The sequence below is a fragment of the Chlamydotis macqueenii genome, chromosome 1 (genome assembly GCF_036417535.1).
Source record: "Chlamydotis macqueenii isolate bChlMac1 chromosome 1, bChlMac1.mat, whole genome shotgun sequence".
In the NCBI taxonomy this organism is placed as follows: domain Eukaryota; kingdom Metazoa; phylum Chordata; class Aves; order Otidiformes; family Otididae; genus Chlamydotis; species Chlamydotis macqueenii.
In genome coordinates, this window is record NC_141556.1 from 24283244 (window position 1) to 24424231 (window position 140988).

Here is a 140988-nt window from a genome sequence, read left to right on the forward strand (position 1 = left end):
CATTAATTAAATGTATATAACAGAACTCCAAGCAATTTTGTTTCTTCAGTATGTCTGGGACAATGGTTCACTGTTTTATCATTGGAGTTAGCCAGAGAAGCAGCACAATAAAATTATCTTTCTTGGGCGCATTTTTGCAGATAACATTTTGTTGCAAATATTTTTACATGGACTTGGTGAGAAAATTTGCACTGGACAGATTTTCTGTTGGAAAATGCTGATTTAAATGAAAATGCTTTTAGAAATGTGCTATATTTTATTAGTACAATGTTGACATGTACAACATTGATATGTACAATATTAAAAGCAAAAACATGCTGTTAAAAATAAAAACTATTCAAATACACTGTTTCCCAGAAAATTCTCAGTTTTCAGCTTTTCCTTTTTTCCTCAGATACTACAAAATTTGTAAGTCTCTGAATTTTCCTGGGCTGAGAGTCCATAATACAAAGTACAAACATACAGATACCTGAATTGTCTATTTAAAGTTTTTTATGTATTTTCCAAACTCAATGGAGCTTCAAAAACAACATTCATTACTCATTTTAAAAAATAATATTCCAAAGAAAGATTTAGTCCAGTCCTTGCCAGCAACATGAATATTACCTTCAGTGCTACTCCTTGCTGAGGTATGATACAATGCTGGGCCAGTGGTGATGTTGTTCTGTATACAAAATGTCAGTGATGTCCATTTGAGCCATGAGATAAGAGAATTTAAAGATGTTACTAAACATGGACAAGGTATTTTATTGTAAATGTCTCCCCTGAAGTGGGGAAGAAATTGGCACAGTTACGTGAGGTTATGAGAGGTTTGGGTCCTTTCTTGATCCTGTAACAACAGGTCATTTAGGACCCGTTCTTTATAGGGAGATAGCCAGGGGTGAAGACCCATGAACACTGTCTAGAACATTTTTAATAAAAATAATTCTCATCCACCAGGACTTGGGAGTATTCATGGATGAGAAGCTGAACATGAGCCATAAATGTGTGTCCTTGCGGCCCAGAAAGCCAACTCATCAAAAGAAGTGTGGCCAGCAGGTCGAGGGAGCTGATTCTGCCCCTCTACTCTGCCCTGGTGAGACCTGCGTTGAGCTCTGGAGCCCCCAACATAAGAAGGATGTGGACCTGTTGAAGCAAGTCCAGAGGAGGGCCACAAAGATGAGAAGAGGGCTGGAGGATAGGCTGAGGAGAGTTGGGGCTGTTCAGCCTGGAGAAGAGGAGGCTCCAGGGAGACCTTATAGCAGTCTTCCAGTACCTCAAGGGGGCCTACAAGAAAGATGGGGAGAAACTCTTCAGCAGGGCCTGTTGTGATAGGACAAGGGGTAATGGTTTTAAAACAGAGGGAGACAGATTCAGATTAGACATAAGGAAAAAATTTTTTACAGTGAGGGTGATGGAACACTGGAACAGGTTGCCCAGAGAGGTGGTGGATGCCCCATCCCTGGAAACATTCAAGGCCAGGTTGGACGGGGCTCTGAGCAATCTGATCTGGTTGGAGATGTCCCTGCTTCTTGCAGGGGAGTTGGACTAGAAGACCTTTAAAGGTCCCTTCCAACCCTAACTATTCTACGATTCTGTGAATTATTAAAAGGTTTGCTCCCCTCAGGACCTGGGCTGAGATGAGAGAAAATGAAAACTGAGAGCACCCATTTTATAGGAGCAGGATTCACTCTGCCATTGTAGATTCTTGGCACTCAGGTTCCCAGCTTCGAGTGGGACAGAGCCCACTCAGCCGCAGCTAGATTGCAGACACGAGTGTCAGTCTTTCCTAGCCTAGGTGATCTATTTTCTCAGTTTTAAAAGAGGAAACTCTTGTAAGTGCTTATATGTCCTTTTTTCCTTTCTGAGCAATTAACTACTTCGAACAGCAGCCTAGGAAATTTTGTTCTAATTCTCACAATTCCACACTTTGGGCACATGGGCCCAATTGCTGAAAGGACACAAGCAACACCTGAGGGATGGTATTCACCCCCAAGCTGGGCAAAGCCCACGGTTTAAATTTTCTTTCCACTCGGGTGAGTGCAGAGAAAACTACAGGCAAGAAAAGGGAGGGCTGCACAACCTTGTCCTCAGGCGTGGGACACAGGCGGCCCCAGGACAGCGGCTATTTCGGTCGCAGCTCCTGAGGACAGCCTGTCAGACAGATGCGTTGGCTCGTATGGAGCTACAGTCCCACGCTGCAGAAACAGGTCCAATTGCCATAAAGCACATTAAAAACAATGCACTGCCGTGCGGCTGGGCTTTCCCCATCTCTCCAGCTGCCCTTCTGCCTGCGGTGCTCGCTCCCTCCTGCCTTTCCCCACCGCAAACCAGACCCCCAGGCGCCAGCCCATGAGCTCTGCCCGCTTCCCCTTTCCTGCCTCCTTCCTCTGGTGCTGCCTTCTTCATCCCTGGCCCTGCAGGCCCCCTCGCCTGCCCTCCCTGCACAGCCCCTTGCTGTCCTCGCCCACCTCCGCAGCCTGTTCCCTTCCCTCCCCTCCTCACACAGCCCCTGTCCTGCCCCCCATGCTCCTTGCTGCTTGTCTTCCCCCTCCCATTATTATAGATAATTTGTATATATACACACACAAAATACATATAGAATTACAGATGTAATAATTATAGATTTAATAATTGTATATAGCGTATATAGTTATTATGCCTATAATTAAAATATATATGTATTTTGTGTATATATATATGTGTGCGTGTCTCAATTTTTGTATGCTGCTTCTACAGGCCTAGATGGAATGCAGAGTCCAAATCGGCCTAAAGAGACAAGGGGTCAGCCACCTGGCATCTCAACAGGACCGTGAGGCAGACTGATGGGACAAGCTGTGGCTCTTTTCCCCCAAGAGACCAGCGTAACTTGTGAAAATTGCGGACACTGTACTGTTCCTGAGAAGGATGTGTCATCACCTACATTTAACAGTGGTATCAGCAGAGCAAACAGGATAAAGCATGCACTGGAGGCATTTGAAGGAACAATTTTTCAGCTGCTTTTCTCTATGCCAGATGATTCTGTTGTCCAGTCCATCTCTCCTGGTGATGCTGTAAACAGGGAGTCACAGGGGAGAGAAAGACCTTTCCCTTAATCCATGCTGGGGAAACAATAAGTGGGGTGAGTTTAAAGATGACCCTGAATGAAAAGCAATCTTTGCTTGGGAATCAGACTCAGCATCCTAACTCAAAGTCGGATTTTTCCCACTGATCCCCTGCAGCACACCCGAGGCTACCGAGAGGGCAGATTCCAGGTCCAGATTGTAGCTTAACAACTCGGACCCATCACAAACAGTGATCAGCTTTCACTCAAAACCATGTGCATGTCGGCTGCCTTATTGCCCAGATTAATTTTGAAAACAGCATTCTGACAGCTGAGGCCATAACCAGAAGTACAACGCTATATACCAACAGGCCAGGGGGCAACTGCTAATCTCTTGTATTTTGACGGCGGGGGAGTTTGGGTTGCCTTGCTTATCAAGAAGACAGAAGAGTTGTAGCTAGTGAAGAAGTGAATGGGCTCTGATGATGCTGCTGGTGGGAAGAGCGCAATGATGCCTCTTGGAAGGGGAGTCAAGAGGTTGACCTGACTGCAGGGAAGCACTGTGGAAAAAAAAAACTGGGTGCAAATAAGAACGTTTCTGGACTGTCAAATTCCTCAACCTTTGATTAAAAGAAGGAAAACTCACTGCCCGCATTGCACGGGCACCCAGTGTCCTTCATCCATGGATCCTAAAGGTCTGTTTGATCATACCGCAAGGCATGCAGGGGAGTCGGGGTTTATCGTCCCTTTTGGCTACCTAAGTCACACTAAAATAGGGAATCACAGAATCATAGAATGGTTAGGGTGGGAAGGGACCTTCAAGCGTCATCTAGTCCAACCCCCAGGGAAGGCAAGGGAGACAAAATAAATTTTACTGAATAAACATCATTCCCATTCCTAGTTTTCTTTCCTTCCTACACAGCCAATACTTTTTAATCATCTTGTGTCAGTACAATGTCATGTTCTGTAACAACAGCGTGAGATGAACCTTTGACAAGAACAAACCATTCCTGCCAGGGTTTTGCTCAAAGCCAGGGCTTCTCCACATTTCTGCAGGCTGCCCATTTCCTCCGTGCCAGCTTCTGCCACACCAAAAAGATAAACTGCTTCGTTCACAGTGGTGATCTTAATGCTCTTGCTTTCATATAGCTGCTCTTATCCCTCAGGAAGAATCTCAGTGCGCTTTACAAACATTGCCAACAGATTTACAGACTATATATAGAAATCATTTCACCCGCTACTGATGCACAGCCATAGGGTGACCACAGCAGCTGTTTGGAATCGCATCACAATTCCGCTCAGCAGGTTTATGTGGGAAGCAGAGGCCACTGGATTGCAAAGAAAGTAGCAGAGGAACTGCTGCATGCCCAAAAAACTGGGGCTTTTGGAAGCGCAGTTTGAATGGGATGCTGTCTAGGCGCCTGCAGTTAGCCTGTTCTCTCCCCAAAAAGTATGATAAAATAGGTAACATCTGCCAATGTAAGCATTATATTGTTCGAGGTGGTATTTGCAAATACACTGGAATTTGCATGTCCAGGTCAGGTAGTTATTAAATTATAAGTGATTATAAAAAGTGCATGGATTTAATCCTTTGTTAATCCCTTAGTCTCAGAGAGTTCTCCTGTGTAGCTTAGCCAAACCTACAGTTTGTCATTCAGATTAAAAAAAAATTGTTCTATTTCTTTATACACAGAAAGCAATTCAGTTACTCACTTCTATAGTTAGCACTTCCTTGGTTTTTTGTCACTCATTTTTAACAGTGTGTGTTTATTAAGACTTTTTTAAAAAGGAGATCCCAGCAATATGAACAAGTGATGTTCCCTCATTCCTCCCACCTACAGGGAATTAAACACAAGCAGCAGTACTAAGTACTGCTAAATACTAAAGACTTCACAGTCTTTATGTCTCTTTTTTAAATAGTCCATATTAATGGTGATGGAAGTTCTGGGCACCATATCTACCATGCACAGATTACGCAGACAAAAGGCAACGGTTTTGCTCAATCAAACATAGAGATTTCTACTGAAAATGTGAATTTGAAAATTAAATGTAAATACTTTGTACAGGTCACCAGAGCTAGACTGTTATATCAGTGTTACAACTACTGACAATTTGCTAATATACTTTTCCAGCTTTTCAGGAGAACCACAAAACACAGGTTCCTCAGGGAATATTTGTCCCGATCTAAGTACCATTTTTGCTGGTGTGAGTGACAGTTAAGGGAACATTTCAGAAAGAAAATGCTTCCCCTTGCATTATATACCTTTAAACATCTATACAGTAATTTGGTGCACTTACCCATGTACTTCATTCTGATTTATCCAGCATTTGTCCTGGTAATAAATTGGGATGGATTTCTTTGAAGACTGCTCCATGCATCCGGAGACAGACGGTGTATTTTTGAATTAAGGTCATTCATTTTCTGTAAGGTGCAGAAAAGGACTCTGAAGGAAAGACAACATGGGTGGCAAGGTGTCATTTTTAATCACTGCAGCCCAAACAACCAATGTCCAGGACAAAGGTCAGGAAAAGAACAAGGCAGAATAGGGCCATTAAGGCTGAAAACCACTTTTTGGTTGGAATTATTTTTCTCGATACCATTTTCCTGAGCTGAGGTCTATCAGTCCAAAGGCTCACATGAAAAAAAAAACAGGGGGAAGGCTTTAAAAGGACTGATGTAGCAGGCAGACCACAGCTGTGGCAGAGTACGACAGGGAGGGAAAGCTGGCTACACAGAAAACACAGAGGTGAGGACAAGAGTATTAAAGGCAGCGATGGAAAAGCAAAAGAGATGAGACCTGTTCTACAGGGATATGCAATCATGAATTTATGTCACTATTCTCCATGCAAATCATAGCTAAACAGCTGGGTATTTTAGAAGCTTTTTCTGCTCCAAGTAAGGATCAGAAAAAAATCCCTTTGCCTTACCCCAAGGTAGACACAAAAGAGCCCATGGCTTTGTGACCATGCTTTTCCATGCATGACTCCTGTACTATCAGCAACAGTCTGAGAAAGGGCAGCACCGGCACAAAGCGCCCGAGCCAGAACAGTGACTGCTGCTGTGAAACAGTAAAATTGAACCCCTCCCTTGATACCCAGAACAAGGATCTGCTGTGCCAGCTCCCAAGATCAGATGGTAGCCAGTGGATGAAAGCTTTATGGATGGCACACAGGACATTATGGCCCCTACAGGGAATAGCTGGTCATATACAGAACTCCTGGCTGTGGTTTGGTCCTTCACCCAGCTATGAAAACACTTACAGCTACAAAGTCCACCTCGCTGGTGCTGCAAAGGCTGATGTAACCACTGCTGAATGTCTGGCTCCTTGGAGAGCTCATCAGTTTGCTGCAGCTGCTTATGTCAGATTTTATGAGAAACAGAGACCAAATGATACCTCTGCTTTCAAACATTGTCCCCAAAGTGACAGGAGTCCCTACCCTAGAGCATGCCTGAATCAAGGCCAGGGCATTTAATTACTTCTAGCCAATGTTGCTCATGGGGTGGGCACGCCATGGAATTGGGTTGCGGTGGGACACCCCACAAGTCACACCCAAATAGCAGAGAAAATTAAATCCCAGCATTGCAAGGGTTCAATCACAGTCCAAGCAGGGGAAAAAATGAGTAGTTTTTTTCCTGCCAGTTTGTTCTTCCAGCTGGGGCTGCTGCCTTTGCCTCTTTTCACACAAGTGTCAGTCCTGGACCAGTTACATTTCCTGCTCCCACCACCATGTACTCAACTCCAGAAAAGCAGTATTCAGTGGTCTGGCTGCAAAACATGGGAGCTGAAAGACTTGTGTCCAATTCCTAGCTGTGTCATAAGCATGACACGGGGTGAAGAGCCCCCTTTCCTCTCTCGCCTTCTATTCCATCTAAAACAAAGTCTTGCCCCTCTCCGCCTCCATTCAGTTCACAGATGCCTTGAAAGCATTAAAGATGCTTTCTCATAATATTGTACTTCCTTTAGCTTCTGGGGGAAGGAAGTCTTCAATAAATAATCAACTTCAATGCTGAAGGACAGAAAAGCTTTAAAACAGGATTAGGCCACCTTACATAACAGGTTACCAAACAACAACAAGGGCCTAGATGTATTATTTTAAAGATAAACACAATAATATCACGTCCTTTTAGTTTACCTAAGGATGTTCTAAGGACTAGTCTATGATATTTTAGACACTAGGGGCAATGCTCTGTCCTAGAGCTGAATGCTTTGATGCCGCAGGCAATGTAATTATTGCCTGAGGCGTGTATAAAGTCCTAAATATAAACCTTGGCCCATGAACTAAAATTACGAATGGAATTTGGCTCTAGCCACAGAAAGGGTTTTAAATCTCATGTCTAAAGCCCTATTCGATCATGTTTCCTTTGCTGGTTGCAGTATACTGCATCAGATATGTGACTACCCAGATTCTTGTGTTGTGGTCACTGTATTCATTAAAATTACCGCTATTTAAGACTTATTATTAAGCCCATATTTCTGTTTAGGAATTCCCACATAGAAATATCAGTTTATAGGTTATGCGGCATACACATATTTAGCCTGGTATGTCCAGGATGTTTTGGTCAGTGGAGCCTTGGCTGTGGACAGCCATGTTGGGTTCACTGGGCACTCTGTGCTCAGGTGATGCCTGGAGCCACCAGTCACCCAGGGCATCCTCCTGTCAGTGGCCTGGACCAGATGCCAGATACCCAGACATTTTTCACAAGTGACCAAATTCTTCTTTTTCATCCTGGTCAAAATTTCTGACAAAAACCAAGACGACATGTCTTGGAAAGTCATGGAAAGTAGTCCTAGTGAGAGCAGAAGCAGCAATTAAGCCTTCTAAATGTCCCAGACCAATAATTTTCACTCCTTCCATTCGCTCCTGTAAATCTGTTGCAAGGAAGGACAGACCCACAAAGGACTGATGTAGCTGTCTTTGGAAGAAGAATTTACGTCTCTGTCTGAGGTGTTAATAAGCTATATACGACAATGACATCCAGCAAATGAGGAGACGTTCCGAAGAACAGGGAGAGCCAGTGTAGGGAGTGGGGCAGAAGGATGCTTGAGCTGACCTTTGGTTTGCATGAGTGTGTGCATGTGTGTGATAATCAGCATATCTCTTAAATTACATGTTTAGCTAAACTCTGACCAGGCACTACGTAATCCTGACATCCACCAACTGAAATGTTTTCTGAATTTCGGGGGTTTGGACTCTTTTTTTGTCTTTTTTTTTTTCCCAAGATGGAAGGGATGGTAGAATAGCAAAGGGAGTAAGTGCAATCCACTTTTAATAGAATAGCGAATATTTAATTACATGTGTTTTTCTCTATACGTGCAAAAACATACTGCCAAGTACATCACAGCATGACTGAGAGTCTCGTTTAGTCTGGTCAAGAAATAACCTGACAAATCACTGTAGGAAACATAAAGTTATGACATCGCAATATTTCTCAAACAAGGGAATATGCTGCTTGATTTCCTAGTTTCTTTGTCCATCAAAATCTACTCTTTCTTTAAAACAGTCTACTTAAAGTCCCTCAAACTTTGCCAAGCATTAAAACATGCAGTACTGGCACACACAGCAGTCATACCTGGGAGCAAACACTTGGGAAAAATAGCTAAAATGAATATTTGAAGCGTTTAATTTTATAACAGGACCATGATTTTCAAAGTACAAAATGTGTTACACTTCTGGCCAATTACAATCATTTAGTGATTTAATTTTCTTTGCCAAGTTAAATTAGACATTTATTTTCTTTTATAGATAAACTAACACTACAAACTGAAAGCAGCAATTGTATTTATCATCTTCATTGGGAAGTACATCAGAAAATTCTTCATAAATCTCAATTCCCATTTAGAACGTACTGTTCTACATTATTATTATAGTGTTCTTATTCTGATTTTAGCCTATATTTAGATAGTACAATGTGTTAAAACATGAGGTTTAATAAACTAGTTTGGAAGAAAAAATTGTTCCCATAAAAGAGCTATTAACAAGAAATATCAGAATGTTCTGAATGTATATAAAACAGCAAGCAGCTCCTTAGCTAGTAAAAAACAGCAAGGAAATTAGTCAAATTACAGACTGTATTCAGTTATTTTAAAAAATTATTCTAAATGTATCTCTTTTCCATACAGATCATATTCCTTATATAGGATATAGTTCTTGAGAACTGGTGGAAGTGGAAACTTCTTCATGGATGACAGTTTCTGGAGTCTCCTTAATCCCAAGAGTTTCCGTATTTTCAGACGACATAGATGTTTCAATGGGCGAGGATTATCTAAAAATAATAGTGAGAGAGAAATGGTGGAAAAATCAATGCCATTATTAATGACTGTAAACCAGTTCACAATCCCAAAACTTGCTCTTATAAAATTTACATAAAAATCTATTACTCGGGGCATTATTATTTTGCCACTTCTGAATAAAATACCATTCTTTTCACTTCAAAATTGTGATGATACATACTGCTGCTATTAATCAAACTCTTTCCATCACCCTTTTCTTGTCTTACTTCTGGAAATACGCACACTGTACTCAGTCTCCAAAACATCCTAAATGAGGACCTTATTTAGCATAATCAATGGTAACTGATGAGCTCTTTCTCCTTTCCCTAGGCACACATCTTAAAAACTGCATGTTGAGGCCAGCTGTGGCACCTTCCAGTTCTGCTGCATCAATAAGGCACCAGGACCAGACCTTCCTTACCATACTTGGGCCTGCCAAGTCTTCCAAACAAACACTTCTTGTCAGAATTTACATCAGTCAAAGAGCTCAGTTTAATTTAGCCTTCCTGAACATAACAAAACCTTTCAAGGTACTTGAAATATCAGTAGTTAAGACTACCAAATTATTTTGATGTTCCCATGACACTAACAGAAAGGATGACTTCTGCAAAATACCAAAGCAAAATTAAATACAGGGTACCAGTTTTAAACATAAATATTTTTTCTCTTTAACAGCCGATGCTAAATCAAATTCTATTTAAAATTTTAAAAATAAAAAGTAAAATAAAACTAACTGATGCAAAGAGAACATTTAACACATTCTCCAAAAGATTTTTTTAAGTTAAGGAGGGTGAAACATATCACTGGTGCCACCAGTGGTGGAAGGTCCAGGTTAATGTGTAGAACTTCAAAAGTAAAGCATATATCAGAAATATTATTAAGTTACGGTATTAGTAATTGCAATTCTAGATGTATATTGTGTAAATCGGAGTCAGGAATGATGGCACACAGATTGTGATGGTGCACTCATTGTCACCACCTACCACCTCAAACATAACGGGATCTAATACAATAAAACACAACATCATTAACTGGAAGTTTCAATATTTACCCAATATCTGCCGTATTTCTGTCCATTCTTTCTGTGTTTCTAAGACAAACTTAATTTTTGTGCATAGAGGAACATAATCCATGTAATCTATAAAAACACGAACCACTTTTCCTGCTAACTGTTTCAACCAAGGAACAGCAATAAAGTCACAGAACTGAAATGGAAAATACATCAAGTCATAATTTCAAAATTTGTGCAGAGGAATACCAAAATAATACATTTTAAAGAAATTACACAAGATAATTTAAACAAAATATTAGCAATGACCTTTAACAGTCATAAAGTGATACCTAGGTAGGTTACTTCAAAAGCCATTTTCTTCCATGCTTAACCTTTGTGATCCCTTAATTCATCTGGACAGGCCTGAAGGCCAGTAATTATTATAACATTGCTGTAATTTGCAGCACTGTTTTGTCCAACAGCGACATCTCTTTGGAGACACACCTACTCCATCAGTTAGGCCAGGAACAGAAATTCCAGAATCTTGCCTCATGATTTCTTAAAATTTCCTTCCTAAATCTCTGATATATGAACCCCAATTTAAAAACACTCCATGTGCGTAATTTTCTCTATCTTAGAGTAGAAAATGAAAAACAGCTGGTTTATTTTTAGGGTGTTTTAAAAAAGGATTTTGCCAGTATCTTAACCTTAATTCTGCACAATCATCTGAACTGTTTAAAGCTGGCTAACAAAAAGAGCAAAGTGAAGGAAGGTATGTATGTATTTACTGGATTATCCTTTATTACAGAAGAAGTCCATCCAGGGAGAATCTCTTCCTCTGGAGTTGACCACACAAAAGAATTTCCAAAGATATCTTGATGCATGCAGTCAAAACACATCTCCACGTTGTATCCATGATTAAGCAAGAGCCTCAGCATCACCTCATCATTCAAGGCATACTGAATGGCGCTGGGGAAATGCGTATCATTAACCAACATAAAGTAGCAATTGACGTTGGCTCCGTAAGATAGGAGCAGCCTTACAATTTCATGGTTGCCAGCTCTCACTGCCACAAGAAGACAGTTTAAAGGATCTTTGTTTGGATTTGCCCCTGCTTTCAGCAATATTTCGGTGCAAAGAATGTCATTGTTAGAAACAGCAAAATAAAGTGCAGTTTTCCTTTCATCATCGTAACTATCTGAAATGTGCTCAGCCAAGAGAGAATTGACATCAAAATCATTTTCAATGAGGAGCTCTAGACACTGCGAGTTCTGGCCATCTGCTGCTGAGTGAACAGGGCTTAACCCACTTTTCTGGATTGCAGTTTGAGATGTGACCGGAATGAGATACTTCAGGGCCCTAAAAAACAGTGAATAAAACTAGTTAGGCATCACTTCCCTGCATGAAGAAAATGACCCTCATCCAGCTATATGCTGAATTAGCAGCTAGACACTTTACACAAGAAGATCCAAACACAGAAACACCAATTTTGAGTACTGTCAAATACGACTTTGTGTTTAAGTTTTTTCAGTGGTTTTCACTTAGTTCTAAGGAGCGTATTTTGCATTTTGCTCGGTTTATGCTAAAAAAACACATAGACATTAACTCAAACTAACATAACTTAGGCACTTCTGAAACAGAAACGATCTATACATTCGCAAGTTTACCACAGTCGTCTTCAACGTGACCTTGTGCCACACTGTGTCTTAAAGAAAATGCAAAGCCCAAGCTCATACTCACAGGTAATGCCCCTCATAAGCCGCTTTGTGTATGGGAAGCAGTCCTGCCTTATTAGGCACATTGCCACTTCCGCCATACTCCAAAAGAAGGGCTATGCAGTCTGGATTGCCTCCTCCAGCTGCTTCAAACAGTATCGATGCACCATCATCTGCTAAGGCCTGGACATCTCCACCTTGAAGGAGAATACAGAGTTTATAATTACATGCAAAGGGATTTGCAGATCATCATAAAACTAAGCCCAGAGTACTTTCCTCTTCATTTTCAGATGTATTTAAGTTAAAACTTTACTATAACAAGAAATACTTATTGTGGTAAATTTAAAACTCAAAGGCAAAACAAGAGCTGTACAGACACAAATTCAAATGCTCACCTGAGTGGGGTCTGCTTTGACTCTAAGTGACACAACGGAAGATTTTAAAAATTCTGGCATATTTCATATTTCAAAACTATTTCATTTCATTAATTAATACCAATATAATTCTGTACATGGAAGAAAGGGAGGAAGGGAGGGAAGGAAGGGAAAGGGAGTAAAGAGAAATAAAGAAGGGCAAGAAAATCATGCATAGCAGTAAGTCCCTCCTTGACTGAAATGGATTGGTATTAACTCAGCCACTCCTCTCACATGTGTGACAGAAACATGTAAGGATCATTCCAGTCTAGCAGGAACACTCATATATGCTTCTTTTCCTTGCAAGAAACCAAATCTTCTCATTCATCACTACTCTTTCTTTCCTCTTCCATGGTCACCCTAAAACATCTCAGCAAGCAGGCAAGATGTATGCCAGTGCAGAGGTGCGTTTCCCTTTTACCTGAGTACATACCTTTATGAATAAGATGCTCCAGCACATCACAGTGACCATATTCAGCAGCAACACCTAATGGTGTTACTCCATATCCATCCTTAAGGTTCACATTTCCACCATTCTTCAGAAGAAGAGCAACAATGTCTTTGCGTCCCTGTTTTGCAGCTTCATGCATTGCTGACCAACGTTTTACACACGGCTGGCGGATACTACAGTTGTGTTTAATCAGAGTGGATACCATTTCAAAAGAGCCCCTTCTTACAGCTTGAAGATATTTTAAACAGGAACAAAATAATACAATTACATTTTCAGGTATGTTGTCTTGAAAGTTAAAGACATCTAATAAGTTTAGAAAAGTTTTTCTTTCTGTACTGATACAAGGAAATTAAAACGATTTCCAGTCCTAGAAATCTGGGAATCCGATTTACTGGTAAACAAATGGTAATGTCAGCTGCTCAGGAAATCAAGGTAAACCAACACAAGCTGGAAAACATGTCAGTTTAGAGCACGGGGCCAAAAGCAGCATCCCTTTGATTCACAGAAAGCAGGAGTATTAGAAGGAAAAACAACAATAAAAATAGCATTATATTTGAATATGGTCCTTACTTCTAAAGTTGTTGCAAACATTTCGGTGTCCCCAGAAAATTTCACTTGTGACTTTGTCACCTGCTAACTCTAATCCTAGCATGTACTCAGTGGCTCTTGTCAGCCAAAGTACAGTTGACATCTGTCATACTTAAAGGCCACGTTCTGCCCTTTTGAGGTTTCAGGTTTGAAATTTTCCTCGATAACTACATCTGCAAATTATTTACATATAAAATACTGATCCTGAGTAAGAGCCTAATTTGACTTCTGAACTACCCTTTGGAATAGCAGATCTCTCCACTGTCTGTGTGGTGGGGCAGCTGAAGGAGATCAGCGTCATAAAGTCAGCAAATTTAAAATTTGTGAATGTCCCATTATACAAGTAAGAATGCTTTTAAGAGGCAACAGTCTTCATAATTATCCACAACTGCTCTGAAATAGAGTATTACCAAATGTACCAGGAAGCAGAAATCATCCCACTAAATAGATACTTCTTCAGCATTTACCTTTGTAAAAGTATATTATTATTCTATTATCTTGTATTAATTTCATCGATTGATTCTCTTCAGAAGAATGGAGATGTTTTGACATTCAACAGAAACTAGAAGCTAACATAGCTAAATTATTCAGGTATAGTAAAGCTCGTTTAAGTCTACCAATAGCATAAAATCTTCTAAAGGAATAATCTTTCTTTAGATTGAGTACTTCAACGCAGTTGAAGCTTATTTTCAGTGCAAAAGGGGAGGGAAATGAGATTGGGGGAGGGGAGTGCAAGAGGGGAGGTTTTGAAATTGAAAATATCTGCCTGCTCCTGAAGTAATCATCTAGTAAAACTAAAAATCTCCAGTAACCTCCAGACCCCCAGAAAAAGCACATTCAAGTTAAAACAACAGATTATTCTTGCACTGTACTTGTACCTTAAAATGATCAAATAGGACAGGTTGGTAAAGGTCTTATAGCACCTGAAGACACAGAGAAGGTACCTTGAACAAAAAATTAGGTCTCATTTTCTTAGAAGCAGCTCAGCGATCACCTAAAGCATAATGAGCACTGAACTGAAGAATGCTGGGTACATATCACCAAGTGCTGGGCACGTAGTTTCATCTAAAAAGATGACCAGCATCTAAACCACACAAGCCAACAGGAGTACTCGGGTGAGTACTTAGTGGCGGGGAAGTGCGGCTGCTCGCTTTGCTTAAACCCAGGGAGAGGAGGCAGTTACCAATAAGAAGTGGAGTTTCTCCTTTGTCATTTGTGGTATTGGGCCAAACACCCTTTTCCAGTAATGTTTGTACGTTTTCCACAAGGCCAGCTTTTGCTGCCAAAGTTAACGGTGTTTCTCCATCGCATGTTTTGTATTCCCACATTGTTTTATACGATGCTAGAGGTAAGAAAGTGAGAAAAGATAAAACAAAATTAAAGCACAAAGCTGTTAACACATACACCAGAAATCCGTATATGCTACTACGTCTTTATGAAATTTACTTGTAATTATGTTTAACTTAACCTAACCAGCACTGCCAAACACACTGAATACTGAACAGTAATTTTTGCTGTCTGCAGGTTTCTGAACAAAACGTTAAAAACGGTCCAAGTTCTTTGCTAGTGTAACTATGCAACTTTCCCCAAAAAAAGAAAATATGCCTGAATGTTTAAAGAACGCAAGCAAAATGCTCCATGGAGGATCTGCTCATATTTTTTTTTTAAGTAAACAGTTCTAGCCTGTTGTTGTAGATGGACGTTTATTGTTCTATGTTTCTTTGCTGCTCCCCTTATCCTGTGGGATACTTTTACCTTACTCACCATCTAAAATGATTTCAAGTATTTGCCGAATTGGCTGAGCTGCAGCCTCATGCAGTGGAAACCATCCTCTTTCATCAGCTTCATCCAAAGCATATTTCTGTTTCACGAGTTCTTGGAGCCCAAATACTTGACCTTAAAGAATCCAACAGATAAATGTGATGCAGTTAGAAAAATAATATACAGAAAGCTCAGTTTTGCAAAGGGACTATTTTATTTTAGGGTTTTTACCTTGCTTTATGGATGTTACAATTTTCCTATTTTCCTCACTAGGTGGTACAAAACTATCAAAAAAAAAAAAGCAGAAAATAGAAAATATAAACAAAAGTAGATACATTATATTATTTATTCAATATTTTCTATTAGGTTCTCATCTGAGCCAACTTTCCTTTGAATGTTATCAACTACAATCTTGATGAGCCTTGTGACCTCCTAAGTCACACCTGTTCTGTGCACCTTCAGAGTACCCAAAGTTCTCAAGTTAGGTGCAATTCCTACTGCAGCTTGACCTGATAAAACTCCTAATTCAGTAAAGAATTCTGACATGGACTAAAAAGTTGCATTTGCCCCACACTACAGGAATGAGCCTTTCAGATTCAGAAACCTTAGATAGCAAATGAGAATGTGATGGCGTCAGAACATCAATATTCACTAAGGAAGGAGAGTTTTATACGAGTGGTACCATTTTCCTTGAAAAAGAGTTGTAATGTTTTTAACAATATCATTTAAACCTCCATGAGATGGAATTCAAATGCTGGTGCCTGCTAGTTCATTGAGATATTTTGGTGATAAACAATTACTAAAAAATAGATCAGATTTACTTTTTTTTTCGAAAAAAAAAAGCAGCCAAAAAGGAAGGGTACCCAGTGGCTCTCCTGAAAGTCTTCAGTGAAAAGGAAAATTCCAGTTCTACAACAGGAGCCCCATAAGAACCCAAACTTTCATGAGATCTCACAGGAAATGAGAAAATGTTAACAATTGCCCAAGAGTTCTACATCTTTCCATTTCAGACAGGGTAATCTACAGAATTTATTTATCTATTAAGACAAAGTTTAGCTTTGTTTGATACATACATTTTTCATAAGAAGGTAAATGGCCTGAAAAGCTAAGGGAAGTATTAGTGCAGCCAAGTGAATCTCATCTCCCTAAGCTCTCATCACGCCATGTAGCTCAGCTGAGCCCTACATTTCCAAATCATGGGAACCACTCTTAACCATAATATTAGTCACTTACGAACCCTCATTGCATCACCCCTGTGGATTTTTTGTTGTTCTGGTTTAAATTTTTCTTGTACACATATGTATCTGAGTGCACAGGGAAAGACTGGGACACTGAGCAGACAGATTACTAACAGACCAAAATTTATTGTCTTTAAAGTTTGAGGTTTTAGAAACATTTGAGAAGAACAAAATCAACATTTCTATTTTGTTTACTCTTTTCAATCATTGCTTCAGACAGTGCTTCACTGAGAAAGAGGCGTAATAGTCAAACTAAGAATTGTTAAGCATAAGGCACTAAATACCAATGTCTCAAAGCAGTGTTAAAATGTGGCATAATCTCTAACACCTATTGAATTAACAGTACCTGTCATTATAGCTGGAAGACACTGGTGGTTTGGCCCCATCTGACTCTTGAATGCTAAGCTGTATGGCGTACTCAGTGAGCAGATCTTCAACCAAATCTTCTCTTTCATCCATCTTTTTTATGGTGAGCTATAATGATGAGCTATTTTGAAATATACACAAAAATACACTGCTAAGGATTATAACTTGCTCAAGGTATTTTTTACAACATCAGGTGTTTCCATAAATTTCTTTTAATTTAATAATGTTTTACTGAGTTTATTCCTAATTAAAAATAAGAAAATTGCTGTTTAAAAACAGTGATAGAAAAGAAAACAACCCTGAAAACATTTAGTACCAGACATGTGATTTAGGAAAAGCTCTCTTTATTGTTCACACACTGTATTTTTCATCTACAGACAAATACTGGACAATTCATGAACCATAAAAAGAAACTTTGCCTCTTTAAAAAGCTGCAGTCATCAAGTCAGTGAACACATGATTTCCATACAAGCATGAATAATGAACAGTAAACAAAGTTATCACCTCATGATTGATTCCTATCAAACACAACCACCCACAAGGAATTCATGAACATAAACACAAACACATATACACTTAAAAATTACAGACACAAAAAAAGTAAAAAACACTCAAATTGTTTAAGAATTATTACAGAGAACGTTTGCAGTTCAGAATGAAACACACAACCAGTTCTGAGGGTGATGACACATTGTACTTATTCAGGTATTACACTACGCTTCTATGAAAAGTTTTCAACCGTAAATTGTAGTCACCTCTCCTCTCCTGGAACTGGATGGGGAAGTTTTCTCAGATAAAAAGTAAGGGATTTGAGAAAAGATGATACCAAATGCAAAACCTATTTCGTTAATTTGTGGTTTTAGGTTTTGTTATTTGTGTTAATAGAATCATAGAATAGTTTGGGTTGGAAGGGACCTTTAAAGGTATATAATCCAATCTCCCTGCAAGGAGCAGGGACATCTCCAACCAGACCAGGTTGCTCAGAGCCCCATCCAACCTGGCCTTGAATGTTTCCAGGGATGGGGCATCCACCACCTCTCTGGGCAACCTGTTCCAGTGCTTCACCATCCTTATTGTAAAAATTTTTTTCCTGATGTCTACTCTGAATCTACCTCTCCCTATTTTAAAACCATTACCCCTCATCCTATCACAACAGGCCCTGCTGAAGAGTTTCTCCTCGACCTATAATCCCCCTTGAGGTACTGGAAGACTGCTATAAGGTCTCCCTGGAGCCTCCTCTTCTCCAGGCTGAACAGCCCCAACTCTCTCAGCCTGTCCTCATAGGAGAGGTGCTCCAGCCCTCTGATCATCTTCGTGGCCCTCCTCTGGACCCTCTCCAACTGGTTCATGTCCTTCTGATGTTGGGGGCTCCACAGCTGGACACAGTACTCCAGGTGGGGTCTCACAAGAGCAGAGTAGAGGGGCAGAATCACCTCCCTCAACCTGCTGGCTGTTCAAGATTTTTGGACTTCATAGACAGGCAGTTGTACAACAAAACATAACAATGGTCTTGTGTCATTAATTATGACTTTTAATGATCATTAATATATTAAAAAACAAACAAACCCAACCAATAAACCACAAGCACTTGCAAATCTTGCTTTATTTTTACACTGCCAAGGCATGGTCTACCAAAGCAGACTAGGGACTTCGGAGTCTCTGCTTCTGCAGTCATGAAGTTTAATAGACATTTACACAAGCCTGGGTGATGGTCAAGCCATGCCAGCTATTATTTTCAAGGTGTGAGAGTAGCTGGAAGGCTTAGTGGATTAGGAACAGAGTATGTCAAACCTTTTAACTGTAGTCACCAGCTTAAATTCAGTCTGCTCATATCATCAACTTTAACTGTGGCTTATGTTCACTATGTTTTTTGCTAGTGATACTACATCAACCAAATGCCTTGCTAGTAAATTATAACTAGAATTGGAAGATCAAAACTGTTGCTCTTTACAACATCTTCCTGTAGGTTCTCAAAGTGTAAAATGTAGTATTTATATGTATAAAAGATCAATAAGTAAAAAAACTTAAGTTAATATATGCCTACTGGTACCTAACTAGGTTTTTAAAAGTGGGCTTTGGGTTTTGCCAAAGTTTCTCTGTTTGATTCGATCATAGTGACTTAACACATTTGTCTTTTAATCAGACTGGGGACACCAGATGTTGAATTATTTTTTTTTAAGTTTTAAACTCCCACAATTTACACAGTAATGTACTGTATCTACCACACAGAATGCTTATCATCATCGAAGTGTTGCACAACTATTAAACAATCATACTAAGCATCTGTTGTATGTTTCTCACAGAACAACCATTGTGGGGTGTCCTAGTCATCTTGCAAATAGAGAAGCAACGTTGCAGAAATTATTTGGAGGCCATTTTCTGAAAACGATCTTCAAGGGAAAGTGCTACCCAGGTTTCTTTTTAGACTAATTTCTGCAATGCTCCCGTAAATAATAAGTCAATCAAAGTATCATAGCCAATATTATAATCCCATCCTCAAATACTTTACTACTTAGTATATTATGATAAAGCTTGCAAATCAAAATTAAATTAGTAGGGGCTTAGAGTCAGATTGACTCAGAAGCTAAAGGTCTCTTGGACTCAGATTCCCACATAAAGCAGTTTCCCACCTCTTTCAACATGTACAGGAACCACGGCCCAAGTTTTCAACAGCAAGGATGGAGAATCTGAAAGAAAGTGGAAAAAATCTCCACTTAAGTCCCATTTTCTTTGAAGGAAAAAAAAAGAACAACTTTGGTCTTGACTACCACCTCTGACTGCAAAAAAAAAACTTCCCCAAATAATAATTAAAAAAATGCTATTTTTCTATTGGGGCTTAGGAGAACAGACCTTGATGTTGCTCATAAAAGACAATGCTTTTCTGAAGGGTTCTCTGTTCTTTTCTTTTGTGTCTGTAATCAAGGCTTCAGCCTAACAGCCCAAGAAAAGATTTCACACATAAGTTAAGACTGATGAACTGGTCAGCACAATGCAGACACACGTGCCCAAATCTTTCACATACTACCTACTGTTAAATCTGCTGCACATCGTATTAATGCTTAGAAGTTATCAAAGTTATGTTCTGGCATACTGAAGTTTAGGTACGACTTCTCAGGCAAAAAAGATTTCTGAAATCACTGAGAATGCTGACTGACTGACATCCTGTCGGACAGGATGGTCAACATGAACTTCTCCATAATTCTATAAAACAATGACAACAATGTTCTAAAACTCTTAGGAAAGCCTATTAAATTTGTTGCATCAAAAAGAAATCAATAAGAAGTTGTGGGATTTTTTTAAATACAATTTGCTTTATGCAGAAAGGAAGGTATCCCACGTCAAACTTCTGAGGCGTAATATAAAACAGAGCAACTTCAAAAAACTACACAAAACAAAGCAGCTGACCATCTTTTTTTCTAAATTGTTTTCTTATTAACCAGAATGTAAAATTCTCATCAGCAATAAGGCCATGAAACTGAGCCTCTCTTCCTCATCTCTCGTTGGCAATGCACTTGACAGGAAGGAGAATTCCGAGTCAAGGTTCTTTTGTTTATTTTCATAAACACTTTCCTAATTCTCATGGCACCTGAAAGCTTCCATCATTTAACCCACAAACATACACTGTTCTGTAGAACAGAACAGAAGACTGACAAACTTTTTAAACAGCAAAGATAGAATCTCTTTTGGACTAGCAGTTTTAGAAGCGTATCTCAATAAACATATCTTCTACCTCTTTCTGCCATCACCTAAAAGGAAAGTACATTTTAGAAGAAACTAACATTTCACTGGCAGCTGGAGGCGCTTCTAAGGAGACTAAAGAGTTAATTCACAAAAGATAATTTATTAAGGAAAAATATGTAACATTCATAACCTCGTTTCCTCCAGAACAGCTTAAAGACAAACAGAAGCTACTTTCCGTTTCTTCACACCTTTCATTTTGAAAATCCTCCACTTGAAGACTTCATGCCATTGCTGAAATTTTGGAAGCATCTTTTTAATGATTCATGATCACCTTATCAGATCCAGGTGGACGGACCTTCATGCCCTCCAAGCCCTACTGAAGTTGCTGTCCTTAGGAGAATTGAGATTGAAAATTATTCTATTACAGCCCATCATATCGTATTTACCCTAGAGCTTGAACCAAAAAGACTCCCGAAGACTTACATAGGCCTTAAATTAGGCCCTCATATTGCAAACTCTCTGGAAAAAAAAGGCTAGTCATTTAGAAGAAAATCCTTTTGTTTTCAGAAAAATGTATTGTTTTTCTACCTCCCCTTTATAGCCAAAAGATTAGAAGAAGAAATCAGTTTACAGGTCATCATAGAAACTTGGTTTTATTCTTTCTGGTCATACAATACTCATACACATTTGGTCAGCTATCTCCTGCTTTGCTGCATTCCCCAGAACTGATTATGCCATAGGCAACATAGAGCTCTGCTTGAACACAGACTTAACCAGAAAGGTCTCAGATGAGAAGTGTTTCAGAATCATTGCGTGTACTGTTTTCAAATTATCTTATCTGACAAAAAAAAATTAATAATAATGAGAAAGTTAGTAAGGTAGCAATCGACTGTGACATGGTAAAGTAAGTCTAAGACAAACAGCTCACTACAGCACAAGTGCTGGACACACTGCCAGGGGTCTACACGTGCCTTGAGAGCCTGATTTGCTATATCACTGCTGGTAATATGCTGTTCTGAGGTGACAAGGTCCGACGGAAGCGTGGATGTTCCACTAGGATCACAGTAGACTATAACAGCATGGCTGGTACACTGAGCAGCGGCAGAGACATCCCTGGTACATTACGTGATGTAGCAATGAAAAGGCTAAAAAGCTCAGCAGCAAAATCTTCTCCTATTCAAGAATGGAAACTTCGCAGTTACCATACCTAGGCACCAGACCACTAGAAACAATGCTTCCTCTAAACATGTTTTAGTGTTTGCATTACAAAGAACATTTTCCTTAAACAACATTTTGACTAGTCTGAAATTTTTCGGATTTTTTCCATCTATGCCTGAAAAAAATTGAGAGACTACTTCTTGCCGTTTCCCTTAAAAAAAGTTTTGCTCTCTTAAATGAAGTCACTGTTTTTTCATCGAAAAGAAAATCTACTTGCTTGCTAATCATGCCAGATGCATCTTTCCTTGGAAAGAAATGTATCAAGCCTTCTTCACTTTTAAACACACAGGTATAAAGTTAACGTTATGTGAGTGTTAATGTTATTCTAATTTCTTATCCTTAAAATAAACTAGACAATCCTAGCTTTGCTCTCTATAAATAGAAGGCCCTTAGGCATGCAAAGAGGTTATTCATAGCAATAAAATAATTAAGAGCAATCTAAATTTGGGCTCAGCCTATTAAATGTTACAGTTTTAAACAATTTCATTGTTAGTCTAATCGGCGAGCATAACATATATTCTCACCTTTTCAACCCATTATCTTGCCACTGTTACTGTGGGGCCTGCATTTTGAACAGCCAGGAATGGTGCCCTGCAAGCTGATGTGTCCTGTGATACTTCTAAAATTAAATACACAGTTGCTAGATAAATTAAGGTCTGACCTTGTACAACTGTAACATAAGCAGACTCGACCCACAGGAAAGTATTACACATGACTTCTCTAAAATCCCGTCAAATGTGACACAAGGTCTGGACAGTATAATAAGATTATCTGTGCCCTCATTGGTTCAACAACTCTCATTAAGAGAATAAATTATTTGCCAACTTAGTCTCAAGGGCTACATTAACAAAATCTGGTAACATATTTACATAAATTAAAAGAAATCTGAGAAGGTTTAGCCTTTAACTAGTTGTAGATCCCGCCATATTTCACCACCAAACATTAATCTATCCCTCTGAGGCTGATATGATGCACAGCTTTACACATTCAATGACAGCCAATTATAGTACTTATTTGACTAGATTTAGTAACCTGAAATTGGACAAAGAAGCAGAAGGCATGGCGCCACAGGCAGCAGTGACGTAAAAGCAGAATAACCCAAAAGTAATATCAAGAATAGTAGCACCCAGTAAGTTAAATCACAAGCATGGGATAAGGAACAAGCCGAGTCTTTTTTTCTCTAGCTACACATTCATATCACTGATGCAATACCTCTGTCTCCTTTTGGTTTTAACCAATTAGTTACTACCTTTACCAAAATGAACAGACAAAAACAGAACATAACAAATTTAAGCAACAAACTTCCAACTGATCTTTAATTGTTCTGATGAAATGAAATTGTACATTGTGAATTCTTCCATGCTCCATGATTCACTTGCATTTACAGAATCATAAAACTGTAAGCTTAACTAAAGCACTACATGCATCTCATCTTTGGACACAAGATCCAGAAAATCATTTAATGACAACAAATAATATTCATTGCAATTTCTTTTGCAAGTGCGACCTAAGTAAGTGCGGTGAGCCTCCAAACAAAAAGTACAACAGAAGCAGACAAACAGGGCTGAGACACTGCTCAACTGTTGGCTAACAGCTAACAAGAATAGAAACATATTCTTATATAACAAAAAGATGTAATATATATATTTATAATACACAGAAAAACCACAAATGTTATAATTGCTTACCTTGAGTTCTTTCATTTTCTTTACATAACCAAGATATTACCAGACCTAGCACATATCCATATTACAATCACGGCATTCTTCTGCTTTTCAGATCTTTCTAGTATTATTGTGCATTGCTACGTAAACAGTGTCTGATTCTGTTCTCGCGCAGCTACTACTTACAAATCCATCAGTCAATTATGTTCCATGCATGCAAAGCCAGAATAAATAAGACCAAATCATACGCCAATTTGCAAGACTTCACAGTGAGAAAGTCATTGGTGAGACAAAAAAGGGAAGAGAAGCCACAGCTATAGCAAGGCCTTCTTAGGGGTGCCTACACACTGTGTATTAGCACACAGGCTAGCACTCTGTTCTAACAGAGTCCCCAGTGTTAAACAGATAACAAACAAACGCTATGTGGGTGGTTTTGGGGATTTTTTGGGGGTTTGTTTTCAAAACCAGGTAATTACTGAATGTACTCTGATAATACTTCTTAGGCCCTGGAGCTGTTACATTTTAAAATAAACTATGTCTTGAAACAGAGTTTGGCAATTTGGGGAACTTCCTACTGTATCACTTCTGGATGGATTTTATGAACTGTCTCATCAACATATCTTACTATTTGTTACTCTTTGTATTAGGATGCGGCAAGGACACCTACATTCTTTGGCTGTCTGAACAGGTGGTTAGAACTAGGGTTTGAACGACGCTAACTGAGCTAATTTCGCTAAGGAAGATCGCCAGGCACAGAACAACTTGTGCTGTGGTCGGTTAGCGTGATCAGGAGATAGATCATCCAGATGGAACACCACAGAGAAGGGAAAAATAATACAGGGATGATCCAATAAAAAAGGCTGAAATGTTTAAATTATGTCATTTCAACAGGAAAGAGATTCTCAGTGCCTTGAAAAGAAACCTCAGGTCTCTCTGATGCAATCTCAAAGAATACTTGGGAGTGGAGAAGCACAAACTCTGAATTCTGATATAAACTGCATTAATCACTTTGATTTAGTTATGGAACAGAGGTAGTGTGTGTCTTATTAAAAGACTGGCTTTCGGTGAGAACTCTACGATATTCTGAAACTCGGTTTGTTGGGCTTGCTTACCAGTTATGGAAAAGAAGAGCTCGACCATAGGTCAAAGGAATTATAAAGAAAAAACTGTTCAGAATAAATACAATATAAAGTTATAACACAATTATCAAATCTTACTCACTATGCAAAACTCATCTTTTAAATTAGCAGCTAGGTTGTAAAAACAAGACAATACAAGGCTAACTGGGCCTCCAAATTAACATCATGTTTACCTCCACCAATAATTTAAACTGTCTTTTTATTGCTCATTTCTCTCATTCTCTCTATCCCAAGTCCCTTAATTTAGTTTTCTACTTTCCATCAGTATTTTACAGCTTCTTTTATTAACTGATCTCATTAACTCAGAAATTACCTATCTGGCATACGCTATTACAGTGATTCTTATTTTTGATTCTGCAGTTAATTAGCTACTTCTAACACAACTTCTTGGTCAAACCAATTTCACAGCTAAAATTCACAGAAGGTATATGCATGCTTCTGCTTATTAAACAAATTCCACAATACTTATGACTATTCCTTGAGGTAGAAAATTATCAACCTCAGGAAGAGCTGACTGAAAAATACATGCAGATACAACCCTTTAATATAACAATTTTGCTAAATATATATATATAATATTCTACTTGTTTCTAAGTTTCTGCATTATTTATAAACTATACCCTATTCCCAGGCATAAAAATGCTTACTGTTACACATTGCATCAGTTATCAGTTGGAAGGTATTTGTTCTTTACATGTATGTTGCAGAAAAAGAGAATTCACGTACTAGAAACTTCTGCAAAGCCTGAATGTGTTTTGTGAAAGAATGACAGAAGCTGACACATATTCAAATCACATCTACAACAACAAAATCTCACCTTGAGTCGTCATAAACAGCTTTATTTCCAAGTACACATCACACAAAACTGCTCTCAGCTTTAAGGCTTGACACAGTCGTTTAGCTCATGAAAGGGAACTTTGAAATCAACTAAGGAGCTTGAACTAAGCTTGTACTCTGCAAAACATTCTGGAAAACAAAACAAATCAAAAACGATGAATCGATAATAGTTCTAAGAACTCATTACTAGAGGTTAGTTTTGGCAAAAATCAGTTCATTTCAAGTACTGTCACCAGCCATACAGAACACACCAACCAAACGTGTACTGCATCTTTACTAGAAATGCGCTGAAAATCTAAATGCAACATACAGCACTTCCGACTTGTGCGATGCATTTCTAGTGACAAATCTTTCAGTGGAGTAGTCCTCATTTAGAAACTGCCATGTTCTGCAAATCGATCATAAGCTGTCTTTAGCAATTGCATGCAGACAACTCCACTAACAGAAAGCATGTTTATATTTAAATGGGGAAATTCAAATCTCTGTGCCTTTTAAGTGTAGCAAAGCATGAACTGTAGTGTACTGCTATAGCACACCCAGCCCATCTACAAGCACCGGGCTCCCAAACTTTGGCTGCCTTCGGATCGGACACCACTCCTGAATAAACACTGCACACAGAACGCCTCGTGATGGTTTTGGAGGCAGTGATCTGAGACAGTAGGCCCAGCAGTCTCTCCCCACGCAGGGACAAGCCGAGCAGGCGAGGCCAGGCCAGGTCAGGCCAGCCCAGCCCAGCCCAGTCCGCATCGGGCCGGGTCGGGCTGCCCCCTCGCCAAGGCTGGGCAGCCCGGCCCCGCACCCCGTCCCTGGGGTTCCACAGCAAGGGCCTAGCCGCCTGCCCAACACAGCGGGGGAGCCCCCACCGAGCGGGGCCGAATCGAGCGGGGCCGAATCGAGCGGAGCCGAATCGAGCGGAGCGGGGCCGGGCCGGGCCGGGCCGGGCCTGGCCGGGCTGAGCCGACCGGGCCAGCCTGACACGGCGCCCAACGCAACCCCTCCTCCCCATCCACCACTTCCGGCACGCCCCCTCCACCGCCCTCAGCCCGCGCATGCGCCGTGCAACCCCGCAGGCCTCGGCGGGTGCGCTACGACCCCGCCCACTTCGTTCCCTGCCTGCCGGGACTGGGAGCTGAGGCGGCTGCGGCGCATGCGCAGTCCGGCGTCCTCGGCCGTGTCCTCTAACCGGTGACCGCAGTCGCCCGGCAGGCGCATGCGCCCGGCTGCCCCGTGAGCGGCGGCGGCTGGCGGGGCGGGGCGGGGCGGGGCGTTCGGCGCAGCGCAGCCATGGCGGGCGCGCTGAGGAAGGTGAGGCGCTGCGGAGGTACCCGGGTCGGGCAGCTCCCGTCTCTTCGTCCTGCGCCGGGGTCTCCCTCCCCTCCGGCCTCTGCCCTGGCGGGTTTCTGGGGAGAGGGTAGGGGGTGCCTGAGCGGTGAGCGGGGCGTCCTGCGAGGAAAGGGCCAAGGGGAGCGGAGGGCCCGGTTCTCCTCCCCGGCGGGCCCGGCGCCAGGTGCTGGCGGGGCCGCAGCGACCGATAGCGAAGGGGGCGGGCCGGTCGTGGCGGGAAGAAGAAGGCGGGTAAGCGGAGTTCACCCCCTCGAGGAGGGTCTCCAGCAGCCGCTTTGTAGCGTCAGCTGCTCACTTTCTCCCCTTGTGCGCTGATCAAAACACCGCAAACTTGTGAGATCACGGGTGGGGCGGGGAGGGGAGGCGAGGCTCATGTCACGGAATGGTCCCTGTCAGGTGGGTGTTGAGCCAAAACAAAAGAATCAGATAGCATGGGAACAGATGTTTAGGTGTTCTAAATATGTTTGTGCTCTCTGTGCAGACCACTGGACTTGTAGGATTGGCTGTAGCTGAAAACCCTCATGAGGTACATCACATGTCTTTAATTCTGTATTTAATGGAAATTGTCACTGAGATCAAAGCTTTTTGTTACATATTTGTGTATGTAGGTATGCTGTGTATCTTAAAGTAGTGCCAACTTAATGAAAGTGTAAAAATGTTCCAAAGTGATACAGGAGGAAAATGAATTCTTAAGGGTTTCATAGAATCATAGAATAGTTTGGGTTGGAAGGGACCTTCAAAGGTCATCTAGTCCAACCCCCCTGCAAGGAGCAGGGACATCCCCGACTAGATCAGGTTGCTCAGAGCCTCATCCAGCCTGGCCTTGAACGTTTCCAGGGATGGGGCATCCACCACCTCTCTGGGCAACCTGTTCCAGTGTTCTACAACTTGCATTGTAAAAAATTTTTTCCTAATATCTAATCTAAATCTACCCCCCTCTATTTTAAAACTCTCTATTTTTAATTCATATCATTAGGAGTTACTTTGCACATGTACTTCTTGTTGCATGTGCTGATTTCAAAAACCTCCTTTGTGTAAGAGCTTATATGAACCAGTTTTTTATTGCTCTCTCATCTCCAGTGCAGAAGCAAAGCACTCTAGATTCAGTTCTTCATAAATGTAATTTCTACATCACAAGCATACAGACTTTTGCTGCCTTACTGTGTTGTCTTTCCAACAAGTACTGAAGTAACTTGTACCTGTACTAAGGGGATAGGCTAGTCTTACATGATGGAGAGTAACCATCTGGTGCAAAGCCACATGAAGGCCATGATGGTAAGCATTCTTGAGATTGTGGTTTTCGGGAACCCCATTAGGTGGTTCTTGTAGCAACTGGGTACTTTCTTTTTACCTCCTCAGGCTCAGTAACGAAAGTATGTTTGCCACATCTTGCTTGCTTTTTCAGGAGGCATGAGCTTTGAAAGGAGTTCAGTAATTCTTTAATTTCTCTGCTTTGAAATTTCCCACTCCGCAGTGACTCTATTTCAGAAATGCTTTTGCCATCAGAAGGTAGGAATACTGTCAAAAAGAACCATTGCAAAAAAAAAATCATTATTCTGTGCAAATGATTCTAGCTCAGTCTACAGCCTTGACAGATGCCTTCTGAGTGAACTTACTAAATTTTAGGTTTTTTCAGTGACTTAAAGCCAAGAACAAAGGAATCAACAATGCTTTAGTTGAAGTGTGTAGATTCTGTGCCAGTCCTCTTTTTGATTCCTCTTTTTTCTTCTTTGTATTTCTTTGACTGCAGTATTCTGCTTCTATTTCTTATTGTTCCTGTAGGACATCCGTTACTCTTCAGTTAGATGCAGTTACCCAGCCAACATATGGCCCCAAAGCTGCTATGTCTTCACCCCAGCGTGTCCTTTATCACTGCATTTAAATACAGCAATAAGTTTCATGTGGTAGTTTAATTTAAATCTGTCACTCAGAACTTTGCATCAGTATGAGCACAAGTGCCAAAAAAAATTTAATGCACTTATGCTTTGATAGCTTATGCGCTTCTTTATATCTTTCTCAGGTAAGTTTTCATAAACTGATGGTTTAGATACGAATTTGCCTCTTTTTTTTAGAAGTATGGTTAGTACTAGAAACACAGCTTTTGTTTCCATTTTGCGTTGAATGTACTTCAGACTGCAACTTTTTTATCTCCCCCCCCCCTTTTTTTTTTCCTATTTCGCCTTTCAGGTAACTTCCAGTGGTAACTTCCCAGTCCTGATAAATCCTAGTCTTACCTAAGACAGAATTCTGTAGTTCAAACTCTGTAGTTATTTTGTTAATCCTAAATTTCTGGCTTGAATACCATAACTCTCTATGTTTTGTGTACAGTTAGCTAGTACATTAAGTAGGATAAGAAGTTAAATCTAGTTATGTATTATAACCATGTCTTGTGATCACTTCAGCGCCTGCGAATACTGTACACAAAAATCCTTGGTGTCCTGCAAAACATTCCCAAAGATGCAGCATATAGAAAATATACTGAGCAGATTGTAAATCAGCGATTTAGTTTGGTGCAAGCGGTAAGTACAGTGCTGTTTCATAAATGTTACAGATGAAAAAATTTTTAGGATGAGAAGAATGATTTTTCAAAATGTCTGTTTTTCAGGAGTGTATATATAACTTTCAAGTATCAATTCAGAAATAACTGAAGTCTTGAGGTTTATTTTTGTTATTGACTGGAATCTTTTGTTTGTATATTTAAAAGAATTGTTAATTTCTTACTGATGTTTTCTATTAAAATTTTGTAGAATTTGTAAAAGATTTGTGGAACAGTGGTAACTTCCACACACTTGCACAAAAAATGCTTGGGCTCTTACCATTGTAGTGTCTTAGCTCAGTCTTTGCCTTCAACATTTTAAAACACTTTTTGGTAGTTAAATTATGCGGTACTGGTATTGTGTATTTAAGATGAGAATTGGACGGTTGTGTATCATTTTATAAAAAGCTAAGATCAAAATTTTCTTTCAAGGCACATACTAAAGCCCTTAGCTGCTAATGCTTCTTTGGATGTCATTAAATAGTACTCGGTTTTTGTGTCTGTCATTGAGAATTTGATGCTTGTTTTCCAATAAGAAAAGTGTGTGAGTTTACTTTGATAATGTAAAATGACAGAAGCCAGCTAATTTGATGGTACTTTTGAGGAAGACTAGAGTGTGATCTGGTTAAATTATTGTTTTCATGCTTTATCTGGGCTTTCTACTTCTTAGTAAAACTGAACATTTATTTCTATGTATGTGAATACACAGGAGACTGATGTGCAAAAACTACAGGATAAACTGAATAGTGGTCACATAGAAGAAGTCATTATACAGGTAAAGGGGGGAAAATTAAGGTTGGGTACAAAAGGGAGGAGTGGCTTTCAGTGTTCCTTTGGCTGAGCTTCTGTTCAGAAAACTGGCAGCTTTTTCCTTTGGTGCAAAACAACAACCGAGCAGGGGAAATAATCTGAAAATTAATTGTCATGTAGTGATTGGAATGACCATGCTAAAACCTAACACAATTAACATGTGTTTACTGTAATGTGCTTCCATTTATACCATAAATACTGACATTGCTTCTTACAGAGTCTAAATCAGTGGGAAGGGCAGAAGACAACTGAATAATATTGGAGGATAATCCAAGTAGACTGGAAAATACCATGAAGTCATTGGGAATGACTAGGTGAACAGACTGTCTGTTTGGGTATTTAGAGGTGATTCACTATGTTTTTAAAAACAAAAACCAAACCTCCCCAAAACACACAGTTCCTTTTGACACTTACAGATTAAATTTGTGGTAGTCCCTGACCGTGACAGGTAGTGGTATCACTGAGATAACAAATGGAAACAGAGGTAATTTAATACTTTGGCAATTTTGTATAGAATCTAAACATTTGTGTATGGTGTTTATTAACAGGCTGAAAATGAGCTTTCCCTGGCAAGAAAAATGCTACAGTGGAAACCCTGGGAGCCTCTAGTTGAAGAACCTCCTTCTGACCAGTGGAGATGGCCAATATAACTTTCAAAATGGTGTAACCTCTTGAAAGTAAAAAAAAAAAAAAAAAAAGTTAATCTATTGTTACTGACAGTTGTCTTTAAATTAAAGATGATAACTTCATAAAAACATATTTTGTCCTAATGTCCACTTATATTTAGCAATCTAAGGACTGCTTCCAATTTCTTGCAAAAGTGGTTTTAAGAAAATTTTCTTTAGCTGTTACACAACCTTTGGTGGATTACCTTTTGTAATTTATTATTAACAGAGTATTTGTGCCTCATTCTGAGTTATTTTTAAAATCTATGTTTGTATGTTAACAAATACAGATATTATAGGCCATTTGAAATCAAAATAGAAGAAAAGTATGATCCTGCCTTTCTCTCCCACCTTTGGTTGTGTATTTTTGCCAGCCACTGCCAGTGTCTATGACCATGATACTGAGATCAGGGACTTGATGTAATGAAAATTAGGCTTACCAAAAATACCAGGGGTTTTTTTAGATTTCAGCTGAATCAGTGTCTTGAACTGGCTGACTTTGCTCCCCACATAAACACTAATTCTGACTCAGGGGAAGCACTGGGAAGACCCAAGATTGGAGGGGTGAGGAGGAGAAGAACGCTACCCCTTAGGGTGACAGCAGGAACAGGTGTCTTGGTCAGCAGGTAGGTTACCATACTCAGCATAGTACAGATGGCACAGACTTTAGTACTGGGGTCTTACAAAGGCTTTGTACATAAACGCATAGATTTATTTGTATATTATTGATTCAGACCTTGAATATTTCTTAGTAATACGAAAAAAGCAGTGGATCTTTCTTGACACGTCTGGCTAAGCTGCTTCAAACATTTAAATGGAAACAGTGCTTGGCTCTTCTGAAAACTTTTGTTTACAGATTTAAGCTTATATGCCCCAGTGAAAATGTCCAAACTAGATGTAAGGACACTATGCGAGTTTGCCTTTACTCTCATTTTTTTCAGTACCATTAATAAAATTATTGCAAGTATAAAGATAGGAATATAGCTGTATGACAAAAATCTGCAGTTTGTTAAACGTTTATGATACTGCACTACATTACACTACATATCACTACATAACATACTTTATCATAGCTGTTTTTTCATATAGGCCTATAAGTTTCCCTGTGATGTGATTATTATTATGATTAATTTTATCTTCATATAATATTTCATATAATCAAGGTATTAGGGAGAATAGGACAATAGAAGATAAAACCAAAAAGTATACCTAGGGTATTGACTCTAACAACTGTTTTCACTGCATTCTTTAGCATTGTTTTTTTCAACTATTACTACTATAATTACAGAAACTTTTAGATTTTGAAAATTGAAAAAGTGGAAAATATTTTGCTTTGTTGGTTGGTTTTGAAGGCTTTTGCAGTCTTGAAAAATGTAGGTGTTCTCTTCTGAGATGAAACCACTAGATGGCATTCCAGAAGAGGATTTTGCTGAAGTTAAGAAACAATTTCCAAATGAGAACCATTAAAGGATTATAAACTTGATTGAGGGCTAGTGATGTCAAATGAGAAAACAAGATGAATGGTTTTAGGTAGTAAGTATTGAGTTGATGTGAGAGGAAGCAAAATAAAAAATAAACAAAAAACTCTTTAGTATGAATGATACTGGCATACAGTACTTGGGGGGGGGGGGGGGGGGGAAGTTGCCAGAATATGTGGACAACTATTGGACTTATTTCTACTTTTTTGTAACTGAGACATTAGCTGAACTCTCTTTTTGCTCAGTTATCTTCTCCACTTATAAAGCCGTATTTGCCACATGACTTACACTAGCTCTCTTATAAGCTCCTGAGTTGTGTTGCGGGGGAGAGCAAGTCTCTTTTTCTTGGTGCATTGCTGCTAGAATTAGACAGCGGGTCTTTTGAAACTGAGTTTCACCACTAAAAAGCGTGCTCACATCTTCTCCCTTTCACAAATGCACAAGTATGCCCTCAGTACAGACCTAATATGAGTTGTTTACTACCTTAAGGGGATTTTTGAGAGCTATATTTCCTAATTTATATCCTCAGTGATTTTTCTGGTTTGTTTCTTTCATGTGACTCAAAATAGGATAATTTTGTAAATCTTTCTATCCAAAACACTGGATTAGCCTTCACAAATTTAGGAATCAGTTAACTTGGCTTTTAAAAAGGTTCTACCGATGCCAACTCTAGGAATCACTAATAATGATTTTGCAGCTTTCTGAGCTTTTTAACAATTCTCAGAATGTGTTATGATTTATTTTCATTATTTTATCATTGATTAAATTTGGTTTCATTATCTTGGTATAAATTAATCATCTGTGCTACCTAAGATGAGTAAATTAATTGGTATTATGTTGTAGCATCAACTTTACATAGCAGGTACCGAGAACAAAGGGAGGAAAGAAAATGTATTGCAGTTTTGAGATGTAATGATGTATGGCTTTTGTATACTGTTGTGTAGTTCATGTCATCCTTGTTCCTGGCTAATTTAAAAATACATCTTCGCTAAAAAGAAACAGTAATTTTTACCTTGCTATTAACTCTGTAAGTACATATCTGATATTTAAATCCACACTACAGCAACAAAACAGTACACATATTTTCCAGGCAAGAGAGATTCTTCATTAGGAGTACTGGCTTGTCTCGAGTTCTCCTTAGCATGCTGAAACAGTTGCAAGAGTTGTCTCAGAAATCACACATCAAACACCAGGAAACTCAGTTTCGTATGGTTTTAATTCTGGTCTAAGTGTCTTTATTTCTACTGAAGAGCCTCGGTCCTTGCACCAGCACCGCAGGCCTCCCAGGGGAGAACACCGCTGTTAGGCTGAACGCAGCTGTGCCGCCACACAGCTCGGAAGCGACGGTCCTTACGGTGGGCGTCATCAACATCCACGCACCACCAGCGTTTGGTAGTATCCAGGAAACACTGTGCCGTATTAGCACGATTTCTGCCACTGTCTGCAGTAGGAACTGAAAGGAAAAAGGGTGTTCTCTTACGTTACCGGCACTCTAAGCTGGTAAAAGTTCATCTTCACCTTGCTGCGCATCAGGGCGTAGGACAGGGCCGTTGTCCGGGCCGTCGCTGTGCCAACGCCCCGTGTGGAGCCGCGCACACCGCCCCAGCGGGGCCGCGCAAGGCAGCGAGCGGGAGGTGCTGTAGTGCTGCCGTTAGCCGCGGGGGAGGAGAGTGGGGCCCAGGAGGTCTCCCAGCCTTTGTCCTTTCACACTGCTTCCCTTTCTCCTCTCCTCTCGGCCTTCCTTGTCCCTGGGCCGTGCATAGCGCCGCGGACGGTGCGCCCAGCCCGGCGCCCCCGCCCCCGCAGCCCGGCTCCCGGTGGCCCGGCCCTGCGCCCCACTGCGCATGCTCGCGTGCCCCCTGCCCTCCCCGCCCTGCGGCTCCGGGCTCCGCCCAGCCCCGGTTGCTATGGTTACCGCGACGCGCTGCCGACGCCAGTACCCGCCGCTACGGAGAGGCGCCCGGGGCAGGAACCCTGAGGGGAAAGTAACGGGCGGAGGGGTGCTGGGAGGGGCAGGGCAGCCCCACCTTGCGCCGAACCGCGGCCGCTGCCCCTGGGCCCGGCTGCGCTCCGTGCCGAGGGCGGCGGGCGGCGCGCGGCATGCCGGGAGGGCCGGGGACCAGAGGGCGCGCGGCGGGAAATGGCGGTGGTGTCCGGCTCCTGCCGGCAGCTGCTCTCTGCTTGCCGTTGCGCTAGGGTGTTTTGGTTATTTTTTTTTTCCATGAATATGGGATTTGGATTCTTCCGGCCCGTGTCATTTCAGTGGCAGCGCCGAAAACCTTAAAGGTGTGCTGTCTCTGGGTAATGCTGCTCTGTAAATTCTTGTTTTCTGTGTGTATATATATATATGTATATGTAAATATATAAAGCAAGAATTACGCTGGCAATGCTATGGAGTATTATGCGTGTTAAAGAGCAGTGAGAAGATGTTAAGTGTTTTGCATTTGGTGGAAACAAAGACCTCATGCTATTCCAAATAGGCTACTTGGGAACAGGAAAAGCTTTCAGGATGTTAAGTCATCCATGTGTTTGGTAGCAGAAATGTTGTAGTATGCAATTTTAAATAGATAATGTGATTATTCTTGCAGAAAGGTTAAAAATGTGCAACTGATACTTCAGGACATGGAAGACACATCGGATAGTTGCTTTGAAGCTGTTATAAGGGAAAGGCCTGGTGCTGAGCAGCCCCCTGCATCCTCAGAAAGAAGAGCAGGTGGAGAGGCCAGGAGCGGGGACCCAGCAGAGAAGCCTCTGCTTTCAGGAGCTACAGGCACTGTACAGTCAGAGGAGGGCTGCGAGCAGCAGTCTTCACTGGAGCAGTCAGTTTTGAAGGAACAGGAGCAGTCAAGTTTAGCACAGTGGGAATTATCCAGTGAAGGACTAGGCAATCAAGAAGTGATTGGAAATACTGAGCAAGATGTATTTGAGACAAATGCGCCATTCAGCACATCATCTGAGACCACATTTCCTGTTAGCTATGAGAATTATCCTACTTTACCTGAATTAAGAAATTCAGAAAGGGAAGAACAGACATCTCAAAACTCAGTACTGTATGAGAATACAGCATGTGGGACACTAACAGGTAAAGTTGTTAAAATGCTGGACATCTGCTTTAAAGAGATGATTTTTTTTCTTCAACTTAGTTATGGCTTCTAGCACTTCCTATACCCTCGTTCTGTTCATGTTTGCAGGTTTTTGGTCTTGAAGTGACTTCTTAAAATTGTTGTATAAAATGCACTTGAAAAGTGAGGAATGTATTCTTTCTCCCAAGTTGCTGTAGCAATTTAGACTAATATGGTACTTTATAGAGTGATCCTTATTTCCAGAAACATGTATGAGTATGTATATGTGTTTTATACAGGTAGTTTAAGAATAGCAGTGCGTAATTCATATGAATACATAAGGTACTAACAGTTTAGACTAGACCACAGCAATCATCTTATTATTTTACTTCTCTTAGATTATCCTGTAACTTACTTGGCACCCTTCCATTATCCCGTGCCTTTCTGCTGCAGTCCCCAAAACACTCCATCATTTCCTGCGCTTGTTCCTCTGTGTTTTGGGTGTCCTGTGTTACTTCCTCTTCACAATTCAGTGCCCCATTTTCTTAGGTTTTCAGAGCAGGATGTAGCACATCCTGTTTAGCAGGTGAGCACAGTGAATGGACCTTCTGAATGCAGAGCTGCTGGCTGCCTGCCTCTTGGCTGAACTGCATTCAGATGCTCTCATTTTCAGTAGCTGGTGATCACTTTCTAGGAAGGACACTGTACCAAAGCCAGATAAAAGTCTTATTTCTAAATCAAAAAGACATAATCTGTGGAGCTTTGAGTTCAGTAGATCTGGTTCAGAATGTAGTCTTTGAAGAAACACCACGTCAAGTATTGTGTGAAAGACAAAAGTGATTCAACCATCGTATGCTTAGATCAGGCCTAAATTACAACAGGTTTAGGTAAGATTTTTCAATAACAGTTCACTGTATAAATGGGTAACTGATTAAAAATTACGTATTTGCAACTAAAACACACTTACTGTAACTTTTTAAAAATGGTAGTCTGGATGACTTTATGTGGTGACAGTATTATGTTAGATATCTCTCTAAAAAAATGTATGATAATGCTGTTTCAGCTTTCAAGTAGACTGTCTTTCCAGCTCAAAAATTTATGATTATTCTATGTTGCAGTGTCTCAATAAAATAATTTCAGAGTAAACCTGAAAGCAGTATTTATTTGTTGTTTTGAGAAGCTTAACAGGAATTAATTTTGGTTTTATTTCTAGGATGCATGATTGAGGATAATGAAACTCTTAGGAGGAGTAGGGCTAACTTTGATGAAACCATCCAGTCTGAGAAGTTATGTCTTAATCAAGAACATTTTCCTGGGAAAGCAGTTCAGTGGGATTACCACATGCCTGATGTCATAACTGTCAGAGTACAAACAGGTAAATGCTATTTTTACATGTGTGTCGATATATATACTCATACACTAATCTCAGTCTGTTACTAAAAGAAACAATATTTCTATCTTGGAACTTCCATTTCAACAGATTCTGATTCATTCCAAGATGTAGTTGTAAAAATTCAGAGACCTACCTATCATAAGCCATTTCTGGGTGGATTTAAGAACAAAATAACAGGAGTGGAATTTCATAATGCAGGATCACAAACGATACCAAAAAAACGGCCTGACAAAGGAATTCAAGTATTTTGTAGGGAAACACAGGTAATGGCTTTGTAGTGTCTTTTGAGAATGTTGGTTTTGCTAAAAGGAATAGAATGTTGACACAATTATTTCCAATAGGAATGAGGAAGTAGATCAGAAATAAGTGTGCAACTGAAAGTGGATGGATATCATTAGTCCTCTCGTTTTTGTTATAAATAGATAATTTTGCCACTTACTGTGATGAGGTAAAAAAATCTTGGTATATTTTGTTATAATCTGACATGCATTTTTTCCCCAGACGGTTTTTGAAAAAAACAAGCTACAACAAACAAAAAATACAACATCAACACAGATGACTAAAATTGGCCTGTATGTGTCAAACAAGACTGACAAACTCATAAGTCCTGGAAAGTATCTTACAGCGGAAGAATACCATAAACATAGACTTAAAGCAGTAAGTTCTCATCTGTTTGAAACTGTATTTGTAAAGCAAAGTATTGCGAAGGTTATCTGAATGTTTAATGACTGTTCAAAGAGTGAATTTAACACTGAACTGCAAAATGTCTGCTTAACCTTCACATTTTGTAATCTTCCAGATGTGGGGGAAGCGCGTGTCTGCTCATTTACTCTGTGTTTCTAGTGATGTTTGAGACCTTACGGTTTCTTAAATATTAAGAATGCTGAACTTACTGTTTTCTGTCTTATAGTGACAGTTAAACTTCCATAGAGATCATTGGGGGTTAAAACAGGCTTGTCCCTGTGGCATTCTCGTGATCTCTTTGGAAGGACCTAAGCAACATGCTTAATGTGTGGCCTCAAATGGATAGAGTGTTGGGTTAGGATTTAGGAGACCTACATTCAACTTTTGGATGTTGTGTTTTCTGGGGTTGTTTGTTTGTTTGTTTGAACAGGTTTAATCCCACCGTTTGGGATTGTGTTCAAGATACCTTCTTTGGCGTTAAGGTAGAACCTGGCCGTTCAAACACATGCAATAGGCCTGTGAGATTTTCTGGTGTGCTGGGTTGCCTCATGCAGACAATGACAGATTCTATGTGTTCATTGTGCAGAGGATGCCTTTTAGGCATTCCAGATGGCTTTTTGAAAACCACATATTCAGTGACTACACACCTAACTTAAGTATGCCTGGACATCATGTTAGCCTGGGCACTGCTTTGTAAATGCTCTAGTTATTAATTTGATAGCTTAAAATAGACAGACTGAATCTAACTAAATGGAGAAACTGTTGATTTCCCAAGTACCCAAGTAGGATATTTGTATTGACATGATTGGCAAGATGCTTTGAAATCTTCTGGGTAGAAGTTTTCTGTAAGAACTGCTTATTTGGTCAGCATCAGCTGGTGGCAATAAGCATCTTTAGAAGTGGAACCCAGATAGGTAACTGGTTCCTCAGGACTGCCAATAAGTGCCACTTACTGAAATCTGTAATCTGTCTGTAGACAACCTGTAACGCACAGTAGGGAGACCTCAGCTCGGTGTTGGTTCAAGTTGGTGGATTCACACAGTGCAGTGTAGTTCCATACTGGAATACTAGGTGAAGACATACGCAAGAGAAATGTTAGGTTAAGGTATCTCTAGAGACAGCCTAACTGTATTAGTGTGGTTTTGTGCTTGATAGCCTTCAATGCTGGACAATGCTTACTAGCCCATGGTATTGACCTGGCTAAACTGTTTGTGGTGCGAGCGCTAGCAGAAGCTCCAGCTTGCGCATTGTGCTCCCTTAGCATAGTATAGATATTTCCCTAGTCTTCAGTAGCCATAGCTTTGAAAGGTGGATTTGTAATTTTTTTTTTAAGTTCTGTTATAACAGCATTGATAATTTCACTTTCACTATTTGTTTGCAAATAAAGTGTAGTTGACCTTTTTTGTATGTGTGTTGATTTTTGTATTTAGAAAACAAAAAGAAATTTTGCAAATACATGTCTAAATTCCCAATCTAGATACTCTATAAATGGATAGTGAAATTAAGATCTCTGCTTACAAAGTTGAAAAGTATAAAAACAATACATGGCAAAAGGCATTTTTTTAAGGAGATATTAGAAAAAGGAAAATAAATTCTGTAAAATTTCTGCAATTTATACTTTAACTTGATTTTTTGAGCCTAGTTTCTTCACTGTACTCACTGATTAAACTCCTGCACTTACCTAAATAAGTAAGTATACTAATATTTAGAGTAATAGTACATGACTGTTTTTGTAACATTTACATTATTTTGAGTACAAGAAAAATCTTAGAAAATGTAGTTACGTAGCTAGGAAAAAATAACAGTTAAAACAATGCAGCATAATATTTTTTTCTTAAGTTCATGATTCTTTGGTATTGTATCACATACAGGTAATAGTATTGCAGACGTATTTCCGTCGTTGGCATGCTATAAATGTAGTACAAGATCTGAGGGAAAAAAAGAGGTTAAGGCTGGCTTGGGAGGCACAAGAAGAGTTACGGAAAAAAAAAGAGAAAGAAGAAAAACTGAGACGGGAGCATGAACGAAGACTGAACCCTAAAACAAAAGAAGACTTTGAGCTAGTGTACCAAGCTTTAGAATGTAAGTATTTTCTTATAGGGATACTATTAAATGAGCAAAAGTGTACAGGTTGTTTAAAACAAAGTCTTCTTGTTTTGACATGTTTATATAGATGCTTCCTTGATTTTTTGACTTACAATGGCATTTCTTTAATTTTTAAAGAATTATTTGACTTTCCTATATTTCTAAAAGAAGAAAAGGCCTTGACACTGTGTAAGCACTGTTTAGCATTAAGTAAAACATCTCTGTGTTATCAACACTATTTTCATTACAAATCAAAAACATAGCCCCATACAAGCTACTATGAAGAAAATTAACTGTCTTAGCCAAAACCAGCACACCTTTTTAGGAAATAATCAGCTTATAGAATAATGCTAATTGTCAGGGACTGGTCAGTTAGAGGAGCAGGAACTGGGTTTTTTTTTGATCAGAAGTTACTTTAATATTTTTACTCTATATTTAGGGTGCTGAAAATAATACCATGAAGAAATTACTATTAGGATCCATCATTCATCATTGAATGATGGATCATCAATGCATCATCAGGCTGCAGTGCTTGCTTATGGTATAACTGTGGCAGTTTGCACGTTACTGACCCACCTTAAACTGTCCCAGCTGTTTCTCCCATGGCAAACTGAGCACAAATTTGGTGGTGTGTGTTATTCATAGAGCTTAGGACCATGATTCAAGAATTCCAAGTAATACACTAATCTTTTAATACTATCATACTTTGAGTGGCATTGAGCAAATCACTTTGAATGTGTAAATGGCTTATTGCTGTTTGTTCCAAATGTAAAAAATATTACTGATCTTAAGCTTTAGACTTTTGGGAATGATATCTTCATGATATTTGTGGTTTGTTAGGGGTTGTTTCCCTCGCCTCCTTTTTTCTTCATAGATAGTTACCTTTTAGCGTCACAAAAATCAAGCCCTTTTATAAAGGTGTGTCTGACTAGGTAACCAAAAGCAAAGGTCTCAAATAATTTTATCCTCTTCACTTATGGCAAGTGGTACTATTTGGTATCTGATTTCCTGCAATATTTTCTTTACAAAAAAAAGGTGTCAAGAGTCTCATTTGCAATGGAAACAACAAAGCTGAGTTAAAGTTGTGAATGAGTGCTGATATTCCCAATATTTTTAGATTTAAAACTTGTGGTTATATAAGTGTCTTTTTTGCTTAATTTAATGTAGTTGGATTCACAAATAAAACTTTCAGCTATGCATGTTCAGGAATTTAAAATCTAGGCAATCTGAAAAAGCATGCGCCACTTCAAAACTGGAACAGAACATATTCCAGTATTTGAAATTTTTTTTGAACATTTTGTTAAAAATAATGATCTATTATAAATCTTTTGTTTTGTTTTTGTTTGCCAGGGGTGATTAGTTGCCTCTCTATATGGAGAATTGCAGTCATCCTCTTTATTTTAATAGAGCTTAGTGGTTCTAGGAAGTTTTTTTTTTTCTACCTGCATCTGAAACTACTTTTAAATTCTTATAGTGTCAACAGTCTACACAAGCTAAATCATTGTGACAGTAATAGGATAAGACTATTGTCCTCTAGAGATCTGTGAAGGTTATTGCTGCTGATCACAACAGGGGGATACTGTTACAGGGTCAGCCAGTACAAGCGATTCCTGTTGGTACAAAAAACTTGCCAGTTGACTGTATGGTGCGAGTGAGATGTATCTATATGTTCAGTGTATCTGCATATAGAGACATTCATTATTTATTTGAAAAGCATGAAATATTTTGTTTTATAAAAACTGGAATAAAGAAATAATGACTAAGATCTCTGCCTGTAGAGCAGATAAGCTAAGAGGAACGTTTTTAACTTGACTGGATGTATAAGATGAATCAGGAGGTGAGTATTGATGATAACTGACAACTTCTTCATTTCTGTAAGTACAAAGTTGCTTACTGTATTTATTAGCTCTGCCTTTGAAGTTGCTGCCCCTTTCATGCAGGTAAAGCTTCATGTAAATTAATTATATACAGTACTTTTGTTTGCTGAAATGGCTTTATTTGAAAATATATCTTTGACTACTCAGAACTTGTCAGACAGCTGTCGTATTAATACCAAAGCTTGGAGAGCCTTAAGGAAATGAATTGAAATATTTTGAAAGGGAAAATGTAAGGTATTGTAGATAAGGCAGCCAGAGGTAGAAAACAAACCTTCCTCTTTTCCCTCCTCCTTCCTCTAATCTTACCTGATACAGTATGTTACAGGTTTTTTCAGTAAGTGTGCATCACTTACTGGATTATTTTATTTACATTGGGTTTTGCTTTTGCATAACTGTTCTGGAATAATAACAGCACTTCCATTCAGGAATGTTGATGTTTCAGATCTTATAAAATTCACTACAGAACTCCAGATGTATTTGAAATGAAACAGACTTTCAGAAAAGCCAAGAAGTGTTACAATGTATGCAAAGGAAAACACTATTCAGTAAACACAATTTGATTTTACTAACAGATTTTTGTAAAGGCATATAGTCTGTGTATTGGCACTTACAGTCAAGAAAACGGGTACTGCAAAATAAACCATGATAGACACATGGATCTGTCTGCATGTTTCTGTCATTGAGTAGTCTAACTATTGTAGTTTAGCCCCGCTCAGGACCAAGCTATGCAGTCTCTCGCTCACTCCCCCCACCATCTGAGGGAATAGGGGAGAGAGAATACAATAAAAAGGCTCGAGGTTTGAGATGAGAGACAGGGAAAGATCACTGAAGTTACCATTACAGGCAAAACAGACTTGACTTGGGGAAAAGTATTTCTTTATTGTTATTAATAAAACCAAAGCAGCATGGTGAAAGAGGAAAAAAAAAACAGCTTGCCCCTACTTCTCCGCTCTTCCCATGCTTAACGTTATTACAGACTATCTCCACCTCCTCCCCTCGAGCAGCACAGGGGGGGAATGGGGGTTGCGGTCAGTTCATCACTTGTGGCTTTACACTGCTCCTTCCTCGTCCGGGGAAGAACTCCTCACATTCCTCCCCTGCTCCAGCATGGGGTCCCACCCATGGGCTACAGTCCTTCATGAACTGCTCCAGTCTGGATCATATTTTCCATGGGGTCCAGTCCCTCAGGAACTGCTGCCCCAGCACAGGTCCTCCACAGGCCACAGCCTCCTTCAGGCACCCACCTGCCCCGGCGTGGGGTCCTCCCTGGGCTGCAGGTGGATCTCTGCTCCTCCGTGGGCCTCCATGGGCTGCAGGGGGACAGCCGGCCTCACCATGGGCTGCAGGGGAATCTTGGCCAGGAGCAACTTTACTCCTCCCCCTCCTTCTTCACTGACCTTGGTGTCTGCAGCCGTTCCTCTTACAAGAAATTCTTCACAACAGGCTGGCAGACACCTCTCAGGTTCTCTTCACATCTCCTCTCTCTACTTCTTGCAGCCGGGCTGGGCCGAGTTGGGCCCAGTCGGCTGCCTGGCGGGAGGCCAGAGGGTGAGGCCTGCAAGGCCCACAAGGCTCGCGCCTCCCCCTCTCTGCCCCCACTTCCGCTTCTTCACATCTTCTTCCTTTTTTCTTTTTTTATTTTTTTTTCCCCTTCTTAAATACATTATTGCAGAGGCTTCTCAGGGAACATTCCATCACCAATTGGCTTGGCCCTGGCCAGGAGTGAGTCCACCCTAGGCCTGGCCGAATCCACTGGACAAAGGGGAAACTTCTAGCAGGTTCTTGCAGAAGCTGCCACCATAGTTGCCCACCCCGCCCCCCCCCAAAAAAAAAAAACAACAACAAAACACAGTAACTTAAATTTGAAGTGCAGCAGGTACCTGTGGTTTGGTGATTTGATCCCAAGAGTCAGAAGGCCAGATTCTTATACAGCATGTACTATCTCAAGTGCTACTATCATTATTATCTTGTGATTTGCATGCCACCTCCTTCCACTTGAAGGGTTCTGTTGTAGAAGAGGAAAGGGAGAGTAAAGCAATGACTGTCTAATTATTAATGCGCACCCATCTGCCTTAGATGGCAAAACATTATACCACTCAAATATTCAATGTAACACTTGGAGTACTAAACACAACTGTCAGTCAAGTTTTATCTCAGTTTCGGAGGACTTCAAGCTTCAGATTTTGCACATTTGTGCATGGAGAAGCGGTAATATTCTCAGCACTGAGTACTAGTGGTACTACTGTAAGATGCCATCCTTAGTCTGTTGAGAATATATCCAGGGTATCTGTTCTTGTGACTTTGATGAGCAATTATTTAAAAAGTTCTTATTGCTCATACCTTTTGGAGCTGTTTGAGATTCAAACAGTTAGTTTAGCTATTTTAGATGTAAAATTATGAAGAAATAATTTCATCACACGGTTTCCACTGGAGCTAGATTATTTTTGTCACATAGAGCTCCTTTTTGTTCTAACTCATCTCTGAGTTTGCAGTCCTAATTGGCAGTTTGGAATTGATATACACACACATACTCTCACAGAACATCTGTATAATTTACATTAATTTCTGGGCCATTTCACGTGTGTTGAAAATATGCATATCAATCAACTCCCTAACATAGAAACTGGCTTTTAGTGAGTATTGAAAGTTAATTATGTTATTTCTTAAGTAAGAAAGTAGAAATTTCACTGGAAAACATCTTGTAAAAAATACCTAAAATATTTGTGTTTGTAGTATGGAGGCAGGAGGAGACTGAACGGATTAACAGAACTCTTACTGGAGCTGAAAGAAAGGCAGCACTTTGTGAACTTTTGGAAGAAGAGGCAAAGCTGATTGCTTCCATTGGGAGAAAGAAGCTAAATGCAGATGAGGAGAATCAACCAAAAGCAATACTGCGCTTTCTGGATAAGGTCAGTGATGTAATTTTAGGCTGAACGTAAAGAATACCAAAGTACAGAAACAGAAAAGACATCTGCAAACTATCTGCCAAAAGTAACTTTTGTAGCTTTACCAGTTAATCATGTGAATGCTAATGTTATAAATACCCAGACTGTCTAGTTATTCATGTCAATACAATTCAGTAAATTTCTTTTTCCAAGCTGAGAATTTCTTAGCTCTGTTACTGACAGAAGGACTAACAGTGCATCATTAAGATTGTCACTTGAGATTTACCATAGACATACATAATTGAGTATATAGAATATAAAAAAATAGCACTGAGTGAATCAATTTTGTATTATGTAATTATTCTGCATGAAGAACATGATTCTGATGGCACTATTAAGAGCATTAAATGCTCAAATTCAAACAATTCAGAATGGCTAATTTGACGTTATAAAGCATCGGGATATGGCATACTATTGTGTATTTTCTATTGCGTGCATTACAGTGATGTATGAATTAATGCATGAAACTATGTTCTTTCCTAATCTATTTTTGAAACTTTAAAAATCTGCCTATCAGTATGTCTTTCAAAAATACTCAGTTTCGCTAATCAAAACTAATGACTAAGTGATTTTTCCTCTAGTATGTTCTGTTTATTGCTCTCTATAGTGAAAAGTTTGCTATTTGATTTAAACTTAAGCAAATATTTGTAAAATTCAACTTAAACCCTGCAGAAAGGATCGATTTTTTTTTTTTTTTAATTCTTTTTTTTTCTTCCCTCAGAGTTGTTATCATTCAGGAACTAGATCTGTCATTTATTTCCCCATTGAGCACAGGCCTCTGGACATCATATGTCTATTTTTAAAGAAAGCATTTATTTCATTTTCATGTACAGTATAGAAACCCAGAACGGTTTTGGCTGAATCTTATATCATATTGAAATCAGTTTTTAATTCAATAATTTAGGTTGTGTTAGAATTTTAACTTGAGATTTTATTCTTGTATAATCTAGGGGGTAAAATTTAACTCAAGTGTTCTTCAGGCTTTCTTCTAGAAAGCAAAGATGAGAATTCATTCGTACACAAAGATGATTTCAAATGGCATTAAATTCAATGGAACCTTAATGTGAAATACCAAAAGTCCTTTTCAGGTAGACGTCCCAGCAATCAATCACCTCAGAAAAAATAAATAGTTTATTTTCTGTCTGTTTGCGTAGTATGTGAAAAAATTGTGAAAAGAAATACTAGAACAGAAATAGTTTTTACTATATTTTTTTTTTTTAATTTTGACTACTTAGTGCTCAAAAGTAAAAATGGGAGTTTTGTCCAAAAGATACCTTTTTTTCATTCTTTTTGTTACTGATGTATGAGAACTGGACTGCAAAAGTGATTTGATAAAATCTATTACCTTTCTTCATTAAGAACAAATTACTTATTTGAAATGTTGATGGAACTGCTACCAAGTTTATTGCCATGTTTTCATTGTGTTCTCTGTTATTGTTTTCAAAATTGAAAAAAAAACCCTGAAAACTAAATATTTAGGAATGATACAAAAACCTTGAATAATTTCTATGTTAAATACTTGCTTCCGCTATTTACAATCTATCCTGTTACCTTTTCAGAAAAAGAAGCCTGAAACAGTCTAAAGCAAATACATTTCTCTCTTAACTGAGTCTCTGTCTTTATTTTTCATTTAAGGACTGCTTTCCAGTGTCCTTCCCTATAGAGACTATTTCCAGTACATGTTCTCACAAGTTGTACAGTTTTCTTGCATCTAGGAATCAGAAGCAAAATGTTCTCTATCACCAGAATTCCTAGTGATAGTTGGTGTTTGGAGATTTAGGAGATACATGAGAGACAAGAGATGCTCTCTATTTCCAAGCAGTGGACATGTTTCTGAAGCACTTACTGCTAATTTATTTATTAATATTTTAAATTTATAAATTATGTTTTTCAGTAAAGAGACTGGTTTATTTTTAATTTGCAAATCTAGTGAGCTTCTGAACTTTTGCCACTTTTTCTTTTCATATTATTGTAATCATGTCAGCTATAGGCTTTTGAGTGTTGTTTTAAACTGTTGAAATAGCAGCATAACTCAGAGGTAAAGAACGTAACAATTTCTACATTTCATAAAAAATAAATAATCATTTTGGAAATCTCAGCATTAAATGGATGTTTGTTCTGTCTGTAACAGTGCAATTTAAACACTTTAGACTGTAGTATGAAACTTATCACTGGAGTGCTAGGTTATAGCTGCTTTACTCAGTTCTTTCTTGAACTTTAAGCTGGTAATGTTAATCTGGAGATTTACCAGTTAAAGCTGAAATAACACCTTTCACATCCGAAGACTGCAAGCATTCACTTTTCTGCAATAGCCGATGTGACATGAAACTTTCTTCTCCATGGAAACTTCCATTCCCTTCTTTGCTACTTTAAGCAAGTACCTCCTCATGTGTGTGGCCTTTTGCAATGGTTTCTACTGGTTGTGTGTCACCACATTCTGTGGGGTTCTTTTTTAGGGGTTCTTTTTTACACTGAGCTCATTCTTCTTCAGCGTTTGTATTTTGAAGAGGAAGTACTTGATTAAGCTTTTATACAGCAATCATATTTTCATAAAGGAATTTGTGTAATTATTAACTATTGCTCGGTTTGTACCTTTCATGCTTTGTGGTATTCCTGCACCTATCCTATGGATTTTTTTTCTACTTTTCTTACCTTTTTCTCTCTGTGTCTCTGGTGGTGTGTCTCTCTCCTAGGGTGCTTTTTTTCTACTTTCATGCGTTGGCAGCAGAGTGCAGTTATAGTAGTCTTGCTCTCTGAAGCAATGCAGATAACAGGATTATTGTAAATTCTACAGCAGTGCCAACTAAAAGGCAAGAAAAAGCTGGCAAAAAATCTGAAAAATTTAGTTTTCTTGCATCAGTCTTGAGTACATGAAAATAGTCCTGAGATCAGAGAGCTCTGTATTATTTTTATTTCAGTAAAAAGCTTCATAATTTCTTTCTTTTTGATTTATTTTATTTTATGTAATACTCAGTTATTTCTAAGAAAAAATACAGAAGTTACAGGTGTGATATCTTGCTTTGAATAATTTAAATGTTAACTCAATGTAGTTGGTCTGTGTTAAGGGTCATTTGCAGAGTGCAGTACCAAGACTGCGAGTTCATCTATGGGTTGTACAAATTTATCAGGAGAACCTAGTTTTAATAACCATTTCCTAGGGTAAACTCTGCCCATTGACTCTCCCTAGCATAAGCAAATGGCCTTTCTGTCTTATTATAAGTGATTTCATTGAAGACGATAAAATGTAGGTACTGAATTAACTCCTCTGTGGAAAATGGTGATTTTTGTCAGCCTACCACGCAAAAGAGTTGCAGCATGATACAGCTTCTAAGTTGGTGGGGTTTTTTTTGTTGCTTGCTTAGGTTTTTGGTTTTTTTTGTTAGAATTTCTAATACTGTGCAAAGACAGTGAAACAAAGTCATGAAGTTACAGAAGAATGCTCCCTTTTTATGACAGAGAGAAAATCACCTCTTTCTAGTTTTGCAGCATTTCAAAGATTTCACTGGGGAATAAAGAGTTTTATTTTTTACTAATATCTGGCTTTACTATTGCATTTCTTAATCAGTTTTGGCTCTAAATTGTGACCTCTGATTAACAATACCTCCTTTAATTAAGAGTTCCACCCCCACTGATAATGTTATTAAATGTCAGTTATTCAATCTTAAATCCTTTTTTCAATTATTTTGTCTTTCTTTTGTTTAGCTAACTTTATTTATTTAAAAGTGAGGAAAGCTCTGTTTTGATTGAGATGGTGACTAATTATATCTGTTCTAACTATGTAATATTCTTGGTATTTTTATGACTTATCACCATAGCAAGCCTGTATATTTGGTCAAAATAATGATTACATCAGTGCTGGGGTCATATCCAGAAAGCTACTCCGCATGTGAAAGCTGCATGAAGTGTTGCTGTGGTTAACTCACACTGAGATTGCAAAGAGGAGTTCACAAGTGTTTGTGAATACTCAGGTTCCAAATATAGTGAAAGGGAATAATTAATACACAGACTGAAGTTCCAAATAGCTACGCCAAAGTACGATTAAGGAAAAGGAGAGGAGTAAGGTAATGATGGGGAGAGGGTTTTGAATACCATCTTTCTATTGGATTTAGATACCTACCTCCCCAGTGAACTAGCCCCCTGTATAACAGTGGGGTTGGCAACCAAAACCAGTTCTCTAGAAAGAGGAGAATGCTCAGGTTTTTCCAACTGAGTGGGGCAACTCATACCATGTAAGTTCTTGCTGTCTTTAGAAGTTAAAGATGTGCAAATTTAAGTAGTAGACCTGTGCTGTGTGGTTAAGTCAGCAAAAAAGAAGCCAGCTGAAGTATCCGATAAGCTGTAAATTCATGCTTTGCCTTAGTCAGCTTTAACAAAGTCTGTGCCTTCTAGCTGTCTGTATAGCTAGCATAAATAGAACAGTTCCCTGGAGACATTTTGTACTGCCGTAGACTCTCAGGCCTTAAATTTTCAATCTTTACACAGTCAACAGTCCCATTGATTTTTACTGATAGTTTAGAGGGATTTATGACTGCAAGATGAAATACAGAGCACATGTATTCTAACACTCCTGTCAGTAAATTAAATTTAAAGAAGTAGAGCATATCCCTGTAGGAGAATATTATTTACTTTTAATACACTGTAAGTCAAAATTCTCGTGGCCTGAAACTTTAAACAAAATGTGCAATTGAATACTTGCTGTGGTGGAAAAGGTACTGTATAAATATCAACAATAGAACTAGCCTTTTGTTTTAGTCAGGCAATAATGTTAAGTCCCTATTTGCTCTGGAGAAACTCCATGTAACATAATGTACTTGTTCAACTGATGATCAGATTATAGCAGCTCAGAGTTATACAAATTGTTTCTGAAGTGTGCACAGCCTAAGAGATGGAAAGCATATGATGGAAAAATCACTGAAATGGATACACAGCACACACTCCGTGCCAGAGAACTATTTGAAATCTACCGCAGTGTTAGCAAGGATTGCTTCACAAAAGATGAAAGAAGAGATGTGCTGTTAACACTCAGGCGTACAGTGAAGGTATGTTTTATTTTTCTATTTACGTTGAACTTGAAGCTGCACTTCTCAAAGATACAGTCACTTAATTATGTTGACACATAAGCAATGCTTCTTCCAGCAGAAAGGTGCCAGGATGGTCAGTTGGCAGCAAGAGAAAGCCTGGTGTACCATCTGACATGAGAGTGTACCTTACATTCTAGATATACTCTAAATTCATATTTCACTTTGTGATGTGCATGTTTTTCTTCAAGTTGCATTAGAATTTTAACCCTATGGTTTTAGACTTTTTTGTACTTTAATACATAATAAAATTTTAGTACAAAGTTTAGCTGAATATTTACAGGGCTCTGAGCAACCTGATCTACTGGAAGATGTTCCTGCTCCTTGCAGGGGGCTTGGACTAAATGACCTTTAAAGGTCCCTTCCAACCCAAAATATTCTATGATTCTATGATTTATAACAACTTGATAAAAAACATGGTAGAGATGTAAGTGACTATTACTTTTTTTTTTCCACAGTTCTTTTGGCTTGGATTACACCAGTTTTATGGGTGTCAAATACAGATAATTTTTTTTTCTTTGCCCCTCACTCTCTACCCTCACTGCTGCTGCCAGTGTTCCCAGTGAATTAGAAGCTGGTTGCATTTCTTTTAGTCTTTCATATTTGTTTTATTTATTTATTAATTTACAAAAATAATACATGAGTTTCAAGTTACTTTCAGGACGTGATACTGTTGATGTGAAACTAGAATCGGTTGGTGCTTCCTGGTCTTACTAAAACAGGCAAACATCTTGCTGTTTGCTTTGGTAGTACCAGAAATTATCTAAAGCCAGTCTAGCATTGGGAGCATTGCTGGCTTATGAACTCCTGCCCATCTTAATACAAGTCAATATTGTTGTAGTGAACAAATTCTAGAATTTATGTAAATTAGCAATCTATTTTACGTGAGAAAACATTGCACTCATTCACCTTTTATCTCTCTCTGGAAAATCTCCTGCTAAGCATTTGAAATATTGAAATGACTCATTTCCAAGCATACTCATAAAGTCCCCCATTGCTTTTGTGTGATGGGTTCTTTTATTTGTTTGGGGGTTTTGTGTGTGGCCTTTTTTTTGTGTTGGTTTTTTTTTTTAACGATTTACTGTGTATATACATTACACCTCCTATCACGCAGCCAAATAATGTTTCTTACAGAGTTATTTCTTGGGACTTTTGGAGACTGAAAATTTTGCATGTGATGTGTGGCTCTGCTTAGCATTTTGTAATGCCTCCAGGTTTATGGTTCCTCACAGGTTTGGTAGGTATACAGGCCCCTTAAAGCCTGAAATCTGTAAGCATTCTCCGTTTTGTAGTTCTTTACATTTCTTTTCTTGGAGGTTGTTTTCCTAAGACACTGAGGGGTTTTTCTGTGAACGTGTTCTTACGTGAACACACAGAGGTATGAATAATGGTTGGCATAGAATCCATAGTTTGCTTTCATATCTGCATTTGAATTATTTTGTTCACTTCTTTATTGTTGTGGAGTTTGTTTTCCTTTCTTTGTGTTTTCTTTCAGGAACATGAATGTAAATTATCATGGGAAATAGTGGAATTAATCGACAGAGAAGTTGATCTTATGTCGAGAAAGGTGAAAGAATGCAACTTAGAAGGACTGAGGAAAAGAATTTGTACATTATTTCTTCAGTTTATTAAAACTCCAAAGTTTAACCCTGAAGTTGCTAGGATGCTTAAGGTATTATTCCTATTTTGCAGTCTGACATATTGGCCATTGAACTAAGCATGGTGGAGAAAGGGAATGGAACACAATGAATGCTTTTTTATTTTCCATTTTGCTGTAGAATTGCTGGAGGTGTTTCTCAAGAAGTAAAATGTAGCAAGTACACAGACTTCACACAAATAAGCTTATATAGTCATATCAGAAGCATAGGGCGTAGACATGGATATAAGAACCTGACAAGTGGCTGTAGCACTGAGAATGCCCAGGAACTCTATGTATGAAATAAAAAATGTGAGAATTATAAACGGTAGGTATTATGGGATGGTAACAGTAAAATGTAATAGCAAATGGGGAACCAACAGAGAGCGTGATTATCTTTTTTTCACTGTACAAGGGGCAGCATCTCATGCATCCAGAAGGGAAGAACATTGGCATTGTAAAAGTGATGTCTAATGAGCTTGCACCTAAGCAAGAGCTGCTATGAGCTGCTGTTGTACAACCAGTTACTACTTTGTGAGAAGATATAGCTAGGAAATGGAGAAAGTGGTAGACTCCTCTCAAGTTGTGTGATTGTTTTCCTTTTCTGACTACAGATGATAGTTCAAAATATGATTCACTATCATGTGTTGCTGCTTTAGGCAGCAACGTGTATTCTGCATCTGTCAGAAGAGGATTCCTCTCACAGTGGTTGATGGTATCTCAGAAGTAGAGAATCTGTCAGTAAATGTTAGTTTGATTTAGAACCAACTAACAGTTATTTTATACTAGGTTTATGGACAGAGTTACCTAGATGTGTCATAGCAGAGACTGCAGATGGGACATCTTTGTCTTCTGTAGCTGTTGGTTAACTGTACCTTGAGTTGAAGGCTGAATTGCACCTATATTTGAATTTGAATGTTGTAATCTTCTGTAGACCATAAAAAAGATGGCAGGTCATCAACAGACAAAGTGACCAAATCCTCAGGGTACTTAAAAAAAAAAAGGCAGATAACCACAATAGGTAGCTGGATTATTAGACTACTCAAACTACCCAATTACAGACTTGGGCCCTCTGCACAGACTACGCTATATTCTTTCCAGAACCTGTGAATCAATATGAGGATGAGGAGGTCATTAGCAAGTTTAGTTCATTATCTTCCCCTGTATTGTTTTTGGACATGTGGCTCTGATGATTTTATATTCTTATGCCAAAATATTAATATGCCCATAATCTCAGGATTTTATCTTTGACATAAAGGGCAGATTCTATGTGAAAAATTAAATGCAGAATAATTCATTGCTGTTTCCTCTGTATTTGCATCTTTCCAGAATGGCTGACAATCTGCATGCATAAAAGCACCAGCAAGAGCAGTGGAGCATATTGCCTAGGATCTTCATATATCTTTAAAAATAATTGACTGATTTATATAACTGATTTTAATAAGTAGAGTAAGAAAATACAGTAGCTTTTGGTCTTCTGTTTGGAAAAAAGTAAACCCTATAGGGTATTTTAAAATAAATATTACTAGCCCTTACATTACATTAAAACACTTGCATGAATACATGTAAAAGATATTGCAACAGAGTTAGGATGACACACAAGAAATACAAAGATACTTTGTGGTAAATTAACTTTTTTTTAAAATCTTTTAGGTTCCACCAGATCCCTTAAAACTTTATAAGAATGTTCACTTCTGTCATAGTTGTGAAAATTACTTACCGTCTACTGAGTTTCCTGTTCCTGCTAATTCTCGCACCATTGGCAAATGTCACTTGTGTTGCAAGCTTGATAATGAGGCTCGAGGACGAGAAGCATTTTTGAAGTACAGACTTATACTAGAAGATCTCAGAAAGTCTGAAGCTGATTATGAGGACGATGCTAAAGTTGCTTTCTTAGTTCAGGTACTGTCTGAAAGAGCGTTGCTAGTAATAGAAACCAATGGCTTTGACTATAATTTTTCCTTTATTTTGTGTATGTTGTTGACAGATTGAGAAATAGGCTAAAAGCTACAAAAACTTCTTCCTGTGATATGGGATGTTCCATACCATAAAGAAGCAGCACTTAAGCTCTTGAAGTATAGCTGTCTTTTCAAAAGTGGTTACAAGCTATACATTAGAAGAAGGTACAGGTTTTGCTGACAGGTCAAAGAATCAGATGATCCAAATTCTTCTTCTGGTTCTGCAACGGCTGTCCTGTTGCCTAAAGATACTAGCATCATCTGTAAAGCAACAATAATGTTTTTGTGACTATAATATTGTTCAAGATATAATACTAGTAAAACACTTTGAGACCCCTTATTTGGACTGTTTTAGTAATACAACTAAATTGCTTTGTGTTTTCAGAAGGGAAAAATAAAGGAGCTGAGGTTTTGACATTCCTATTCTATGTCAGTAGAATATCTGTATAGTTGGAATTTTTACTGTTTTGCATTTATTAGGAGAGAGATTCACTAAATATTTTAAGTCTCTAAATTTTTCTCCATCATCTGTAATTATCTGCAGTATTACTAAGTAGCTAATGTTTCTTAATAATCATTACTGGAACAACTCAGTTCAAAGAACTGCTTGCCTCTGTCTTCAGCAAATTCTCTCTTTTAGTTATTATTATTTATGTTGTCAACAAAAGAATTTGACATCCAATATCCACTGGGAAAGTTTTAAACCTGAGGTAATTGCGAAGTGTTATTTATTGAAAATATTGAACAGCCAAGATTTATTTAAGCTTTCTGAGATTTAGTAATAAAAATCTCTACAGCATCAACATTAGTAGAATAGTTTTTGAACTGTGTTTTCAGTATGTCTAAAACAACAACCAAGCAAACAAAAGCCAGTCATCAATATCCCACTGCTACCAAAACAAGCCATGCTGTGGTTTGACGTTTTGCCAATGGCAGCTGCCAAAAGGAAGATTTGGATTCTTTAATTATTGTGCCTGTGTTAAGAAATATTATCAACGAATCTAGATTTTGTAGATTTTGTTTGTCCATATTGGTTTTCACTTAAGCTGAAAAGGTTTTTTATCTGTGTCTAGCTTAGTTTATCTTGATACATAAACATCCTCCAAATTATTTTGGAGCTCTCTTACATCACATCACTGATGGTGACTGGTGGCCATTGATGCACTGAAACAGGACTGCATCTTAACTGCTGACACAAAAAGGCAGAAAACAGATCTGAGGCATCAAGAAAGGACTTGGACACAATTAAAAGTCTTTTGCAGCAGCTGTGACAGCTTCATTCGTTGCTCACTGCAGTACCATTACTGGCTCTGATTGTATTGTCTGTGGATAGATCAAGACTTTTGTGATAAGATAAAAGATTTTTCTTCAGATCTCTTGCATGCTGATTCTAACTGTGTTTGGGCTGACCACCTATATGAGTGCTGCTAAGGTTTAAAAACCAAAAAGCAGTTGGTGAGGGTTGCGGTAGCTACAGTAAGTTCTGCTTACTGCAGCTGGAGATCTTTTTCATACCGAAATGAACTAGTTCAGCAAATATGTCAAGTTCTGAGGCTGCCTTTTATTCTCTCACAGGGTTTAACTTGCCACGCTCCTTAGAATCCATGGTACATACAATGGCTTTGATTTTTCTTGTTGAGTAATGTCCTAGTGGCAATGTTGTATTCATTTCAAGTTACAAATACACTTAGCTCTTTTTATCGGTTTGCTGCCTACCCTTGTTTCCCAGTCTCACTTGCTGAGGAGTCAATGATATTTGCTCCCAGACTGTCAGATGACCGTACTTCAAAGCCTTTTCTGTGTCTTGTGAGTGCAGAACAAATTCGGGGGGGGGAGGGGGAAGAGAGAATTAACTGTAAAATTTCACAGCAATATGAATGACTACCTTTAGAAAGGGAAGTTGTCTCTTAAATAAAATTCTTCCCCATAATCTGAGAAGTTTTAACACAGAACATGCTTTTGCCTATTTTTCAGGAAGAAAAAAAAAAAGTAATCTGCAAAAAAGGAAGAGTCAAATTATGGGTCTGTTTTGCATGGACCCTTTTATGCCTCAGTGTAGATTTTTGCAAGTTTTGTTAACTTTTGAGACATGTAGCCTAGCACAAAAATATTAGTTCTTGCTAATATGTCTGGTTGTAAGTTTCTGGCTTAGAAGAAGAAGATACAGAAGTTATTTGAAATTTTGCGAAAAAGAGGAAATACTGAAAACAGAAGCCAATTAGTGAAACCTAATGAAGGAGGTCCGGTAGGACCAGATTTAAGACCAGATGTAGGACCAGTCCTATGTTCTTGGAATCAATAGGCACAGATTTATTACCAGTAGAGGTTCTAAGCCCAGGTTTTGCCTTACATTATCCCTGGCAAGAATTTATATGGACTCCTGGATTTTAGAAGCAAGGTAGATAAGAATACGTGCGGCTACACTTCACTAAAGCACTATTTTGGTATAGTTTAATTCATTCTTTGTCAGGAATTTAATAAGGAATATGTAAACACCATTATTTAATTAATTAAGATTTCTTTTTAGAGGAATGAGTCTTCTTTGAATGGCTAGCTTGGAGGAAAACCTATTTAAAAGTCTGTTGTTTACAGACTCCTGTAGATAAAAATCTTCTAATATTTTTCCATTACTAATAGAGAGAAGAATTAATGTAAAGTGACAGAAAAACTTGCCAATTTTGTTTTTCTTTCATTCAAGAGGCTGTGTTTATCAAGAGTTAGTAGTGATTTAAGATGGCTAATAATAAATTAAACATATTAAGATTGACATAAATTAACCTTAGACATAGGTTAAAAGTACATTTAAAGGCCTTTCTGTACTAGAGAACCTTTACAAACAGACAGCCTATTATTTTTTATTAATGTTGTAGCATAGCTACCTGATCTTACAATCTCATTTGGTAAAAAGAGCAGCAATATCATGAGCACAATAATCTTTCCATGTGTCAGCATCAGAGTGAGGGGAAGAAAGCAAAGCTGGCAGTGATTTGAGATCTGTCACAGGTGGGAGTTTTTCCTATACTAATTTCCCACATTTTGGAGGCCAAATTATTCTGATGATATGTAAACTTCAAGTAATTTAGTAGTGTAATAAATAATTTATTGAATAACATATTAATTCTGAATCCAAGAATGAAATGGGGAAGTCATCTCAGTAATGACAGAGATGGATTGTTGGTATTAACCAAAAACGTCTGAACAGGCTTAAGCATGCTATATGAGAAAAACCATGAGATTTAAGAAGCTTTATAAGAGCAGTTAAGCAATCAGGATGTCAACTGAAAGATATGAATTGCCATTGGCAGAGACAACCAAAGTAAGAATGTAGTATTTTAGAGATGATACAAGAAAAATGCAGTTAATAATTGCCATACCATGCTAGAGGAAGATGTGTATGTTTAGACATTCTTTAACCAAGTGATTGTATGACATATGCATAGAAACGTTTCTTACTCAAAGCTTTATTTGGATTCTTATATGGTTACAATGCTTTTGTTGTAGAATGAAACATGCTTTTTCCTTCTTAACCCTGTTTTCTGTTTCAGTATCAAGATCTGCAGTACATGATTGAGAACATATGGGGCTGTCAGTCAGCTCTCAGTGCCTGCAGTGACCTCTATGATTTAGTTATGGTTAGATGGGATAAGCAGCATGAGTGGTCTCCGTGGAACACTATTCTCCTCACTAAAGATGAAGCAGATGCACATCTTAAGCTGTGTGACCTTCAGAAGGTAAAATTCTATGTATGTGCTTAATTTTTTACAGTATTTACGTTTATGTTTTAATAGAATTCTGTGACTAAAGATGTTTGGCCAAATTTAGCCCTTACACTCATCCATGTTTGAATTGGCCCGTTGTGACTATTTAAATGATTGCATCTGTACTATTAAATAAAACAGGCAGTAGTCCAGAGGGCAGCTGGCACGTGCAACTCGCATGCATGTATCTGAACTTGGTCTTGCCCTGATTCTCTCTCCCAAAACGCAAGAATCTAAGTGGCCTCATCCGTGCTGCCTATTGAGAACAATGCCATGCCTATGCTCTTCGCTCAGCTAAGACAAGGGCTGGCCTGGATGAAAAACACACTAAACACTAACCGTAAATACTATGACAATTGTGTGCCTGTGCTCTTGCACATGCTCTGGCCTCATTGGTTTCTGGCCTTACGAATTTCTCATCAAATAAAAGAATGGCTTTTTGTCTAGAACTTAACCATTTGTCATAATAAAATTTGTTTCAATTTACTTTCTTACATAGTGTCATTTAAGTACCCCTGACAATGTAGTCTTATAGTTTGCAATTACGCACTAAAAACATAATTGCTGTTCTGAGTTAAAAAAATCTAAGAATTTGGTGAAGAAGTCATTGAATCTGTGTGTTTTTACACCACTCCTCCCAAATTGCATATCTAAACATGGTAGTCTGGTAAATATCTTACTCTACTGGACATCATATGGTAAAGTATATAGTTTTCTAGGGCACAGGACAATCCCATGAGCTGTGTTTGTGCTGCAATTTGTAATGGATTACTAAACCTTTCACCTCTAGGTCACTGATTTATTAAGTAGTGACCTGAGGTCATTGTTGTATAGTGTCCTTTTGAGCAGGGTGTTCTTAATTAAATTTCTACAAAATATGTGTGCATCACAAATGCAACTTCAGCTGTTACGCATTGCACTTCTTTTTGGAAGTCTTAAGAGTATGTGATAGAGCTTAGGGATTTCTCTCCTAATGGCAAGTTTTGCTTTGGGGGTGAAATATATCAGTCAGGGAATTCTAAAGGTAAAGCCAGTTCTGCCATCCGTTATATTTTTTGTGTATGTACCCAACTTGTGTCTTCAAGCAGACACATGTTTATGTGAGCATTAGCTTTAAAAGGTAAAATCAATTTCAAGCTGGAAATTCTTTTATTGACTCCTCTGTCTCACTTTCAGTCAACAAGGCTGTTCGGGCGATCTGAATCTACTGATGCTTCTCTGCATCCATAAATTTATGTTACTAGCATTATGGCAGGAAGAGATTCTGATTATACACTTATCTGGTTTAACTTCATAAGTCTGGATGTCATAGTCAAAGAGATGCCATTAACTTGATTAGGTTCAGAGCTTCAGTGGAGGTGGAAGTTAGGCCAGAAGAGCAACAGGTAAGGTATGCAAGCCTACCTAAAAATTGTAAGGTATTTACAATTAGCTCTTGCTACAAAAATAGCAGTGGACCAGCTATAGTGAGGAGTCACCTTTCTTCACTCATAGTGGCCAAAGCTTTGTTTCAAAAAAAAAGAATGTGAAATAAGGAAAATGAAGCAAAGTTAGAATGTTGTAAGTTGAATAGTTTCTCGTTCACTGAAACAAAAAAGCACTCAACAAAACTCAAGCACTTTTTTAATAGCAATTATTCATAACAATGACGATAGTGATAGCAAAGGAACTTTTCAGCTAAATATTCTGGTTATTTATTAAATTGTCTGAACTGCTACTAATCACTAGAAATTTAGGAAAATATCACCACTGAACACAAAGGCTGACTGAAATGCTGCAAAATGCTTGCTGCCGTGATAATTTGTAAATAATCATTCTGATTCCTTTTAATTTTTAATTTCAAAGTACAAATGTTCTTAGGTGAAAAGAAATAAATATGTTTTATCTTGAATGGACAAAAAAATGCCAGTAGTTTTTCTTTTTTTAAAAGGTAACTAATATTTCACAAGGAGTGGTTAGTAATTTTCACTATTGGGCCATAAGGTAGCAGTATAGAACTACAAAATATTCCAGTGTGTATTATATACGAGTAAATTATCTGACTTAGTTTATTAAAGAGTCACTATTTATACTGTCTAAAATATGAAGCAACATACAGACTGCTAGATATTTCAATTGTATTTAATGGGATTTTGATTTTTTTTCCTTTCAGGCTTATGAAGTGCCATTTATTCACAGAATAAAACATAAGCATATCCAGGCAAAAAACTACTTTGCTCAGATTCCAGCGATGATGACATTTTTGCATAGGAGTGACAATCAAGCTAATATAAATGAAGTTTTAATAGCTACATCTATTTCTACTGGTACACAAACATAACTCTTAGGCAAAGTTAACTGAGGTTAAGGAAGTTAACTGAATTATTGATTAATGCCATTTCCTTGGTTTTAAAGAAATGTACGTTTTCATCAATACCTTAATTGTATTACACGGATCAAAATAAACTTCTGAGAATAAAATAATTTGATCTTGACCAGTCAATATAACTGCATTTCATGTTTTGTAACGTCATTATTTAAAAATATTGTTGATGAGCTTTGTAAATTCTAAGTTTTTAGAGCAATAGTAGTGTATGTCCGTGTTGCTTGGAACTTTCTGTCTGCAAATACTTTATCACCTTTTAATTAGAAAAATAATACTATAAACACTGTATTAAATTTATTTCTCTCGTCTTAAGCATATAAGGCAGAAAACCTCTCAAACCCTGAATTGCTACAGAACAACTGAATTTATATGCCTTTCCAAATACAGCTGCTTTGCCTTGCAAACATTTCTGCAAAAGAATAACTTTACTTTTTATAGCTCATCTTGATGGTCATAGTGGAACAGCTAGCATTTAATTTTTGTATCCAAGATCCAGATTTATGCTCAACAAGTTATAGATTCTATATCTACTTTGGTATTCTCAAGCATGCTAGTGTTTCGGCCTGCTAAAGAATTGCTCACACACACAAATTATTTGGTTTATGCAAAAGTCTGGAAGCTAGTCCCTGATAATGGCAGTGCCATTTAATCACATTATGAAAGCTGTTGTGTAAATAGTTAAAAATTTGTGTTGCAATTATCATAAATTGGATAGTTGGGTCATGGCTGTCCACAACATAAGTGACTACTTGTATAAAGTGAAAACTAATGTCTTCCTTCAAGTCATTGTCCAAAAATGGCTTTTGAAAGCATAGAAATTGAATGTGTCGGAGGACATGATGTATTGAAAGAGAGTTGCTGAAGAATTGAAAAAGTATTTTCAATATTTTGGATATCTACTTGAATCCTTTTATTAGGGTAAAGCCAATATAATTAAAAAATAGGATAATATTTTTTTTTAAAATCTAGCATAGTTGAAATTAGTGTAAAATCCTTCATGTTAGTTTTTTATTAATTCCTACTTGCTCATCATGTTTTGTTGATATTGTTATGATATTGTTACTTAATTTAAAAACAATGATTTTTTTACCCCTTTTTGTCCATAGCATTTATAATTTACTTGCTTTTTGAAAAGGAATTAATTTTAAAATTTTCTCTAGTAGTTACTGTGTTACTTCACCTACTTATGTAGCTTACAAATTGTATTAAAAAGGTACTGGACAAGTATGAGAATGAAAGCATCCTCTGTATCAGACAGAGGTGAATCCTGGGAAAGCTGACTGAAAAGATCAGAGTCAGATTAAAGAGACTGTAGTTCTAGGAGAAGTAATTGCATTTTATCAGGAAAGAAAAACTGTTCAGATACAGGGTCATATCTGCTGGTTTCTATTAGAACTGACTAAATTCTTTAAAAGCACAGCCGATCATCTCTGCTTGAATTTCAGAGTTACTAACAAGATGATTTTGGAATCTGTTGGTAAAAAGGCCTCTGCTTTGGAGTCTAGATCTTTCCAAGATAATGAGAACAAGTGACTGCAACTTGTCAGTGCCTCTTCAAAGGAGAACAGACTGTAAGGTGGAATTCTAACCTTCTCTCTCCACTTCTGAGAAGTGGCTAAAGTAATAGGCTTATGAAGTCTCTTAAATCATAGCTTAGAGGTTGAGCCCATGAGGACTCCACACTCCTGAAACAGTGGTGAGAAAAGCTGGGTTTGCCTCAGTTCTTTCACAGATGTAGATGCTCACTACCAGGAAAAGGGAATCCGACCATATGGCCCATATTTCTTCTTCTTCTGCACTAGCAGAGACACATGGCCAATTAACACCTGCGGCTTACCTCACAAGACTCTTTTGTGAGCAGGACTTTTCAAGCAGGAAGCAAAATTTGCCTTCTACCCACCTCCAGCACCACTGGTAATCCTTTTCCAAAGAGAGAAGTTCTGGCTTTCTTCCCACATGTGCAACTGGATAATATGTTAATTTAGCCAAGAAGCACATGCATTTTGCCTCCTCAGTCCCAAGAGGAAAGTCCCTGCTTTTTCCAGGATGTAAATTTCTCCATTTATATCTCAAAGTAAGAACAAGTCAGAGTAACTGCTCCCTCCACCTCCTTGCCCCAAAAGATGTCCCAACAAACAAAGCATGAATTCCCTTTTTAAATAATAAAACGATAAAACAGGATTATAAATTCAAAATGTGCAAAGTAGTTGCTGACCAGAATTTGGCATATGGAAGATACTTTTTCAATAGAAAACTACACTAAGAGTAATAAAATAATTTTTAAAGATCCAGATATTTAATTATTTTAATTATTATTTATTTTTTTAAAGACTCCAGATTTGAATATGTCTATTATCTGAGCTAGGGGAAGAGGTTCTTTTATATCCTGCTGTACTACCGTGTTAGCTCCTAAATCTATTACTCAAGGATCAAATTTGCATGCAAAATGGAAGGCACCTATCTATAGGTAGTTCTTCTGGCTTATCTTGCACTGTAAATTGTCCTTGTTACAACAGTCATCCCTTTTAGCCTCACTTACAGTCCTAAATTTACCTTCATCTCACACAAATCTGGCATTCACACTTCCTTTTATTCAATTTTTTTTTTTACATCAGGAATGCAGAATTCTGAAGTTGAGAGAATTTTTTCTTTTGTTTTAAAGAAAAGGATTCATAAGCAAAAGAAATTAAGCCTCTATCATCTTGATCTTTTATTTCCAATTATTTTTGAGTGCTATATTTTGACTTTGAGAGGATAAGAAATATGTAGGATATTTGATAAGCATTCAGTTGTAAAGGAAAGCATGTATAAATCCAGAGAAATGCATAGGAGTAGCATGTAAATACATGATATGTCAATATAGCTTCTCTGAATAAAATTATTTTAGTTAAGTGGAGATACCTGGTAATGAAGGTATTTTTTTTTCTTCATTGCAGTTTCATAATGATTTCACAGTAGTCTGAGTTGCAGTATTTTGAATTTTTGTTGGGTTTAAAAAAATCTTCATGTGCAAACGGTTCTAAACCTGGACTCAAGATCAGCTATGGGTTTTCAAGGAAAAAGCCCTATGGAAAATGCAGCAGTAAACTGTGTGTGCTTTTGCATATACTGACAGACATCAATCAAAAGTGTTTTTAAGTTCCTGCTCACAGATAACTACTGTGATCTCATCTTGTTCTAACTAAATGAAAGAAAGGAATTTTTTTGAAAAATCTCTTTGCAATAGATATATTTTTTCTTATCGTTTGGCAAAAAAAAAAATCTTTATTTTTAGGAGGAAAGAAAAAAACAAAAAGGAGAAAATATATGCAGATGCATTTGCAGGCCAAATTTACTGCAGGAGGCAAATTAAAATCCCACTCATAAGTTCTTATCATTTCTTTTTTTTTCAAAGCTTTCTTCACTTCAGTTGTTCCCAAACTGTGGTTTGTGGAGAAATATTGAAATGAAAAGTCGGTTTGTTTTCAGTTGAAAGTTTGTTCATAATCTGAGCGAAAAAAAATCTGGTTTTGTTTCAAAAAGTTTTAAGACTGTTTCTATAAGGCAGAATCCAGAGAATATACCCATGAACTGTGCTCTATCTCACTTCTGTGTGATTTGGCTAGCGTGTGAAAATACCCTCCTAAAGATCCAGCTCAAACCAAGGGATAATTTAGTTTTTGAGATATTACCAGCTGGGAAGAGACAGGGACAATACATCTTTCTTTCATAATTTTCACTCTTGTATTAGTTTCTCTTTCATTTTCATTAACCTACTTTAAGTCAGCCATTTCAGATGCAAGAAGCCAGGAATCTCTTACGTGACTTAAGCTTTTCATCCAGGGTGTCAGCATTTGAGTATGAACTTGTAAAAGAAGTTCCATGTGCCAGTAGTGGAATTTTTGAAATTATATAAATGCTTTAGCCCTATGAAAATGCTCTGTAATAATAGAGTTGAGCACCAGTCACCCATTTTAAAAGTATGGAATTGTCAAATATTTAGTGATTAATAATTTGCTCTTGTGGTGAGGTTCCCATCAGGTTACAACACATATTTGTACAACCCTATATACTTGTTGGTCTTGATTTCCATACATTCAGGTCAGATTGCTGGGGGTTTATTCAGATGTGGAAGTCCTGGCAGTGTTGGTCATGTTTATCAACTGTATTAGTAATGGAGGAGATCTGCTAGGACATACTCTTCATTGGTTTATGTTAGAAGAATAAGACAGGCTTCTTTCTTGTTCTCTTTCACAAAGCAAAAAGATTTCTACATTGCAGGCTAAAGAATGAAAGGAATCACAATCTGAGAAGGCATGGGCTTAGTGGCATAAAAAAAGTACTAGTAATGCACTGTTTCTCTAGAGCGACAAATACAATGCAAATCTAGCAAGTTCTGCAAAATTGAAAGTTTTACTGGAAATTCTGTGATTCCTTCAGTATTCTGTGGGCAACCACACTGTGCACGTGATTTATATAATGCTGGCCTTCAATTCATCTTCATTTCTGTCGTAGTTCAGCCCTGATCGGGACCAGACTATGCAGTCTCTCCCTCGCTCCCCCCACCCTCCGAGAGAATAGGGGGAGATGATATAAGGAAAACGGCTCGAGGTTTTTTTCTTATATGAACAATTTCTTATATGAAGGTTAATTGTAAGAAGCTGACAGGAAGACTTTCAGTCGATTGGTTTTGTGGGCAGAAGATTCACACAAAAACTGGCAAGACTATTCTGGACATTATGTGAGAAACTATATCTCATGTTCTGGAAGGTACCATTGAAAAATCAAGCATTTTGAGAGTCACAAAATGTTTTACTTATGTTGACTGAGCTACTCCAATTCACATTAAATTCTCCCTAGGGTATTCTAGTTCTTCCCCTGTGTTTGTGATCTGGATTGCTTGTCTCACCTGTACACAGCCTTAAATAGACAGGCAAACACTGGCTTGTGAAAAGGGGGATGAAAGATTTCTAATAATCTCTGAGGAGAAGAGAAAAAAAACTGCAATTAAAGAGTTAAGTTCAATATTATGTAGAGATAACATGGAGAAGAAAAGGAACGTGTAGATGACTGGTTTTATTGCTTCCCTCAAAATTATTACTTTTGTCTCAGAAATCTGATTTCAGATTCAAGTGATGAACAAATTGCCTTATATTAGACAACAGCACTGTAACAGTATGCTGTGAGTTAAGGCAAAGGGATTTAATTAATCAAGCTACCTGTGCTCAGATTCAGAAGTGCATGTCTTCTGACATCTGTTTCTATCTTCTCTTACAATTTTCATTGTGCTTCCTTATTTTTCCCTTATCACAACTTGTTTTAACGTAGCTATCAATTTCTTTTGTGTATTCTCCCTAACATCTTGTTCTGATTGTGAAGAGGCATCCGTGCCTTGCGCTGAATGTGTGCCAAGTGATTGCTGCTGCCTAATGTAGTCACAAGGTGTAGAAACAGCTCTGTGCTTGGCAGGAGCAAAAAAGTATGCTGGAGGAATATTTCCTATTTTCATCTTGCATGACATATGCAGTATCATAAACACTTGTGAAATACTGAAGTCATGTCAGATTCTGAATTGATTATAATTTGCTCCTGACTTTTGATATTTTTGATTTTTGGGACAGCATCACTCCCTGCAAAAGATAGCTGAACAATTCCATGTGTCAGTGGATATACTCCAAACGTTCAATTTTCTCACTCTCTTCCTTCATGCTGGAATCTGCAATGGATAGATTTACTGCAGATTTCAAACCTGTCAACACCCAAACGTGTGACACCAGCTCTCAATACATGTGAAAGAGCTAAGCTGAGGGACATGATAATATGTAGCAGGGGAAGAAGATAGAAGTTCTGCAGAATATATTTTGTGTAGTACAGAAAACTTTTCTATAAACTCCATTTTGAAGTCAAGCAACTCTGTTATCAGGCTGCAGTTATCAGGGAGTTAGAAAAGTGTAGGACAGGAGTTTGGCTTCATGACTCTCCCTTATACTAGAATGTTAGAGGAGCCTGTCTGCGCTTACACTGCGGAAAGTTTTATGAGCTGCTTAAATCACAAACCTGAAAGTTATTAAAAATATGTCTAACTCCCCACTTCAAAGCTAAGGAAGTCTATGCTTTAGAAATTACCACTGTCGTCAGAGAGCAGCCTCACCCAGCAGCCTGGCTGAATCCGGATAGCTGCAACTCAACCAGGAAGTGCAGCTGCGCCGACGCTCGAACTTTCCTTTGCAGCTGCCCAGTTATGTCCGCACTTGCCTGGAGTCATGACGCAGCTCCGCTCTGCTGCTCCAGCCCCGCTGCTGTGCACCCTTGCCGTGCTGTTCCCAGTTTCTGTATCAGCGGACCATGTACCGATGCTGCTGTGGTCAACTCAGAGGTAAGAAATCGGATAAAAGAGTAGCTCTACTTATGCTGTTGCTCTCTGTGTGTGTGCAGAATATATTGTATATAATTGATTGTGGTAAATAAAATTACCCACTGAATAAATTTACCTCTTGACAATCCAAGAACCCAATTTTAATGTTCTAAGCTGGATAGTAAGAAGTAAATAAAATCCATATTCTTCAAATCTGAAGTATAGATGCTTCATTTACCCTAAGGCAACCTGTTAGAGATGTCCTCACTTAAAGGCACAACATAAGGCAGTCTCACAAAAAGGAGCTGACCAAAAACTATGTGGGCAATCTTAATCCCTGCATTTCCTAATTCCTCAGTCCTGATTTTTCACTTTAATGTTCTCTTTAATGTGGGTTCTGTAATAGAATGCACTATTGTCTGTAGAGACATCAGTTAGAAATATCTGCAGAGTCTTGACAGATCCAGAGATGTGAAATTCAGGGGTTTGCGTATACTTAGGGGATAAGATTTTGAACTTGTCTTGAAAGTGCCAGATATAGACCTCTTTTTCCAACCAGAAATTTTATTCATGCAGACTTCAGAGATTTTGTATAATTACTTGGGATTTCCAGAAATATAGCAGCTTGGGCAACGCAGTAGCTTCAAGTAGCCTCCTGGGTATGTGAAGTTGTCAGAGGACTATGCGCCACTTTTTCACAAGGCTGTCTCTGCAGGGCATGCACATTGATTTTATCTAGGAAGTACTGCCCCAAAATACAGTAAGCTGACATCAGAGATTGGAAAGAAAAGGCTTCTGAGGGGCTTATGGGATCACAGGACTGATTGGAAGGGCTCAAGGCAAAGTCCTGTTCTGGGTGGGAAGGTGACAACAGATCTGCTGTACTCCAAGTTTGCCTAAGGTTTGCTTTGGCCAGAGTAAATCACTTGACTTTCTCCTCCTAATTCCTAAATCCTCCACATTCTTAACCTGGTTGATCTAAATTGTAAATCCTCTTGTAGAGAGTTCATCTCATACCCTCTGCTAGCCCATATGTACCTAGTTTGTGTTGTACCTAGTTTAACGGGCCTGATCTCAGCTGGGTATTTATTCATTTCTCTAATACAAATAATCCGTAACACCATCAGTATCGGGAATTTGTCACAATCCACCTGGGTGACTTCATAAGCATAAAATGTTTTGCTGTGCTGCGAATGGCCTTGGTGCACAGGCTAACCCTCACTTTTGCTGGAAGGATGAACAGAAGAGGCTGCAGTGATGGGGATTCCTGTTGGTTCCCTTTGCTGGCATCACCAAGCTGTGTGTGCCTGGGCAGGGGGAGTTTTGCTTCTGAACATTTTGGGTCATCAACTCTTTTCAGGTCTGAATTCATGGGATTTGATTCTTTTGTGTCTTTATTTCTTTGTTAATTCCCGGTGTTACTTAGTGATTTGCTCTTCTGTAAACTGAGAAAGGAACCAAACCAGTAGCTTCTTGGGAGGTAATTATCCTTTCGGGTAGTTGTGCTGGATTCACGCTATCTTTCATGAGGCTTTGAGCCATTCTTCACCACATTTGGGACATTGTGAATTGTCTAGCTGTCACTAGACAGCTAGACTAAATTCTTCTTTCTTTTATCCCAGTGTAAATCTATTGAGAGCTAAATCTTGCTAATCTTTTTTTTTTAATTTTCTTTTTTTTTATTTTCTTTTTTTTTCTGTTGCTTCTTATATGTGGTAGTTTTAAGACAGCAATAGGAGGATTCAGAAATTTTTTGAACATCAGGAGTTACAATAAGTTCTTCAGGAGATCTTTTTCTGTGTATAGTGATATATGGATAACCATGCTACTTTTCTTTGTTTCATGTGCTGTGCTGTAATGTTGAGGGCCATGGAAAAGAGATGTGCAGGAAGTGTTGATTTTGTTTCTTTCATACATATCCTGGACATTGTATTCTTTTCCCAACAGTAATAATACCAACTTTGGCGCATGTCTGCCCATCTCTTAAGCATTTCCAGAAACTGAACCTCTGATATTTGGGGAGCCACAGCATACAGAAATTAGCAAATTTTGATAAAGTTTGATTCAGTAACTGACTTCTTTTTTTTCCCCTGAAAGAAATAAAGGGATGTCTCAACATCAAGGATTTTTTTATATTCAAAATATTTACTCAGTTCACCTCTGTATAAGACAGGCATGTATATGAGTACCAAACTTCTGTATTTAAAAGCAAAGAAAATGTTGGAAAGAGTTGTTCTTAGGATAAAAGTGATCCTAAGAGTCTAAGAAAATACCAGTGCTTCCTTTGTCCTACTTCCTAGTTTATATAAACAACACACCTGTTGTCAATATAAGCAAATTCTCATCAGTTAATCTCGAGTGGTCATAAAAGCAAACTTTTCACCAAGATGCAATTAGCAACTTGTTCTCTTGCAGATTTTTCAGGTTTATACAAACCCAGAGCACGAAAAACAGGACAGTGGACTGGTGAAGCCAGTTTCATGTTTCCACAAATAGAACATTTTCTGGAAGAAGTGTTTCTTCTACCATGACCTTTGCATTTTTGAAAAGTGAAGTTCTTGTGGAGCAGAAATTAGTTCTGGTGAAAGTCAATGAAGCAACTGGAAAGAAGATTTATGTTATTTTATAAAATAAAGAAACAGTAACAGCAGCTTTTCATTGCTAACCCTTAGTTAGTGCCATGCTTTACATCTTGGTACTTTGCAGTGATACAAGGTTTGCAGTGTGTGATCTACAGGCTTATCAAATCTGGAAACTACTAATAAGAGTTTTAGGAAGGGTAACTAAAGAAGTGCAGCAATTATCAATAGATTTATATTCACTTTGTGGAAACACGTCCCACCAGTTTAAAAGTTCAGTGATTCATTGATCACCAGAAGCTGAGATTCACTGATCTGTTCCATGACCCTCTCCCAGGTTGTCTGTTAGGATACCTCATCGAATAGTTGAAGGATAATACGTTTTGCTCTTCTTTAGAACTAGCCAGTGTTTGTAAAGTCGTATCTCAGAACAGCTATATTAGAAGAATGTGACACGTTTAAGTGTCGCTTTTATGCATTATTATTGTATTGTGATCATGCTATTAAAGATAATGTTGGATGTCAGATACAGATGAAACCTGCAACCGACAAACACATGCAGGGTGCAAAGCATAAAGGGAAATGTGATACAAATCCTTACAGGGACATTAGTAAATCCAATATCTCTTTCCTCTATAAAGAAAAATGCCTATCTCTACTTCGAGAAATATAAGTGTTTTCTACCAAACCACAATCTTTCTCCATTGAAATGAGGAGAAGGATGAAGTGGAAATAGGTCATAGGTCACAGTGACCTTCTTTTCAGTAAAGGAATACTAATATATCAGTGGACATTCTCAAAGTAACTTTGGCCTGGAAAAAGTTACCTTTATCTTAAATTAACTTTTTAACTAATATCCCTTGGTTACTTTTCGAAGCAGGAGAAATGCAAAGGTTCCTCTTGCATACGATACACAGTAGAAACTTGATTTAGCCATTTTGAACCAATATTCAAAATAATTTCTTTCCCTTCACAGATTAGAGAGGGAGCTTGAGGAAATAAATTCATTAACAATAGCTTTTGTGATTGCCCCCTCATGTGTTTGTTTTAGGAATGATTTTTGCCTACAGCCACTGAAAATATAATACTACCTTCATTTGTGCTATGCTTGTATTGGGAAATTAATCCTTTTCTGGCAAATCCAGATTATAAGTGGCTTTGAGAAGGCATTAATGCCAAACAGTACATTTGCGGTGTTTCCTAAAACTGCAAGGAATTTACTGAAAAATTTGCTGGAAGAAGGTGGAACATAAAAAGGATAGAGTGGGACAGAAAAATGTTTTAGCTGTAACTTTATTAAACCTCTATGGAGATACTGTGGGCTAGCATGCCTGCCAGTTTGCTTCTGCTGTGCAGGAGAAAATGCTACTCATAAGGTGATGGAAAGAAACAACTGATGAGGATAACATGTAGGAAAGTGTTCAGAAGCCAGCTACAGAGCAAAATGTAAGCTCACAAGTTAGAGTGATAGACGTCCTGTTATCTTACCATCTGCCCTTCTTGTGGGTCCAGATACAAGAAATCTTGAAGTCTTTGCTTCCATCAACAATAAGTGCTCAAATCTCAGTTCCACCTAGAAAGAACACTGGTCAGAGAAGAATCTGTATGCTTAAATTTCTGTTCATGCCAGAGCAGTTAGGGACAAGAAAGAAGCAAAATACCAAGCTAAGCTTTCTTTCCTCTCTTTCTTTAGTGTATTATCTGGCTATTGGAGGGAAGAGGAAGCAGCTGAGTTTTAAGTTTCCTCCTTTTTAGCCAGCAGGAAAGCCTGTACATTAGCAGAGATGCTCGTCATTGGCAGCCCCCACAGATGGTTCTGCGGTGGGGAGGTTAAGACTGATGTGCTTGGCATCCAGATGACTGCACAAGACATAAAATTTTGTGTGGGCAATCAATAGCAGCAATCAATATGTGTGTTGACCTACTGCCTGTTTCATCCTATGCCTTCCCTTACTGATCTCTTGCTGACCAGTCAAGGTGAAGATTTCAAAAGGATGGACCGATTCATTGCATCTAGTAAAGCATGATGCACTGGCTGTGGCAGTCAGGTGTCTCCGTTTCACTCTGCAGTTCACAGTAAACCATCTAGTAAAACATACTGACATTTCCTGTCTGAACCTCGGCGAGAACACTGTTGCACTGAGCTGACAGTAGCAGCCCGTTCAGTGCAGGGCATAGCCTTGCCTACTGCCATGCAGAGTGCTCAGCAAAATATACGCATGTATAATATAGTGAGTGTAAGTGTTAGGCAAACGCTGCATTATAATAGAATTATTAACTAACTGGTGTAGATTAATTTTTCTAATGACAATGCTGGAGTTACTGAAGTTGACTGCTTGGAAGGTAACAAGTCTCACAAAAGGTGCTTTTCAAGGTTTGATAACTAGCAAGAGCTGCTTCAGGGAACAGGGAACACCTTAGAAGCGGGTATGCTTTAAAACAGGATCATTAAAGTTCTGAGATTTTGAGTTCACAACAAAAGCCTTTGCCATTGTGCTGCTGCAAATAACTTAATTTTGTTTTGTGTGCTTTCTGTTACCTTTTATTCTTAATTGCAAGTCCCAAAAGCTCTCAAAATCTTCATCTTTTCTAATATTAGGCATGAAATAGATTTATTTAGTTAGTTTTAAAAATAAATATACCAAGATATTCACTATCATTTTATTTCACACAAGCTATTTTTTAACATCTCTTAATTTAATCTATCTTCTTTAATATCATTAGTGTTTTGGTGTGGCCATGCAAGCATAAAGTCCGTATGAAAGTCAGTTCCTGAATAGTCATTCAAAATATTGGGGAGTTTTTGTGTTTTTAAATATCTTGTTTTTAAAGATTATACTTAAATAGGTCCTGCACCTGGGTCATGGCAATCCCAGGCACAAATACAGGCTGGGCGGGGAATGGATTGAGAGCAGCCCTGAGGAGAAGGACTTGGGAGTGCTGGTGGACGAGAAGCTCAACATGAGCCGGCAATGCGCCCTTGCAGCCCAGAAGGACAACTGAATCCTGGGCTGCATCAAGAGCAGCGTGGCCAGCAGGTCGAGGGAGGAGATTCTCCCCCAGTTCTGGAGCCCCCAACACAAGAAGGACATGGACCTGTTGGAGAAGGTCCAGAGGAGGGCCACGAAGATGATAAGAGGGCTGGAGCACCTCTCTTATGAGGACAGGCTGAGAGAGCTGGGGCTGTTCAGCCTGGAGAAGAGGAGGCTCCGGGGAGACCTGATAGCAGTCTTCCAGTACCTCCAGGGGGCCTACAAGAAAGATGGGGAGAGGCTGTTTAGTAGGGCCTGTTGTGATAGGACGAGGGGTAATGGTTTTAAAATAGAGGGGGGTAGATTTAGATTGGATATTAGGAAAAAAATTTTTACAATGCGAGTTGTAGAACACTGGAACAGGTTGCCCAGAAAGGTGGTGGAGGCCCCATCCCTGGAAACGTTCAAGGCCAGGTTGGATGAGGCTCTGAGCAACCTGATCTAGTCAGGGATGTCCCTGCTTCTTGCAGGGGGGTTGGACTAGATGACCTCTGAAGGTCCCTTCCAACCCTAACCATTCTATGATTCTATGATAATATTTGAGATTGTGAGTTTTGACTTTTCTGAAAGGTTGAGGCATGTCTGTTAAAATTTCTAAGTTGTTTGGCTTCATAAATATAAGTTAATGTGGATTTCCAAGCACAAATTAACAAAGAAGCAAAGATGCTGAGGAAAACTAAGAAAATATCAAATGATAATTTCAATCAAATAGAAAAAAAAAATCCTTCCTGCACAGCACGGTTTAATTCTAAATCTTGGAAAGCGTCAGGCAGAAGATCTACTAGAATTTAATTTTAACATCTGCCACACATTGTCCTGAAAGAGTCCTCTAAATGTACAGTTTCCTCTAACACTCTCCCACACTCCAAGATCTGAAGTGAGCTATGTATCTAATACTGCAGGACTGCATTGTTTTTATCTCTGGGTTGGGTGCAATTTGAGGCTTTAGATTCGCTCTCGGCAATCTGAATTGGAATGACTGGGAAATCATCTTGAAGTGAAATATTGATTTGCCTTATCCAAGAAACAACACTGAAACCCCTCTATGTGTTCATTTCCCCTGTTCTGCCTCCATCTTAAGAGATTGCAAAGATTGTGCTTATTCATAAAAGCTTACTGTCCAAGGGTCATTTTCAAATTGCTTTTGGGTTAGAAAATTTAATCAGCATCTCAACTTCAACAAGTTGCAATGGTATCACAGCTGATGCTACAGCACACAACAATTCTCTATATTCTATTATTTGTAATTAAAACCAATTAGGGGGTCTGGAATACCTGATTTCTCAGGCTTACATCAGCAACTGATAGGTATTTGTGGAAGATAGGAAATTACAATTCAAGCTCTGGGTTTTCTACAGAATGACAATTTGACCTTAGTCAATATACCTAGGACCAAAATGTTCATCATAAATTTAATCCTTATAGATCCATGTTGCATACTGTTAAAATCCCAATAATGTGTTGAAACAACAATGCCACCTCTTGTTTTGTCCATAACTGCTTCTTGTATGAGCAAAACTAAATAGATGAGTTATTTTTCTGTCCAATCCTCTTAATGATAGATTGGCAAAAGAATCATAAGCTTTTCTTGGTGTCTTGAGCCATTCTGTTCCGAAGAGCCTCCTGCTTCTGGAAAGGTGGCTTTTCTGAGCTACTTCTGCAGAATGCTTCCTTCATCATGAAAACCTTAGGAGAGAAGGTATTGTTTACAATAACACTGAAAAGGCACTTTTACTTAACAAAAGGTTTATGAAAAAATGTTGGTTTATGACAACTTGTGGTCTAGCCTGAGTGCTACTCCTCTTTTGCCACCAAGACATCTGAGGGCACTGGAAAGTGTTTTGGGAGTTTGGATTCCCTCTGGGAATTCTCTCTGAAGGTTTTCACCATATTCTTCTTCATTCGACTTAGCTATTTTTTTTGTAAGAATCAACTGTGCGGTTGTACACAAAAAAGAAAATAGAGAGAGACAATTATCTTGATTAGACCAATTTAATTCCTGCTGTAAAATGTGGTATGGCCATAAATGGGCAAATTCTTTTCCTCTTGAGTAAAATGAAAGTAAACTGAACTGTAAACCTGATCTTAATCCAAAGATGATTATATCATTACCTGCTGCTGCATATTTAAAGAAAGAAGAGGTGTCAACATTGGCAGAAAATTTTACAGAAAACAAATATTTATTTGTAGATCACAGTGGAATCCAGACATTGCTTTGCATGAAGGACACGTTGTCACAGCACAGGAGCTGACTGCACTCTTGCAACCTGTTTTTACCCAGAGTTCCAGAAACCTCATCTTGTTCCTGCAAGATACGGTATGTAACATGCATTCCTTTTCTCTCACCAATGCCAAGTACAAGACTGTACCTAAACGAGATGCTGTGGCTCCTTCTCACCCATATACTCTCTTTGTTTTTCAGCTTAGCATAGATGATTTCACATACCTCAGTGAATCCTACAGTAATAAGAATCCATTTCAAAATGTTCAGGCAAGTATTTATTTCTTTTATTTCTTTATATGCAGTCTTTAAAAATTAAAAAAAAAATATGTAAGAAATGCAAATAGACAATAATTGGGAAAATGAAACTGAGCTGCAGCAGTTTTCTTATTTAAATTATTCCTGAGATTATCCCACTTTAAGCAGATGGGTTAAAGCAAATCAAGTGAATTTGCAGAAATGTGTTTTGTAGATATTTTATTTCTGAAGATCCAATTTTTGGAATTCATTGTAACTGACAAAATTATTCCTAAACATGCTGTAATTTTGTACTGTAAAAAACAATATAAACTTCCAGACTGACACCTCAAAATTTTGTTTTGAAGCCATAGTAAGAAAATAAGTTATAGCAATCAATTATTTATTTCTGGTTTTCAGAACTGAACACCAATTTCATTTTTATAGAAATTGAAGCTTATGCAGGGAGTTAACTGTTTCACATTTGAATGTAGTTAATATATAAATAGACATTGGATTGCTTTAATCTTAATGAAAAAAGTCATGCTACTTGAGTAATTTGAAATAAACTCCAGGCACAGAATCTAAGACTGAATCCTCCTGAGCCGGTCAGCAACTTCAACTCCTGTCCTTGCTGTGGAGCTTTATGGATTTTATGCACAGTATCTATGGTGGTACTTACACGACAGTTTATTGAACTCTAATTAGACAAAGGAAGTGTTCACACGTGGAAAACATGAAGACATTTCTGCAGGCAGTGTAGCATAAACAGAGCTACTAGTAACGTAACTGGTATCTGAGCACATAAGGAAGTGTAAATTCTCAAGCACCACACAGCAAGCTGTAGATGTAATTAAATACATAAATATTCACATATTACCCATGTCTACATCTATACTGTCTAAGAATCTCACATTGTCCTTGTATCACTGATACTGGAGATCTTAATCTCTTTGCCTTATTAACACTGATGCTGGAACAAAAACAACTGCTCAGACTATGCACATGGGATTTCTGAGGAGTGAATGGGAGTATTATTCATTTGTAGTGTAAAGACCAGCAGTTATGGACACAGGCAGATGTTCTGGTACTTCTCCGGTATGCCTTATCTTCTCTGGGTTTAAAATCTGTGCAAGGATGTGTCTGGAGAAAATTCTGTTGCTGCCTGACTGCAACACTGGTTTGATTTCAGAAGCTATGTGAAGTGTACGCATGGCATCGCAAGCTCCTAACGATCTCATGGCCTTATTTAAGTAGGCTCTGCACGTTTACAAGGAGGGATATTAAAGAATTTAAAACTTTACTGTTTTGCCTTGTAATCAGGACTGCATTGGCACTGTAGATAGAGCTTATAGCCAAAGGCTAGAGATGAGTCCAGAGACTGATGGGTTTAGAAACTGGGTGGTATATTGAGTGGATTGCGGATCTACTGAGGGCTACTGAGGAGGTCCTCAGCTAAACAAAAGATCACGTTTAAGTAAATCTTTGGTCTGTATCTGGCAGATAAACTAAATATTTCCTTTTCACCTAGGTGCCCATATGAACAATTTTTCTATATCTATTGCATAGACTCATAGTTTTTAGGGCTAGAAAGGATCTTTATAATCATCCAGTTCCATCTTGGATGTAACAGAGGCTACAAAAATTTGATCAGTTGCTATCATATCAGTTGCACTCCACTTGAGCTACTTTGGGAAATAAATTGGTTCTTAATCATGCTATGAAAGACTGTCATAATATTCACAGAACACAAGACAAAGTGAAGGTCAGGTCTGAATTTTCTGACTGGGGAAAGCAGAATCTTTGATGTTGCATAATCACAAATTTTTATACCTTCACAGTCTGTATTATACAAGTGATTCATTAAGCTATAATAGACATTCCATGTCACTAGAGTATCCTTCAGAAATGCAAAATTATTCACAAACTTAAACTGGAGATCTCATTCACAATGTATGTGTGCATGTAGCAGCATGTGTACTGCAAGAAGGCAGTGTTATCTGTGGAAGAGTTATAGGCTTGTAAACCACAGAGACATTTGCAGGTATTAGATTTGTTCAGGTACATCAGCAGCTGTTTTGAGCTTTTGGGATCAATGGGTTTGTATGCAATAAAAGAATTTTACTTCCAGATAATACAAGAGGAATCTTATAGGTAGATCATTTATCTGAAACATTCAAATAACTTTTTAATTAAATAATAAACTACAAAGATTAGCACTTGGGGAACTTTTTTTTTGTCAAGCAGTCACCTACTCTACAAACTATTTTTCTTTAATATTAGCTTTGGCTTTCCCCAGACGATGCACAGCTCCTTAAAACTGCAGTGTATGGTGACACACTCCAATTAGCGGCCAGCTGTGCAGCTGCATAATTATTATTGTAAGTAATTTCTGTTTGTGGTTCTCTATCTCCATCGCATCCTCACTCAGTGGTCATAGACTGAGGAGCACTCCTTAGTCACGTGTGACACAGAGGTCCTACTACAGTTTTGATTGTCTTTGTTTCCTTTCCCTTTACTTCTTTTAGTTTTATTATATTATTGTTTTCAATGGTGCATGAAGAATTGCATAATAATAAAGATAGAAGTTCATCAGAGATTTATCCAGTGACATGAGGATGTTTTGTTCTCTAGCCTTTTCAAAAAAAAAAATATTTAATTTTTCAATTCTGATCACTATCAGCCACTGAACTGACATTTTCAAAGAGCCATTGTGCCTCTTAAGGTTTCATTACTGAAGGGTAACACTGAGTTCTGAGTCTATTATCTGTTATTGTGTACATAAAATTAGGGTTGTTTTTTTCCTCATCCTGTGCTCTGCTCAAATCAATTTGCATTGAATCTCATCAGTTACTTTGTTGCCCAAGAGGATGTACCAGAATTTGCTGCTTCAATTCATCAGTCAGCCCTTGCCTTTACTATCTTTAATATTTCACTCAGGAGAAGTGCTTCAGATACTAAAGAAGGTAAATGTACTGATAATCAGAGTAAGCTGCCCATAGACAGGTTTTAGATTCTGGCATTTAATGTATGAAGTTCTGCTATCAGTCTGACAACTCAATAGGAGGTTTTCTTCCCTTTCCCTTTCCTTTACCCTTTGCCTTTCCCTTTCCTAGCTGCTCTGTGGCTGTACCTCTTGTTGAGTCCTTTGTCAGAATGCAAAATCAGGTGTTCCTCAGTAGTCCTCTTCACTCTCTGCCCTCTTTTGGAGTTCTTGTATTTTGGATATCCACGGTAGCTGAAATTCTGGCCAAATGTCAAGAACGACAAGCAAGAGGCGTGGGATCTAAATGGCTACCTGATGCTAATGAGTAAATATCCAGCTGTGTCTGCCCTTCAACTGGAAAACAGTTGAATACCAGTGGCCAGAAGCAGAGACAGATGGCAGTGCAGGACTGGTTAGGAGCAGAGGCACAATTCAGATATTGCTCAGTAATGATGCATTTTATATCTTATTCTACAGTAAATGGGTAATCAGCATTATATATTTCCTTGGAAGAACGAAAGCCATTCTGCTTGCTGCTAGGGATCAAGAGATTAAAATATCAAAAATGAAATAAAATAATTTACTATTGCTTAGGATTTTAGCTCCAAATTCATATATGCAAAACAATCCAAAATGAAATGCATCATCCTTTCCTTCCAGGCAGTGCTAAAAACCCCACTCAAAGATCTGTGAACTAGATCAGTGCTTTCTACTCTATTTTAATTTCAGCAGTTATTTTTCTATCAGTCTGGCAAATCAGACAATACTGCATAATTCTCCCTTATGAGCATCTACAGACATATGAAAATAACTAGCCTTTGCCTAGGAAGGAAAACATGTGAGCAGTTAGAAAGAACCAAAGCAGGTCAGAAAAGTGGTAGGCAGTCAGAGAACAGATAAAAAGGAAAAAGAGTAGGAGGAGAAAAGTGTTAACAACACCACAACACTTGCATCAGCTAGAGGGGGAGAGAGAGTCTGTAACAACTTGAATATCTGAATGTTGGATCAAGTGACAGACTCAATCTAGACTTAAATGTAGAAAATGTGAAATCAAAGTTAGTAAGTTGTAGACTAGGACTCAGTTAATACCTTCTAATGTTCACATTAAATTTGGGATACATTAATTTAGATAATTCTCAGGTCTGCATCTTGCATTTTCTTTCCCCGAGTATTTCAAGTTAATTTTATTATCAAGAAAAATCTTTGGAAAGATGTTTTTCAACTACACAGGTTTAAAATTTATAGAATGAGAATGGTTTTAAATTAATTTCACTCAAGTATTTTCATCAGAAACTCAGCTATGAGAATTATAAATAAAGTCATAGATACCATGATGCTTGATTGTCTGAACAAGTTCAGTCTGAGCTTTATAATTGTATTTTCAGTAGAAAGATAGAAAGTATATGACATGAAGTTTGTGTGTCTGAAGGCTCTGTAGGTCCTGAAACACATTACAAATTAGATATTTGTCTGTACCGTGTGCTGTACCACCATGATGTACAGAAAGGAAGGGTGTTTATAATGCAAAGTATGACTCGGTGCTGAACAGAGCTGCTGGATCTTGAAGTGCCTGACATTGTTCCTTCTCACCTCTGAGAGCATTTAGTTACATGGTGGCCTGATGAGCTTTGCTTCTGGCAGTGTTCATAACCTGTCTCTTGAAAACATTCTTATCTTGAGAACTTCTACATCATCTGCCTCTCCTCTTCCACCACACGTGTGGGAAGGACAGTAAGAATTTTATGTCACTGAGTACCTTAAGCTTGCCCTGAGAAGGTGCAGGAATAAGAGCAACACAAGTGTCTCTTCACTGCCCCTTTCCAAGGGCAGCCTGCAGCTGGCATCAGGCTGGTGAGAACTCACATCGTGTTTACCATGGTGGTTCCTCACCTTGAATATTAAATTAAGGATAGCTAAAAAAAAAAAAGGTTGTGTTTAATTATTAAGCAAGTAAATAAACTGTTCATAAATTTCTTACAGGAAATTCTTCGGTCTTCTCCTTCATCTTTAGTTTTGCCAGCTGTTGACTGCAAGGCTACCAGGCATCTTCTGAGCTTTCTTCAGGAGTCAGGAGATTGGAAGTTAACAAACATAACTAATCTCGATGTCTCTCAGCTGGAAGCGAATACATCTAAACCAAACTTACTGGTGGTTCAGCTACAACCACACGGCAGGTAGGAGATTTTCACAAACAAAACTGACCCACATCTGTGGGCGATTTTTACAGCTTTTGAAAATGTCACTTGTATTCAGGAAATTTAAAAACCAAGGTGGAGTCTTACAGGGTTAGCAAATTATTTTTCTTTCAAGGATGAATTCTATGTTTTTTAAAGTCCCCTGCTGAGCTTACCAGGTGTAATAGATGAATTATGTTAAGAAAGTCAATCAGGCATTCCTATTTTGTCTGCCTCATTATGTGACAACAAAGGGACAACTAATAAAACTAAATGGCAACACACTTTTAGCAGAAAGGCTGAATTATTTTATTCAACACATGATTAACCTGCAGAATTAATTGCTAGAAGGCATTCCAGGGGTCAAAAAAAACCTGGCAGGATAAATAAGCAAGCAAATAAACATACAGACAAACCTGAAGTTAATATGAATAGAGAGTCTGGTTTTCATCACTCTAGAAGGAAGAGGAGGGCTGTAACTCTTCATGTTTCTAGGCCTATGGCAACTCTGATCTAACAGGGGTAGGGAGAGACCGTTTCTTCAGGTAAATGTATATTTAGAAAATATAAGCCATAGGTGTATTGAGTCCCTCTGCTCAGCTTCTCCTGCTCTTTCCTCTTCCTAGCCTGTTACTTGGGCATTTGTACATGTTGGTATACGGTGCACGTATCGATGGGTCCTAAGGAAGTGCGATTACAGCTATCACGTCACTACACAAAAAAAAGACATGATACCCATTTCAAGAAGCTCATGTCCAAATGTTAGACAACACTAAATGAAAAGAAAGCTGCACAGAGATTGGTCAAAATAACATCAGTAGTCTGGCTTCTCTGCAGCTAAGGAAGATGAGGGGTTTGAGGAATCAGCTGAAGATGTGGTCCTTGCACTATTAATGGCTTTGCCAAAGAAAAGGCTCATAAGGAGGAGATGAGAGAACAATGGAGGGACTGACACAGACAGTAATCCTTTTACTAGTCAGTATCTTTGTACGTTTGTGGTTCACATTGTCTTGCCTAGCAAAGATTTTTAATTATTTTTCTCCCACTCTTTTTGTAGTGGTTTAAATGAGATTTCCACCCTGGAAGCAATTGCTGAAAATGGTAAGCAATATGACCAAGATATAACTAACATTTTATTAGCTAAATCTGTGTTTTCACTGGAGCAGATTGCATTCTCTAGTTCCTAGGCTTTGCTGTAATACTGCTATTTAAAGGTTTTCTTCCCCCCCCCATCTATAGTACTTATAAGCAGTCAATTATCACAATGTTGAAGTATTGAGTCTCTGATTCAAAATCCACCAAAATGGATATAGCTCTGTGACCTGGAATGTAACAATAATTCACCTCTGCTTCAGGCAGGGGCCTTTGCTCATGCTCTGAGACCCTCCGAGTTCAGAGTACGAACCCTGCATCTCGGTGCAGCTCAGGCTGCCTCCTTGCATCTCATCTTGCACGCTGGCAGCTGAAGGTGTCAGGCTCCCCCAGCAGTTCGAAGGTCTTGGTCTCAGCAGAGGGTGTTTGAATGAATAGGAAATGTTTCTGTAATCTTTGTGAAACAGTACTGATGCCCTTCCCAGCCTTTGATTTTAGAGTCTTTTATTGGTTTTGCAGGTATTAAAGACTACATATTAAAGTTGAATCTCTCCATATAACACTGTAATAAAACTTTTCTTGCCTAGCATCTGGCTGAAAAAGAGGTGCCATACACGAAAGAGGCACTGAGAGGCATCTTTTTTTTTTTTTTTTTTTTTTGCTGGGCTTTCACTTAGTACTCTAAATTAGAGATGGAGTTACAAAGTCTGCAGATCACTGTAGTGGTAGTTTCAGGACACACAGCGTAGTTCAGTATGGTGTAGTGGGCTGGTAACTAAACAGTGACCTTAGTGCCTACGGCTGTTTCTGCCCAGAGCTGGGGCTGTAAAGTCAGAAGCAGATTTGAAAACCAAGGGAAAATACCTTGGTACTGAAATCAGTGATGTGTCCTTTTCACTTTGTTTTTGCACTACTCCAAAGTGAGTGTAGTTTTTTTACTCAAATAAGGAGCTGGATTTCCATCTGTGAATTGCAGAGGAATTGTTTAGTTCTCTTTTCTTGTCCCCAGAGCATATTAGATAGGAAAAGCCTTGGCTTAATGTTGACCTTGGCTAAACATGAGCTTTTTCTGTATGGGACAGTTCTTTCATCAGCTGCACAAACTCAAGAATAAGCTTCCCAAACTCTGTCTCAGGCCACTTTGTTTTGCAATAGCAAAGTTAAGGGGGGACCTGTGGGATGATGGAGGAACAGGTCATACCAACTTTCAGGTTAGTGTCAACTGGCTGTTACCAGGACAAAGGTAAGTGGATCAGGGAAGATGTGCCCCTTTGTATGCCCAAGTGCAAAATCTGCACTTAGTATTCTGCATCTCAGCTGTGCTCTGGAAAGATGGGACTGTGGTCTGAATCCTTACCTTCTGGTTTATTTGCCAAAGCAGCCACTCAATGCATTGCTGAATAAAAACTGGAAATAATATCAGCAGGAAGTTTTAATTGAAATGAAACTTACTGAGCCACAATTCCTTAAAATTATCCCTCTGAAGATCTGTGCAGCAGATGGCAGAGCTGGAAGAGAGTTATTCCAAAAGTAGTAGATAAGTGTCCCAAACACAGTTTCCCAAACCATGGGCTCCAGCAGCTCTAGGTGTCTAGGTACTGTTTGCAGCACGACCACGGTAATTTGCAGAATATTGCTGTCAGGAGATCCTTCAAGGTCAGAACTGCTTGCAAGGTCATGAGTTATTGGTGTTTGTTACCAGTGACTGCTGCTAGGTCCTATCTGGGTAAGCAACAAAAAGTACAATTTGTCACACACCTGCAATATGACAAGAGAATTGTTAACCCCTAAGTATTGCTTGTGCTTTTTTTTTTTTTTTTTCCGATATCAACAGTAAACCCATAGAAAAACACTGCAGATCTGTAGTGGTCTGCCTCAAAGTTCATGAAGCCTCTTATGTTTGTCACAGCAACTTCTTTCCTTTCCACAGTCGAGGGTTTCAAAACCTGATGTAATAAAATGTCAGTGAAATCTCTCCTGCTGTTTTACTCACTGCAGACAGGAAGCTCTGTAAGACAGAACAAATGGGCTCAGAGTCTGCCCAAGGGAAATGTGCTGTTCTGAAATATCTAGAAGCTGGAGTAAGCAGGAGTTTTTAGCATATTATTAAAATGAGGCTCATTACGAAATCCAAGCTGGCGTTCAGAATCCAAATCTGCTGAAGTTTCAAGGGATTCAGACTTCCTATTTTCTTTATGCTTCTTTTCAGTATTTCTTCTTTCTTTCTTTTGCATGTTTGACATTATTACTCAGGTTTTACCAGTTTTCCTAAACGTTTCTCTCCCCAGGAGAAGGCTGCATTCTATCATCTCAGTCTTACCTGCTGGATCCAGCATACATCAAAATCAATGGCAAAGCTGCCTACAACTCCATCTGCATGCGATGATTCTCAGTGCATTCCTCTTTCCACTGTTTCTCTTCTCTCCCACCCCCCTCCCGCCATGTTGCTCTTTTCTGTTCTCTCTTGTTCATAGTTCATATTCTTCTTTTCTTTTCACTTTTCTCCTTCCAGAACTTTCTTCTCAGTTCATTTCTTCCGGCCCTTCCATCCATGTGTAAAATCACACAGAGAAATTAAGGTCGATTAGAAATTAATAATAGCACTAATCCTGCTCTTCCTGATGAAATTCAAGGGATATGTCTTCGGTGAGTTAGAAGGGTTTAATACTTCCACCAAGGCACAGATGAAGGCAGTTATGCTAACTAGAAGTTGTTATCCTAGACAAACTGTTTTACATTCATAGATCTGTGTATGCATGCATAGATCTATGATCAATGCTATCTAAAAGAAGAATAAAAACTCCTTCAATAGAACCACTCTAAAATCACTCTAACATCAATATCACCATCTGGAAATGCCTCTTGTTCCATGAAAGAAAGAGCCTGGGATGACTAATGTTTCTATGTAGGCATGTAATTTAGGTGCTTTAAAATATGGTGAACAAATCTGGACCCTTTTCCTTGGAGAATCTGCAAATACTTCATGAGCAAGGTAGAGTTTTGATCACAGGCAAACAAAGATCTGTATCAATTCTGTTGTCATAAGGGTGTTCTTCACAGAACTGCTCTTCAGAGCAGCTTCTCTGAATGAAGGCATTGCCTCTAGAATCTTCCCAAAGGCAAGAGTTATAGATGTTACTGGTAACTATAGTTACATGTAGCTCCTTCCTGAAGTGAAATGCAAATAACGTGTTATTTCACAAAGCAATCAGTTGCCTTAATAAAAGAAAAAAAACAATCTATGTATTTTTCTATGTACTATTTTTTTCTTCTGCAATTTTTAGCTGAGGCTGCTGAGAATTTCCAGTGAGCTGTATTCTGCGCACATAAATACAAAATGTACATTATGTAATGCCTCCTCCTGCTATGTAATTGCACTAGTAGTATATAAGCTGTTGTTTTTCTGAGTAAGTCTATTTCTTATAGTAGATCCTTTGAGCACTAATTTCTTAAAGGGAAACTTTACATAGCTATGATTCTTGACTGATAGGAGGAAATTAATTTGGTTAAAACCCTGCAGAAAAACCCGTGCTTGCATTTTTACAAAAGCTAAATATTTTACTCAGCCAGGAGACCATAATTACTGTAAATAGAAGAGGTTTAAAAGGATAATAATATAAGCTCCATTTCCAGTACATGAAAATGAAATACAGCTTCTGTAGAGTACAACCTCGAAATCCGAGAAGCCTGTATGTTGAGGCTATAAAATATCCATTCACCAACTGTTACATGGATGAGAAGTGGGAAGGCACTGAAACAGTAAATGTTAGTCTGCTTTCTTATTTCTCTGTCAGTCCCAATAACAGCACTAATAATGGTTCTCAATTCACAACTATTATGCTTTTTATCATAAGCAGATGTTAATATTTCTGCATACAGCTTGAAGACATTTATCAGTTGTAAGTATTTGTCACAGCTGCCTGTGGTTTCAGAACTAAAGGAGAATCTTCTGTGGAGGCATCTTTGGACCTCTTTGAAAGGTCCTCTCTTCCTTACTTGGCTTTTCCTCCTTTTTCAGAAGTATTCCACCGTATTTTTGCTTTGACCTCCAATGTAGTCAACAGCAAAATTTTCCATATCCTGTTGAGGGTGCAGAATCAGGCTTTAGATCCGCTGAAGCGAAAAGGAATATTGCAGCCAATATTATGCATATCATGCACCAAACTAAGCACAATGTTTTGAGCATTGTTTCTCAGTGATTGGTTATCTCTACTTTCTAATTCAGAGAATAATACTATTTAAGCTTTATTATTTATTTATTAACTGCTCAGTTGACTAGCAGTATATACATCCTGCTCTCATCTCTTAAGAAATTTCTTCTGGTTTTGCTTTTAATTGCTCAAAGTCCAATCTTTCAGGTATTGTTTCTACGGTATTTACTTCTCGATTTCAAAATCACTTATTTTTCTGAACTGTTGTAATGTATTTATTTTGTATTGTCTCACTGAAATTGTGCATTTTGCAAGACACTGAACATGTCTTATCCCATTTGTACCTATTGAGACATAAATGTTATGAGCACCTATATTACTTAAATAAACTAAATAAGCTTAAGCATCTAGGTCATTACTTCTCCAACTACTGTAGAATTTTCGCTTTCTCAGCTTACAGAGTTTGTTAAATTATACATGTTTCTATTTATAGACAAAATAATTGGAAGACTGACCATGGATCTGCAGGAACGAGGGATTCATTTCTCCGTAATTTATACTGCAGTGAGACCTTCAAGGGTGAGTAATCTTCAGTGCCTACAACTGTCAAATTTTTGGCATCTAACAACTCAATGTTTACAAAGGAATGCTGTAGATTATTTTTAAGATTACACAAGGAAGCAATCTGTATTATATGAGGTTTTGACCAGAAATGATTGTGTGAATTTTCATGTGCGATAGCTGTATCACACAACTATTAAATTTTTACTGTTCCAGGAGATCATAACTCTGCCATTGTCTTTAGAACTTATTATTATTTTTAAGGACTGTAATTTTAGATTTTTTTTTCCCTTTAACTCTAATGGTTTTGTAGTAAGTTCTATGTGGGACCTTATTGAGCTTCTCAGTATGGCTGATCAGTAAAGGAGAAGTGTTGTTAATTAACAGAGGGCTGCTAAGTATCCATTTTTAAATTAACAGGTTTCATTCCTTTTAGTCAATACTTGGTATTTACAACTGGAAGGTAAAGTTTTCGCCCTTGCTGGTAGTCAGAACATCATTTATAGATCATATTGTATTATGTTAGCAGTAAGTAGCAATGCAGAATATATATTTATGCAGAGTTGTCTGTTTTGTCTGACTGTTGGGAATGCATCTCACTCAAAAGAGAGAAGCAGAAATAGGTTTTATTGAGGTAGAATAATAATTCGACAGAGTTCAATACATTTGATGGAATTTAACAAAGTTTACCAAGGTTTAATAAGTTTGATGGCAAGATTCACCTTATTAATTACTGCATGGAAGAAACATACAAAGGAAAACTGAGTTAGAATCAAGTTATAATGACTCATACAGAGACTGGAGATGCAAAAGGGTAAGAAGACCCTCCCATTAAGTCAGGAGATTCAGAGTGGACCCACTTGCTTTCTAAACTCCTTATGGAGCCTAGGTGTAACTAGGTCAAATCATAGTCTCAGACTTGGACAGTGGTTTATGTCTAATGGAATAAACTATCCAAAGTTTATAATCATTAATATTGATTAGCTACATGGATTAGTAATGTTTCATTAGGATTAATTCAGAACGCTGTCAGTCACTTGCCAAAGATCTACCAGAGGTTTCTCTGCCTCAAGGACCAACCTTGAAAGTCGTCCCATCTCAAGGGGAGATCACCACTATGCAGCCATGCTGCCTAGCAGGGAGAGCTCAAAGAAGGTCCTTTTAGGCTGTCATACTTACAGGATAAAGTGGTTGGCTTGTAGCCAAATTACATGCTCTGGGAAAGGTATGCATGAGACTCCTTGCACACACAACTTTCTTTGTTCCTTGATAAGCGAGTCTTGGAAAAGCTACCTGCTATTCATACGTTAATCCGCATGACAGGTGCTCCAAGCTCATATGTATCGATGCTCACTGTGCCACTCTGCTCTTTGTGAGTTTTCAGAGAACAGGTTGAAACTAGAGGAGTTCTTGGCCCAGCTATGGCTCAGGTCTTTACCTCCTTTGGAGCCTGTACCAAACTACTGCTAGTTTGGTTAAGGGGTCAAGTGCATCCGTCACATTGACATACAGGTCACCACACAACTGCTTGCTCACCCTTTCCCCTCAAGTGGGATAGACGTGAGAATCAGGAAGAAAGGAAAACTCATGGGATGAGATAAAGACAGTTTACTAGGACAGCAAAGGAAAAGACAATAGTACATATATAAATAATGATAACAATAAAAATATATAGTTAAAATAGAATACACAAAATGAATGATACACAATTTCTCACTGCCCCACAATGTGACAACTGATACAACCTGTCCCAAGCAGCGATCACAGAACGGCACTGAGAGCGATTTCAGAACAATCCTGAGAGAGAGAGCTGCTCGCCAGCCAGCCCCCACTTTTATACTGAGCGTGACATCTATGGTAGGGAATACTTCCTTTGGCCAGTTTGTGTCGACTGTACTGGCTATACCCCTCCCAGCTTCTTGCACCTGCACATTAGGAAAACCTGGGAAGCTGGAAAAAGTTCTTGATCTCTTAGCAACAGCTAATAACATCAGTGTATTACTGATGTTCTTCAAACCAAAATCCCATACTAAATCCAAAACACAGCAGTTACTGGGAAGAAAGTTAGCTCCATCCCAGCCAAAACCAGGACACCTTGAGGAAAATGGAATACAGTTCCTGCTAAGAAGAGATGCCTATGAGGGATGGGCTGTATCCTAAAAATCACCCACTTTGAAAGAAACATACCTATCTGTTCCAGTGGTAACTGGAGCTCCTAATGTCATGCTTAGTTTCATTTGAATTTTAATACAAACTCAAGATAATGTAATTTGAAAGTACAGAATATCTAATTTCCTTGATTTAGGCAACATGACAGCCATTAGTGGCATTGTCTAGATCTAGTGTGAGCACTGCAGATGGGATCTTGAGAAGGTGGAGGATTTTCAGGAGGGAACACTAAGAAAAATTCACAACTGTTCTTACCACAAGAACAACACCACCTAGAAAATCTGTTTTAAATGAGTATGGAGAGAAGTCCCTTTAGCTTATCCAAAAGAAGAGTAAGATGCAACTTGGCTGCACTTCATAAATATTCTTTAAGCCAAAAGTGGATGAGCCCCCCAAAGGTGTTCTATATTCATCAGAAATGATCTGGGTTTTTGCAGGGAGGTAGGATCTTGAACCTCTGGCTATCCAACAAGATGATCAGAATAGTTTCTTCAGACTCTAGAAAAAAAGGCTAGTGTTCTACTTAAGAAAAACAAGAACTTTCTTCAATAGTCCACCCTGTGAAATTCATTTCCAGAGAGTGAATTTTGAAGACCAGAGTTCGAACAGAAAGACAGAGCAACGTGAAGGAGCTTACACTGATATTCTCTGTGCTGTATGTTTCTTGTGGTAAAGGAGAGCACATGAGTTCAAGACTTTTTGATCTGCCTTTTTTTTTTTACATACTGCATTATTTTTTTAAACAAAGATCTAAAATAAAACCAAAAATTATTCAGTTATTGTGGCTCTTTACTGTTTGAAATCAGAGACCTGGGCATTCTTAGCTGCAAATTGCATTTAGAAAAATTAGAATGAAAAATATTCTTAATTAATGAAAGAATTGTTGTCAAGAGAAGGAAATTTTAGAGCAATTTAAAAAATGACTTAGTTTGAGCAACTGGAGCCCTTTTAAATAATTAAAGCAATGTATTTTAAGATATTCTGCATTTTAAAACGATAAGCAATTTTAACTTTTCTTAATTCTTTAAATTCAATGCCATATAAAACCATTTTAAGCATATTTGTTTTTTCCACAGTAACTTTAAGCTATTTCAGTGCATTCAAGGTTATCAGCTTCTGTACAGACCTAGAAAAGGCAAAATGGAAAGTGCCTTTGAGGGTTCATCAGTCTGTACATTTGCATGTAACCTCTCCTTAGTATGTATTGCATATCTTTGGCTGTGCTTGAACTACAGATAATGTGAACTGTTTTGTAACCTTAAGCTAAAAGACTGACTCTCTTTGCTTAAGCTGTAAAGACTGTGTTCTATGATCTAGAAGTTACAGGGTCACTCCCCAGCGATAACCAAGATCACTATGTATGATAAGTAAAAGGCTTTGATCATATAGGAGAAGTTTACATTACTTAGTACATTTGAAAATCAATAGGAATCATTCAGTATGAAAGATTTGCATTTAATAAGTTGACTTTTTCTCATTGATGAAGGAAATTAGCTTTAACCATGACACTAAAAAAAAAAAAAAAAAGACAGGTCCTTCTGATCACATACATTAATTTTATGCAATGAAGCTCCCAAACCTGGGGCTCTGAGATACTTCTCTCCCAATAGGTCTACCTCCTTGCTGTTGGGCAGTTAGTGACTTAATAGCGTCGTCTTGTTACATTTGCTCATTCTTCCATTGCCTGAAGCAGAGAAAAATAAATGTGAGAAATGCATATATTGGAAAAGATTCCAGACTGGTATTGGCTTTGCAGAAACTGAATTAATGAGATAGAAAGAAAAACTCCCCTATGATTGAGTCTCTTTTGTGATTTGATGAGAAAGAGCTGTTTAGTTTAGTCAGTGCAGCCACAGATCCCTTTGGGCTATCACAGTTATCAGTTAATAGCCCTAACACATGATAGAGATTTATTCAGCCTGGTTCTTGTTCTGTTCCAGTTTCAGAATTTGAAGCTGGGAGACAGAATTAAGATCCTGGAACAGGAGCTCTTTGGTGACCTACATGAAATGGTTTCACTAACCAGCTGATAATTCCTCTGGATATCCCATCATGTTGTTAAAGAACTGCCTTCCTCTAACAAGGCAACTGCCATGTTTTCCGACTCTTATTCTAAAATGCTTTGTCTTCAAAAGGTCTGGCTGAGTTGGGCTGACATTGACAAAGTGTTTTGTATCACCACATTCTGGGCAAGTGAGGTGTAAAAGTCTACATCTGAAGTCATCAACCACTGTTCTCTTTACAATCAAAGGCTTTTTAGGGTATACTCTTTCCGGCCTACTTTGTAGGAGACTGCTCCAGAATGAGATGAAACTCACCCTTTGTATTCTCTTTTATCTCTGATAACCATAAAGGCAGTCCTCATGCTTCCGTCAGGTCTTAACCTATACATTTAGTCAGACAGCTCTCACTCAACCTTTCTCATCTTCTTTTCCATTAAAAACCAGAAACTTACCCCAAGAGCTGAGGAGTCTCCTGCCAAGACCTTTCTTCCCCTTGAAACTCATTTGATAGCTTATTTTTCTTCAGGAGAATCAAACCCCTCTGCAGTCCTTGTTCCACTCTTGCATAAGGAGTTCTCATGAATACAGGATTTTTTGTGTTCTTGGGGACTATGATCAAAGTCACCCATCCTACTTGTGCTTGCTGCTAGTTAGGTTTTTTGGCTTGTGGTTATAATGCATAATTTTACCTGTGCTGTTGGAATTTGAGAGGTTAAAGAGGCTGCAGTGATTGAAAGATAGATATGCCTCAAATCATAAATGCCATCATGTTTCCCATCCTTCAGATCCTTATGGTGTCCATGTCACATTTCTACAAGTTTGCTTCTGAAACTCCTGCAAGATGGTTTTAGAGTTGCTATCTCTTCCTAGTTAGATTGAATGCTGAGGAACCACATATTGCCAAAAGGAGATTTATGGCTACTTCCCAGCCAATATTCGTTTTGCTGACTCCACTTTTTACGTATGTATTGTGAAGTACTGTTTAAACCTTCTCTACTACCTCCACATTTTCAGAAAGCTTCAGCTACTGTGGGTTTTTGACTGCTTCGTTCTACAAGCTGTCTGCTCTAGTGGTGTTTAAGTGTATTGAGTCTTTGATTCCACTCAGAGCCAAGCAATATGAGTTATAGGAACTTTATTCCTGTAAGTAACATGGGCATCTGCAGCACAAGTTGTTGCATTTGACTCTTAAAAAGAGTCTCTTGATGGTATTGATCCTCAGGTGCTACTGCTGTGCACCCCAGTTGAAGAGTATGAAAAGATTTTCTCTTTGGTAAGTGCTTGTGATTACTTTTTCTGTGTTTCTGCCTTCTATCTGATTTTTAAAAATTCATTACATTTTGCAGTGCTGCATCTCTCACTTACATCCAGCTCCTCTCTTTTTTGTTGACTATGCCATGGTTTAACCCCATGCAACTCAGCACCACACAGCCACTCCATCACTTCCCCCTCTAGTGGGATGGGAGAGAGAATTGGAAGGGTAAAAGTGAGAAAAGTGATTGGTTGAGATAAAGGCAGTTTACTTAGGTAAAGCAAAAGCCGTGCACACAAGCAAAGCGAAAGGAGGAATTTGTTCACTACTTCCCATCTGCAGGAAGATGTTCATCCATCTCCAGCAAAGCAGGGCTCCATCACACTTAGTGGCTACTTGGGAAGACAAGCACTGTCACTCTAAACGTCCCCTTTCCTTCTTCTTCCCCTAGCTTTGTATGCTGAGCACAACGTCATATGGTATGGAATATCCCTTTGGTCAGTTGGGGTCAACTGTCCTGGCTGTATTCCCTCCCAACTTCTTGTGCACCCCCAGCCTACTAACTGCTGAGGTGGGGTGGTGTCAGAGGCAGAAAAGGCCTTGACTCTGTGTAAGCACTGCCCAATCGTAACTAAAACATCCCTGTATTATCCACACTGTTTTCAGAACAAATCTGAAAAATAGCCCCGTACCAGCTACTATGATGAAAATTAACTCTATCCCAGCCAAAACCAGCAGAATTCACCACTCTGAGGAGGCTGAACGCTGCAACAGCCATCCCATTGACTTCACAGCTTCTGATTAATGGAATGCTTTTAACCATTTAATATACTCAGACATTATACAATAGGACCTTCCCATGAATCAAATGTTAGAAAAACGCTTTTAATGCCATTTGCAAGAGTTTAGGGTTGTAGGGTTAATATCCTCATGCATCCTTGAATATAGGAATTGCCTTATTCATTTACTCTTTTATTTTTTACATTTGAAGGAACAATTTTAATTTGACGTAGTATAATAAAGCATCAGTGCTTGCAAGCTAAATGAGAAACCACAGGAATTTCTCATCCTTTAGTCCTCTCCTCTCCCTACTTAAAGGGTTTCATTATAATAAAAAATAAACTTTAACTTGTAGATGAAGAGTGTGTACTTAATTATTTCCTAGCTAACTCAGTTTTCTTTTGCTTACTAGAAGTAGTCTTTTTAAATAATTACAGAAGAACTGCTTAAAGCTGGTTGAAGCCAGTTATGTGTCAGTCTAGAGGAAAAAAAAATGAGCAAACATTTAGCCAAAGCAACTTAGAAACTGAATGCTAAGGATGTGAGAAATGCTTGCTAGCAATTCTGTACAACTCATTCCGTGTGTCAGTGGGGAATTCAGGGAAATAACTGAAAACTAGTCTTTTACCTTTAACCCTCGACTTTGTGCTAGGGCATTAAGATTCACTTACTTTAAATATTTTTTCAACTCTAACTTTCATTTTATATTTATGTTTTTATATATATGCTTATTGACTTCACTGGGAAATGAAGGGCATCATGGAACTAAACTATTATTCTTATCTCATCAGAACAATATTTTTATTTTCAGTTGTTAACTAACTTTTTAAGGGATAGAGGAAACCTATACAGATGCTTCGTATACATCAAATTAGAAAGTTGTATTTATTTCGCAAACTGGGTGGGGGAAGGCTGATGGAGAAAGACAGAGGTAAGGATGAAATCTGTCTTAGGAGAAAACAGAAATTGGTAAAATGCAGGTATAAAAATTGTGAAGGATACTGTTAAAAATGCAGTCATATTTAGGCAGAGGTCATAAACATAATTCAGATAAAAAATAAGATGTAAGGCTAAAATAAGATAGAATAGATGGAATGTGTAATGTAAACAAGCATATTTATTTGACTTATTGGTAGGCATGCTAAAAACTTTCTGGAAGGAAAATGCCATGGTAAAGAATTTATTAGAGTGACAGAATAGATTGGTAAAGCACTGCTGTTGTATCTTAAAGGAAGTTTGGATGCAAGGAGACAAAGATAAGTATTCTGGGAATTCAGAGTTTTATTCTAGGAACAGGCTTTGAAGACTAAAGCTGAACATAGCATCCGAGTGATATGATTTCAACCTGAAGATTGAAATCCATGTATCTGTGATTGGTGAGCCACTGAGCTTCACTAATTATGTTGACTGACGCAGTAGATGGAATGAAAACTCTTAAAATGCAGCTTAATAAAAGCTCAAACTATATATCAAAAAGCATTTTTGAAAGACTGCTTCTTTCCCCTCGTCCTCCTCCCCACATGGAAACATCCCATACTGTGTCATAATTAAACACCAGAGTGAAAGAGGTGAGGCTATTAAAAGTAATAAAGCCATGCTTCAAAAAGCAAAAAGTCCTTTATGCATACAGAAAATTAAAAGGAATATAAATTCTTGCAATTGCAGTGCAAAATCGTATGGCAGACAAATACATTCAGAGAAATAATGTGCAAAAGACATAAAAATTATCAATAAAAACACATTAGACAGCAATTCTTTCAGAGTGTGTTGGATCTAATAAAACAGAGGAACTCAGAAAAATGAGTGACAACAGAAAGCTAAATGAATCTGTGTGTTGATCATCTGTGGTGGAGCATAGTGAAGTTTTCATTTGAAAGACTTTTTCAGTAATTATCGAGCCTCAAAAACTTTTGCTGTTACTGAGATGGTAGTAGAATAGATTTCAGAATAAATCAATAAAATTAATAGTATCATATCACCAAGGGCAGATAATTTTCACCTAAGTTTTAACTAAAATAAGAAACTGCCAAACTGTCTATTATCAATATTTATAATGTATAACTTACAAATTATAATATTTTTTTAAAAAAATATATAAAAATTATAAATTAGTTTGATCTTAACTCCAGAGGAGCAGGAAGTGGTGGTTTGAAAAGAGGCTCCGTATCTCTTGAGAAATACAACCAGAAAACCTATCTTCTGTACTGACAACATTGGTTGAAACAAAAGCAGTAAATATGTGGATATATGAAGAAAATACCATATGGATGTGATGTTCTCTGAGAGGTATAAAATGCATAAGTAAAAGTGATTCTATTGCTGCAGTAAAAAAGGTAAAAAAGTGAAATTATTTTGGGGTAGAAATTAAAAAATAAAGGTAAGAAACAACGGATAAAAATAAAGGATTGATGTTTACAGTGGAGAGTAATTACCAGTGGAATTCCCTGGGGATTGATGTTGATACCTGTGCTGTTGAACACAGCCGTTGTGAGTATGGAAAGGGGGCTGAAATCCAAAGTTGCCGAGGTTTGCTGATGTACTGACAAGCTGGAGAAACCACTCACAGCACTGCATTACTGGATGATAAAGTGACAGATTAAACCCAGTATGAAGGAAAGTAGTACACATAAGGAAAACCTTAAATATGCGTATTACAGGCTGGTGAGTGGTTGCTCTTTCTCCGAAGAGAGATTACAGTGCGAATGTGCATGGATCTCCTGGAACATCCCAGCAGTCAGCAGTGGGTTGAATAGCAAGCAGTGTTACCAATCATGTGGAAAGGAGGAGGGCAAAGCAACAAGCGTCAAATTAGTGCATTAAGCCCTTGGTGAATGCAAGTTGGGCAGTGGAATAGTGTTGTGATTCTGGACACCCCTTCTCCAAAGGGATACAGTAGAGCTACAAGATTAAAATATTTCAGGCAAGAAAAGTCAATTCAAGAGGGAAATAATAAATAAAACCACCAATATCGTGGACAGGCTAAACAGAAAATAATTATTCACTGTCTCTGGCCAGTATTTATGATTATCACCACTCACAGACCATAACACAGGAATTCAGAAGAGCCAAATTCTCTTAAAGAAACAAAATGAACTATTTGGGGGCTACAAAAGTACATGGATTTCAGTGATTTGGTGAACTAATGGAAGAAAGATGGGAAGGAGGGATCAAAGGAAGATCCCATTACACATGTTCGTTTGAATGCAACCTTCATCTCTGAAGCTTTCTAACCCAAAGATTACAGAAATCAAGGAGGGTATCCCAGGACAAGTATTTTTTGTATTTACCCTTTTCTTATTTTTAGCTGCCAGTTACTATTAGTAGCACTGGCAGTGAGCTAGATGGACCTTTGGTCTCACAGAGTTTAGCTGGTCTTGTGTCTTGGCAGTGGAAGCTTGGGATATTGACATAGCATTTTTTGGGGACAGGAATGTGAAATGTAATACATAACTTATATAACTAAAAGCCGTGAGCCAGAAGAGGCAGCCAGTAGACTAAACAAAGCTCCACTAAAGGAAGCTCATGGACGTACCTCCTCATGCTCACCTATCGGGTTGTTGTAGAATTGCCACTTTGGAAAATGAAAATAATTGCCACATCAAGAAAATATTTGCTGCACATTAATCATTGTTCTGCTGGCAACCAGAAAATCCACAATAAAAAGTGATTGTGTCAGCTGGAAATCGGGTAGGAAGCACTCCAAACCTGGTGCAGTTTTCCCTGCTTTCAGTGTAGTGAAACAGGTTGGATTCTCAAGATCCCTGTGATTAAGGATCTGCAGGTTGCCTCAGGAAACTCTGGATTCTTTCCCCATTCATTGCTACTGGTGAGCAAAGAGACTTGTATCCTCAGCACCTTCTCCATACACCAAAGCACACATGATCTTTTTCGGAGGCAGACATATATTCCCATTTTGGGGAATCTAGGGTTTAGCAACTGTAAATGATCCCATCTGCCCAGAGGATCACGGCGGATGTGTCTCATCCCAACACGTGTCTGGGGTGAGAAGCCAGGAGCTTGGTGCTGTGTGGCTAGGTAGCTCCTGTGTGTGGTAAGCATCTACCTGCAGTACCTCTTGTCTTCCTTCCTTTTGTAGGAAATTAAATGAATAAAGCTGGTAAAAGAACCAGCTGGTGCAACCACAGGGATGCCCCAAGCACTGGCAAAAGCGTTTACATCCTGCACCGTTTGATTCCTACTGCAGCCTCCATTGTCTGTGCTAAAGGAATAGCTGTTAGAGGAACAAAGACACACTTTACCAACATGTGACATAAAAATTTGCCAATAATGGGTAAAATGCAGATCCCTGATCTGCATTTCAGTGCATCCAATCTGTAACACAGTTAAGACTAGTTAGAAGAAACCTGGATTACTTAATTTTAGTTTGCACTGGCATATCATATTTTCTTTCACTTTAGGAAATAATTTATTCACTCTATGCAGTGCCACAAAATGTTTTGATTTTAGAAATTCAGTGTTTTGTGGTAGGAAGATATTTTATTACACAGTTCTAGATCTGCCATATTTGTGCATGTCATGGTTGAGTTTGTCTCTACTTTGTATCTCATGCTGCCTGTGATCCCCTCAAATGTTACACTCTGTTCAAAGCCATCAGCTAATGCTTTTGTGCCATTTGAAACAGAAAAGAGGGGCCATCATTATTCATGCATAGCCATTGTGCATACGCAGCCATTAAACTCAGAAACACAGCATACGTGCATTTAAAATTAGGATAGAGGATGATACTTTTTGGTGCAATTTTCAATTTATGAGTTTAATAGAGAAATATATCCTTGCTTTAGTGATGCATAGTTCTGTTGACATATTCTCTCTAAAAGTTACCTTTATTAAGTCCTACAGGCTTTTCCATAAAAAACCCTGGAATTGCATGCAAGTTTCTATTCACAAAAATTGTACGTTACAGCTTTAGCAGACAAAGCTAAGATCTAGGCCAGGGTATTAGTAAAATGTTGACAGACTGTTACAGGAGTGTTTGTGTGTTGAAATACAGATCTTACTTCTTTTCTAGGACTGTATTACCCCATCCCTTGTAGCTAACAGCTTTGAATAGAATCGTATTTCAGTCACCTAATGTATGGTATCTTTCTTTTTAGAAAGTGATCAAATTAGAAAATGAACTGCTTACAGAAACTTGTGGCACTAATATATTTTGAGGAAATAGCCCTGTGCAGTCACCTGTGTTAGCACCATCCAAACTGCAGCAGACTCAGAGGCAATGGTGGGAGGGCCCTGGGACTCACCAGTGGACCCTCAGACTTTTAGCCCAGTGAGGTACTGGGATGCTGTAAGAGAAGAGGCAAATTTGCCCGGCATGAGGTTGATGAGGCTTTGTTTCTTCTGGGATCCAATCTCGTATGTATTGATCCATGTAGGCTTACCAGCTCACTCCAGGCTAGCATGGGAATCTCTGTTATTGGGCTGTTGTATGATACATGTCCTGGGGCTAGGAACGCTCCTAGTTAAAAAAAAAGGCAAGAAACCTATCCTCTTCCTGCTAAAATGCTACAAGCCTCTTCTAAATATTTTAATGGAAGCACTGTTGTAACAGCCATAGATCACATTTGATATTACATGGCATATTTTGTCCTTGTTCTGTCCTTGTCATTTTACTAAAACCTCAGTGTTTACAATTTTCTTGAAATATTGAAGCTGTTCCTCTGTGATGGAATTTCTGTTTTAGGCCAAATGATTGAGTGACTTCACAGATAGATATTTAATGAATCATAAAAAAGTATCATTCTACATTTTAGTGCACTACAGTATAAAAGTTAAACCCCAAGTATTCTAACAGCTAGATATCTCTGCCTCTGGGGCTTTCAGCTGAATCACTTGCAAAATCCTGGAACCAAATAAGGAGAGTTTCTTAGCTTACGTTGAGCAGATCTATTGCAAGGTGAACATTAGATCCCCCTTCCTCCTCCCCAGTATATGATTTCCTTATGACCCTGATGATATTCCTTGCTGCTGCTCCACAATTTTGGTCAAGAACCGAAGTGCCAGCAGGAGGAAGTGATTGTGGTTGAACGAAATCCCCAGCCAGGCTTGCCATTACCTGGCAAGGGAAGCTTGGCTATGGGTTAGGGACAGCAGTAGGTATCAGGTTGCTAAACCCATCCCATAGGAATGCTGGAAAGAAGTTGGTTTTTGTTTTCTAATAACCCTCACCTTATAAAGTTCAGTTTTTCAGAGTTTAATATCAAAGCTTCATAACAAGGGTTGGTAATGACCAGCCACAGAGGTAGCAGTTACACCTAACTGCTGGCAAAGGTTGCATGCTTTGGTCTTGTTTTGTTTCAGTTGATGGGCTAGAAACTGGTAGGAGATGAAGGAAATAATTAAACTTTGATTGATGACATTGTCTGAGGTGTGTTAACTGGAAGGGTTAACTAGGCTTTGGTGGAAATACATCTATTTTGAGACAAACTTGAAACGGGAAAAAAGGTTTATCAGGAGAAAAAAAAAAGTATGGTAATCTCCTTCAAAAGTGCATGGATATTATTTCTATGATTAGCTTTGTCTAGACTTTCTGGTCTGGTTTTCATTTATATATACTTGTTTTAGCTTACATACACTACTGTCAGAAAAGTTAAGTGTCTACTGAGTACAAGAAAGCAGAGTGAAGAAAATGCTTGTTTTAACTTCCACATCAGAGAGATCCACTTTGCTAGAATTATTGGCCTTTGCCTTTTGATTCAGTAAAACTAGGATGACAGAGCTAGACTCTCTTCACAAGTTCCTGCAGTTCAAGTTCTGACTTTATTTTCTCCAAAAGAGTTGTCACACACAGATGGAGATGCAGAAAGAAAAGAATGGCATTGTCACATTAAACACAGTATTTTTACAGAGAAAATCTGACCATCTGAAAAACATACTTGTATTGAGATTGCATTTTATTACAGCCAGACCTGAGGAATTATAAAAATGATGTGTAACTTTTTAAAGTTAAAAATTAATTTCCTTCAAGTATCAATAAAAAATTAAGTGTAATATGTATTACTGTCATGCTGTCCACACCTCTTTCTTCAAGTTAAGTAAAAAAGGGAAACAGGCAAATTAGTCCTCCAGTTTTGCAGATTAGTCCCCCAAACTGCTGCGGGATCAAAATATTAGTGGAGGGAGGAAGACTTTTATGGATCTTCAGATTTTTAATTCCCCTGTGACTTGCCTACACCTGGGACAATGTTGGCAATGCTCCCAGCACTGTGAGTAACGTATTTTGGCCCTGCTTGCGTTTTTGAATTAGGTAAACCACCAGACCCCTATCTAACCTCAGTCCAACCCTCGGAGGGTGGGGGGAGCGAGAGAGAGACTGCGTAGTCTGGTCCTGATCAGGGCTGAACTACGACAGTTATGTAACAATTTCCTCTTATTGCAGCAGAGGCTCCTTATCCTTTTTCACATTTCCCATGGCAACTTGGATTCCACATACAGACATAAAAAAGTGGGGAAAACAGCAGTTGGAGTGGGTATTCCCTTTAGCGGTCTAAAAATGGTATAAAATCTGTAGCTTCTTTTATCTTTATGGCAAAATTGCCTGAAACAGGCCCCAAAATCTCATTTTAAAGCTGGGGAGATTGGCATCAGCGAATACCCCTTGAGTGATACATCTGGTAGATTCCTTTCAGGATTAATTCTGTTTTACAACGCAAGCTCTTAATATTTTTTTTTCTCTTTTTGTATATCGATGATTGAAAATTCTGTTAGCTATAAGGATGTAAATGAGATTTAACAATCTGGTGGATGCCCAAGGCATTGTTTTCATTGGAATAATTGTATGAGGGTTATTGGTCCTAGGTGAAATTTAAAGTGGAGAATTTAAGTGTAGCAGTTCCTTCCACTGCTTCTCCAGCTTATACATATTCTATATTACTTTCTAAAATCAAGATTTTTTTTTTTATAGACCAATTCCTGCTCTTCCTTAAGTCAACTGAAAAAATTTTGTATACAAATCAGTTGAAAGTTGGAGTGAGGAAATAAGAGGAAACACCAGAGTTTTCTTCATAAAATTGTGACTGCTGTGGCATTTGTAGACATGCTTGCATATCCCATACATGCAAAAATTTCCTGCCTTATTTTAAGGCCTTTCAAGTGGAATAATTATCTCAAGTGCTAGATCACAGCACCTTCCTCTGCTCTGAGTTCTGGCGCTCACACGGTCCCTGCTAACTCACTGGCCTCGGCACCCCGTGTTCAGTTGCACAGAGTGGTCATGTTCTCTGGAAATGGAAGTCAAGAGATCTCTTATACAGCCCAGCACAGCAAAAGGACAGGCCTGTGAAGAAACATATCTAGCCATAAACATACAGGCTGACACTGCAGATTGTGTTTATGCAGGCCACTGAACTGAGGACTATAATTAATATTGCAGTTTTATTGTCCCTCTTAACAGAAGATCTCCAAGTGCTAGATCATGACTTGAGTACTTTCCACAAGTCATGACTGTACTATCAATTATAAAAGAGATCTCTTACAGTGGAACTTATATTTTGACTTTAACACACATGTCCCAGCCTGACCTTTGTGAAAAACCCTGGTAGACGAGACACAGAAGGACAGGTTGGAGCTGAGTGTCACAGTCCCCGAACCATTTGGCTTCCTGGTAGTAGTATGCGTGTTGGACAGGGGAGCCATTAGATGAGAATGTGAGCCACTAAGCTTGGTCATATATCCTGCAGGGCACTAAAATGAGAGTAATCATTGTTAATGATTGTTATTGATGTAATGTAACTCCTTTCTATGCATTCTTCCCCACGCCCCCCCCACCCCCCACCCCCAGCTTTATCAGAATAAAGAAAGGAAAAAGCCGTGAGGAATTCCTCTGGGCAAAATGACATACTATTGACATTTATTCTGATGTCTTGCTTTACAGTTGCTTTACAAAGGTGCAAAGTAGCACAGAATTCACTTCAGCATGATAGCAAGCCATGAAGCCCTACCAGCTGCTGAAGTGGAACTGAAAAGGAGAAAATATAGTCTAAGAGGGAGACCATGTTATGGAAGTTTAATTTCAATTTTTTTATGAGAAGCTCGTTCCATTTTCAGCAATTCAGACTTAATTCTGCTTTGAAAACATTTTTTCTTCTGTGTACTTTAAGTATGACCACTTTAAGCTCCTTCTCTTGATCCTCTTGTAAATGCCCTCAGATCTGCGTTCTCCATCTGGATCTATCTGTGGATCCATGCAGTCAGCAGGGAAATGAATGAGATTTCTGAATAAGAAATTCTCCACTTCTGACTGTATCTCCACTCTACCAAATGCTGTGCTTCCATGAACTTGCATTATCTACAGTGTATTTGGATCCTGGTACTTCATGTAATTCTTTCTGTAGGTGTGTATGTGTGAAAGCACATATATATGTCAGCAATACAGGTATCTAGGTCCACACATATGCTAAATATTGTCATAGTTATATTGTGTATGGATTTTGGATTAGATTATCTTTATTATAAAGCATGTTTCTCTCTGTACATAGAACAATTTTTCTACTTTGTGTTTCACTGAAAAGAAACATACCTGCTTGCTTTTTCTGCCTAGACTGGTAATTCTGGTCAGTTTAAAGTTTCTACTTAGGAAAAAAATTCATTAATGTTGACAGGAAATATATCTGAGTGAAAAATGTAAGGGCTTGGCTCTCACAATCCAAAGAGCTTACTGCAGCTTATACATACACACAAAAATCAATTTTTCTAAGCTAGGGTTTTAAATTTTCCTGAATCTACTCAATGCACATTTTTACCTGCTTTGTTTCCCTTGAAAGCTTGAGGTAGCTTTACCTCATGCTGTTTACATTGAAGAGAATTAATGTGGAAGGGCAGAACAATTTCAGAAACTGAATTTTGGTTTTGATAACACCTGCAAGTGCAATGATTTGGGATTTGTGCAGTCTTTAGATATGTAAGTTTTACTGTATTATATGCAAGTTATAAAATTTTGGGTGATTTAGCATGAACAGAAATTTCAAATATGAAAAACTACATTGAAGATGTGATAACCTACCACCTTAAATGAGATAGGTAAACGAGCAAGAAAGGTGCATTCAAATGAGGTTCTGGTAATTCCTGATAAGCAAAGCGTCTCCGCTGGAAATGTTTGGGAGATTCTGAGTTTAACCAGGTCACCCTGTAAACATTCCTGTTGGCAAAAGCAGTTTAAATATCCTCTGGGTTCAGTTGCAGTAAAGCAGAAATTTTGTCTCTGTCAATTTTAGTTATAAAGAATGAAAATCAAAATGGGTTGCAGGTAGGTAAGATCCTTTGCAACAGAGCACAGAAGACTGTAGCTGCTGCATCAAAGCTTGCATTTGAATTTGAACTTACTCAACATTCTGGGCTGCTCCAAACCAGTGGGTTTATTGGTCCTATCCCTAATTTCATATCTTTGTAGATGCTAGACAGACAGTATCTCACATTTTGTACTGATAAGTTAATTTAAACAATAGAATTTGGAAAAAGTAGTAGGTAAAATATGTGTAGTTCACTTACTAGGCAGGAAAATACATCCTAGCAAGATTGGGCTTCTATCTCTTTTGAAGTCTAGGAATCTAGGCTTTGACTCTTGTGATGAAGAAAATTTCCTCATCCTGCCTCCTACTCAGGTCATACTGAGGTCTAGATCTGTAGATGATTTGGGATGGAATTACACAGAATCACAGAATAATTGATGTTGGAAGTGATCTCTGGACGTTATCTAGTCCATTGCCCCTGCTCAAACAGGGCCACCTAGAGGCAGTTGCCTATCCAGTTGGATTTTTAACATCTCCGAGGATGGAGACTCTACAACTTTTCTGGGCAACCTGTGTCAGTGCTCAGTCACCCTTACAGTAGAAAAAGTGTTTCCTGATGTTCATATGGGATCTCCTGTGTTTCAGTTTGTGCCCATTGCCTCTGGTCCTCTTACCGGGCACCACTCAAAAGACCCTGGCTCCATCTTCTTTACAACCTCCTTTCTGGTAGTTTTACACATTCATGAGATTCCCTCTCTGAGCCTTCTCTTCTCCAGGTTGAACAGTCCCAGCTCTCTCAGCCTTTCCACATAGGAGAGATGCTCCAGACCCTTTCTCATCCTTGCAGTCCTTTGTTGAACTCTCTCCAGTATGTCCGGCCCATGGAGGTCCCTCTAAATGACAGCACAACCCTCTGGTGTATCAGAGGATGAATCCAGGACGAATCCAGCCTCCTCAATAAAACAAAGGGAGACTGCTTGAAGTTTCTATGGAATGTAAGATTCACCAAATCTAGAGCCAAAATTGAAATTATATTTGAAGATAGCCTAGAATTGAAGAAAAAAAAAAGCCACAAAACATTAGAAATCGTAAAAAGGTAAAAAGTTCAAACTCTCAAAACCAGAGATAACTGGTAACTCTTTGCTTAATGTTCTAGATTTTGACAGGTCAAAGCACTGATATTTTACAGTTTTGCATCAATGGATGAATTAAATAAGTGTAATCAGATGCATTGTTTCTGCTTGTTATACATATGATTTTATAATCTTGACACTGCAAAGATTATAGTATCACCATCTTTGTGGTGATACTAGATTCTAATGCTTGCCTTTTAAATTTTTGACCTCTAGCAGTGAGAAACAAACAGCCATTGCCTGCATCACAGACCTGTGATACAGTATCTTCCAGAATAAAACATGTATTAGCAGGGGTGGTGGTAGCAGTGGTGGTGGTAGTAATGCTGTCCGTAGTGAGGCCATGATGCTACATCAGTTAGAAAACATGCAGGAAAACTGGCCTGTTTGCCTGGGAAGTAAACTGAAATGACAATTTAAAAAAAAATATTTGAAATGTGCTGATACTTGGCTAGGATGTGAATTCTGAGTGGCTTCTGATGTCCCATAGCCAGACCTCAGCAACAGCATGATCTGTCATTCTACAGGGAGCAGCACCCCAACACTCAGCACACAGTAGCCTCTGGCATCATTTTAAAAATGATATCTTGCTAAAAAAAGATTGTGAAGATCTCTGTTAAAGCAAATTGAAAAAACGTAAGTGTACAGTCAACTTCTTATGCTGTCAAAAGAATTACTGATGGTAATTGCATTTGTGAAGTTTAATACTAATAGTCAATATCTGGTTCTTATACTGCATTTTTTTTAAACAGAAGGTAAGATTTTTATGTAGCTTTCTGATTCCAGCAACTGGTTTAATCATATTATGACTAGATTTGGAAAAATTACCATTTGCCATCTAATAAGGGTACATACAGAGAACACACTGTAGCCCTCCGTACTAGGACGGAGGCAAGGACTAGACCAAGATACAACATACAAAGAGAAAAGGAACGTACCCTTCTTCTTCCTCCTCCTCATCTCCCTCCATGAAGGTACAGAAAGACCTTCCCCTTCCTCTAGCTGCTACAATAAGAGCAAGGACTCCACAGAGAGGATGTGGTAATAGATCCATATTGTTAGAAATTAAAAGGAGCAACGAGCACCAGCAGGACAGTTTTCGTGCTCTTATTGGTGTGCACACCTAAACATAGCAATAAGAAAGACAAGAAGTACAAGACTGAAAGAGAAGGCATAACCATCTGTTGAACTGATATCCAAAAATCCCACATTGGAACTAGTGTGAAATGTAGCCTGTTTCTACGGTTCATTACCATTCATAATTTGGGCCAAAGAAAATGTTATTTTCCCAATATTTTGTATTTTTCTCCTATATGTTTGCAGCCATATGATTTGAAATTTGTAATGTTTGTAATTTCATATCTATAAAATGGCCCAAAATATTTTTTCTTGTCTCTAGCCATTCTATTTTGGAACAGCCAACAAAAAGCCAGCAACAACAACAACAAAACAAATGAATAATTTTGGATCTAAGATCTGTTTGCTTTGAAAAAAAGATCAGTGTGTTGTTGCATCAAAATGTTGCCAGATCAGTTGTCTTTCTCCTTTTCAAGAGAGATGATTCTGAATAAGGAGGCTTGCAAAACAGATCAAAGGGAAGAACTTTGTCCAGACTACTTCTATTGTGGGTTCAATTGGCAATTACAGTGTTCAGTTCTGGTCTAAAACCATGTGAACTGCACCCTTTCTTTTCTATGTCTCGTTTAATCAGGTCTTCTGATTGCTCACTGCCTATCTTAGATCAAAAATGTCATTGATAAATCCAGAGGAACAAGACACATCCTATGGTTCATCTTAGGTAAAGGTGAAAGGGGCACTAAACAACACAATAAAATATGGTTTAATGTTTGACATCACTGCCACTTTGGATTGTTCCTAAATAATCTAATTTGATTTACAATAATTCAATGTAAATATAATTCATTTCTCAATGGATTAGTTTAGCATTAAATATAAGGCATGGGGAGAGTTATTTTAATTCAGTAAGCTCATGTTTGTGCAGCAACAAGAAAAAAATGTGCCTGAAACTGAGAGGCAGGGATGTCCTGGTGGAGCTCTCAGCTTCCCACTGCAGGCCAGATGGAAGGAGTGATTGCCATCTTCTGGTCTCCAGTGGGTCCCAGGTTGGGGTGTTTCAGAGATCCTCCCTCCAGCCTCAAGACTAAATTTTCTTTAATATCTAGGAGGTAATGCTTTCTGATTTCGAACATGCTAAATTACTTCACTGTCCTTGTTTCAGCAGGGATAGAGTTAATTTTCCTCTCAGTAGCTGGTGTGTTTTGGATTTCATGTGTGAAGAATGTTGATAAAACACCCTGATGATATGAGTTGTTGTTAATGAGACCAAGGACACTGTTCTGCTTTCCAAGTCTTGCTAATTTGCAGATGCAGGAAGCTGGGAGAAAGACGGACAGAATAATTGACCCAAACTGGCCAAAGAGAGTATTCCATGCCATAAACGTCATGCTCAGTATATAAGTGGGGTTGGCCAGGGTGGGTATCTGCCTTCCTGGCATCCATCTTTCTCTCTCGCTCACTGGCCTTGTTCCCTCTACATTGCTGGCCTCCTTCACTCCTTTTACTGCTTGGTTTCATTTCTGTGATCTCTGTTCGGGATGGGCTGTATCGGTCATTGGGACATCGGGTGGTGAGAAAACGTACATTGTTCATTGTGTATATTTTAATATGCTTATAATCTGTTATTATTGTAGTTTTCCTTTGTTATTTTAGTAAACTGTCTTCATCTCAACCCATGACTTCTCCTTCCTTCCCAATTCTCTCCCCCATCCCGCTGGGGAGGGGGAGAGTGAGCAAGAAACCGTGTGGTAACTCGGGCTAAACCATCACACTCACTCACAGGTGACCTAAAGAAATAACACCTTCAGGATGAAGGGAAGAATATACAGGCTGGTGTTTCGAGAATATTTCTCCAGAGAGCAGATACTTCCAGGCTTCCATTTGGTGCAGTCATCCTGCCTGCCTCTAGCCGTGCAAGTAAGGGCTTGCCAGACTGCACCATCCATGGTTGCCTGTTTTTTCAGCCTCAAACGTGACTGAAACTAAACCCACTTTTAGAAATGTGTTTGGCAAGCTGTGTTGCCTCTCTTCTTCAGCATGGGCAAATTTGTTAAAACAAGTTTAATCACAGGAAACTAGTGGATTTCTTAGTCCCTGACATCCCTTCTTCATAGGCAAACGCTCCTTTGGTTCATATGCTTTTTCGGAGACAAAAGGGAATCTTTATGTGAGAGTCTCACAACAAAGTCCTGGCAGCAGAGCAACGGAACTAAAGCTGGAGTCCCATGATTATATTCTAATAGCTTTCTTTTTATTTTAAGATACTCAAACCTAGTCCCCCGAGTTATCTCAACCCCAGTCTCCAATGTAGCCTTGTTTTCAGCTATTAGCAGGTGGTTTTTAAAGCCTTCTTTAGATGATACACGGGGCCCACATAGTGAAGTCAATTTTTAGACAGGATATAATTTAGGCTTTAGCTCTTCCTCTCATTTTGAAATAAAATGATTACATTTCAGGAGAGCCTAAGGGAAGATTAAAAGTTTTATATCAAAAGTTGAATATTTTCTTTTGTTGTACACTCCTTTTAAAGAAAATGGTATTCATTTAAAATAATGCATGTTCTGATGTATTTGAAAAGGCACTACTCTGAATTAAAAAGAAATTCATAAAGTATGCATGTATTGGAGAGGAAGATTGCAATCTTCATTTGAGTATTTAGTCAAAGGTTTTTAACCCAGCCCATTCTGCTCTGTTCATAGAATGAGATCTGCAAAGATGCATTGTAAATAACAGATGGTCCATAGCATTTAGCAAGCAGCAGTTAAGGTGACAAAAATCTTCTGGGGCCCCTTTCTACAGGCAGGTTATAAAGTGGTATTATAGCCTCTGTTCCAGACTGAAAAATCATAGAATCATAGAATCATAGAATGGTTAGGGTTGGAAGGGACCTTTAAAGGTCATCTAGTCCAACCCCCCTGCAAGGAGCAGGGACATCCCTGACTAGATCAGGTTGCTCAGAGCCTCATCCAGCCTGTCCATGAACATTTCCAGGGATGGGGCTTCCACCACCTTTCTGGGCAACCTGTTCCAGTGTTCTATAACTCGCATTGTAAAAAAATTTTTCCTAATTTCCAATCTAAATCTACCTCCCTCTATTTTAAAACCATTACCCCCTCATCCTATCGCAACAGGCCCTACTAAACAGCCTTTCCCCATCTTTCTTGTAGGCCCCCTTGAGGTACTGGAAGACCGCTATCAGGTCTCCCCGGAGCCTCCTCTTCTGCAGGCTGAACAGCCCCAGCTCTCTCAGCCTGTCCTCATAAGTGAGGTGCTCCAGCCCTTTTATCACCTTTGTGGCCCCCTAAAGACAGGTCCTTGCCTGTCTTTAAAAACGTTAAAAGCACTTCTAGGTAATAGCTCCACATAATTATAGTTCTGGTACCCCTGTGATGCCTCTTATTTCTTGTATCCCAAAGTTATCCAAGAGCAGAGGCCACTTGTATAGTACAAAGTTGTAAAGCTGACATGGGTCTTGAAAACAGACAGAGTAGCCCAGATATGAACAAAATAAAAGTAAAGTGTAAGGTATGAACAACAGGATTAAGTTATTGTCTGACACGGTCAGCTAGCATTTACCATTGATATCAATGGGGCTGTTTTACCGAGGATTCCCTGGGCACATTTGTAAAAAATTTTTACCTATTAAAGGATGTTCCTGGAAACCTCCTAAAAGCAAATGTATACATGCTGGCCACGCTTCTTTTGATGCAGCCCAGGATGCTGCTCTCAGTCTATTCTATTTGCCTCCATGCTGCCAATTAAATAGACAGACAATAATAAATATAGAGGTTGAATGAGGATTTAAGAAGGATGGGTGCTCAGAATGGTGAAGGTCTGTGTTCAATTGATCTCTTGCAAAGCAGATTAATTGTTAATGTGCTGTTCTTCCAGATTTCTATAAGAATGGATGTGGTGGGGAAATTAAAACGACAATTAATGGCCATGGAGGAAGAAGACAGTTTATCATATCCTCCTCTGAATGTGACCACTGGAAATTATACATGCATCCTTTTTTATGCTAGTAATTTCAGCCTCAAAGCCAATAGTTCAGTTTTTATAGATTTGACAAATGCAACATTTGTCACCCAGAATGTGGATATTTCTTCCTCTGAGTGCTCAGACATCAACACAACGTGAGTAGCAGAAGAAATTTCATATCATAATACGTATGTTTTTGAAAGCTAATCAGAAATGGTGCAATGTCAAGTTAATACTAATTTAATTTTCTTTTTCTAAATAATCCAAAATTGAATATGTTTAGAACAAAAAGACTGAGTCAAGACCACAAAAATGTTGAGATGTAGCCTCTTATTTTCATGGTATTTTTCCTCTTACATTCTTTACTTCCTTGTTTGTTTATATTTGGTCCAAACAAGTTTCCCTGTGCCCAATTTCACAATCACAGAAATCTCCACTGGCACTAATAAGATCATAATTTCATTACAAAATTCCCTTGAAGGGAAGTTGAGTATTGCCAGTTACTAGGTAGTAATTCAGCTGGAAGTACATTAATGAAACATGGTCTTTGTTTTCCTTTACTTTGAAGCACCTGCTCTTGGGTAAAAAAAACCTATAGAAATATTTTGTCGTATTTTTCCGTGTTCTGAACCTTTGCTGTATGACTTCTGTAATTGCCTATTGATTTAATATATTCCCTCCGACTGAAATGTCATGATGATCTAATTAAAGCTGACTACTCTAACATTAAAAATCTGTTTCTTATTCTTAGACTGTCATTAAAATACACAATGCCAGTGAATGGAATCAGCAGCCTAGAGATAAGGTAACTTATGATTTATTCTTAAATAGATCTTTGTGATGTACAAAGCCTGTTTGTAAATTAGGAGCAAAAAAAGAGGAGGAGTGAAGAGAAAATGTTTTCAAAATTACCATTTGGTTTCTGTTCTGAGGAGTTACTATACAGGAGAACAAAAACAGAGTCTTTACATAGAGAATATATTAATATGCTCAGGTAAAGTTCTGAAAAAGTAGTGTAGGCAAACAACTATACCGTAAGGTACCAGTATATGAAACATGCTCTTCTGCTGATAGGATCAGACCACGATCCTCTCTCAGGGAAATCTAACTGTGATTTGTAAATAGTCCTAGGGGCTGAAGTCTACTTGCACGGCCAGGGTTGTATTCAGTCCTAACGTTGATTACCAGTATATTCTGTCCGAGCTACCTTGTGGCTAATGAGAGCTGCAAAAATAGTTTTTCTGCTCCTTGGATGGTGACAAGACCAGGTTTCTCCTACCATAAGAAGAGGGAAGAAAAGTTAGGGACTGAGAAGACTTGGGATGAAAAGTCAAAGGGAGAACTTGCAGCTATTGCTCTCACTAGTGGATTCCAGAGATGGGGAAAACATCTGCTACTGCTATAAGGGCTGCCATACAGTTGCTAGTCCACAAACCTCAGTTCTTTCCTCAGCAGCAGGAACACCTGTTAAAATTATTTTCTTAAGCATTGGCAAAGATAATGCAACCTGCTCTTTTCATTTTGGTGCCTCAGGTAATTACTTAAAGTTATTTAGAAAGGACTTGGGCCAGGGAAATTGCACTGAAATAAATGTGCATATATCATAGGATGAACTGAATGTTTGCTTGGGCAGCAGAAGGACAAATGATTTCTTATAAAATGCTTTTGACATTTTGAATACGGGAAATCAAAATTCAAGGAAAACAAAGAAAGGAAGTTTAAAATAATAAGGTAGGAGACAATCAGAGCTTGAACAGCATTTTGACAGGGAAGTAAAAGAGGCACGTGGCACCAAGATGATAAGCATGAATGAATAAATATCATTATTTACACTGAGATAGAAGGACATTTTACATTTAGGTAAAAGGACTCCCAGAAGGACTTGTCCTGAAGAGAGTCAGTGACGTGTTTGGAGTTGTATTTGGAGTGCACAGAGACACTTCCAGTCATCATCAGAGACTGTAATAGGTGGCAAAAAAACCAAACATGCTTTGTTATTTAACATCTCCCCTCCCTTGCAAGCATCTAGATCTTTGTGAAAGAATAGAATGCACAGACAATATTCCTGTTGGTATAGTATTTTTACTTTTTTGGCTATTGTATAGGATCCTTGAGACTTCTGTCCTTGGTGATGGAGTCAAGCATTTCTTCGTTTTGATACTAGAAATTATCAAAGTGGCATGCATTTCCCGGAACACAAGAGGAATTAAGGAAACATTTTCCTTGGGTATCATTCCAGAAATACTGGTCTCAAACAAAATGTCTTCACTTTTACTCCAAGTCACAAAGTATCACTTTCTCTGGTGCTTCCCTGGTGCTGCTTTGTCTACTGTCTGCTGCTCCTGTCTCACTCTCGTACAGACAGACCCACCAATACAATGCCCTTGATTCTCATTCTGCATCTTTGCTCATACTGGTGCAGGTCTTAGCTACTCTCCTGTAACCTCTTTCTGTATGAATCAATCTGGTTGCTTTCTACACGTATCTTGAATGTGACCATCCTCAGTGTGATACTATGCTTTCTAGTAAAGTTATGGGTCCAATAAAACAATATGAATTGTAAAGCACTCAAATATCCTCTGGAGCATGACAGCTGCAAAACTAGCTACCTAGTTAATTTATAGATCTTAGAGAGGTTGTTTTCTTTAAAGTAGTCAACAAGTTTTGCTCAAGTGTACAACAGCAAATTGCAAACCTTAGGATGCTACTATAGAAACAAAATACTTTGGCAATTGAAACATTTATCTTAGATTTTGATTGCTGCAGCAGGCATAAGAAGATCAAATGTGATGTTAGTGCACACATATGGACTTAATGAGGATTATTCAGATTTATGGTTAGTCATCTGTTTGTTAAAATCTTATCATTTTAATTAATTATTGGGAGAAAACTTTAATGTGGTCATGAGTCTGAGGTGCATCTGAAGAGAAGAAATTTGAAGTAACTCTGCAGGCAGACTGACTCTAAATTAAAGCAGAACATCAGTACAAAAGGTGAATGGTTCATGTTTTCTCTCTTCTTCTGGAATATTTTTTACATCCTCTGAGCTTGTTGTAGTAAAGGCAGAAATACTCACAAAGTTTCTCTTGACCTGTGCTTCTACTTGAATCCATTATAACTAAATACCAAAATGCATAAAGAGCTCTGGTAGCTGGGATAAGAAACTCATGCTCCACAATAGGTGAGGTCTTGAAAAGAAAGTAGGTGAAGTCCTGCCCTCTGTCATGCCCAGTGAGTAATTAAAGTAGCTTAAGCTGGCTGTGTTTTGCAGGAGAATTTGATTTATTCTGTTGGGCTAGGTGTGATCCAAGTTTTTAATAGCCCCCAAGGGCATGTAGACACAAAAATGCCTAAATTAATTATTATTTATGTGTGACACAGGTGCTTAGCAATAAAAAATGGAGTAGAGGAGGAAGGTGAGGGGTGGCTTCCGGAATAATCATTGCTTGAGCCTTTACTGTGCTTTGGCCTGCTTGTGGGAGGTAGAGATTGATTGCTTCTCCATCACTTTTTTTCCTCTTTCTTTCACTTATTAAGCTGTCTTTATCTCGACCCAGAAGTTTCCTTGGTTTTGCTCTTCCTATTCTGCCCTCTGTCCTGTTAGGGACAGAGAGTGAGCGAGCAGCTACATGGGTGCTTGGCTGCTGGCTGGCATCAACCCACAACACCTCAGAAGCCCTTATAAAGAAAATTTTCTGCTAAAGACAGAGTTGGTTATTTGTGCTGTTTTATTTTCGATTATCTCTTGATTTCAGAAACAATGGTGTTGTTTCAGGCCTCTATTACCTACCATAATACTATACTGACTGGAATATAGTGCAAGTAATGAGTTACACTCAATGAAACCAGAAGATTCCAGCGACCTTTTCATGATTCAGGAACACTTTATTCACCTTGCTTATCTCAGCATGTCTATTCTAAAGAGCTTCTAAAACTCACAGAGATACATTAGCACCTCTGTTTTCCCCTCCTGGTTACCTTTGATTACATTTCTTGTTCAAGATGACTCCTTGGTAAGATTACGGTTTGCCTTAAGGCTACAGCCTGTCCAAAAGCAGGGCAAAGAGGTGGGAAGGAATGGAGGTTAGAGCCATGACTGCATTGTTTTCCCTCTAAAGGCCATTTACTTAAGTGTAGGAGAGCATCCCTTGAAGACAGGAAGGGACACTAGAGAGGAGCACATTAAAATAGCTCAATTTATTCCTCAGATGAAGAGGCTCTAACCTCAGCAGCATGAGCTGGATCGAGAGCCTGCCCTTACCACCAGTAGTCTACCACCTCATCCTGAGCAGCTCGTCATATCGCGTCTCCTACTAGCAGCTGCAATAGCTGCTTCATCCTATGCTAACAGCTGCCATCTCCCTCTTCCTCCCTCTAGCAGGAGCAACAGTCCCATTCATCTATCTGTCTTCTTCTCTGGGAAAAGGTGTCAAAGTGGATGGAAGTGCAGAGCATTAGTATTTTCCCCACTTACACTGATAAGTACTTGACTGCTGTTGCTCATAGCATGTCTAGAATAGAATTCACCCAAGAACCGTGTTTTGAAGCCTTTTACCTAACAGTTGTGTTTCCCTTTGAACCTTTGAAACAGTAGTAGTTCCAGCTAGCTTCCTTTTCAGAAATATCTCTCCTTGTAATGAACAGCCACATGAGAGGGTGATCGGCAACAGGTGGTGGCATTTAGTTTATATGGTTATCTGGCACAAGGGGAGTCTGGCCTATGACCAGGAATTGTTTGTGCCACAATACTTAAACTACATAATGTCTGTGTGAAAGTTTGCTTCCTGTATTGGCTCTAAAGTTTAATACAAATGCAGCGTTTCCCAGAAAAGCCAAGGTACTTTTAGTTCTGCAGATAAAATCTTTGTTATCTCTCCTCCCTTTATCATTCATTTGCTATATTGTGCTTATTCTATTTGCTATCTACACATCTGAGAGAATATTAAATGAAATGAAGTAATTATATTGATTTTTGTTGATTAACTATCTTTTTTTTTTGTGATTTAAAGAATTATAGTTGTATCAGTTAAGCACATGCTTGATGGAGACTATTCACTATCAGTTGTTTGGAAAAACACCAAGGATAAAAGCCTGTATTATTAAGTTAACCACACACAACTAGCTCACTAATTGGAATCTTAATTCTCATGAATCTGCAAGTAACATAAAATTTTAGTCTTTGGTGCAACGTGAAGAGAAAGTGTTCTCTTGGAGGCCACTTTAGACTTTACGCACATACATAGCCTTATAAAACTTGTTTGTTCCTTTGGTGAGTCTCCAAAGAATTTCCTTGTTTACCATTTTTGTTATCTTCTCGGCAAAAGTACAGAGCACACTCAGCATCTGTGGCTGGCACACACATTTAAGTAAACTTCTCTGTGCTTGTAACTGGCCTTCAGCTAGTGCCTATAGCATTGCCACTGAGATGCCATGGAATTTCTGTTCAGATTGTGCTGCATATCAGGAAAAAATTCCTTTCTTCTAGCAATTAATATCTAGGTTAATACACATTTTAATTCTGTAACTTTATCACTATAACAATAGAATATTTTCCAAAAATATTTGTGAATATGTACTAGATGAAATTCAAATTATTTTTTTTTCTTTTTCACTGATGCTTGCAGCTGAATGTTGCATGGAAAGAGCTGTTTAGGCTCAAAATGTAAGGAGTGCCATAAGACAAAAAACCCTTTTCTCACCTGATGACACTTTGAGTTCTAGGCTTCCTTCTGAGCATTCTGAAATTCTTGAGGATTATAAAGTTATATGAATCAAAAGCCACAGATTATGAAAAAAAAAAGGCTTAATTACTGCTGTAACCTAACCTGTCAAATTTTGTGTGTTACTTCTAAGGAGCATTGTTTGTGTTGAGTTTAGACTCTGTGTTGTGTGGATGACATGCTACTGGAAGCAGCTGATTTGAACAAACAAGTAGTATTCTACAACAGAAATATTTGCTCTCTATATAGGTATACCCTATAGAACATAAAATATTCTCTATGATGCCACATTTATATATGACTACTTATTTTTCAGACCTGTCATAAATGCATCTGAGTATCACTCCAACTTTTAAAATCCACATGCAGTGCTACTCATTGTGGATAGACATATTAGAATAATTGATTTTGTAGCAATTCTCACTTATTGCTAAGAAGATTCCTCTTCTGAATTCTTTGTGGTTATCAATAAGCAGCCTATGTACAGCAACACATACATAGACCAAGTAGGGTTAAAGTATTAAGCAACATGCAATAAGGAGAAAAGTTAATCATTTCCTTATGAGATAACTTGAATACCTAAAAGTAACTGGGTAAAAAGTGGTAAAGACTATGACATAGTCCTGATCTGTAAAGAATCAGGATATACTTCTGGATGTTCTCAATTATTTCTGTTTCAGAACATCTGGGAGGTGTTCAGAGCGCAGTGGTAGTAATTTATATATAAATCCCATGACTATAAACTACTGGAACCTGCTGCAATACCGCACATACACAGACCTTTTCAAAATGAGAAAATATTTTCTTTTGTGCCTAACTCACTATAAATTGGGAAACGAGGACTGACAACACCTCCCCACCCTCCAGTGAGAGAAAACTGTCTTCTACTGCAAATTCAGATATTTGCAAAGGAAATTGCCATTTAGGTATCTGAGCCAAGGAAAAATTGGAATGATAAATCAGAATGGTTATCATGCCTGTACCTATCATAAAAGCAATTTTCAAAAATCCCATAAAATGCCTACTGAGAGCCACTGCAGGCCTACTGATAGTCTCTCAGGTTCTGCTCCACTGATTATAAACTGTTGGTAACTGATGAAATACTGCACTGACAGAGGCCCTTGAAGAATGAAATTGCGTTTGCTCCTTGCCTGCCACAGCTATGGAAAGCTGTGCTTGTGAGATGAAACTCTAAGTAGTAGAATTGTATTCACAGAGTCTCTTCACTTATGGACAAGCCTAATGACATGGGAGGCCAAGCTAAGATACCAACAGTGATGTTTGCAGCTAGCAATAGTGAACCTTTATCTGCCACCAGTACTTTATTGAATGAACATTAACTTTTTCCTTCTGTCATTTTGACTTTTTTTTCTCCTCTGTTGTCTTTCTAGGTTTTTAATGACCAACCAGTTCTATGAAGGCTCGGCTAGAAATTGGTCCACTTTAGATTCAGTTGAGATTATACAAGATGGAGAAAAGTTCTCTAAATTTAATGTTTCTGTCATGTCTGCTCCTGCAGAGTATTCATTTCATTGTCAGCTGGTGGGAACAAGCAATCTCTATCCTGCAAGGCTTATTCCATCCAACAATGAGGCAAAAAACTGGGATGTTTACATTTCCAGGTTGCAAGTGAGTACACATTGCCATTTCAGAGATAATTTCAAGAACTATTACTTGGTATTGTAGGTGCTGAATGACACACATTCATAATGCCCTTACTTTCATTTTGGCCTGAGGGAAAATGTAAAAGAAAAGCTGTTCCCCCTAGGTGAGCTATTCAATAAAGGGGTAGAAAAGACGGCAGTGCCTGAACAGTAAGAACATGAAAGCACAGCTTTGAAAAACAAAAAACTATGAAGTTGTCCATAGAAAAGAAAAACCAATAAAACCAAATGCGCTTAATCAAGCAAAGAATTACTAAGTCCCCGTGGCTGTGTAATGAATTGGGCTGCTATTGGAAACATGGGCCTCTTAGGTGGGTGGCTTTATGCTGCTTACTTTGTTTTTATTTGATTTCTTTGCACTTTGTTTACCTAGGAAAGTACAGCTTAGTGTGGTTACCATTTTCAGTGATACAGACTGTCTGTACTCCCACAGATAGAAACAAAGCCCAGTGCAATTAGATTTAATGGAAGGTTTGCCATGGACTTCAATGGGGAGCAGTACTAGGTCCTGCATGGCCCAGAAGGAAAGCAGCTGGCTTTTTTTTTTTCTGAATGAGGCATAGATTTTCTGTGTATTTAGTACAGTAGTACAGACTACATATATGAGGTGCAGATGATTGTATCTTTATTACTTTGAGCATTGATCTTGACTTAGGAGAAAGACATCAACGTTTTTGTCTTTAAACAATATTGCACTAAGGGATCTCTGATTAAAGAGATCATGGAAAGGATAGGAATAATTCCAAACTGGACTGTATTTGTCAAAGATGAACTAATCTCATGATAAGTGGATACAAATGCTGGTGTTACTGTATTTATGATTTCTATAACAAACCAAATCTCTATAATCTGAGTCCAGATTTGACATTGCTGCTTAAACAATAGAAATTGCAAAGGAACAGTGTTGGTGCTGAGATTTATCTTCCACAAATTCCAGGATCAAGTCCCGTAGTTTTTTGAGAAGCAACGTAGCAATACACACCAATGTTGTGAAGGTTCCTGCTCGTGGTATTTTTTATGGAAAGGCCTGAAAATACCTGAGTCCACACAACTGTACTTTGCCTAGTCAAATCTTTTAAATTAGACTTTGGCATCACTAAGCTATGAAAGTACATAGGCTATGAAAATACAAAGCATTCACTTACAAAGTATCTTTTCCTTGAATTTCTGTATGTATGGACACTGCTGCTTTCTCAAATCTCTGAGGCAGGCTTTGCTCCATTCTTAGTAGGCATCCTTTCATTGAGGTCTTGATCAAGAGTAGAAGCGGTAGGTTTCCCACCTTCCTTATTGATTTGGAACAGCAGCTGCTTCCACTGTTCAGACAACAGAACTTCCAGTTCCTCTTGGGAAAGGCCTTTTTCTCCGATCAAGTCCTAAGCGTGGAACACAACCTGAAAAGTCCTGTTCTGATCTTTTCTGTTGTGTGAGAAAACAGAAATTCATCATTCTGGGCTTGTTTCTAAATTCTACCTGAACAAGATCATACCTTTCCAGATATCTTCCACTGATACGTAGTGAAATCTGATTGATCTCAATATCAGTCTTTGTTCTACAACGAGTTTTAGAAACTCCCAAGCTCTGTTGCATGGTGAAAAAAGCACATGGGATCTGCTCAGTGGTTGCAGGCAGCAGAAAATCTTGTGGCTGAAGCTGAGGAACATGATTTTTATGTCAATGTTATGCAATGAATTAGAAAACAGGATCCAATGCCAACCTAGCTGGTACAATTGCACTTCGCAATGTTGGGTCCTGAAAACACTATCACTGTATTAGAGGGACAGGGCACCTGCACAGTGAAGAATTACATAGTTTGTTCCAAGGCAAGGCTGAACTGACACAAGCCTTTTGCTTCAGTTCTGGAGGAGCTCAGTGACTACTACCTAAATAACCTCTGTGGGATGCTGCCTCGGTGTGCCCGTAGCCTAGGATGTCACCACTCATAGCCAGATACAGTCTCCAAACTGCTCTGGTTTAGGTGGGATTTTTTTTTCGTTTTGTTGTTGTTACAGGACTGTTGTTCTACCATGATACCTTTTGAGGATCTCAGAATTGTCTATGAAGTTGAAGGGGAGACTGCAACTAAAAGCACTGCTTTTCTTTAGTATCTGTCATAATGGGTTAGAAGCCCCTTTGAAAACCTGCCAAAAACTTTAAAATCAAGAATATTAGGATTCTTTGTGGCTAAAATATTTCTAAAAGTTCAAAAATTAGATGTTCAGTGTAAGAGCCATGACAACAACAGGTTTTACTTGAAAGCTTTGTCAAAGGTCAAATTATGAGAAAATTCCATTCAAAAAAATATTTTAAAGATTATCAGTAAGTGCAGACTAGTATAACCAAGACAAATGGCACTGGTCCAAACACTAAAATTAAAATTTCCACAGTACAAAGGCCTGTATCCAAAAGGCTTTTACATTCATAAAAATTAGAGAACCACATGTAAGTATTTTTAGCTTTTCTATAGGTAGAAATGCTGCTAGGAGTCACATTTTTATCTCCCACCTGGGATCTACCACCCCCACAGAAATGATAAAGATTCAGAAAAACAATAAAAGAACCCTGCATCTCCCACCCGAAAGTAGACATAGCATTTTAAGAATGTACAATTAAAGCTCTCACCTTGAAGGTTCAATAAGCATAATCCTGCTTCAAAAAAAACCCCAGTAGGATTGACATAATAAAAGTCAGTATTTCTGGCTCTAAATCAGAAGTGGTAAAGCCTTTCTAAACCAGATATAACAGTTAAGTGCTTCAGAGAGTTCTTGTACACATGGTAACAAGTGTTTATTGTTTTCCAGAATTTCAATCAATTTTTTGAACATAAATGACATAAACCATCACTTGCTTTCTGTTTTTATTGTAAATAAATCTTTCAGACTGTATTTCATGACTCCTATTCACGTTCTCATCTGTTGTCAAAGCAGTGGCTTAACAAGCAAAGGCTTTGGTAATCACCTGTATTCTCTAAAACTGTGCAAACAGTTATCCAACCCAAAAGTTATTGTCACTAATCCTGCTTTAATCAGAACTCTGACTGTCTATGGTGAAAGCAGACAGTCTTTGCAAGTTAGCTACCATGATCTGACTTGGAAATAGTCTTCTAAGAGTGCCAGAAAAGCTTGAATTGCTAAAATTATCTTCATCTCCACAGTAGCTAAATAGCACTTAGTTCTGCATATGATAATACTTTTATCAATCAGCATTTTGGAAGGTATAGACATTGGTCTTAAGACACATCTTACGTACACATTAAGTTCAGGTGCCTGAGCCATGAATGAACTCAAACCCAGTGTAGCATGTTATGCAAGCCACAAACTAATGTCTTCAATGTTTGTACCAGCATCTTTCCAAGGAAGTACAAACTCTTATTACCACAAAGCTTTCCATATAGTTTATCGTGGAGCACAGAGTAATCACGGAGTGGGAACATAGAAAACTAGGAATCTATGATCTTCCACTTCCTTGCTTATTGCCTTTATTTAAATAAAATAATCCTTTTTTATTTTATTCTATGGTATTCCATAGAAAATAGCCAGTTTTAAGGTCTTGTTTCTTTACTGGTAGATTTATGATGTCCAGTGCTTTCCTTACATACTAATTTCAAAGAATCTACAAAAGTATAGGAATCCCAGTTTTCATTTTTCATTACAAAATTATTTAAGAAAGATTCAAAAACACAGATCACATTATTTCCTTCCTTCATTTTCTTGCACCAGTTAGATTCCCTTCCTTCTGAAGGAATCAGTGCTTATGTTATTATGTGCATGTGTGTAAAGGGGGGGATTGTCTTCCCTTTCTTCATAGTTTTCTAATCCTTTGCTTTTAACAAAATTTTTAGAAGGATAGTGGTCTCAAAGGCATTCAGTTTGTTGATACTTTTTGCAAAATTGGTGCCTAGGCAGAGAATAGATCCCCAAATTAGTTGATTTTTCTGAGGAAAATAATATGGTAGGAGCTTAGTCAGTGTCAGACCTTGAGAATCCAGTCAAAGGAAAGACATTACAGATTTTTCTAATTGCTGGAAAAGCTTATACGGGTTTTATATGTTAATATACAATGTAGATTCCACACCTCAGTAAAGTAAACCCTCTCTCCTGTTTTGAGTCTCTGATGTCTAAAGAGGGGAGAAGAAATGTTTCACAACCGTTTTCTCCTTGAACTTTCACTAAAACTCAGACAAAAAGGTGATCTTCATTAGATGCATTTTAAAGTAGGTTTCAGGAGTTCTGCTTGTCAGGGAGTCATTAGGTAAAAATCTCAGTATATTTCAACAAATCTCATGATGTGGAGGGGCCTTAACATTCATGTCTTCAAGTGCCTTGCATTTCGTGGTTCTTGAACAATACTGGTCACACGTGCCCTTTGGGACTTTACCTCTAAGAATAACACAAATTTCTGAAGTGGGAAACCTACCTCTTCTTGCCAAACAAATGAATTCTGCATCTTTAATTTCCTGGGTGAAAAGTGGACTTTGAGAATTGTTATACAGAGGATTTGATTCTCACTCTTTTTTAATGTGCAGAGTGTGAGTGGTAATTAACATGTGCATGTTTTGTAATTGCCACATACATCCAGAAAGTAGGGCCTACACTTCATGTTTAATTGCACTCACTTACCTGCCGTTCTTTATTCTCAGATTCAAGGCTTCAACATTGAAAACAACCAGTTTTCCTATGCCAGTGACTGTGCATACTTCTTCACTCCTGCAATCTGGATGGGCTTGGTGACATCTATAGTTTTACTGTGGATCCTGGCCTATGGAATCCATATGATCATGCAGCTCACAACAAACAGCCGATTTGATGATCCCAAAGGTCCATCTCTCTCAGTTCCACAGACAGAGTAGCCATGGAGTGATTTAATGCTGCTACGGCTTTTTTCCTGGCCTGATATTTATGATTTTTATTACCTTCTACTTCCTGATATGTGTAACTTAAAAAGATATCCTAGCAAAAAGGGGTAATTAAACTACATATAAAAAGATTCCTTATGCTTGACAACAATAATGATTCTACTTGTTATTTCTGTCATTACTGTCATTAGTTAATAGCTATCTGTGTTAAGGCTGTAAAGATTACTACTCTGTCTGGCTGTTAGAAAGACCAGTACAAACTGCCTTCAGATAGTAGACAGTTCAACTACTTCAACTGTTATTGGGAAAGAAAGGATATCACAACAGAGATAAATAACTTACTTGATAGGAAACTAGATATTGAAACTACTGGTCCCTCTAAAGGCTCTTTACTAAGTATATCATATTGATGCTACATCTTAAGAAGGCTGAACTGTATCTTGTAATCTTTTCTCTTGAGAAAACCATCCAGAGAGTACAGAACTAATAAAGTCATTAAATGGTCTCAAAAAGTCTTTTCAAAATGCATCACTTTGTTTAGATGTGGTATCACAAATGAGAATGCATGGATTAAGGCTTGTCTTTCCTCTAATGTCAGCTTATGCCTGTGAAAATTATGTTGAGTAACGGTAACTCATACATTTGTTTTAACCATGGACAGCTGAGGGAGTTACTAAGCAAGATAGGTCCTTGTTGAAACTGATCACAAAATTATATTTGGTTTCATGGCAATGAATGCAACTTTTCAAGCTCATAACCTAAGATGCAGACAGCATCTTAACAGAGATAAATTAATTTTTTTTAGCATCCCTCCTTTTCCAGGTATCTTTGGAACAGTTATAAAGTTTGTACAAAAGAAAAGAGAAAAAAAAAAGTCAGTAGAAGCACAGTGCTAATGTACTGTTTAAGTCTGAACATGTTTTATGGTCAAGCTAATGATTCCAGAAGCCTGAAAACATTCAGAGTGTGCTGGATTCTTTTGCAATTAATAGAAGACACTACATCTTCTCATTGGGCAATCTGACTATGGAGTGAATTACTAAATGTTATGAAAGGCTAGGAAATAGTAAAAGAGCAGTTAAAAATGGTAAAAATAGCATTTTCATTCTCTCTTCTGTAATGTTTTGTTATCACCATGCATGTTCTACTAGTAGTTAAAGAACAAAAAGATATCATTTTGACAAAATTACATTAGTCACATGAGAAAAAGGTGATGTAAATTTTCTGATCTTGATCCATGTCATAGGGCAACCTTACAGGGGAAAGACAGTTAGAATCAACTATTTAACTAAACCAACAATAGTTTCTACCCATCATTCCTGGATGTCACATTTTTATTATGCAGTCAAAGAGGTAAATTAAATGCTGTCTGAAGCTATTCCTCCTGAATCATTCAATTCTGACCTGGAAAACAAAAAGATAGTTGTCACGTAACTAGCAGAGGTGACTTCTCTGCTGTAATATTTTTCCTAAATGTTTTTAGAAACCTCAAAGAATGCTGGCATTTGATCTACACAAAAACACTGTGTTAGAAAGGCACATTTTCTTTGCAAAAAATAATTGCCAGGAGAGACAACTGGACTTGTTTTATTAATTCCCCCTTCAAAGCAATTTACATGAATGTGACATTGAAAATTGACATAATAGTCATGTAACTGATAGCTAGAAGAGAGGAAAGCTATTATAAAGGGCTTGGTTTGTAGAAGACAGCTTTCATATGACTTTTATCTAAATGCAACAAAATTTAGAACAGATTTTGTTCAACAGTGATACCTCTACCCTCTCTTGCTTGCCTGGGCTGGACTCTAGAGAAGAGGAGGAGAAAACAGAGCCTCATGTAGGCTGTACCACAGCGAAGAGATAAGCCTCTTTCAGAAGAAATCAAGCTGTAACAGATGTTGGAAGAGATGTTTGTTGGATTTTCTTTTCACTGATGTGGTAAAACTGAAGCCCTCAGAAAAGGGCCAGACTGAACTGTCTGTTGTGTTTGATATTACACATTCCAGGGTGAAGGGGAAGAGGTTTTTGAGGAGAAAATCTTTCCTTCTACCTTCTCTCACAACAATGATACCATGAATACAGGCAAATAGGCCTGTAGGGGCATATATTCTGTTTCTATAGTGAGTTGGGACACCCCTGTGATGGAAAGGTCATGCCATGTGCTGTAGCCCTTGATGTGGCAGAGTTATCCTTGTGAGGCCTGTGCTGAGAAAAACAGTAGAAAAGGAAGGGAACTACCCATAGCCCTAACCATCCTGGGGGCCAGGTGGACTGGGCTCTGTGGACAATGACCAGTCCTTTTTAGAAGAGGATCAACTGCTCTTTGTCCACATGTGGTGGGTTGACCTTGGCTGGCTGGCAGATGCCTACCCAGCCGCTCTGGTCTCTTCTCACAGAGGCCACCCCTGCTACTAACACCTGGACACGGACACCCAATGCACCACATTGGGGGCCATATGTGCTGCTGGAGAACTCGTGCCATCTCAAACTCTTGCAGCTGCACATCATGCTGCCCTGTGGTCAGAGACATAGACAACTGATGACTGATTTCAGCAGGGCTGGATTCCTTCCTTTTAAGTAGGGCTGGACCTCAAGAAATTCCAGTAGGATTTTGCACCCGCCTGTGCTTGTTTACCTTGATAAATAAAGTTAGAAACCTGTCAGGGGCCTTCCAGTTCTGTGTACTTCTGATTTCACAATTCAGCTTAATCACAAGTGTACTTGTTAAAACATGCCTGCTTTGGGAGCTGTTCCAGCTGGAATATTAGCTCTGCCTAGAAGGTATGAGCCTTTAGGACTTCCCCTAGAGCTCACTGAAGTTATGAGGTAGTGACTTCCGTGAGTGCTAGCTCATTTCTCTACAAAGTACAAAATAATTTAATAAAGATGGAGGGAATGATGAGAAAGAGCATTAGTTAGAAAAATAGAAGCTTTTTTTTTTTTTGCTTTAAAATATATAAATAAATGAAACTTTATCAAGAAAAAAATATCAGAAACTATCAAAAAACTCTGGCATAACTTGAAAAAATAAATTTAACTGTGAAAAATCAAGATTAAAACCAGAGAAGACCCAAACTTAAACACAAAAGTCCATAAGTTAAAGCATTTCCTCATGAAGTTGAGCAATGATTATTTGTTGGAGGAGAGAGCTGAGATGGAGCTAGAATCTGAACCTCCTGACCTGATACAGGTTTGCTTTGTGTCCTGGTCTGTTGGTTTCTCTGCTTGCAAAATTACTTACTTCACAAACCATGTGGAAACCCAATAATGACTTATAATGAAATAGAATTATAATATAAATAGTCCAAGAGTAGTATTTTTATGTAGGGACTAAAGGAAGAGAAGTCATTCCATCTGTCAAGGGGAGACTCAATTAAATAATTGGCTCCTCCTTTCCTTCTGAGTACCTGATAAATAATGAATTTGCAAATCTAAATCAGTGGAACTATTGGGCAGTGTCCAGGCATTAGAGCTCTGTAATTGTTTCAGCATAAGCTGAGGTAAGGAGAAACTAGAGATGCTGAAAAGAAGGAACGACCATGAGATGCTAACTCCTAAGATAATCAGAGACATAAGAAGAAGCCTGAATGTTGTATACTGGTCACTGCTGGCAAAAAAAGTCTCAGCAGGTGGTGATTGTGGGGCCAAGTGTAGTGATAATCTCATCCTTGCATTGAACAGGAGGATGAGATAACCCACACAATAGGGGCATGGACCTCTTTTCCTGCAGGCTGTTTTTTCTGTTGCATCCTGTGGTGGGTTGACCTTGGCCAACTGCCAGACGCCCACTCTCTCACTCCTACTCCTCCTCAACTGGGCAGAGGGAGAAAATAAGATGGAGAGGCTTGTGGGTCAAAATAAAGACAGGGACATCACTTACCAAAACAAACTTATGGAAGATTAATTTATTGCCAATTAAAATAGGTTGGATAGTGAGAAACAAAAACAGAATTAAAACAACGCCTTCAGTCTGTTCAAACTCAAAAAAATCTTGTGGTGTCTACTATCTTACAGTACAGGAACCTGACCTTCTTCAGTTTGTTAATAAAGATTCTGCTCTCAGATTGGTCCATTCCCTATTAAAACTTAATGCAAAATAAAGGAGAAAAGAACTGTTTCTTCAGAACTCAGATTTCTAAAGGCTTAAAAATTATTGAAGTGCAGGGGAAAAAAATAAAAAAATAAAGAAAGAAATGAGAACTTGCCAAGGGGTGGTTCCCTAAGTAAGTAGTCTCTCACTTCCACAATATGAGACGGTGTCTTTCATAGTCTTCCTACCTGTGTGGGTGGAAAGGAGACTTACGACAGTGTCTGAGCCCAAGAGCAAATCACCTACTGTTGATGTCCCACAAATGAAGTGGCTTCCTTATCCTCACCACAACTTTTTGTACGCCTCCTGTTTGAACACAGGTTCCCTGCTCCAGATCGGCTGGATTTCTGTATAACACCTGGACCTGGTATGTTCTTGAATTATTATAGTTGAACTTCGTTTTATGTATCGTTCATTATTGCCGTGATAGAAGATAGTTTACGGAATGATGATATCTTTTCTGCTTTGCAAATCGCGATGTGGGTGTCCAGTGGAAGACTGGGAAACCCATTTGAGTCCGTCTTAATACTGCTTTAACTACTTGTGTAGAAGTAAGTTAAAATGAATGGTGTACAGTCACCGTGACATCATACACAACTCCCTTTAGTTAATGAAAACTGCAAAAATAATGCTTGCAACATAAAAAAATCTAATAAATCCTTTCATAAAAATACTTTTGGAAGGTGGATAAGTTAAGGACTTTCTCATGTAAAGTCTGAATTGTAATTTTGTGTATCCTATTTTTTTCTGGATAAATATGGATAGCAAAGTGATTAATTTAGCTGTTTAACAGATATCTTTCACTGGAACATACTGGCATCACTTGAGATATTACTCTCCCTATCTACCCTGCCTTTCATTCACGTATCCCTGTGCCTCAGCTGTTCATCAAGTTCACACTGCTGTGCTCTGTTTTTCCACCAAGGATGTAATATATCAGATTTTGCACTAGAGTAGCTGAGATGCAGGTGCCTGTCTGGGTCTGTCACTCGTGCCACTGAGTAATAAAATCCTGGCAGAGGAGCAAAGCTGGTAGCTGCAAACACTGATGTCTCAACACATTACATGGAAAGGGTTTTTATTATAGCTGTCAAAAGGGAAAAACAAAGCATGTAAGCAGCCATGTGCCTTGTCAGGGTCAAAGACCACATTGTCAGTAGCCTGAGAGGCAGGACCAGCTCCACTTTGGGCAGTGCATTTTCTGTCTCTGCATGCCTGAACACAGTTTAGCTAATAGTGTGTGACAGGGCAAGCTCAGGACTGGTCTCTTTTATATCCTGCTGCAAAGATCCCTAAAGGCTCTTCACAGCAGAAGATACTGAGAGGGCATCAAGATCCAGCTGTGGCTTTCTTCTCTCACTCTGTATCTTCAGACTGCAATTGAACAGGGATGTTCCAGGCCCTCAGTGGTCACAAACTTCTCTTTAGTGAAAAAGAGGAAAAAGAAATGTGGAAAAGGAGAGTTAATTTGGATCATCCTATTTTCCTCAATAGACAGTGAGAGTCCTTGCATTTCTGGGTCGTTGCTAGAGTCCTACGCCCCAACAGAAATGCAAGGGTGGCAACAAATGGCCCTGCCACTGCTGGCGAGGGTGCATACACCTGTGTGATGCTGGGCTGTCTTGGAAGGACCCCCAAGTCTTCAGCTTTGTCTCCCAGAACCAGTCTTTGGGGCTGTCTGTGAACGAAGGCAGAAGCCGCCGCTTTGGCTGCCCTCCGGAAACTCTTAAGGAAGCTGAAAGGGAGTGGGAGGAGGGAACCCTGCAGCTGTACCACATTTATCTTATCACATGCACAAAGTGACAGAATTGAACCCTAGAGTGTTTGAAACAGGCAACTAAATTCTGGAAAAATCTGAGGTTTCATCTATCTTTTTATAACTAACTAGTATTACAATTGCAAAACAGATGGTCTGCTTGTAGAGCTTTCGTGGATGTGTGCTTATGCAGCAACAGTGGAGCAGTTGCATCAGATTTCACTGATTTAGATTTTCACAGAAGTTTTTGTGGATGTACTGGTTGGTTTTGAGGCCAGAATTTAGACCTTAATGACTTACTGCTAGCAATTTGTGTGGTCTGATAATGATTAAGAGATACCTAAATGGAGAGAAATTAGCGTGGGGTTTAGGTGATTTTTTTTTAGCTTGCCTTAAATAACACAAAAAAAAAATCTTTATTGGATGTATCAGGGAATTTAAATTTTGTTCATATTGTGACATAATTTGAACCCATTTCTGCTATAATTGCTTTTATAGCACTCTGAAGTTCAAGGGGGTAGAAAGGGTTTAGTGGTCGTAGACTGTTGGGCTGAGCACGCTTCCGGCAACAGATAAATGAGCTGAAGTTTAATGGTCATTTTTCATAATTGTAATATCTGAAACTCTTTCCTGAATAAAATTGGTATGCAAGAATTAAAAGAGACATAGCATTTTTCCTAATGAATTACTATCTTTTGTTTGTTATTAAACTCCTGACTAACACATGAGCTGGTTACTTTTACCACGTCACCTTATCAGAAGGGTGAAGGACTCCTTCAGTTGGGTCATTGTTTTCATCTGGAATAGCCAAAGGTTTCACTTCAAAGATTCAGTAAGATTGCACGTTACTCATTAAGTAAAATCTGTGTCTTGTCTGATCAGCAGTGTTTGTGTCTGCTGCAAATCCAGGGCTGGATTCAGCTGCTGTGCAATGGGACTCTCATCCTAAAAGCTGGGTTTGGTGAGACCGTTGTTATATCTGGAAATTACATAGTGATTAAAATTATAGCTCATATATTCCTCTGATGTTGTAATATATTGGGCCTCCTGTCTCAAAGTGTTATCACAAAGCTTCAACTGCAACATAATCTGCACTCCAGCCCTTTGCAAGCTTTGTAGGAAAGGAAGTCTAAAGGGCACTTGCAGCAGGGGAGACGATGTCTGTTATTAATGTTCTAAGTGAAATCATTTCATTATTGTCATTACATATTATTGTTTTAGTGTATTTGGAAGGAGGGTGATCTTTTCCCTTAAAATACTAAGTCCAATGTTAAACAATTACCTAATAGATGCTTCTAATCCTGTTAAGGAACTGAGTAACTTTGCTCTGCTGGTGGTGCTGTGGTGGTAGTCATTTCATTCAAAATGTATTAATGGAAATTGCTTCATCTCTATGGAAAGATGGTAGCTTTTTGACAGAACATAACCTCTGTTTACTGGTGTGCTAAAGCATGGTGTGAAATTGTCTATTAAGTAAAGAACACAGCTTATATCCAAGATTACAGTGGTTGTATAGGCCATACGGTTTGGCCAAGACACTAAAAATAGAAGTTTTCCCTCAAAACCTTAAGGGTTAATGTGAAGATTATGCAGATTTACGTCTTCCTCCTCTGCAGTGTGGTGCTCCCACTACCTTTCAGAAACGCCTCTGCTCCAGTGCCACTCACCAGTGCAGCTCCCGGCAACAGCCACCCAGTCTGCTGATCTCACTGACTGACCCTGACCTTGCTTAGCTTGTTCAATCCTAGCCAAGGTGGTTAGGACTGGAGATCATGAGTCACGAGACCTACATTTTTCTAAAGTTCATTTTTTGTAAGCTCGCCAAAAATACAACCCAGAACTTGCATCTGCCCTAAAACATTTTAGTCATAAAGCTAAAAGGATCAATACTGAAGGGCCAAACCTTAAGTCTCCTGATGAAAAGAGCTGTACTTTCTCACATCTAGATAAATTCAATCTGAATTAGAAAATGGAGGAATGGAAAGAAAATTCCTTCTTATATGCAGGAGCTCTAGAATGAGATTGGAAGACCTGCACAAGATACCGGAATCAGTGATTTCTGTATAAAGCTATGAAATTCTGCAAAAGTTGAAATAAGAAACCTGTAAAGAAAAAGACAAAATTCCTCTCTTCTTCCCAATTTCTTTCTTAGGGGGAATAATACATACATAAATAAATGAGAAAACATAGCAGCTGCTTTAAGATGTCAGGAATGTTTCTGTCACCATAAATTTTGTTTGGTAGGAATCCATATGTTGTGAAAAACAACATGCAAACATTTTTCTCTGAGTTAAGCTTTTATTCCAAGAAAGGATCTGCCTCTACTGAAAAAGTGAGTGCTGCTATATTTGTTCTTTTGAAACAGACTCCAAGGGAGACTCTGCAGTGTCAGACTGCTCCCAGTTCTGTTCACTTGCTCTGAACAGGACAAGCAGGGAAAACAAACACCACGCTGCACTGTTCAGGTCCATCCCCTTGCAGACTGTGGGGTGTCTTGTCCTATGTTGTCTTGTATTTCAGGGAGTGGGAAAGCAAGGTGTCCTTCTCTCTCCCTCTCTATCCTTGTGAGTAGCAAGCACAGCAGCAGTATCTATGTTCTCCTGAACTCAAAGAGTGTTTCTGAAAAGCACATCAAGGGATGTTAGCCCTCTTCTCCAAAAAAAACCAAAGGTATCATCCTGCTCCCCAACAGGCAGAAGTGGTTTGCCAGCTGAATATTGAACCTTCTGTTGTTTCATCCTTTTGTTCATAGGACTATGTTGTCCACCTGGACGTCTGACTTTAAGCTTTGCCTGAGTTGAAGTTCCTCTTCTTGTCTTGTCATGTTTGCAATGGGCTTGTTTGCTAGCAAAGAGCACAAGTGAGGGGGTGACCTGGTCTGATTTGGAAGTAGTGTGAAGTCCGAAACTCTGTAACATACCCCTTCCACCCACGCACGAGGCAGCACCTTCTAGCTGGTCCTTCCTGTTAGGTGACCCAATTGCTCTGAGCTGAGCTCAGCACTTAAAAGCATTTGGCAAGTGCAATGCGTATCTGAGAGCAGCACAAGTACCATTTGTGGTCCTTCACAGAGGGAAAAGCTGCTTATTTGTTTAGGCAATAGAGGCTATAGCGCTTAACTTGTGATATTTCAGTCACTTCCATGGCAACAGGCTCTGAGAGAACAAAGCAGGACTTCACCATATCACTTAACAGCTTGAAAACAGAATAGAGGAAATTTTACATAGCAACACTGTGAAGTTTCCTTTAACTTCAATTTTACCTCTCTTAGTTAACTGATTATTTAATCAGTGAAGTAGTTGCTGTACTGCCAAGCAGATATGAGCAAATTGGCATTGATTTCTTTTGGTTGTCAGGCATCTCTTGTTTCTGCAATGACAGAGGATGTGCCAGCACAGTGTGTTGTCCGTCTGCCCGTCTGCCTGAGGACAATACACGCTATCTGGCAGATTCCCTGCAATGATAACTGTATTTAAGGGGCAGCATAAGTTAGAAACAATGGTCTGGTTCAAAGGAATTGGAATTTTTCCATCTTCTCCCATGGGCTTCAGATTTGGCCTGATCCTACAAATGTGGCATAGCCCATTGCATGGTCTACTGAGTAAGAGGTTGCAAAGCACATGGCTGAGTGAAAGGATTGTAAACCTCCTGTGTTTAAAGGCAAACCTTTTATGTTCCCAGTCTGAATTAGATCTGGTCACTGGGGTTTTAATCCCCTCACCACAGGCAGGAAGAGGGAGAGGCTACTTTACCCCTTGTGTTGTGAGCATCACTTGCACCATTTCCTTTGGCTGGCTCACACAGGTAGCAACAGAAAGGGTGACGGTGCCCATGTGTCCAAAGTCTTATTGTTAGGCTGACACATGCTGCAGGAAAAGGGAAGATCATTAATGGAGCAGCTGATAAAGAAAGAAATGCATGCTGTTTCATGAACAAAATCTTGTCTCATACATGTCTTGTAAACAAATCAGAAACTGCTGCTGTAATATGATGTGCAAAAAAAAAAAAAAAAGAAAACAAAACCAAAAAGCAACAGGGCTTTTTAAACTTCAAATGCAAATAGCAGCAGATGAGTCAATTACGATGCAAGTAACTGGTTAAATAGCTCCATAAGTGAAGCTTGAACTTCTTAAACTTTAACTTTAATTAAGTTTATTGCTAGAAGTGTACACTTAGATAAACCAATTATTCTTGAAGAGTATTTCTGTCATATCTCTGACAGCATAGCCTTCACCCTGAGCAGAACAAGAAGCAGTCAGGGAGATCTGGTCATTTTTTAGTAGACAACATAGGGACTGTCAGGTTGCAGTGTGACTTTTGAGTTTTGAAATGATTGAAGTGTTTGCTGGCTGTATTAGCCAAACCATTTTTCATTTTTTTCAGTTGATAGTCAGACATTTCAGGTCTATGACTTATCCTTTTACACTTGCTCCTACGCACCCTTGCATAGCCTGGTACTTACCCCACCAGCCTGCCACAACCCTTTTCTAAGGCAGCTTTAGGAGTAAATAAAAGAACTTGCTGCTCCTCAAAATCTCTCTGTATAAGGATGTAATTTTATACTCTGCCTTGAACAGCCTCAGCTTATACAGCAGGAGACACATGATAAGGAGCTGAGATTTCATTCCTGTTGCAGAAATCTGTTACTCCAGTGTCATGTTTGGTCCAGCGTGGAGGTAGGTGTCACTGGCAGATGTTCACATGTCAGTGTGGTTTGCTGTTCATCCTTTAGCATTACTATTTTGTATTGCTTTTCTAATTTACTCTGTATGAAGCAGACATTTGAGATAAAATACTTCATCCTTACGGTTTTTTTAGGTCTTAAAATATTAAGCCTCTAAGTATAATTCTTCACAGAGGAGGTTTTCATGTACATCAAGAAGGCTTGCAGTGGGGAGGCAAAATTACCTAGAGGTTAGAACCGGGAAATCCATTTTTGCTGCCTGTCATTTAGTCTACTGACAATCTACAATATGTCATTTAGTGTTAAATCATCAGTCTCAAATTTTGGACACAATTCTGTGATACGTGCAATTGTAATTTAGACAAAGAGCTGAGGTAAAGGCCCTCAGCACCAGCCTGGTTAATAGAAGTGGGTATTGTCCAATGCAGCAAACATTACACCAGTTGAACCTAAACTTTCAGAGACTGGAAATTAGCTTTGTTGAAAGATAACCCTCCTAACATGGAAGCACTCCCAATTACAGGCTTCTTTCAAAAATTCAGACCTTCCTCTCTGTGCGCCTCAATTTCTGCTTCAGTAAAATGGTGAATCACTGAGTTGTGTCATGAGGTGCTCCGATAAATGATGCTGTGCAACTGCAAAGTGTTTTATGCTTCTTTAGATAGCTGAACATCTACTTTTTCAGGTAGAGGATCTGAATCATGATTTCTTTTGTGCCAGTGAAACAGCATTAGTTTAAAATAAACTGGAAGTTTTTATTTTAGACTAAATGATACTTAGACTTGTGACAGCTGCCCTAATTTTCCCTCCACTTATTGTAGTGGTAAAGCAATCTTTTTTTCACTAAAGCTGATGAAAATAAAATTAAATGTTATTTTGGTTGTTTTATTGCAGGTTTAGGTTTTTTTTCTTTCTTTTCAAGATAAAGGCAAGTTTTCAAGTTAGAAGTTTGAGTCTTGTGGATCAGACCATAATATAAATAATTTAGCACAGATGAGGTTGATTTAAAAAAAAAAAAAAAGCCCCCAAAGAACATAAACCTTGATCATAATTTATTTAGCTAAGTTACTTCTATGAATCTAATAACTTATATCCTGTTCTGCAGTGATATCTAAGTTGAACGTTTCTCTGGAGGGAAGAGTTTTTCCAGCTTGTTTTGCTGGTGAAAATTAAGTCGCTTGGAAAAAAGGATTCCAAGAATTCAAAAGAATCTGCAGCAAGTTGCATCCCTGTTTATGTTTCAGTATGAAACTATATGAAAGTACTTGGAAGTGATGAACCCTGGTTGTTGGGGATTTTCTGTTGTCATCTTCACCAGCTTTTTTAACCTGCTTCTGAGAAGCAGAACAAGTTTTGCTAGTTCTTCACAAAATTGTAATTCTGTCTACTTTTGTTTGTGGATGTTTGTGCCCAGCTGCGCCTAGGAAGCATCTGGAAAGAATAAGTGCCCTGACATTCAAATCATTGGCAAATACTGACATTTTATTCTCTTATTTTATCATTTGATCATATTTTGCCTAATGATTGCATCAAGATGATAAGAACCTAAAATAAAGTACCAAATTCATATTCTCCTGTTTGTCCTTACAGTTCATGCAGCTTTTTTCATTACACAGTTAATTTTGAGAACTAAAAAAGGAATGCAATTTTAGAGCAGAAACCCCACAATATTGTTGTAGTCCTATTAAGGAGCCTGGCTCTTTTTAGCCATAAGCTAACTGAATAAAATCGTGGAGTTTGGACTTAAAACAAAGTGCTGTTGAAAACTAGACCCTCAATCGGTATTTATTCTGTTAAATATGTAGGCTACATTACAGAAATTTTGGGAACCCAGATGCTGCTATAGAAGTCAATGGCTCAGGAAAGCCACGCACCTTGGTGTCACTGAGAGGGAATTAGAGACGTCAGCTCTGCTTTGCCATTGCTATGCCCAGCCGCACGCTGAGCCCGTTGTGTCACCATCACTTATAAGGAAACTCATCACCATTTAGTCTGTCCTCAGACCTTGTGTAATTGTTTTTTATGGCTTCCACCTAGCACTTCCATGAACTTCTCTGTATATCTACTCTACAATCTGATTGGTTTTGGTGTTAGGAACAATTTTCATAATGTCAAATGTTCAGAACACTTTAATTTCTTCAGTTCTCTTGCTGTGATTTTCCTTGTCAGTTTAACCCCTCTGTTCAGTAAGCACCTGTAACAGAATCAGATCCTCAGACATCTAATGTGCATTGGTTCCTTGCTAAGAGGAGAGAAACATTCTGAATTTTTAATTGTGTATGAACTGAAAAAAAACAAAAAACATAGGAGAAGCTCTGTAAACAGCCAAAAGATTTTTTTAAAGTTCCATGTGGAAGAAATGAGACACATTTAAACTCTTATTCTTCCTGGAGAAGTCTGTCCTTCTCCCTCGACCACCCTTTGAGCAGAAAGTAACCCTTCCAATCCAGTAAACAGTAGAACCTCAGGAGCATGATACTAATTTTTATTTTTCATCATCTGAGGAATGAATAAAAATTAATAGGATGTTTTTATACCAAAATTAGAGGCAAATGATCCAGAGGGTTTGATTCCTTGTGAAGCCTCAAGACTTTCAACAAGTCAGTGAAGTAGAGTGCCTTGAAAAGGCAGTTTTGAAAGCTTCTCCCTTTTTCCAGAGGTTGAGATGTTTGCCTGACTGCGACACAAAACTGGCTGTGGTGAAATGAATTGAGCTGGGAGGACTGCATCATATTAATAAGAGAAAGGAACCACTTTTAATTGTGATTTATCTGTAGGTCAGCTTGCCAGCAAGTCCACTGAGGAGCAGACAGAAAGGAAAGACAGAGCAGAGATACAGAAATGACAGGATGTACCAAATGTGAGATTAAAAAAAACGAGGGGCAATCAAAGAAAACTGTGAAAACTCATTCTGCCTCTGAAAAAGTTGCTTCAGATGCTGTGAACAAGGCACTGTTGGTAAGAAAGGCTCAGCTCCACTGTCCGGAGGAAGGAAAGTTGAATACATGTAACAACTAGAGCTGAATGAATACCGTGACTATTCATTCAACTTTAAAATGGATTTGCTTTGATAGTATTTGTGCCATCTTTTTCATTTCTTCTTGATGGTTATTCTAGTGAACTTGTTGTAAATAGTGACTACCAGTTGATTAATGTAAACTCCTTGGGTATATGTATGAGCTTCATTTTTAAAGTACTAGTAATTCAGAATATTTAGCAAAAGAGAGATAAATAAACATAAGGTACTTCCCCACCCCACCACACACACACACACAAAAATCCTTTTTTCTTTCCTTTGAGATGTGATATGACACACACAAATATTTATTAGTGAAGATTACTGAAAGTTTTAACACAGAAATCTCTCCTACTATGTACCAACAGTGCATTGTGTAGCCCACAAATAATCTTACCAAACCCTGCTTTAAGTGGTAAATGTTTTATATTTATAAAGGTTTGAAAGTTTACTACCACTAGAATTCTACTGACCTTCATAGTAGCAAAGCTTATAAGAAAGTTTTGGTGCTAAAAATAGTCATTTGTGTTGCTGTGTTGTAACTTTGAACTTCATACACGATTAAGCTACAAATACAGCATGTACTCTATATAAAATATGGGTTTACTGCAGTGTATGACAGCCTGTTGATCTGCTGTTTTCTGTAAGAAACGTTTGTAAAATCATGATACTGCAAACAACAGAGAACCACTACAAAGAGCTACCTTGGCAAAAAAAAATAAGGTAAAAGCAAAATTAGTTTAAAAAAAAAAGAAAAAGCGTATTAAGAGGAAATGAGGCAATCCTGTGCACAGATTTTTGAAACTCAGCTAAGAAGAGCACAGTGTGTATATTCAGTTACACTCAGCTATACCTCATGACACTGCCTGAATTTGACACAGCCACTGTTTGCGACACATTGATTCCTGGCTGTAACCAAACACATTCAGCTACAGAGATTAGTCAATGTTAATTTCCATTAGGTAAGGAGGTTAATTCCTAATTATTACATTTATAGTTCCATGGCTTGCAGTATCGATAAGAGAGGGCATGGACTTAAGAAGAATGTTGTTTTGCAGCTTAGCTTATTCTAATCTTGATTTTAATTTTTTTTTTTAATTAACGGATGGGCCTTAGTTGCAATAATCAGATCCCAGACAGTACCCATCACCTCCCCTGCAGCAATACAGCTGCCTTGCCTGAAGTTTGGTGACGCAGTGCAGATTTAGAATAAAACTTTGGCCCTTTTGGAGTTTGTTCGCAGGGAAGAGGGCTGACGGGCCTCAGCCCTGTGTGGCAGGAAATGCGGAGGTGGGAGGGGGGTCCTGTCCTTTCTGCCATAAGGCACTGCATAGCCTCACAGAGTCCCACAGCCCAGACTCCTTGCTGCAGATTTAACATTTGGTTTGTTGGTACTGATGTTTTCATGCTGATCCTTTGAATAGCAACTAGGTCAGCTAGAAAGAAAGCAAGAAGAGGGGGGAATTGCTCCAGAGCAAGGGAGCCTGTTGAGGGACTGGGCAGGTAGCGAGGGAACAGGCCACAGGGCTGTGAACAGCTTTCAGTCTCATCACCCAGCCGCGGTTGGCTGTTCCCCAGGCCCAGCAACACGAAATTGAGCCTAGCTGAAGACCAATTTGGTGTAATATAGAGAATTTATCTCCTTGGTTGCTCTGCAGCCAGCAGTGGCAGATTTCCTGTTGTTAGATCACCCTGACACTCTGCAAAGGAATGTGGAGGCATTGAACCTTGTGACAGAGGAATTTGCAGACTGCTTGATTAGCCAGGAGAGAGTTTCCAGAATGTGACAGAAACTCTCATTAATCCTCCATTGATGTTTTTCAGTATGCCTGGGGAAAGGAGTGCACGTCTGCAAGAAATACATATAGATCCTGTAAGGGAGAGCTGCCATGACCATGCTTCCTCTGGCTGTAGTGGGTTAGCAGCACCTATTGTCTGTAAGCAGCTACAGCACAAGGACCCCGCATGAAATGGGAGCTCATTTGGTGGATGTTGAAATCTCTATTGCAAACTGTCTCAGCCTCACTAGTCAGAAGACACAGATCTTTGGAAACCATAGCTCAGGCTACCATCCCTCCTCTGGACCCGGGCTGCAGAGTAGGCGCTGCTCCACGCTGTCAGCTGCGGGCAGGCAGGAGGAATTTGGCTGTTTGGGCAATGATTGCTGTTGACCAGCAGTTGCACCTCCACAGGGAAAAGCAGCAAGCTCAGTGGAGGGGAACTGTAGGAAAAGCCCAGGTGGAGGATGAGCCAGCATTGAGCTGTGCCTATCTCAATACAGGAGACAAAAAAAGGGCAGTGTATTGCCGCCATTGGGCAGTTAAACATAGAAAGCCTGAATAGTCAGTACAGTGTCAGTTTGGCCTTTACTACCAGAGCTGAGAATGTAATTATTATTTTCAAGAAGTATTTTTTTTTGTTTGTATTGAACAAGTAGGTGTGTTATAGTGAGGTTTTAAACTGTTAAGTCAGGTAGGAAACAACATTTTTCAGAACATAAGGGTAGTTGATCAGGGATTGTATAGAGAGGTTTTTTTTTCCATGAAAGTTACTGGGTTACACAACAGGAAAGGAAAGAAAAGGTTAATTTCACTGAAATGCTGACAATTTGTTTAAAGTGTATCCAACAGTTGGCCAAGAAGTTCATTTAAGCTACTGCTCTTCAGTTCACTTTTTGTAAGAATCCAGCCCTTGAGAGCTCAGAGCTGCTATGTCTTGCTACCCAGCAGCACACAAAATTTACAATCTTTTCCCCTGAACTATTTGCTTCTGTCTTCTTCATTTGTAAAGTTATAATCACTCAGGATATGTTTTAGAAAAAAAATGATGCTGTTCTGAAAAATTCAGAGCAAATTACAGTATTTAGTATTTTTAAAAATTATTATTCTGCTATGGCTGGATTACTTTGGGGGGGGGGTTGGGGGCAATGGCAAGAAAACATAATCCAGGATTTAATTTGGAAAACCAGAAAGATAGAAGCTTGTAGGGATATCTAGAACTCATTCCTACAATCTGAATCTGTAAATCTTTTACAGAGCTATATATGTAAGTTGGCTGATTGTTAATCTTTGCGAAAATTAAGAGTAAAGGTAATGACCTGAAGCCAAGTTAGAGGGCACAGTGATTAACATCTCTCCATAACTAATTTCAGAAAGGAATTCCAAACTACCATACTTCACATATTTTTTTTGAGTTGTAGATCTCTCCTTCTTTTTAATATTTTCTTGGCAAATGGAAATATATGGCTAATTAAATCTTTCATATACATGTAAAGAAATTCTGTTGATTTGTAAGACATAAAAGACATTTCTGTTTTCTGACCTGTCAAGTACGTATTGTGTCACTTTATTCCTGATTTACACCCACTGGATCTGGTGGTTTCACTTCCTTGATATAAGGAGATCCTTCAGGTAAGCATTGGAATGGGTCAGTAAAGCTGACCAAGGCAGGGTGTTTCCTGTTAGTATAAAAACAGACCTTTGTTTTTAATCAGATTGAAATTAGATTAAAAGCAAAAAAAAAAATCTTGCAGGCTAGAAATTTAAGAGAGGGGGAAGTAATCTTTCTGAGGCATGTGGTGTTATCAAAATTAAGTTGTCCAGCTGACATTGGCATTGGCAGCTGCTACTGGAAATGTAGCCTGGCTACCTGGACAAGTTTCTATGCATCACTGTTACTGATACAGCAAGTCTAGTGCATACAGTTATTAATTCCTGCTTCGTATCTGCTGCACAAAGCTAGTACCTGACATGCTGTAAATTTTGTTGAAATCACCTGCTGGAGAAGCCTTGTCCACCACTCATGTGAACTTGTGTGCGCCCATTGACCCCGGAGGCTGGAGGCTCAGCCTCGCGTGACTGAGCTGGCAGGGACCTCCAGTCCTCTGCTGGGGGAACAATTTCTGCAGAATGCTGCTGGAGGCTCAATAAAAATTTCTCACTGGGGCTGAGAGGCCTCTGCAGAACATTTCCATGTGTTGGATGGAGGGCTGTGCAATAAAGCAGCAAATTTCAGAAGTCCTAGCATTGTCCTGTAGCCCGGAAGTCCTGTAGCTTTTCTTACACCTAACCACTTTCATGGAGAATCACCATGGCTTCTATCCTTTCTTCCATCACGGTCAGCTCCCAGGGGAATGTGAATATTCCCCCAGACTGCAGTATAACTGAACAGATTTGTTATTCATTAGGTGCCCACTGTGTACTGAGAACGCCTGCTGCCTTCAAAGGATGATACAGATAGGCTTTAAGTGAACGATTGCTGAAGACCTCGAATGCACACAAGGGAAAAAAAAAAAACAACCCTCTTAAAATGTCTTAAGATCCTAAGCACAGGCTCAGAACTACTTCTAATAACAAAATAGTAGCATCTTTCTGCAATTTTTATATAGCCTCTCAAGTACAGTCAAGAAGAATTCTGAATCTTCCCACAAAAATGGCATGGCCCTACAGTACTAATTTACAGCTTACTTTGAACCTGAAATAAGTAATTATTTCAGAATAAGGGACAAGGGGACGGGTGCTAGCCAAACCTCATGATTAGTGCTTCTCTGATCTGTCAGGCTGTCAGAGTTCAATACGGATTCACATATAGATGAGGCAAATCGAAAGAGCCTTAAAATGTGGTTCACTGCAACTCTGGACCTGATCTCTGAACCTGGTCTATTTTAAAAGAAAATATTAATGGTTAAGCAATTACTGATTAATATTTTTCTCTTCTGCATTTTTTTCTTTATTACTTTAATGAACACATTATAGGATTCAAAGGGAGATTTATAGTGTGATTTCACATCTGAATTTTAGTCTTTAATCATTAAAATATGTTTTCCCTGAAATATTTGTTTTCCTTGGAATACATGTTTTCCTTCACTGTTGATTAAACAACATCGATACAAATATGCTCTCTTGTTATAAGACTGCACTTTTATCCCACAAGAAACAGTTTTCTTGGAAGAAAAAACATTTGCAACATGGCACGTGAAGTCTCTTGTTGCCTGTCTTGTGACACATTAATGGGATTGCTCCCAAATGCCATGAAACTTCCTGTAGCATTACAAATTGCAAACACTTTGTTTATCTAAGTTAAGGTAGACACTTGCTAATTCATGCAGATTAATTCTGTGGGTATAAGAGAATTTACATTTGGTCAGTTTTCATCTCAGAAGCATTAACCTTTTAAAAAATAACTTCTCAAGTGATTTTTTCCTGCCACTTCATTACTCCTTCAGAGAATCCCTGCGACAATGCTGAAAAAATAATCTATGAAAATATATTCTTATCAAGCAGAATTCACTCTTTCAAGTTGAGCTGCCTTTCTTTAACCTGACAGCAGCAGGTCTTGACATGGACAGTGTAAACACTGGGGCAATGCCCATGTAGATGAAGCCATCCCAGCACTGCGTCCGCGTTTTGGACTATTCTTAAGACATTTTATTAGCAACATAGCTACTCTAGTTTTCTATTAATAATTTCAGTCAGTAGTAAAATAAGTACACGTGGACATGGGCATGAAGACAAGAGCAGAGACTGCCTCCACCCGCTTCTACTCCGCCTCGGGTGGAAGCTGTGTGGCCGCAGCCTCCTCTCATCGCTGCAGTTCCAGCTTGAAATTTAAACTTCATTAACAGGAAAATTCCTTGACCATGCTGAATGGGGCTGGTGATGTGACATGTGTGCTAGCACCTTTCTCTCTCCCTCAACCAATGACTTACTTCATAAGCCTGGCTCATTTCACTGGGACTGCTTAACTTGGGGCACATTACAATCCCACATTTACTACCAGCAAGGCGCTCAGCCTCCTGGCAGCGCAGGAGACACACTCTGCCAAGCCAAGCTTGTACAATGTTTACTAGGTGTTGACAGAGTTGCCACTGAATGAGTAAAAAGAGGAATATGTTCCGCTAGCTCCTAGACTTCACAAGCCAATTTTATTGCAAGTTGAGTTTGTTTGCTGCAGCACGGGGAGATGGGAGTGCTTGTGTGGTTTGTTTTGCTGGTAGGTGTCATAGAAGTTTTTTTTCTGAGAGAGTGTAGGTTACGAAGAATCCTTGAGTAAATAAATCTATGTGTTTATTGTCCAAAATTAGTGAAAGATTAGGAAGAAATTCTTGATTAAGATAAACTCGGCTTTGATCTGGCTATGAAATATTCTCAGGACCTTGTAAACATAAATTACTGTCACAATTTTATTATTGATGATAACCTGGTCACTGAAAGAGAGACAAAGGATGACTGAAAATTGAAGGAAGGAACAGAGAAAATGAGACTGAAGAGTAGCTAAAATATAAACCTGTCAATGAGAAGACTTTGGATGAGCTCATATAGCAGTCTGGTAAACTTTATAAAGACAACAAGTACATAAGAATATTGACAGAGAAGATAAGCTTCCAAATTCAAAAGTATTATAAAATCCAACCTTACGCATAGCTAACCATTATAAGACGTATTTTTTTCATATGTTTTTGCATGTGGACGTTTATGAAAAACAGATATAATTTTGGGGAATAAAGTATTAATGTGAAGTTTTGGACTTCTTTTCTAGTAAAGAATTCAAAAACTATGTACCAAGAAAAGAAAATGGAGTTATACTCCTATGGCTTGAATTTGGAGAGCATATCGTTAATATAACAATCAATAAAATGCCCCTTGGTGTAAAAAAAGAAAAAAAAATATTTTTCCACAAAGTTAAACATGATAGAGGAATATTAAATAAATGTAAGAACTTTTAAATTTTTAAAATGTATTAATGGAATGGAAATATCAATGTCTTTTGCTGAAAGGAAGGAAATTGTTAAAGTTATCCGTGACTATGAAATGAAAAAAAAAAAAAAGATTAATTTTAGGAATGATCAGTTTAGAATAATTACTCCACCAAGAGATTTCATGTAGTGACATTGATTAGTTAAAACTTTCTACATGTTTTTGACACTATTTTTATTCAATTTTGTGTTTCACCAGAATCAATGTAGTACTCTTCTTTGCAATGATTGTGGCTTCCAAGGAAGTGGATGTTGAACATTTTTCTGAGTATAAGTCAAAGATAATTGTTAATGGTTTTGGCTGATTAACATCTTTCCTCAACAATAACACAAACTGAGCAAACATCTTAGACAAAAGCCAGCATGGCTGATGACATTAGCATGTCATCAACACACAGACAACATCAATTGCAAAAAGTGTAATTATACCACTTCTAATTAGCTGTCATCACCTGAAATAATTAAATGACAAAAAAAAATGCTCTTCAGCTAGCAAACAACTGATTAAATTACTTAAATATTTTCCCTTTTTATGTTTCTTCTCAACAAACATCATTATGGCACTATTGACTCAAATTTCAGTTGATAGAAGACCATGTAAAATAGATTTTGCTGTCATGAAAGAGATCCCCCTGCAAAGAAATACACATTTTATCGTGCCATTCTAGGCAGACTTTTTTTCCTGCTGCTCTTGCATTCTCTATGAGACTAAACATAGAATGGTTTGGGTTGGAAGGTACCTTTAAAGATTGTCTTGTCCACTCCCCCTGCTGTGGGCAGGGACAGCTTCCACTAGGGCAGGTTACTCAAAGCCCCATGCACCCTGACCTTTAACATGTAGTCTTCCAAAAATTAAAATCTTGATCTTGGAATCATATTGTGCAATTTATTTTAAAGCAAAATTCCTCCTCCAAAATTATAAAAATCAAAAACATAGTATGGTGTTTAATCAGGTGACATCTGCTTTTCTGTAGCTCAAATAGTTTGCTGAAAAGTTGAGCACTATTTTCAGAAATAGTGCAGATAGTATTTTGAAATTCACTGCCAAGCTTGTGTTTTGTAAGTTTGAAGAATATTATTAGTACTTCATGAAATGAAGCAGCTTACAAATCTGTTTACTCTAGCACAGTCTCTATCACCTTGTTATATGAGGAATATACACATCCCAGTGGGAAGAAGTCTGAAAAGCCTGTGCTAAGAACTCCAGGAGAGCATTAGACCATGGTGCATGGCAAACAGAATTGCTCGTATAGCCACTCTGCTGTGCATGCAGACTCGCCCAGGCTTTGGGAGTGTCTCTTCTGGTTAAAAGACTTGTCCATGCAGATCCACTACAGGTTAAAGGTTTTGCTGCACACAGCAGTCTTGGATTTACACAGCACCAACTACCCAGCTGTCATTCAACAAGAATAAACA

General features: G+C 38.5%; 4 protein-coding genes across 6 annotated transcripts; 3 read left to right on the forward strand and 1 right to left on the reverse strand.

Moving 5' to 3' along the window:
• Window positions 1–8273: 8273 nt before the first annotated feature.
• Window positions 8274–25395, reverse strand: ASB15 (ankyrin repeat and SOCS box containing 15). 3 transcript variants are annotated; one of them, XM_086739988.1, is made up of 12 exons: window positions 25337–25395; window positions 22241–22335; window positions 21427–21671; window positions 16798–16938; window positions 15445–15497; window positions 15217–15348; window positions 14636–14794; window positions 12847–13092; window positions 12026–12197; window positions 11074–11644; window positions 10346–10499; window positions 8274–9287 (listed from the first exon to the last, which is right to left on the reverse strand). In XM_086739988.1, exons 4-12 carry the CDS (start codon window positions 16908–16910, stop codon window positions 9115–9117), a joined length of 1773 nt encoding a protein of 590 aa, XP_086596114.1. In that variant the 5' UTR covers window positions 16911–16938; window positions 21427–21671; window positions 22241–22335; window positions 25337–25395; the 3' UTR covers window positions 8274–9114. The 3 variants fall into 3 exon arrangements, with proteins under 3 accessions (XP_086596114.1, XP_010122658.1, XP_086596115.1); XM_010124356.2 differs by lacking the exon at window positions 22241–22335; XM_086739989.1 differs by lacking the exon at window positions 10346–10499 and having other exon boundaries at window positions 9097–9287.
• Window positions 25396–26543: 1148 nt separating this feature from the next.
• NDUFA5 (NADH:ubiquinone oxidoreductase subunit A5) lies at window positions 26544–30803 on the forward strand. The gene is made up of 5 exons (XM_086747211.1): window positions 26544–26661; window positions 27182–27226; window positions 29103–29219; window positions 29946–30011; window positions 30595–30803. Exons 1-5 carry the CDS (start codon window positions 26641–26643, stop codon window positions 30694–30696), a joined length of 351 nt encoding a protein of 116 aa, XP_086603337.1. The 5' UTR covers window positions 26544–26640; the 3' UTR covers window positions 30697–30803.
• A 3320-nt stretch (window positions 30804–34123) lies between these two features.
• On the forward strand, window positions 34124–59101 carry IQUB (IQ motif and ubiquitin domain containing). The gene is made up of 12 exons (XM_086739990.1): window positions 34124–34174; window positions 34782–35271; window positions 36465–36626; window positions 36732–36907; window positions 37146–37301; window positions 39200–39410; window positions 44024–44199; window positions 49104–49274; window positions 50809–50985; window positions 52603–52851; window positions 56453–56638; window positions 58818–59101. The coding sequence occupies exons 2-12, from the start codon at window positions 34812–34814 to the stop codon at window positions 58983–58985; spliced, it is 2292 nt and encodes a 763-aa protein (XP_086596116.1). The 5' UTR covers window positions 34124–34174; window positions 34782–34811; the 3' UTR covers window positions 58986–59101.
• Window positions 59102–65227: 6126 nt separating this feature from the next.
• Window positions 65228–119784, forward strand: LOC104485137 (V-type proton ATPase subunit S1). The gene is made up of 10 exons (XM_086739991.1): window positions 65228–65385; window positions 73166–73292; window positions 73398–73466; window positions 78400–78593; window positions 79651–79694; window positions 84330–84415; window positions 106947–107188; window positions 107785–107838; window positions 114145–114382; window positions 119057–119784. The coding sequence occupies exons 1-10, from the start codon at window positions 65273–65275 to the stop codon at window positions 119264–119266; spliced, it is 1377 nt and encodes a 458-aa protein (XP_086596117.1). The 5' UTR covers window positions 65228–65272; the 3' UTR covers window positions 119267–119784.
• Window positions 119785–140988: the final 21204 nt, after the last annotated feature.

Bases quoted from the DNA above. Each gene is read 5' to 3' on its own strand.
- ASB15 (XM_010124356.2), bottom strand. From the start codon at position 16,910: ATGGATGAAAGAGAAGATTTGGTTGAAGATCTGCTCACTGAGTACGCC. The intron at 15,498-16,797 runs GTACTGTTAATT...TTTTTTTGATAG, and splicing joins TCTTCCAGCTATAATGACAG to TTTTGTACCACCTAGTGAGG. The intron at 12,198-12,846 runs GTATGTACTCAG...TTCTCCTTCAAG, and splicing joins GGAGCATCTTATTCATAAAG to GTGGAGATGTCCAGGCCTTA.
- NDUFA5 (XM_086747211.1), top strand. From the start codon at position 26,641: ATGGCGGGCGCGCTGAGGAAG. The intron at 27,227-29,102 runs GTACATCACATG...TGATCACTTCAG, and splicing joins TAGCTGAAAACCCTCATGAG to CGCCTGCGAATACTGTACAC. The intron at 30,012-30,594 runs GTAAAGGGGGGA...GTTTATTAACAG, and splicing joins TAGAAGAAGTCATTATACAG to GCTGAAAATGAGCTTTCCCT.
- IQUB (XM_086739990.1), top strand. From the start codon at position 34,812: ATGGAAGACACATCGGATAGTTGCTTTGAAGCTGTTATAAGGGAAAGG. The intron at 36,627-36,731 runs GTAAATGCTATT...CCATTTCAACAG, and splicing joins AACTGTCAGAGTACAAACAG to ATTCTGATTCATTCCAAGAT. The intron at 50,986-52,602 runs GTATTATTCCTA...AAAATCTTTTAG, and splicing joins AAGTTGCTAGGATGCTTAAG to GTTCCACCAGATCCCTTAAA.
- LOC104485137 (XM_086739991.1), top strand. From the start codon at position 65,273: ATGACGCAGCTCCGCTCTGCTGCTCCAGCCCCGCTGCTGTGCACCCTT. The intron at 78,594-79,650 runs GTAGGAGATTTT...CTCTTTTTGTAG, and splicing joins CAGCTACAACCACACGGCAG to TGGTTTAAATGAGATTTCCA. The intron at 107,189-107,784 runs GTGAGTAGCAGA...TCTTATTCTTAG, and splicing joins TGCTCAGACATCAACACAAC to ACTGTCATTAAAATACACAA.